General features: G+C 36.3%; 6 protein-coding genes, 1 long non-coding RNA gene and 1 other non-coding gene across 14 annotated transcripts; 5 read left to right on the top strand and 3 right to left on the bottom strand.

The window, feature by feature from the left end:
* The first annotated feature begins 1331 nt into the window (after positions 1-1331).
* On the top strand, positions 1332-12170 carry LOC114531444 (fibrillin-2-like). Its single transcript, XM_028553055.1, has 13 exons — positions 1332-1432; positions 4090-4227; positions 4975-5084; positions 5990-6082; positions 6221-6352; positions 6702-6830; positions 7255-7383; positions 7796-7915; positions 8372-8494; positions 8851-8973; positions 9142-9315; positions 9624-9800; positions 11289-12170. Exons 1-13 carry the CDS (start codon positions 1353-1355, stop codon positions 12152-12154), a joined length of 2394 nt encoding a protein of 797 aa, XP_028408856.1. The 5' UTR covers positions 1332-1352; the 3' UTR covers positions 12155-12170.
* Positions 12092-19149, top strand: LOC114531441. Its single transcript, XM_028553053.1, has 6 exons — positions 12092-12557; positions 12940-13081; positions 13890-17543; positions 17634-17801; positions 18349-18621; positions 18861-19149. The coding sequence occupies exons 1-6, from the start codon at positions 12111-12113 to the stop codon at positions 18893-18895; spliced, it is 4719 nt and encodes a 1572-aa protein (XP_028408854.1). The 5' UTR covers positions 12092-12110; the 3' UTR covers positions 18896-19149.
* Positions 19150-27408: 8259 nt separating this feature from the next.
* On the top strand, positions 27409-37160 carry LOC114531461. The gene is made up of 3 exons (XR_003687851.1): positions 27409-27496; positions 36280-36389; positions 37088-37160. It is a non-coding gene; the product is annotated as an uncharacterized LOC114531461 (long non-coding RNA).
* Positions 37161-37169: 9 nt separating this feature from the next.
* On the top strand, positions 37170-48032 carry LOC114531489. The gene is made up of 12 exons (XM_028553092.1): positions 37170-37180; positions 37441-37595; positions 37842-37970; positions 38456-38584; positions 39818-39937; positions 40403-40525; positions 40884-41006; positions 41787-41960; positions 42323-42499; positions 43101-44365; positions 45025-45166; positions 45897-48032. The coding sequence occupies exons 1-12, from the start codon at positions 37170-37172 to the stop codon at positions 46787-46789; spliced, it is 3441 nt and encodes a 1146-aa protein (XP_028408893.1). The 3' UTR covers positions 46790-48032.
* An 8004-nt stretch (positions 48033-56036) lies between these two features.
* On the top strand, positions 56037-82222 carry LOC114531439. 2 transcript variants are annotated; one of them, XM_028553045.1, is made up of 25 exons: positions 56037-56243; positions 58205-58342; positions 61029-61138; positions 62132-62224; positions 62479-62610; positions 62701-62829; positions 64775-64903; positions 65415-65534; positions 66363-66485; positions 67027-67149; positions 67867-68040; positions 68631-68807; positions 69118-70397; positions 70950-71091; positions 71805-75452; positions 75663-75830; positions 76074-76346; positions 77191-77583; positions 78083-78205; positions 78592-78705; positions 78874-79194; positions 79665-79787; positions 79882-80202; positions 80506-80715; positions 81555-82222. In XM_028553045.1, the coding sequence occupies exons 1-24, from the start codon at positions 56152-56154 to the stop codon at positions 80712-80714; spliced, it is 8655 nt and encodes a 2884-aa protein (XP_028408846.1). In that variant the 5' UTR covers positions 56037-56151; the 3' UTR covers position 80715; positions 81555-82222. The 2 variants fall into 2 exon arrangements, with proteins under 2 accessions (XP_028408846.1, XP_028408847.1); XM_028553046.1 differs by lacking the exon at positions 81555-82222 and adding an exon at positions 80920-81523.
* Trnaa-agc lies at positions 61603-61675 on the bottom strand. The gene has a single exon. It is a non-coding gene; the product is annotated as a tRNA-Ala (tRNA).
* Positions 82223-84790: 2568 nt separating the features above from the next.
* Positions 84791-141945, bottom strand: LOC114531440 (scavenger receptor cysteine-rich type 1 protein M130-like). Of its 6 annotated transcripts, XM_028553047.1 has the most exons (29): positions 119472-119600; positions 119033-119146; positions 111294-111416; positions 108990-109316; positions 108293-108415; positions 107326-107445; positions 106858-106974; positions 106047-106376; positions 105328-105702; positions 104783-104905; positions 102947-103069; positions 101066-101386; positions 100672-100794; positions 94776-94895; positions 94009-94125; positions 93186-93515; positions 92458-92832; positions 91931-92053; positions 91450-91572; positions 90574-90900; positions 88863-88985; positions 88644-88766; positions 87943-88257; positions 87591-87713; positions 87086-87208; positions 86426-86548; positions 86168-86293; positions 85519-85641; positions 84791-85352 (listed from the first exon to the last, which is right to left on the bottom strand). In XM_028553047.1, exons 1-29 carry the CDS (start codon positions 119500-119502, stop codon positions 85024-85026), a joined length of 5373 nt encoding a protein of 1790 aa, XP_028408848.1. In that variant the 5' UTR covers positions 119503-119600; the 3' UTR covers positions 84791-85023. The 6 variants fall into 6 exon arrangements, with proteins under 6 accessions (XP_028408848.1, XP_028408850.1, XP_028408849.1 ...); XM_028553049.1 differs by lacking the exons at positions 94776-94895; positions 100672-100794; positions 101066-101386; ... (9 more) ...; positions 119033-119146; positions 119472-119600 and adding exons at positions 126119-126238; positions 127926-128048; positions 128632-128958; ... (8 more) ...; positions 136723-137043; positions 141874-141945; XM_028553048.1 differs by lacking the exon at positions 119033-119146 and having other exon boundaries at positions 119472-119599.
* On the bottom strand, positions 136715-141277 carry LOC114531488 (galectin-3-binding protein B-like). Its single transcript, XM_028553091.1, has 2 exons — positions 140974-141277; positions 136715-137043 (listed from the first exon to the last, which is right to left on the bottom strand). Exons 1-2 carry the CDS (start codon positions 141275-141277, stop codon positions 136715-136717), a joined length of 633 nt encoding a protein of 210 aa, XP_028408892.1.
* Positions 141946-144179: the final 2234 nt, after the last annotated feature.

Below are 144179 nucleotides of genomic sequence, written 5' to 3'. Positions count from 1 at the left end.
TTATGTAATAAACTCGTGTGATTTTAGTTTGCTCGTACTTCTTATATTTCATATATATTTGCCCATACTCACTATAATTATTGCGTATTTAACAAATTGCAAAGCAACACTGAAAGCATTTTTGCCGGATTACTGAATCCAGATACCAAAAATTGTTGTAATCGGCCCTTTGGGCTTTGATTTGTTCATCTCAAACAAGAAAACAAAGCTTATTGTAATAATTTTGGCCTAGTTTATTCAATGACTCGGCAACCTTGACTGAAAGCTGTATTTTCAAAGTTCAAACACTTCTGGCAGGGCATACGTGAGGAGTTCTTTCATAAGACAAAACCTATTCGCTGATTTTTGTATTGGTCGGATAATTATATATCGAGTGCTGTTGAGTATATTGTAACTTGAATATATTGTACTTGACGTCGCCCGTACGAATATCGGCTTGGCCGATTTAAATGGTCCTGTGGAAAAAAATGGTTCTGCGGTTTAAGCAACTATAAAGCAAAGTAAAGTAGATAAAGTGAAGCTGTCTTGAATCAATATTAAATGGTAAGATAGAAAGGAATTTTAAATCACGCTGAAGCAAAATACACGATTCCAGTGCGATTGGTATTTGACTTGGCACAATGAACTGCAGGGAAGTAAATAATTATTTGATGTTTAATATACTACGAATTTGTATACGATGAGTGATATGAAATGTGTATGAGACTGAGATTTTAACCTTTAACCTGTGCGTATAAAGCTTGAATTACTTTATTTTTAACCCGTGATTATTTTAACCCTTCAAGTCAATGATAGAGTGAGTCTGTGTGATGTAGATTTTATCCACATTTCCTTCTCCGCTGTTTTGAAATCAGAATTCTGACCCCTTACCCGCGTGTTTTATTTCTTAATTTCGATTAATATTTCTTCGATCAGGAACGAAGAGGGTTTTAAATTTAACTGCCGGAATTAACTGTCAGCCAATTAGCAAGACTTACAATTAAAATTCCAGCGGTTTTCAATGCTGATTTCAACTTCCCAAGCTGAGACGGAAAAAGCGGCTAAGCCAATGTTCACGGAATCTTACTATGGCAGTTTTAAACTCGTGTCTGTCTAGACGTCAATTTGGGCTGTAAACTTGTAGAAATCCACAGCGTATACAATTCTGAACATTCCATTTTTTTCGGAACAGAATTTTTAGTTTAATCCGATCACTGATCTCTATATATTTCAGTAAAAGTTTAAAAATAGGCTTGCAGGCTTGCATGATTCGCTTAGAATTAGCCATTGATTTCCGTGTTTAAAAACAACACGTTGCTTATTTAGTATCAGGTTCCGCTTCAGCTCAGTGTATTCCTAGTGTTACTTCGACTATGACTAGCCTTGGTTTGTCGTTGTTGGCTGTATTGCTAAATGTGTATCTGTGTCAGGCGCAGGTGTTGGATAAGAATGGGTAAGCAGTTAAATTCTTTGCTCTGATCCTAATTATGGTTCGAATAACACTGCTCTTATTTTGCAAACCATCATCATCATCAAATTTTATTTAAAGAAAACACGGTAGCTTCAAAAACTAACAAGCTGATTTCCACGAAGGGCGTTTGTACAGAACATAGTTTCAATATGGTACAAGTGTAAACAAAAAAGAATGAATGTAGACAAATTTTACAAATATACAACAATAACGAGAATAAAAATATGTAAATAAAATAGTGGGATGCGTTCTAATATAACCAGAGAGCGGAGTATATCGCTCAGAATAGACAAAATCACTTTTCTACAACAGTGGGATATCACGTAGGATAATTCGATCCATTTAGCCGCGTAATTGTAGTTGAAACGTGAACCAAAGTCTTTTGGCGGTTTAGGAAGTGGTAAATCGCTACCGTGATTTCTAAGGTTAATGAGCAATCGAAATCATTATTTAATTTAAACTTTGATCGTAAATTAGTTGCGATATTTATAGCCTAGTACTTAGTAAATGATAATTTGAAGTTAATTTTGAGTTATTATATTATTGTCTTTGATCGTGTCCGTTGCAGGTTTGCAATTAACTCCGCTTCAGATGGGCAATCATAGGACTTCCTGCATATAATCATTCTGAAATTTTTGTAACGCATCCTTCAGGATAGTCCCACAATTATCCAAGAGTGGGTTACAGTAATCGACTCCTTAAAACAGGATTTCAGAATGAGAAGTTTTAAGATTGATCACATATTTATTTAGACTTTTGGCATGATTTTGTACTTTGTTTCTTGAAATCCAATTTCCACAGGTAGCTACCATTCAAACCAATTTAATTGCATTCCCGATACACCTAACAAATAGCACATTTTCACAAGAAGAATTCTGTGCGGGCTTAGTCAAAAGTCTTTTGAACATAAAAATACTATACAGTTTCATTTGCCATTGGCATTGTCCATATTTTTAAGTAGGTCATCACACAGTTAAAGCGGAGTCAAATGTTTCGACGGAAGCCAGATTAGAATTTTGAAATTGTCGAAAAAATTCTTTCTCAATCACGTTGCCAATAATTGGAGAATAGAGTTTAGACGATAGTTCTCAACCCCTTCGGGGTTTGGTGGTCTAAACCAAGTAGAGGCACTCGAGGTCTCTGCTATTTTCCGGACGTTCTGTTTACGCAAGGTTATCTTATCAAGTATTTACCTTATGAATACGCAGAAGGTGTCATTTAAAAGCTTAAGAGAAGCTTATTATATTTCATATTAATTTCAATACAAATCATTTCAAGATCTCAGGAACTAAGTTTTGCCTCGAAACTCGAAAGATAGTAAATCTTATTTCTAATATATAAGGACGCAGCACCCCCATGTTGATTACGATCATGCATGACGAAGTAATGAATAATTATCAATAGAAGTTTCGCTATCTGATATTAATATGGGTCGATTTTAGATTAATTACTAGCTAAAATAACAAAAGGCTTTTCTGGTAACGAAATGCGAACTTCATCAATATGCCTAATCCTAATAGGACTGTTAACATTCAAATTAGCGAGTCCTTCCATACATTATTTTAGTGAGCAGTGATAACCAATTTATGCAGTTATAGAAGTAGAATGGGCAGTGACAAAATGAGATATTGTCAGCGATATATGGTATTTTCTCAACAGACCTCACTCTGCCGAGGTGGATTGACTGCATTCATAACTGGTTGTCCCCCAAATTAGTGCTGGAAAGCATATCATAGGGATTCAATAATGCAGAAAATTTTCTGCAAGAGGTCCTGCAGACCTCTACATTTCTCCATCTGTAAATAATCAATTTCTAGTTAGGACAGTTTTTTTGTCATGGCTCCCTCTCCACTATGCTATTGTGATGATATGCATGTGCAGTGATAAAAAAATCTTAAAATTAACAATGTCATTAATAGCGCGAGCTAACAAATCAGGACGAACGTGATATTTAAGTGACGTGTAAAAGGTGTTTTCAAGTAATGGCACTGATGAGGGCCCGGGTTAACGGACCGAAAGCTTTGCAATAATGAATGTACTTACGTGCTGTACCTACAAGCTATTTTATTTATTCTTATAGTTCGTCGGCGATGGCTATTGTCGGGGGATCACTGCTTTTTATTATCAAGTGCTTTTTATTTTAAATGAAATTTTTCGTTTTAATGCCCTGCACCAACAATCATCGCCGACGTGGAATGATTATTGAGAAACAGCCTTTAAGTCGCCACGGAAATGATTATTTCGTGCACAATCAATTCAGCTATCGCTATCAATCTCCTCTATTTATACTTAGTATACACCCGACTATTGTCTATTGCAAATCCTACATTCTGATTGGCTACTCAACCATTGTCTATTCATGACGGTGAACGTTTGAAAAAATTTCCCTCGCGCGACCGTATAAAATTGAATTAATTAAACTATTTTTCGGTGTAATCGCGGTGTATCGATTATTTTCTCGAAATTAATATATCCATGTATAGGGTGTATACTAAAACAATTAGATAACTCGGACTTCTTGTCTAATTGTTAAATAGTGTAAAAAATAACGTCGGGAACTTTGAGTGAAAAACCTCTCGCAATGTTGACTAAGTTGAAGGCATTCGATGAAGTCTTCAATACGTCATTTTCGTTTTTAGGATAAATGTCGTCACCAGATATCAGGAATATTATGTGACGGAGGGAAGAACAATTTCATTCAGATACTATAAACAAATATGTACTAGAACGTGCAGTTTCCGCTTCGGTTTTTGCTTCCGTAGAAAGACAGTGTGTCGGTAAGTTGTGCTGTATAATAATAATTATAGTGTGTTTCGTATTTATTTTATAACATTTTGGCACGACACGTTTAGTTGTTGGTACAAAGCCAAACGAAATTGACACCGCAAGCCTGTTTTCAGGACGCAATAACATATTTTTAGCACCAACAACAGGCATATTGAAGCAAAATTTAATGATCCTGGTTTAGTTGACAAAATGAAGGAAATAGAGACAGCTTGTTAGGTCATCTAGTAATCATGTCATTAGCCTTTCTAATAAAATTATCTGAAACTGAAACGATAGTTACCTGTAAAAATACAATCCTGCAAAACTTTTGTCAATTATTTTGTACTTTTAGTAGTATTTTCGTTTACCTTTCCGGACTAGGTTTTTAGTAATAAATTACTTACTTATATACTAGTGATACAAATCAACTATTCTAAAGACAAGTTCTATAGCCTAAAGTCTAAGTTATTGGATCTTACGAAAAATACGTTATCCTACATTTACACGACCGTTTCTAATGATAACGTCTAGAAATACGCACTATAGGAGCACTTGCATAGATTGGCCTTCCAAATTTACAAACTGGAAGTGACTTTTATGAGCCATTTGAATGCACAAAATTTAATAACATAAATGATATTTTCCAATTTATCAACATCACCAGCAATCACGACTGTACTATGACACAATACAATTTAGACGCAACTTTAAGAAACCCGACAATGCCTTAAAAAGTTTTATCCTTCAATGCTATTTAGAAATCAAGCTCGCACTGGTTATAAAGCAATATACCAAAGAGTGAGGAAAGTGAGACCAGTGTATTATTGCAAAGACGGCTGGAGGCAAAGTGGTTCCCATTGCACAATTGGTGAGTGAGTAAACAAAAAATTCTAACTATACATAATAAACCGCAATTATAGGAGGGGGTTTTTCTGCATATCACAAAAACTGAATTCAATAATTGTTTTATTATACATATGAAGAATAGTAAACATAGTATTAACGAATGAAAAACCTTATTTAATAGCAACATCCAAAAATACATCAATTATTAATACATAAATACATTTAAATGAATACCGCTTGTTAACCACTCCAGGCTCACTTGCAGATAACTCGGTTATCATGATTGCGCGATTTATCTGTCAAATTGCTTTTACTACTATAATTGTATAATAATTCTAATTATATATTATTATGTATGTTATTTATATTACATGGATATTTGAAGATTAAAGCACTCTGTGAGTGCATTATCGGGTTTTACATGCACGACTTCACAAACAAGGAACGAGAAGTTCCTTCGAGTTCCTTGTTTGTGAACGAGTGCATGTAAAACCCGATAATACACAAACAAAGGGTGTTTTAATGCTTTTAATATTCATTTTGAGTAAACTCGTAAAGACTTTATATCATTTAAAACTTAAATAAACAACACATGCTTACCTTTAAATACTAAAACACCCTAACCGGTTGCCCGTTTAGTATTTTTCGGTGTGGATTCATCTATAATTACATTAATTTCTTCTTAACTAAGCTCGGCAAATTTTTTGTTTATTGCCGCCATTTAAATCCTATAACGGCACTGCCGTGGCGTTGTTGCTATATAAAATTCACTCACGTGGTACAAATCGACCAATCAGAACGTACGTTTACAAAAAATGAATGTTAATTAAATTCATTAATACCACATATATTCTAATATACTTATCCCCTCAATTATATCGCATACTCGCAGTTTCAACCAGTTTGTATTTTTCCTTTTCCTTTTAGCTGCATGTATTGGATGCTATAACAGAGGATATTGCAGACAGCCGTGGATTTGCACATGTCACGAAGGCTGGAGAGGTTCTCAATGCCAAAGCGGTAAATGCATTCACGCTATAAATACCAATATCAATAGTTTTGGAAAAGAGGAATACCAATAGTTTTGAGAAAGAGGAAAGATGGCAATTTTTGCATACTAAATTTCACCAAAAAGTCTGGATTCCTTATGTCTTCTAGATTTCAATGAATGTGCTCGAAGTGAAACGAACAAATGCAAACATAAAGATGGTTGTGTCAACACTCATGGAAGTTTCAGATGTACATGTACTGCTGGTTATCGATTGCATTATGATTCAAGAACGTGCAACGGTAAGAATATTGCATGACCTATGTGATTGTCTCAACGTACAAAATAGTAATAAAAGCCTGTTATCATAATTATTATTGTAATTCGTAGTTATCTCTGGTTTCCATTTTGTCTTCAGTGTGGCATACCCAAACATGTCAAGGCGGCTGATGAGATAGAACCTTTATATGTTTAATGACCGATTTGAATACAGAAATACACTGAGACAAAGATACATCCGGACTAGTTCCCATCAGGAAAAATTAATTGTTCACAACAATTACAACTAAATGGAAACCAGGCAATAGACTCCGTCTAAATACCAAACCATACTTTCATAAAGTAAGATAGGCCCTAATTGATATGTTATAGACGTTGATGAATGCGAGGGAGACACACACAGCTGCAGCGCAAATGGATTTTGTCACAATACTCAAGGCAGTTACAGATGTTCTTGTAAGAAAGGATATCAACTGGGCAGTGATCAAAGGGCATGCCAAGGTGAGTCGAAATGGTTGGAAGGTGGCTCGACTAAACGATATTTAGGAAAGCGACTATTTTGTTGGTTACTTCAAATTTGTCTGTAATCTTTATTAAAGTTGCTTTCTGATCTTGACTGTTTAGGGGGAAAAAGAGGAAGTACATACATTTTATTTCAGAATGCATGATCTGGAATGGGAAAAATGACGGGAAAAATACCAAAGAAAATAACCGTATTTTATGCTTTTTTAACGAATATTGCTTGCTCTATTTAAATACGCATTGTTGAACCTCTGATTATTTCTTTTCAAAAGAAGATTTGCGCCAATGCATTCATAAATAGTGCGATACAAAGGGAGGACAATCTTCTTGCTAGTTCTGATATACAGTTGATAAATGTGGTGTCGTCAAGAAATGAAATGGTATAGAAGCATTTTGTATTTAGATGTGGATGAATGCAAAACGTATCAAAATGACTGCGATTACAAAGCTGGTTGTCAAAACAGCGTTGGAAGTTTTAGATGCACTTGCCAAGCTGGATATTATCTTGACGCTGACAGGAAAACATGCAAAGGTAGAAAAGATATAATTGTGATGAACAAATTAGTCCACATTAAAAAAAGTCGATTCCAATTCGTTGAAAATAATTAGGATGAGAAAAATCTCTAGATAGAATAAGTAAACCGATTATATTGCTTAAGTTGAACGTTCAAATCGCTTTACATCAAAGAAAGTCTAAACTTCATGGGCCTGGGTTATTCGTCGCATTTTGGTTGCATCGAATGCAATTCGAACAGTAAGCAGATAATGAGATGGTAATGAAGCGTAACGAGATTCATCATCTCATTATCTATTATTATTATTTGTATTCCACGCGACCAATTTTCCCCCAATTGCCTAATCGTTATGCATATATGAACTGAGTTTTCAGACAATGGGAGCGCAACTGGTCACTTTATCATTTCAAAATGTTTTCTTCATTTCAGACGTGGATGAATGTGTTAACAGCGACTGTCAACAGAACTGTGTCAACTACCTCGGTGGATACAATTGCTCCTGTAATAATGGATACAGAAGAAACAAAGCAAACTATCAGTATTGTGATGGTAAGGAGATAGAATCGATTTATTCGTGTGGCATAAAACTAGTAACAACTTGAGGGAAATGTAATCCAAATGTCCTTGGGAGATATATAGCTCATGTCGCGGAAGGAAAACCGTCAGTAGGAAACGCAGCCACTGAGCCGCCTGCAAAATCACTTTATTTCTTGCAATATACATGTATTAAAAAGAAATATAATTGCAATAAAAAAGAGATAAGTCCATGCGATGACGAGAGTTGAAATAACAGGCGGTTGTATTGTGGTCCATGATTGCTGATAACAACGTTGTTGAGGCTTTGATGAGGTTTATTCTGGTTGACTAAAAAAAAAGCCCTAATAAAATATTGACAAATATTAGATGCAAGAATTTAAGAAAGAACCTTGTAACAACGAAGTCTGTAATATTTTATGTATTTCACAATGACGATGGGTTTTGAAAGTACGTTATTGATTCAAATAGATATAGATGAATGTTTTGAGAAGAAAGATGGATGCTCTCAGATCTGCACCAACAAAGATGGCGATTTCATTTGCAGTTGCAATCAAGGATATCAGCTTACATGGGATAAGAAACATTGCATTGGTAATTAGTTTGTTCAAATAAACTACTACATAATAATTTTATATGCATTCACTAAAATCGAAAAATTGGGAGACAAACACACACTCTTGTTTTTTGAGAAGAGTTGAAGGAGGAGACATAATAATGAAACATTATTGACACATACGTCTGAGTTTGCAGAAAGTATAAAAAGATCGTAGAAAAAAATTATCTTGGATAAAAAAAGGTTCTTAAAGCTTCCAAGTCCCCTCCCCCAGTGGCCCCGTGCTTGATCGATTGTTTCCCGAGAGAAATATCGAGAACAATTGCTAAAATCCAGCTCAAAGGTCATTCAACAAAACATATGTATATTTTATTATTGCTATATTTAACCAAAGATATTGATGAATGTTCCGGTAAACAGCATGGTTGCGATCATAGCTGCAGAAATACACCTGGATCATACGAATGTTTTTGCGACGAAGGATACGATTTATCGAGTGATGGTAGAACCTGTAAAGGTAAATGAAATTTGGATTTGTTTCACTCTTATGTTCAAATTTGACAAATTACCATCGTCACTTCGCAACTCGGAGAATTTTGGCAAAATTTGAAAATACTCTTGAAATCAAACTTAGGGAGATTACCTATACCAATTTCTGAGAATGATCTTTTTTCCCTCGATTTAGGTAAACTATGTTTAATTATTCACCCACCGGTGAACGGTAATATGGCCTGCTCAAGGAAAACAACCGGAGGTACATGTGTCTTCTCTTGCTCCACTGGATATAAACAAATTGGTTCACACATAAGAAGATGCACACCCTCGCGACGATGGACTGGGAAAGAAGCAAAATGCGAACGTGAGTATAAAGCACATCCTTAACGGATTTTACTTTAACTGCGTGGTTTAATTTGATACATACAGTTTGCATTGCCATAATTTTCAAAGTAATACAATATTTTGTCATAGCAGAAGTTATCAGTCCCTACCGAAATAAATATTTAGTGTTTACAATAATTATAATTCATTTTGATGAACTATATTCTAATTTAATGGCAAATTACTACGTCTGATTTGATCAAACCTAACTTGAAGAATATGATATGAAGAACTTCTGGAAATTGTGAACTGAACTCTCATAATCTGCGGAGTAATTATCCATTTCAGCTATCTATTGTCCAGACCCTCCTGAACCAATCAATGGATTCATTTATTCTCCGTGCGACACAAGGTTTAATTCAGAATGCATAGCAGGCTGTGATGATGGTTTCCATATCAATGAGACGTCAAAATTAAGATGTACAGTGAATGGTCGATGGGAGCCGAATAAAGTGACATGCAATTGTAAGTAAATTGTGCCAACATCATTTACATTTGCCATTTACATGAATGTACTTGAAGCGTTAATTATGAAAGCTGATGTTTCTGAGAATCAGTGAACGTTAATTGCGCGAGCTCGACGTTTTTAGGCCTAATTAATACAGTTCGAAAGTTTTCTGAAATTTAGGGAAATGGCGAAAGACATTTAACTTACTGAGAAAGTTCATGCCCAAGCTATCATTTGCATTCTTGTCAAAGAAATCCCGCGTTATCTTTATTGTTAGAATTTTACCTTTTAAAGGTCTCTGTTTCGTCGATCTACCCGGATTATTAACGCGATATCATGTAAGCATGCATGTTATTCAAAAGAGGGACAAGGCTTAAGGAATGAGACGTATAACAACAAACCCATGATGTCAATATAACTCTTCAAGACAAAGCACCCCCCTGCGAGTCCGCCTGATTGAGATTCAGTGGTATCGCTAGTCAATACAAGGACAATTGCCATACGAAGAAAAATAAAGGAAGAATTAAGTAATTTTAAGAAAATACTGCACCTAAAAACACAAAAGAAACAAAAATAATATTGTCCTAAAATATTTAAAGGCACCTTTTTAAATTTCTAATCCATGTTATAATATAACATTTATAGTACGCGCGTGCTGATTGGACGAAGCGTGTTTCTATTTAACAATTGGACATGGAGTCCGAGTTGTCTCGAAGAGAGTCAACGAAGGCGAAGCCTGAGTTTAGTATTCGCTCATAGACAACGAAGGCGAGTTGTCTAATTGTTTTAGTATAACACCCACAAAATTTTTCTATTTCTTTTATCATATAACTCAATAAAAGGATTTTGTACAAATATTATAATTCGATTCAATTACAAATTTTCATTACATCGCTTCGCTTTTCAAGTTCGGAGGGAAAATTCCTGTGTTTCTACACAGTATTAGTATACACCCGACTATTGTCTATTAAAAATCTTACATTAAATTCTGATTGGCTACTATATTCGTGCTGGTGAACGTTTGGGAACCATTGTCTATTCGTGATGGTGAACGTTTGGGAAAAATGCGCTCGCGCGACCGTATAAAATTGAATTAATTAAATTATTTTTCGGTTTAATTGTGGTTTATCGATTATTTTCTCGAAATTTATATATCTAGGTACAGGGTACGTGTATACTAAAACAATTAGACAACTCGCCTTCGTTGTCTAATTGTTAAATAGAAACACTTGTGGGAGTTTGGGAGAACTCGAAATAACGTGGAAAAACTCACCCCACAGGCTCGTTTTCCCGCTTATTATTTCTTGTTCTCTCTAACTCTTACGGGTTTTTCTCAAACTGTATAGAAACATGGAGAATGTTTTCTATTTCTCAAATAGCTAATAAAAACGTTCGCTGTATGCTCCATTTTGAAAAATATTTTTCTTTATTTCGGCCTTAGTCATTTGTAATTGATACGATTCATTTAAATGTTGATAAATTAAAATGTTTTTTTGCTCGTGTAGTGAAAAAAAGATGTGAACCTAATCCTTGCCTCCATGGTGGCCAATGTTCTGATGTAACTTCAAGCGAGTTTTCATGTGACTGCTCGAGGACTGGGTACAAGGGAAAGACGTGCGAAATTGGCTTTATAAGTATACCTGACTATCCCACAATATTTGCAGATGGTACTGCCACTTCTGTAGAGTTTCGCGTTTCACCACCAGACAACGACCTGCAGGTGACCATTTTCCCAAAAAGTGTCGGAGTTGAGTTTAATCCATCTGAGTTACTTTTCAAAAAAAAAACTACAACTTCGCAAACTGTAGCAATAAGTGCCCAAAGACCAGGGGTTCATTTCGTGGAGTATTTTTTGTCTAATTCTGGTTCAGCTGGGTTTGAGAAACCAGAAACAAATGTGCTTATTGTCGAAAGTACTGAAAACTCGGCTGTGGACATTTTGGAAGAAGATTATAGGACATTTCCTTCAGGATGCTACAGCGTTGAACGTTATCAATGCCCTCGTTCACAAGTACGAATTACAGCACGTTCAACGAGACCTTGGCGGCAAATTTTTGGTATATCGAGTAGAACTAACGGCATAGTGAGTTTCAGCAATGGAAAATTCGAAATACCTTATTCAATAACAGGTGACAAGTTTATATCTAGAAGTGCATCGAGTTTGAATAATAATTGTGGACCCAGTCCAGCAAAGAAGTATTCCTTGGCTGAGATGATGAAACGCCGAGTCCTAACCAAGTCTTTTCTTAACGTCGTGCGAGACAGTTTTCCGAAATGGCTGGATGTAAAACTACGAGGAAATCTATCATCGAGATCGGTTGTTGAAGATGACCTTAAAGTGCACTTCCTTATCTGGAAAACGTCTCCTTGAGGAATTGAAAATTACAGGCCAGCCAATGACCGATGGTAGATTTTATTCCTTGCTAATATCACCTGATCTCAACCTCATTGTTGATGGAGACCATATCTCATTGGGATTGCCTGATCGTGAAGCTAGTTTCTCTGTTGCTCTGGAGGTCTGTGGCACTCCTCCATACAATGTCGTCTTGAAACCGTCAACAAATCTGGTTGATGTGATCAAGCAACTTTCCATGTTTAAACAACTGCGAGCCTACGGTTGGTCATTATCGATAGTTTCCTTACAAATTTCTCACAACAAAAGAAGTTTGATTATGGTTACAAAGCTTAACAAAGATTTTATAATATCAAACTCAGTGAACTCTCGCGTGGACTTTGATGGAACATTAAAGCTTAACGTTCACAACTTGGAAAACGTAAGCAAATATAATATTTCATTAGGTAATGAATATAATGAGTATAATTTTTCACCAGTGTGAAAATGAAGTCAGTGTCCGCTGTGATTTTACGGACGTTGTGCATTTCGCAAGTTTTGACGAGTTGAAACTGGTAAAAAACTCTAAAATTTAGTTCTTTATTAACGCTGCGAGTTCGCTAACTGCCTTATGAAAGCGTTTTGAAAGTGATATTTTTTATCTCGTTTCTTCCTAAAAATGGTCGGAAAATCAAACTTGCTTGTAAGAAAATGATTTCGCACATGAGCCAAGAACAGCAGGATACAAGAACCTTTAAAACAGACAGCAATAACTATAAAATTATTTCAAATTTTAATTATGATATTATCCGAATATTTTACAGATAATGGATTCACTGTTAGATCAAAAATTGCAAGCTGAGCTCGATGGTGAAATAATGCTCACTCTGGAATTTATTATTCAAGGCAAAATGACAAAGTTGTCCATCAAAATGGCGCAGACATTAAGCTATGCGTCATTTGGAGGTGAGATCGAGTGGTATCCCAAAACGAATTGGTTTAACCCTTTCAACACTTGAGTTCGTTGTCCCCAAACCCGTAAAAAACTCAACGTTTGCATTGTAAAAGGAAAAGTTTGAAACGAATGTGTCTCGCAACACAAAATTTCTCACAGCATTTGTGTTTTGATATTAGGGGACAAAGCATTTATTAGGAAAACGTATGATAAAAAGAAAGGGTACAAAATTAATACGATTATCCATTTCAGAGCGTCTCTTCTGCATAACAACGGTGGTATAAGGTTTCATTTAAGCTTCCCCTTTGGTTCTGACTTAACTTAGCATCTGAAATAAGAGACCTTAGGCTTAGAATCATGTAGTACATTTTTAGTAACTGCATTTGTCATCAAACTTGCAAAGAAGAGCAATGCTTTGCATGGTGCAATCTAAAATGCACAAACCTTACAAATTAGAAGACGCTTTTGTCTACCTGAGTTTGCCCTACCAAAGAAATTTTTACCTTCTTGCACCTTGTTGTAGCCTTCGGTTTAAGATTTCTCAATCTATAAAAAAACCCTAACCATGCTCTCCAAATGATCTAAAACCTTTGATTCCAGTATAATCACGAATCTTACTCCTTTTCACTATGATTCTCTAATGCTAATACATAGTCATTGCACACCCAGATGGTTTGAGCGCCCAACTATATGGACTGAACCGTCGGCAACTGTTTTGTTTGTGCTCCCTTGTGACTGGTAGGGAGTTTAGTTAAAAAAATCGCAAGCTAATGATTTTTTGCACTCAAATGATAAGAATTTTAAAATTATCATTTTCAGGGGGAGTTGAAGATAATTGCTTGCTTGAAATGAAGCAAAATACGCAAGGACTTTTGATGGAAAACACTATGGAAAAAAATCCTTTTCTTCATACAGAACTTGACAGATTTGTTGAACTTGATCAACCTAGTAACATATCATGTTTTCTTAGCGCAATACTATACCATGAGAAGATAAGTAAAAACTCCCGCTATCGTGAAGCAAGCAATGGCGTCAAAATGACTTTCCATGGCAATCTTAAGTTTGGTGCCTTACGCTTTGACAACCTTGAGGTGGAGTTGCGTTTAGAAAATCCTTTATGCCAGAATTCGTCGCAGACGATTCGATCGAAGATCATTGCAAAGTTGGGTGGAAAATATGGGCGACGTTTTGAAACTGCACAGAAAAAACTAGGAATATTTAAAGTCGTTCGTAGTTCAAAAATAAATTTACAGATTGGACGTGAATCAGCTGCTGATTCCGGGGGCTCTTTCTCCAGCATTGCTAATGTTCTTGGTTTTGAAAGTGCCGTAAACGTTAACATATCACAAAGTGGCCTGGCATTTTTTGTCAAGGGGAAGATAAATGGGTTGTTTGATGTATCAGCTACTTTCAAATCTAGCTTGGTGCCATGGATTTATCAGCGATACACAGCAAGTGGAGTTTTCGAGATTAAAGAAGCCTCTGATAACCTCGACCGACTTTTGGAAAAAGAAATTGAAAAATACACCGCTGAGTACTTGACAAAAATAAAAAAGAGACTTGATCTTTCTGCAGAGATAGAAAATCGCGAAAAAGGCAGTCTGAGAGAAGTTCAGATCCTTCGGGAAAATTCGCGAAGGAAGATGAATGAAATAAATGTCGAGCGTAGAAAAGCAACTTATCAGTTATTGTCAGCGAAAGAAAATTTGAATCTTCTTCAGGAATTCGTCATTGGTTATTCTGATAAAATTGGTTTGTTGAATCAAAAATTAAACAAACTTTGCGAGTTAAAACACTGTCCTAAAATCTGTCATAAAGGAAAATATTGTACAACATGTTGGAGCTATACATTTATTGAGAAACACGAAACCTGTTCATCAACGTGTCACAAGACCAAACAGGAACGCAGGCCTCCATACGAAGAGCAAGCAATTTGCAAAAATGAAAGATGTAAAAGAATTCATTCCAAGAGAGATTTCCTTGGTATCCCATTAGCAATAGTTGGCGTTGTCATAAAAAACCCTGTTGTAATAAAAGCTGGAATTGGTTTACTTACAGCAAAAAAAGGTGCATGGAATTGTCGCGTTTCTAATGATAAATGCAAGAAGGCAACATTTGTGTATGACTATATTCACACTCCGTATATTTGTGATGATACCTGTATGACAAAAGTGGTTAACACATCCACAGAAGAAGAATGTTGCTCCAATGTTTCATGTGCATCGTTCATTGCTAATGTCAGTTGTTTTGCTGAAAATTCACTGTGTAAGAAAGCAAGAAAAGAGGCTTTAAAGGAGATCGCAAAAGTAGAAGCAGACGCAGTGATGATTATTGGAAGCCTAGACAGTGCAAGGCAAAATGTTTCGTTCTGGAGTATGAGGAGAGAGAAAATGTCAATAAGAAAACTGGCAGCCCAGCGTTCTCTGGATGCTTACGAGAGTGCCTCACGCAACCTTGAAAAGGCCTACAATATGACGAACGAGAATCGGAAAAGGAAATTTGGAGCATTATCGAAGACGTTGTCGATGTTGAAAGACCTTTCCAATGGGCCTGGTAGATCCCGCATTAACATAATAGATATTGGTTTTGAAACGAGAGTTTTGCCACAACAAGACACTAACGTATTACTTCTGAATATCAAGCTGCAGCTTAATACGAAACAACAAGAATTGTCAACTTTACTGGATTTCAATAACTTGGAGAAGTCGCTGCGAAATATTGCAAAAGAGATTTTAGAGGAGTATGTCAAAGAAAGTGACCAATTTACTAGAAGAAAACGATCTACCGTAAGAACGAATGATCTAAATTTTGAATTTTACACATTACAAAGCTTCCACCGATTATGTTCAGAGTTTCGTAAATACAAACAAACTCTGAGTGAAGTCGCGACGTCACTTTTTGAAAGGGCCAAAAAGCTCCAAAAGCTTCGCAATGAGGAGGTGGAAAAAAAATTATCCTTGTCTACAAACAACAGCGCCATTTTCGGAAATTTCATTGTAAACGAAGAGATCATATCGGAATATAATATTGACATAAACTATGATTCCTACATAACTGCCCTTGAAACCGATCCCGAGGTCTCAGAAGCGAGGAATGTTCAAAACGAGGCTCTGAAGAGCGAGTTTGGTGCGGTTCATTCGAGCTCAAAATTATTTCATAAGAATTGGTTAGCAACCATGGAGAGCATGTTCGCTGAATACTCTGAAGAATGCAGCGGTTTTGAAGATTGCCTGAAGTACACGTTTGACAGTTTATTGGAGATAAGTATTGGATCAAGTGCACTGAATGGGGATAAATTACGCGAACAAATACTAAATCTAGAGACAAGATTCTTTAATCTAACCAGCAAATCAGATATGTCAGTGAATGAGGCAGTACATGTTTCAAGAGATCTCTTGAGAGACGTTAAAGACATGAGTGGTGTTGAGGACGTTTGTGCGCATGCTCCAAATATCACCCAACAGCCCGAACCGTTCACCGAGCTGGTTGTGAACGAGACACTTGTTTTAAGTTGCGGAGCTACAGGAGATCACCTTGTTTATCAATGGCGTTTCAATGGTGAGGTTTTAATAAATCAAACTACAAATATCTTACGAATCAATAACACGAGTCCATCACATTCTGGAAACTATTCTTGTGATGTATCAAATCACATCGCAAAGGCATCTTCAATCGTTGCAGTTGTGGTGATTGGCACTTCTCCGCTGATTGTTCTGCACCCAGTTCGTCGTCTCAACGTTGTCTTATCCGAATATTCCTCACTTCACTGCAAAGTTGAAAAAGATGCCCGCAATACATCTTTCCAGTGGTGGTTCAAGTCCCCAAATTCAAGTTCCTTTGCGTTAATACCAAATGAGAAATTTTCTTATCTCAGCTTCGTCCCAGTAAAACTCCACCACGAAGGATGGTATTTCTGTAACGTCTCCAACTCGTTTGGTCACACCATTTCCAAGTTGAGTTTTGTCCAGGTGTTAAAATACAGTCTTCCTGTACCAGTTGCAAAACTATCATTTACCGTTGTATCAAAGTATCCGAGCAATTTTGAGCAAACCGTGTATTTTCGTCAAACGTTAACAAACAAATTGGCTTCTCATTTGGTTATTACTGCTAACAAGCTTCTGTCAGATGATGAACTAGTCAGAGATTTGCATCTGACTGAATGTAGAGTCATGCCACGGAATAACGATGAATTAGAACGTGCCGAAGTCTGTGACTGGACATTCGAAGTCATTGGTGAGAATGTTACGTCAACGAAAGACTTAAACGAAAGTTCCTCGTCACATGAGATGGAGGAAATCATCAACGCAACTTACAATCTCAAAAACATACTCTCCGATAAAGGCATTGCAAATAATGTTACCTTTTCATTAGTTAACTCCAACCATTCCACGCTGAAGAATTCTTTAAAGGTAACAGAGATGTCTTTGATCTGTCCAAAGAGCCAGTTCTTCGTTGAAGGAATATATAAATGTGGTAAGTTTTCAAATTGTTTAACATTTAAATAATTCAAAATTGCAAACACAAAAATATTAAATTTCAATTTATTAATTTCATATTTTCCAGCTCAATGTCCTCCAGGATTCAAAGGTGTGCATGTGAATGGCAAGGCGACATGCGTTGTTTGTCCTCGCGGTTTTTATCAACCAAGACCCGGTGCAACATTTTGCAACAAGTGTGCTGATGGATCCACCACAACTGATAAAGGCGCCATTGACGAAAAGCAATGTAAAGGTTAGCGAAATTGAGTATTTTCCCGTATTTTGTAGTGAATATTTTTTAAAATTTTTGTTGTTGACCTTGAATTCGTGTTATAAAGACACGATGATCTGAGATGACGCGATGTTGTTCCCAGTAACTTATTCAGCATGGATCAGCATGGTCCCGGGCAGGCCGAAACAGCCTGCCCGGGTTGGTGTGACGGAGTACGGCCCATGTTGGGGAAGAGGTGGGTGGGTCGTTCTTCGTCACACCACAGCTTTCGTTCTTTATTAAACGAGCCAGAAGCCAGTGCTTCTGTCAAAACCTGGTATTTATAGCTGTTTTATGACCTTTGCACCCTCGTCATGCATTGATTTTCGCTAGATTATTCCATATCCTAACTTTGCATCTCATTATCTGCGCTTTGAATAGAGAATGGATACATGAATATACACCCCCTCAATTAAGTGGTCTAGCTATGGCCCTGGATATGAGATAACGGAAAATCAGGTTCAAATTTAACACCGAAAGGTTTATTCTCAACAACACCGATTCATTCAAGATTATTTTGTCTTTTTAGAGGATGGTAAATATTTCATTGCCTTTGTATTGGAGAATAATTACCACACTGCTGTAATTGTCACGATAAACGTGTCAGGTCAGTTGGAATACGTTTATTTGAAGGCAGCGGAAACCGCGCTCAGAAGTAAAACCTGGAATACGAAGAGTTCGTTGATTGTGAGTGCAGTCGAGGCTGGTACAGATCGAGCCCTGGCAATCAATGGGCAATTAGGTCTTCATCTCAAACCAACAGCCCTTAAGTTCCTTGCGTTAAATGTTCTTAAAATCGAAGGTAAGCGATTATTTTTGCTACATATTTGTCCCTGTTGTTACAATTTACATCTTATGAATTTCTAACCGAAGTTGCTAAATTTGCGGCTCAAATCGCAGGGGAACACAGCCACACCTTTAGTGTTCTGTAAGATTTCTTTGGTCACGACGACCGTAACTCCTCGAACGTTTTGTTAAATTTTTCGGCATTATAACAATATTTCTAGGTATTACTATTATAACAATATTTTCCATCTGTAGAGAAATATCAAGAGGCACATTCAAGCATCGGATAAGAAAAGCTGTCTTTTATTTGCCAGATACAAAGTGGATAATCTTAAATTTTTTGAAATTACAGTAATATTATAATTTTTTAGGTTAATTTGACTAGTTAATCATTTGACTGTAGCTTAGATTGCATTAAATTTTACTACTATTAACGCTCTTATTCCGTGCAGGTTGAATAAGAATGCATTTACTGTGTTAATATATAATTATTTAGCGTGAAATTTTGGTGCAGAAATCAGCTTAGTCATCATGCTGAGTAATTATATTTGTAGAACTTGAAACTTTTTTCTTAATAAAAACAATAATTTTGCATTTCAATAACGAATCTTAATGCTAACTGGGGTCTGATGGGCTTTTTCTTGTAGTACACTTTGTTTTCTCGAGGTATCTTTTTCTCAGGCATATCGATTTCTTTCATTTCGTAACTACAATGAATATCATCAACAACTAGAAAGTATCAAGGAGGATTAATGTACGTATAAGAGGTGCAAAACAAACGAAAATTCGTAAAAATTCAATTCGTGACGATTTAGTTAAAAAAATTAAGATGTAATCGAAGCAATGTTTAGTGATATTCATAAAGATAACACAAAACAATATAAGAAGAATAACAGATACCAAGGGAATTTATCAAACATTATTCAGATCCACTAGAATTAAATTACGAATTAAATCCACGAATACTTGGTGGACATTGAGCCAAAACTATCGAACAAGACTAAAACTGAAACAAATGCATCTTTTTCACTATCACTTTGGTAATAAAAACACATGCAGTATATTCCCTAAACAAGTAAGTAATTAAGCTTGTATGTAAACAACGTAAGTATTCAATACTGCGGTCCGTTAACCCGGGCCTTCATCAGTGCAATTACCTGAATACACATTCACACGTCACTTAAATATCACGTTAGTTATGATTTGTTGGCTTGCGCCATTAATTAAACGTTTTCACCTTTACCAAATACTTATGAAAAAGAAATAGTCCTAATTAATGCGCATGTCCTAGACAAGTATTTAGCTAGCAGACATTGAAAAGAGCACGCCACGTACTATTGAGTGACTTATCTTCTTGGTCAATAGTTTGATGTCAATATATTCTCTCATTTTACGAGAGACGGTATACTTATCAATCGCTAAAATGCTTGCAGTAACACATAAACCCCATTATGTATAGTATCTTGTATACAGAACTTACATATAGTTATATCGGTGTATGAAATATGTATGTTTATATTGGTGTTTGACAACCGCTTTCCTTCCTAGTCCTTAGTAAAATGGAGATAGCGACAAAATTATATCTGCTCTTAACTGAACAGTATTTCCGTACTACATTACAAAAATTAGTTTTATAACATTAATTTATTTTGCCCTAAATTAATTTTGATACCGTCAGCGGTTGTTTAATTAGTTTTCGATCGGGCGTACGCGAAAATAACTAGCCAGGGTGCAATCTCTAGAAAATAACGTACCTTGCGAATTCAAGATTACTGCTAAGTTAGACTTAAGAAAAAAATTATGCGACAGTTTATGTCATCGCATTCATATCGGCTCGGCGCGATTTTGACAATTAATGCAAATTTAGCTCTAATTATTCATTTCTTAAGACTGATATGAATGTTTGAAATAAACACCAAACATAATAGATTGGTTTTGAAACGAGAGTATTGGCACAACAAGATACTAACGTATTACTTCTGAATATCAAGCTGCAGCTTAATAAGAAACCACAAGGATTGTCAACTTTACTGGATTTCAAAAACTTAAAGAGGTCGTTGCGAGGTATTACGAAAGAGATTTTAGAAGAATATGTAAAGGACAGTGCCCAATTTACTAGAAGAAAGCGTTCTACCATAAAGAAGAATGATCTAAATCTTGAATTTTACGCGTTACAAAGCCGCTTCCACCGATTATGCTCAGAGTTACTGAGTAACTAGAAACAAACTCTGAAAGAAGTCGCGACGTCACTTTTTGATTGGGTTAAAAAGCTCCAAAAGCTTCGCAATGAGGAGGTGCAAAAAAAATTATGCTTGTCTACAAACAACAGCGCCATTTTTGAAAATTTCATTGTAAGCGCAGAGATGATATCGGAATAATTATAATTATGGACATAAACTATGATTCCTACATAATAGCTATTGAAACCGACCCTGAGGTCTCAGAAGCAAGGAATGTTCACAACGAGGCTCTGAAGAACGAATTTTGCGCAGTCCATGCAATTTGGTTCGTCTATAGATTGTCTTGTGTTTATACTCAGTCGAATGATCTGTCAAGTGGTCATTCGTCCAGACGGAAAATCCATCTCCAGTATATCTTAGCCAATTGCAAGCTTCTGCAGCGTAGCAGCGTCTTCAAACAACTTAGCATCAAATGTGGTAAAACAACTGATTTAAATAGACATAAACACTTTTGGATGTTTCGACCTGAGGGCCTTCGTCAGGAGAGTTAGTATGCCATCGCTAGCTCTTCTCACGAAGGCCCTGAGGTCGAAACGTCGAGAAGTGTTTTTGTTGTAAGTTGCACTTGTAATAACACATCTGATGCTACATTTAACTCAGAAATACACAACTATGATTGGCCAATTCCGTCCTTAACTACAGTTAAAATTAACTAGTCTTTCATCTCTGGCCCCAAGTGTAAATTGTGTAAAAATCTCGGGTGATTTTAGTTTGCTCATACTCATTATAATTTATTGCATATATACATGCTTAAACTCATGCCTATGTAACAATTTGCATGCAAAGCCACACTGAAAGCATTTTTGCCAGATTACTGAATCCAGATGCCAAACATTGTTGTAATCGGCCCTTTAGGCTTTGATTCGTTTGTTTCAAACAAGAAAACAAAGCTTATTGTAATAATATTCGCCTAATTTATTCAATGACTCGGCAACGTTGGCTGAAAGCTGTATTTTCAAAGTTCAAACACTTCTGGCAGGGCATATGTAGTGTATCTCTCGTGTATCCGAGAAGTGAGTAACGTAAAATAAGACCATGCAGAATATATGTATAGTTTTAGTAGTTTCATAACAAAACAATTTAAAAAATAAACGTTCCCCTCAAGACCCTTTCTGCGCCTGCGTATGTCCTTGATCTCCACGAAGTACTTCATGCAATCAATATATAACAGCATACGTAAGAGTTCTTTCATAGCACAAAACCTATTCGTTGATTTTTGTATCGGTTGAATAATGATTATATCGAGTGTTGAATATATCGTTGAATATATAGCATTTGACGTCGCCCGTAAGAATATCATCTTGGTCGATTTAAATGGTCCTGTGGAAAAAGATGGTCCTGCGGTTTAAACAAGTGGAAAGATTACTATAAACAACTATAAAACAAAGTGAAGAATATAAAGTGAAGCAGGTTTGAATCAATATTGTATGGTAAGATAGGAAGGAAATTCAAATACCACTGAAGCAAAATAATTATACATTACCATAATTATATCGCTTGATCATAATTTGAGGGTTTTTATAATAATTATTTATACAGAGTCATTTCATTAATTTCTACTACGATTCGCTATTATATAATGGCACCAAATTGTCCCAAATTTCTGGCATAAAATGATTTTCAACGTTTCACTTGTGATTATTTTTTGTTATTCGGTAGTTTTGATGAAGATTTTGGTTTGTCCATGTTGTACAAAGAACTATAGTGACTTCAAATTAATTCAAACTCAATCGTTTTTCAGATGACCATGCACAGGGCCGAAGTCACCATGGGGTTGGTATAGGGGGGAAAGGGAGCTCCCTCTACAATCATTACATGCAGTATTTGCTGCTAAAAATTAATATAAGGGGTATATTGCAAATGAAGGAGAAAATAAGTGCCATAAAAATGAATCACGCACGTAAAAGTTTAAAAACCTTCTAAGGGGCTGTTTACATGAACCCGGTTAACCGAGATTCAACGAGGCGTGAGATGATTTTGAGGTATTAAAATGAGCAGATAACATGATTCTGGCAGTCGTATAATCACCTTAACAATAGCATGTGCTTGTTTGATGTCATAAAGATTTATTTCAATACCTCGAAGTCCTCTCACGCTTTGTTGAATCTCGGGTAACCGGGCTCATGTAAACAGCCCCTAAGTTGTCAAAAGATTTTATTTTCGAAGCTCTGGCCACAAGTTCTATCTCAACGTTCGCCAGCTAGCTACGGTGGCCAAATTTATTGCTGTACTAGCTTTTATTGCCATTCAATAAACTGTTGCTGTAAATGAGATAACCCAAACTGAACAGGATCACACCGTGGCTCTCTGGTCGCTTCTCAGTTTCAAGCCAACATTTAGTCCTAAAGAAACCACGTCAAAATGCATGAACGTATGACCTCAAGAGAGGCACAATAGAAATTATGTACAATATGCTCTAAAAGTGAATCCGCAACAATCGTCGAACAGGGACAGCGATCCCCCAACTAGGAAATAGTGAGAATGATGCTAAATAAAAGGATGATTCACGTGATACGCACAAGAGAAAACAAACGGTAATAATTACTCACCTAAAAAGGTAAAAATAAATCGAAACGTTTTAAAAAAGATACCCGTTACTCGACAAACACAAAGACTTGGAAAACTTGGTCAATCAAGCGCGAAAATGATCGCCAGACTCTTCGGCATAAGTACATGACTTTACTACACAGTTCCGTATTCCTGTGATGCGCAGCATTATCTCTCGTACTCTCTCGGTATGCATTGTACTGTCTCTCGTACCATGCCATTGAACTCCGATTGGGCTGATGACGAAAAAGAGATAATTATTTACGACAAACTCGCAACCTCTGAACATTGCGTCCAGTCGGTCGAGAAGCAACTTATTATCGTTTGTTGAAATCATTCCTTTTCACTTTTTTTCGCAAGTGAGATTCTTATTACTTTGTTGAAATCATTCCTTTTCACTTTTTTTCGCAAGTGAGATTCTTATTATCTAAATGAATGGAATATGTGAAATAAAATCTACGTATTTTTTCTTAGTGAATGAAAATTCTTTAAATGTCGCAACTTTTTTTCTGTGTATTTAAAAATTTGATTTTCAGGATAAATATAAATCATCATCTTACAATGAGTGCAGTGTATAACGAGCATGTATAATGTTTAGATGATCGCTGACAGATGTTAAACATGCAGTCTAGAAATTAAGCACAACAATACTCAATTCTATACCTACCGTGAAATGATGGCGAAGAGATAACTCCTGATTATAGTCGTGAATGCGATTGGTATTTTACTTGGAATAATAAACTCCAGGGAAGTACTTGTACATGTTTAATACATGTTTAATACATTACGGCAAATAATAGGAGGCATGTGTCTGAGATTTTAACCTTTAACCTGTTCATCGAGCGCCATACTACCTTAAAACACGAAATTATTTTAACTTTAAGATCCACTGTGTGATGTAAACTTTATCCATATTTCGCAATTTTTACCCCTTCCGCGTTTTTTATTTTTCATTTAAGATTCTCATCTGCAATTTTTCTGTATCAGGAACGCAGGGTGTTTTTTAAAGTTTAACTGCCGAAATTAACTGTCAATCAAAACAGAATTAAAATTCCAGCAGTAATGCTAATTTCAACTTCCTAAGCTGAGAGGTGAAAAGCGGCTAAACCAATGTTCATGCATGGATTCTTACTATGGAAATTTTTAAACTCGTGTCTGTCTAAATGTCTATTTGCATCAGTATAAACTTGTAAAAATCTACAGTGCGTACAATTATGAACATTCCATTTTTTCAAGAACCGTTTTTTTTTACTTTAATCGCTATAATCGTCAGGCCATAACCTGTTAAGTGATATAATGCATTCATCCGCATGAACAAAACAGGACTGCAAACTTCATTTATTTGGAAGTCAAATTTTAAAGGGCTCCCTGTCTTTCTAATTTTTCGGATACAGTGTTTTTGCTGATCTGATTACTGATAGTCCAGTAAAAGTATGAAATAATAAAATAACCACATCTTGGTACTCTCAGTCTAGGTTGCACTGAAAGCGCAGTCCAGGTTTATATGCTCAGGAATACACTTCTTTTAGAGATTGACTTTCGTGTTTGAAAACAACACATTGCGTATTTAGTATCACGTTTCGCTTCAGCTAAGTGTATTCCCAGTGTTACTTCGACTATGACTAGCCTTGGTTTGTCGTTGTTGGCTGTATTGCTAAATGTGTATCTGTGTCAGGCGCAGATGTTGGATAAGAATGGGTAAGGAGTTCAATTCTTTGGTTCTGTTCCTCATCTATGATTGTAATTACTATGGTTTGAATATCATTGCTCTAATTTTGCCGTTGCAAACCATCATCATCATCATATAACTTTATTTAAAGAAAACACGCAAGCTGATTTCTACGAGGGGCGAGTGCACAGAACATAGTTTCAATATGTTAGAAGTGTAAACAAACAAGAGTAAATACAGATACAGACACATTTTACAAATATACAACGATAACGAGAGTTAAAAGATAAATACAATAGTGGGATACGTTCCAACATAACCAAAATGCGAAGTATAACAACTGCCTAGAAAAAAACACTTCTCTACATGCAATAGTAGGATATCACAAAGTTAATCGTTTTTTCGCTAAAAAGACAATACGCTGGTTGCAGTATTAACCTCGTAAGATAGTTCGATCTATTTAGCAGCGACATTGTAGTTAGAATATCTAGCAAAATCTTTTGGCGGTTTAGGAAGTGCAATTTCTCTAAGTTTCGATCGTAAACTAGGGGTAGTGTGGCCAATGACATATTTATAGTAAATAATAATAATTTTATTAAGTAATTTTGAGTTATTACGCCCTGTCTTTGATCGTGTCCGTTGCAGGTTTGTAATGAACTCTTCAAATGGCAATCATAAGACTTCCTGTAATCACTATTTCCTGTAATCATTCTGAAATTTTTGTAATGCATCCCACAATTATCCAAGAGTGGGCTAAAATAATGAAAGTGGGGGTGGAACAATTGCATTGTAAATTGCTTTTAGGGGAGATATGGGGACAAATGCATGAGTAGCTTTTGATCATATACGTGCATGATCGATATGGTTTTCCAGTGAAACTTTTTAAAGCAAGAAACTCCTTAAATTTGAAATATATAATAGGTACTGTATATTGTTATATACATGCATTGTTGTGTTATAGGTATATCGATATAATATCTAAACAGAATGGTCAGTTTTAAGTTTATAGGGAGACACATGGATAATATATTTAGACTTTTTAGCATGAATGTGTACTTTGTTTCTTGCATGCTATCCAATTTCTATAGGTACAGTAGCTACCATTCAAGCCAATTCAATACAAGTAATTTAAAGATTTCAGGAACTAAGTATTGACTCGAAAGATAGTAAATATTATTTTTAATATATAAGGACTCACCATCCCCATGTTTATTAGGATCATTAAGAAGTAATAACTATATCAATAGAAGTTTCTGTGTCTGATATTGACGAGTCCGGCGATTTTTGATTAATTTCCGGTTGAGATATCAAAAGGCTTTTGGTAACGAAATGCGAACTTCATCAATATGCCTATAAGGCTGTTAACATTTAAATTAGGGAATCCCTTCTAATTAGAAATTTTAAAACCACTGGAATTGGTTGAATCAGTTGAAGCTTTATCCTCTATGTTATGGGACTTATCATTGCATAGCAATATCATTTATAACATCAGAAATGTTCTCGTTACCATTAACAGTTAAAGGTTTCGGGAACGATTGGGATAATAATGTTGTTATTCATTGATTAACTTGATCACTGACATTAATGTAGCGATTAGGGACTGCCGATATTTGGATTATCGATAAATTAACTGAATTTAAAAGTTCTGCTTTAAACAAACCCGCGGGCAATATATTCGTTGTTGCTTTTATCTTTTCTTTTAAATCCATATCCTCACGAATCGCAATACTTGAAATGGCCACTTTAGCTTGTGGGAACTTGTTTTTCTTTCGGCAAGTTGCTGAAGTATTCCGGGTAGTTTTCTCAGCTGATTAAGCATAGGTAATTAAAATATTTGTTTAAGTGTCGTGTAAATGTGTTTTCAAGTAATTGCACTGATGAAAGCCCGGGTTAACAGATCGAAAGCTTTGCAGTATTAAATACTTAAATACTCATGTGGTGTACCTATACAAGCTATTTTACTTATTATTATAGTTTGTCGGCGATGTGTAATGTCGGGGCTCGCTGCTTTTTATGAGCAAGTGCTTTTTTATTTTAAATGAAATCTTTTGTCACCTGCATGCCATACACCACCAATACATCGCCGACTGTACGATGATTATTGATCAACAGGCTTTAAGTCGTCACGGAAATATTTCGTGCACAATCCATTCAGTTATCGCCTACTTCAATGTCCAATAATTTTATACATGGTGTAAAATAACGTCGGAAACTTTCAGTGAAAAACCTCCCGCCATGCATGTTGACTAAGTTGATGGCATGCGAAGAAATGATTATTTCATCATCTTCGTTTTTAGGATAAATGTCCTCACCAGATATCAGGTATATTATGTGACGGAGGGAACAACAATTCCTACAACATACTACACACGAACATGTACTATAACGTGCACTATCCGCTGGGGTGTTTGCTGGGCTAAAAAGAATATATGTCGGTAAGTTTTGCTCTATAGAATAACAAGACGCCTACTCTGGCGTTAACTGCGCCGCGTTGCGCCCGTTTTCCACCAGGCGAATTTTTTCGCACGACGCGAAGTGATATCTGAAATCCGGTGATGTGATTGGTTTGCGAAAAAATTCGCCGCGAAAAAGTAGAAACGCTTCCTATTTTTTATCTGTTCGCGCGAATAAATTCTTCTAGTATAGAAAACGGGCTTCAGTCATCGTATCGACTCGTGTACGTGCTCTTTCATTTGGGCTTCGGTCGTTTAACGTGGTCATTATGCATGCGGTAAATATATAGCTAACCTAGAAATACGTGCATGCAGCAACCCCTCGCTATTTCAAACCAAGAACACATTTTTTTAAGTTAACCTGACCTAAACTTATATTATGAAATGACACAAAACTCAAATCAGTTTTATTATATTTTACCGAGTATATTATAGCTAATGTTTCCATCATTCAGTACAAAAATAATCATAAAGCTAGTGTAAACATTGCCCGTCCAATTTTGCTGCATTATACTATGCCAGCAATTAAGTAACGGTTTAAAATCGAAGTTTCAAACGAATAAAACAGTACAAAATCTTCAGAGACAAAGAAAAAACTTCAAATGTAATTTTATTCTGTTAAGGCGGATTTCCACTTACAGCGAAATCGTTCGCTAGCGAAATATTTGCATATTTTCTTTTGAATTGAGAACAGTCAAGTCGAACTAATTTATTTATGCTGTTAAAATTCAAAAGAAAATATGCAAATATTTCGCTAGCGAACGATTTCGCTGTAAGTGGAAATCCGCCTTAATTGCAGTCGACGCCGGCGGCTAAAAGTTTTATACTTTATAAATATAGTGTATTTTTAATACCAAAGCTCAAATTACACTTTCAAAAACACCTTTTGAAGTTAAAGCAAAGGTGTAATAGCCTTTCACAGGTTTATGCGTTTGCATAAAAAGCTGAAAATTTAACAAATAAACGGCATACAAAGCTGAAAAAAATTCAAATACAGCTCATTCTTACCGCGAAACAAATACGAAATAAACAAAGTAAACACGTACCCTTTGTCTTTGAAAACATTTATAAGCTAGCAGATTATGAATTATTCCTCTTACACTGCTTTGTCTTGACCGTATCCACGTTCATATTTGCTATCAGTCATGCTTCATGTATCTTTTTTCTTCTCGTTTTTATACTTTCTTTGCACAAAGTTTATGAAACGCTTTTACAAAAATGTTTACGAAATGACAGTTAAATTGCTGACGTTCTCATTGAAATACAAAGTTTCTGTCTTTGCCAATTAGAACGTTCGTTGATTACCAGACGTTACTCGCGCGTGCGCATAACTTACAAAACCACCCAACGTCGACCGTTAATGACATAGAATTTGGACAACTTTGGATTCGCCTATGTTCTACCGGGTTCCGGGTGTAATTCCTAATCTCCGAGCGGAATTAGTACCCTCGCAGGCGCTCCGCGTCCGCTCGGGGATGATAATTTGCAAATCTTGGCATGGTGGCAGCTGTAGTGGACCGCTCACAACGTATTGATTTGGTTCGCACTATCCGGGTTCGAATCCCGGCGACAACAAACTTTTTCAACATTCTTTCTCCAAACCTCGTTCCCAGCGTCTTTTGTCTTGATCTTTGGCAGACTAGTCCCTAGTCCTCTTTAGCGCGCCTTGCATTCTTGTGACGTGACCAGTTTGAACGCGCAGGAGAGGACTAGCCCAAAATGTTTTAACGATTCTTAATTCAATAATTTGTAATTATTCCGAAATATTACAATTCGATATGCTTTAATGCGACAACATTATCCGTTGTACGTGACGCCATCATTTCTAAAATATTATAATAAATTATGCTTATTCTAAGTACCCAGAACCTTTCTTCTTCTTTCCTCTCGCCCCCGCCCCAACCCAACCCGCCATATAAAGCCCCAAAAGGCCCTGGGAACGAGGTTTCTACTTCAGAAAAATGTTTTTTCCTTAAGGTTGTAATGATTTAGCATATTTAGCATATTTAACATATTTAGCATGTATAATCATGGTCAGCATATATAAACAGTGGGCATTGTAACTGACTGGGATCTTCATAGAGTTTTTGAAATATACTTTACAATAACTATGAATCCTGAGTGTGGAAGAGAAACACAACATGGTGTCAGGTGTGGGATTGAAGTATGAAGATCATTTAAATGGAATATCAAAGTATTTTGAAGAAAGAATCAGAAATCCCAGAGAGATTTGAGACCAAAGTCAGAGAGTGACAAAGAAGAAATGACGACACAATTTGGTCTTACACCGCCTCAAGCGTTGGATCTAAGCCGTGGAAATGTATCAGCAAACTGGAAAAAATTCAAACAGAGGTATTTAAATTACGAAATAGCGACTGGCGTTAGCGAAAAGGAGGAAGCTACTCGAGTCGCGACATTGCTAACAGTCATAGGAAACGAAGCATTAGATGTTTATGACACGTTCGTTTGGGATTCACGGGGAGATGATAAGAAGATAGATAAAGTTCTAGAAAAGTTCGATGAGCATTGCGAGCCAAGAAAAAATGTAACATATGAAAGATATATATTTTTCACCAGAGCACAAGAAACCAGCGAAAATATTGAACAGTATGTCACAATATTGAAGAAGCTGAGTGACACATGCGAATTTGGGACATTAAGAAACACTCTCATTAAGGACAGAATAGTTCTAGGTGTGAAGAATCAGAAAATTCGCGAGCGACTTCTTCGAGAGCCAGACTTAACCCTCGACAAAGCACTTGATTTGGTTCGAGCCGCAGAACAAGTGGAGTTGCATATTAAAACGATTAATGAAGGGTCAACAGTACACGGTGTAAAGAGTAATAGTAAAAGAAGTAGATTCAATGAGAAAAAAGCTCAAGAGCAAAATTTGAAGAGACCCTATCAACCAGAGAAATCTATGTCAGAGGTATTCAATTGCCGTAACTGTGGGACAAAACACAAGAGAAAAGAATGCCCAGCATATGGGAAAACGTGTCATCGCTGTCATAAATCGAATCATTTCAAAGCTATGTGCAGGTCTAGAAAAAACGTGGAGACGGTAGAGCGAGGAAAAGACGTTCTCCTTGAAGAAACATTGTTTGTTGGAGCAATCACATCAGAAGTCCAAAATGATGAATGGTATGTCAGTACAAAAATCGGAAAGCAGAAAATGAGGTTAAAGGTAGACACAGGATCACAGGTAAACATTCTCAATCTTAATCAATTGAAGAAGATTAATTCTCAACCAAGCATTAAAGAATCAAACCAAAAATTAATCAGTTACACTGGAAACAATCTTGCTGTAGTAGGAACTACAGAATTATATGTAGAATCGAAGTCAAATCTATCAAGGAAATTAACATTTTATGTTGTGGACACAAACCAACCAAGTCTTCTGGGGCTCAGAGCAGCTCAGGAACTTGGTTTGATAAAAATCGTGGGAAACACAAGGGTAGACTAAACAACAAAGAAACCATCAGCATTTCTTAAAGAAGAAGTAGTTAAGAAACATCAAAAGATCTTCACTGGGTTGGGTCGTTTAGAGAAAGAATACCACATTAAAATTGATCCAACAGCAACACCAGTTATCAATCCTTCCAGAGCCATTCCAGCTGCTCTTCGCAGTAGAGTAAAGGAGGAACTTGATGAGATGGAAAGGAAAGGTGTAATTCAGAAGATAGAAGAACCAACTGATTGGGTTAGCTCTATGGTGGTGGTGGAAAAGCCTAATGGGAAACTTCGCATTTGTCTAGATCCAAAACATCTTAACAAGGCAATCAAACGTGAACATTTTCAGTTGCCAACAATTGAAGATATAACTACACGTATGGCTAATGCCAAGTGGTTCTCCAAATTAGACGCAAACCATGGATACTGGCAAATACCACTGGATGAAGAAAGTCGACCGCTCACTACGTTCAACACTCCTTTTGGCAGGTACTGCTATACTTGTGTTCCATTTGGTATAACCTCGGCACAAGAAGTTTTTCAAAAAAGGATGAATCAGAATTTCGACGATCTAGATGGTGTTGAAACGGACATTGACGATATTCTTATTTACGGGACGACGGAAGAAGAGCATGACAAACGTCTCGAAACAGTCCTAGAAAGATGCGAGAAGATTAACTTAACCTTAAACAAGGAGAAATGTGAATTCAAGACCAGAGAAATTACGTATATCGGTCATAAACTGACAGAAAATGGTGTTAAACCTGATGAGACGAAAGTTAAAGCTATCAACGAAATGGAACCACCAACAGACAAGAAAGGTGTCGAAAGGCTTCTTGGAACTGTGAACTACTTAGGAAAGTTTATACCAAATTTAGCAGCCATCACTAAACCAATTAGATCGTTGTTGAAGAAAGAGAATGAATTCAAGTGGTCGTTCGAGCAACAGAAAGCCTTCCAAGAAATTAAGGACACTCTCACTACAGATGAAGGTCCAGTACTAAAGTTTTTTGATGTAACGAAGACGGTTATCATTAGCTGTGACGCGTCACCAACCGGTTTGGGTGCAGTGTTGTTGCAAGAAGGCTATCCGGTGGCGTATGCATCAAGATCGTTAACAGAAACTGAATCGAGATACGCCCAGATAGAGAAAGAACTTCTGGCCGTACAATTTAGTCTTGATCGATTCCATCAATATGTCTATGGAAAAGATGTCATAGTTGAATCAGATCATAAGCCTCTGGAGATGATAGCTAAGAAATCGTTAGCATCAGCCCCTCCTCGTTTGCAGAGATTACTACTAAGAATACAGAGGTACAACTATACCATTGTATATAAACCAGCTAAAGAAATGGCACTTCCAGATATGTTGTCGAGAGCTCCATTACCTGAAATTGATGAAGAAATGGAGAAAGAGATCAATCTTCACGTAAATCTCGTAAGTTCTACCCTACCAGCTTCAGTAAGCAAACTAGAAGAAATTAGAGAAGCAACGAAAAATGATGAAGAATTGAGAGTACTAACGGATGTTGTTCAGAACGGATGGCCAGATCAGAGAGAGAGAGTACCGTTGTTAGTACTACCCTACTGGAACATTCGTGATGAACTGTCGGTAATGAATGGGATTATATTGAAAGGAAACCGCATAGTTGTACCATTAGTGATGAGAAAAGAAATGTTACAGAGAATACATTATGGTCATATGGGTATCGAGAAATCGAAGCGGAGAGCTCGAGAGGCTCTTTATTGGCCTTTGATGAGCAAGCAAATAGCTGAAATGGTATCGAAGTGTACTATATGCCTGGAGCATAGGAAGGAAAATACTAAAGAGCCCATGATACCTTTCAAAGTACCAACTATACCTTGGGAAGTGGTGGCAACAGATCTATTTACTTGGGACAAATCGGACTATCTACTAATAGTTGACTATTATTCCAGATATTTTGAAGTTGTTAAGCTACCAGATACAAAGAGTTCAACGGTGATCACATACACCAAGTCCATATTTTCTCGACATGGAATTCCAGCAGAGGTCGTGAGTGATAATGGACCACAATATTCATCTAGAGAATTTCTAGCAATTTCAGAAAATTGGGAATTCAAACACACGACGGTTAGTCCTCTGAATCCACAAGCCAATGGTTTAGCAGAGAGGACCGTACAAACTGTCAAAGATCTTTTGGTTAAATCGAAAAAAGATAAACGGGATCCATATTTAAGTATATTGGAATATCGGAATACTCCTGTTGATGAGGTGGGAAGTCCAGCGCAGTTACTGATGAATAGGCGTTTGCGTTCGCGAATTCCACAAACATCATCGCAGTTGAAACCTCGAACTTTAGATCCCGTCGAAGTAAAGAAAAAGTTAGATCTCAAGCAGCAGAAACAGAAATTCTATTATGATCGTCAGTCTAGGTCTCTAACAAAGTTACATGAAGGAGACAGAATCAGAGTAAGAAGTAAAGGTTTATGGAAACCTGGTGTAGTTATTCATGAAGAAGAAACACCGAGATCGTATCGTGTACGGACTGATGATGGTGGCGAATATAGGAGAAATAGAAGAAAACTTCTGAAGTCAGAAGAACCTGATCCTGTAGCAGAGGACAGTTTAAACGATGAAATCCCCTCAACAATTAGCCGAAGAACACCCTCCCTTGAAAACTCGGAAAATGTTGACGTACAAGTAAATCCTGATGAAATCCAATCTCAAGTGTGCACAAATCCTGAGATTATCCCCTCGTCGACTGAAGTTAGAAGAACATCGAGAGGAAGAATAATAAAGAGACCATCAAGATTTAATAACTTCCTGATGGAATAAACGTTTAACTTCATACATATATTATACTGAATAACCTTAATAACACTTAGTCTGATTTAGATAATTTGAAATATTACAAAAAAAAATTAGAACCGTGTAGAACCGTGGAACGTTAGAAATCAATGAGTTTCTTTTTTGTTTTTTTTAAAAGGAAGTTGTAATGATTTAGCATATTTAGCATATTTAACATATTTAGCATGTATAATCATGGTCAGCATATATAAACAGTGGGCATTGTAACTGACTGGGATCTTCATAGAGTTTTTGAAATATACTTTACAATCACTATGAATCCTGAGTGTGGAAGAGAAACACAACAAAGGTCACCAGGCTTAGGTTACTATTTGCAGTGTGTTTAGCACGAAAATATTTCGATACGAACTCGGGAAAGTTCAAATACCAGTATCGGGATCGAGAGCCGTTGGAGTGTTAAAAAATCATCAATTGAAGCACATGATCATGGTTTAGTTGACAAAGCAAAGGAAATAGTGACAGCTTGTTAGGTTAACTAGTAATATGATCTGATCAGCACTAGAGCATTTAAGCATGTGCAGTGGCGTAACTACATAGAACGATAATTGGGGGGGGGGGGGTGAATATTCATATATCCAGTTCTACCCTGCGGATTTCTTTTGTAATTGCAATAGCTTACAATAGAAATCCGTCGGGCAGAACTGAATATATGAATATTCACCCCCCCAATTATCGTTCTAGTTACGCCCCTGAGCATGTGAAATAACTGACGAATTTTTTATAGCAAACATGTTTCGACTTAACTTATAGGGCATCTTCAGTGAATGAATTAATTATTTACATTGTGAAGTATATAAGATAGAAATATGATAAAGGCGAGGTGATACTCGATGAATAGCTTACAAACATAATTGAAAACATAACAGGATACAAGATATGCATAATAAGAAGAACAGCACAACAGACAAAAATTATAACTGGAAAATAGTATTAAATTCAGTAATTTGAGAGTAGGATCCTATGTAATAAAGGAGTTTGAAGTAATGAACCTTGGTTTGTGGTTGATTAGGCAAATTGGTGTTGAGAGTGTTTGTTGTTTGTGAGTTTTGCCTGTTATTGTGGGAACTGATGATGTGTTCAACCAGATGTTGCGGAGACGAGCAGCATTGAATTGTGTTAGGAAGTTTTCTTGTAAGATCATTGTTCGGCCATCTTCGGTATTATTAATTTTGTACTACGATCTATAAGTGTTTTAATGAGACCCGATTTATACCGAAATGACTCAAAGCTAAAATAAATAGAAACTCCTCAACATTTCCAAACGATTTTGCAGTGATATAAACATAAAGCTAGTGTTTAATTCTCAAAAAATCAAAAACTTTTTTCGTTTTGAGGACGCAATCCCCAGTGATCTAAAATTCCTTGTGGTATATACAGTGGCGTGGTTATTTCGGGTTATTATAATTGTCTTTATAATGTCTTTAGAAATCTATTATTTTCACAGTCAGTGAACACTAAAATATTAGCATAGCGAGACAAATCGACAGGCTAGCTACGCTACTGGGTATATAGCTAAATTTAATTGCGCAGGATGCAATTCCTGTCACATTGGTGAAATCACCCGTCATCTCGCCACAAGGATCAAAGAACACACCTCCAGTGACAAAAACTCACACGTCTAAAAACACCTACTAAACCCTAACTGCACCCGCTCTTGCTTTACTAGGGAGCTTTAGCAGTGACTACGAGTACGACTACGAGTACGAGATTCGTCATTCTTGTGCGTTGTTTGCTTACGCCATCAGCCAAAACTCGTAGTCGTTGGGCTTTCGAGTACGAGTTTTTTGGCAAATTTCGTACTCGAAAGCCCAACGACTACGAGTTTTGGCTGATGGCGTAAGCAAACAACGCACAAGAATGACGAATCTCGTACTCGTAGTCGTACTCGTAGTCACTGCTAAAGCTCCCTACTATCCTAGACACAGCTGCTAACACCTGCTTTTCTCTCAAACTCAAAACTAACTTTTTATAGTTAAGTCGAAACATGTTTGCTATAAAAAAAATTGTCATAATGCCTTTCTAATAAAATTATCTGAAATTGAAACGATAGTTATTTGTTAAAATACAATGCTGCAAGACTTTTATAAATTATTTTGTACTTTCAGGAGTATTTTCGTTTACCTTTCCGCCCTCTTTTAGTTCCTCCAGGGCTGTTTAGTTAATATAGCCCAGTGGTTAGTATGCAAAAAGCTTTCCATCATTTTGTTTATTTTGTTAAAATCATTAATTGTACTGCAGTACAATTAAATAAAGAATCGTACTCCTTTGGACCACTAGGCATCCAGTTATATTTTAGTACCCTAAACTAAAGATTGAAATCAATAATTAAATTACTAAGTTAGCTACTAGAGATAGAAATCAACTATTCTAAATAAAAACAAGTTCTACTGTACTGGGACATACAATTTAGACGCAACTTAAAAAACCACACAATACCTGAAAAATTAACCTTTATGCTATTTAGAAATGAAGCTCGCTCTCGTCATAAAACAGTATACCGAAGAGTGACCAAATGGAGACCAGTGTATTATTGCAAAAACGGCTGGAAGCGAAGTGGTTCCCATTGCACAATCGGTGAGTGAGTACACAAAAAAAAATTATATATTATAATATGTGTATAGAGATTTATGCACAGAAGAATGATGAAATAAAAGTCGTATTTCACTGTGTAAATTAATTTCATGCAATTTGATTGGACGTACGATGTTTTTCACGTGTGAAAAAAAGCCATACACGGCTTTTGATTGGACGTACGATATTCTTCACACGTGAAAAATTGTCGTATGTCATTTTGGCGGCAATTTGTTTACATTTTCTTTCAAGATGGTGTCGAAATATAGGAGTCTAATTCAAAACATAATTCTCATATTCAAGATATTTTTACATTGAGCACATTCTCAAATCTTTCGGAAAGAATATCTAACTTCTATTGAACAAAATTACAAAGAAACTAAACGGTAATAAATATGTTTTGATGCATAAAGTTTCGATTTTGTTGCTCGCTGTGTTTTTGTATATTAAAAGCGTGTCGTTGTCAAATTGATCTCTATACACATTTATTAAACAAATTACTTCATGGTCTGCTCTTTTGTACGATTTTTATTATGCACTCGTTGCGAAGGATCGCAAACTCACTCGTTCGCTGCGCTCACTCGTTCGTATTGCAATCCTTCACAACTCGTGCATAAAAATCGTACGCACTCGCCAACGATGAAGTAATCTCTATTTATTATACATGTTATTTCACTCATATGTATTTTCCTTTTTTTTAGCTGAATGTATTGGTTGCCATAACAGAGGATATTGCAGACAGCCATGGATTTGCACATGTCACCAAGGCTGGAGAGGTTCTCAATGCCAAAGCGGTAAATGTATTAATTCACGACATGAATACGAATATATTATATTAAAGGAAGTGGTTACCAGGGTTTGAAGAAACTTAAACAAATTCATGTAATTTTTAAACATTACGACAAAAATGTATATATGGTTTGAGAATAAGACATTTTAGGGTAAACCTTGTCAATTTAAATCCAGTTCAAATAATTTAAATGCCGCTGACAAATAAATAATTTTGGGAAAGAGGAAAAATGACAATCTTTGGATACTAAATTACACCAAAAAGTCTCGATTCCTTGTTTCTTCTAGATCTCAATGAATGTGCTCGAAGGGAAACGAACAAATGCAAACATAAAGAGGGTTGTGTCAACACTCATGGAAGTTTCAGATGTACATGCACTGCTGGTTATCGCTTGCATTATGATTTAAGAACATGCAATGGTAAGAAGACTCCACGACCTATGTAATTGTCACAACGTACAAAATAGTATTAAAAACCTTTTTTCATATTATTGTGCATGGTAGTTGTCTGCATATTTGTATGTTTAATGACCGATTTAAATACACAGAGACAAAGATACATCCGGACTAGTTCTCATTAGGAAAAATTACTTGGCAATAGCCTTCGTCTAAAAACCAAACCATACTTTCATAAAGCAAGATAGGCCCTATATTGATGTGTTATAGACGTTGATGAATGCGAGAAAAACACACATAGCTGCAGCGCAAATGGATTTTGTCATAATACTCGAGGCAGTTACAGATGTTCTTGTAAGAATGGATATCAACTGGGCAGTGATCAGAAGGCATGTCGAGGTATGTCTAAAGCCGGTTTTCCACGAGCGATATTTTTCGTGCGAAGCGACATTTTACTTTTGTTCCAGAGCTTTCAACTGCAACCATCTGGAACAAATTGCTCAAATACAAAGGAATAAAGTCGCTTCGCGCGAAAAATATCGCTAGTGGAAAAGCGGCTTAAGTGGTTGGACGGTAGCTCGACTAAACCATATTTACTTCAAATTTGTCTGTAATTTTTAAATGGAAAAAAGGATGGGAGTAACACCACGAAAAATACCCGTCTTTTATGCTTTTCAAACGAATATTGTTTGCTCTATTTAAATACACATTGTTGAACCTCATAATTGTTGAATTATTTCTTTTAAAAAAGAGATTTGCGCCAATGCATCAATTAGGAAACAGTACGATATTAGTTAGGAGTTAGTTCTGATAATTATACAGTTGATAGATAGTTGTGGTGTAGTCAAGAATTTAAATTGCACATAGAAATATTTCGTATTTAGATGTTGATGAATGCAAAACGTATCAAAACAACTGCGATTACAAAGCTGGTTGTCAGAATACTGTTGGAAGTTTTATATGCAGTTGTCAAGCGGGATACGATCTTCACGCTGATGGGAAAACATGCAAAGGTAGATAAGATATATCATAAACAAAATAGTTCACATTAAAACAGTCAACTCCCGCCAAATCGTTGAAAATAATTAGCATGAAAAAAAATCTGCCATTGGCGTAAGCCAGTTGCTCTCGTGTGCGGGCGACTTTTCAGGCGACTTTGGTCATTCGTGCCACTTACGGCAAATATCTAGCATGTTTGATAATTTCTGCCTCGCGTGCCGAAATCTTTCCGTGTGCGGCAAACTGAAAGCTATCTGCTTATGGTTTGTCTTAACAGCGCATGCGTAATATACGAAAGTAAACATCCAAGATAGCGGTGCGAACAAAGCAAAACGAATTGGTGGCTGAGGCCACATTGGAAGACAAACTGGTTGATTTTGGCCAGAATACAGGTGTTTATACGATGTGAATTCTACAGCTTTTAGAAACAGAGAGAAACGGGAATGCGCTATTGCAGAAATAGCTAGTAAGCTTTCTCAAACAGGTAATATAATTAATAGCACTTGGATAACGGTGTTTAGTCTAGTCCGACGCAACAGCAACAAAAATAACAACACCTCTTCGTCTTTACTTTCATCCATAATTTTGTTTTTGCAATCTGTACGCCATCGTGGATGTTTACTTTCGTATATTACGCATGCGCTGTTAAGACAATCCATAAGCAGATACTTTTCAGTTTGCCGGACACGGAAAGATTTCGGCACGCGAGGCAGAAATTATCAAACATGCTAGATATTTGCCATAAGTGGCACAAATGAGCAAAGTCGCCGGAAAAGTCGCCGGAAAAGTCGCCCGCACACGAGAGCAACTGGCTTACGCCAATGGCCACGAATGACTTTTTGCTAAGCACATAGCTCTAGTGTGCGCCGGCCTTAACAGTCGTATAATCACTACAACAATAGCATGTGCTTGTTTGGTGTCATAAAGACTTATTTGAATACCTCAAAGTCCTCTCACGCTTCGTTGAATCTCGGGTAACCGGGCTCATGTAAACGGCCCCTGAATTAATAGGCCTAGGTTATACGTTGCATTTTGGTTGCGTCGATTGCAATTCGAACAATAGGCAATGAGATGGTAATGAAGCTTAACGAAGTTTATCATCTCATTATCTATTGTTTGAATTGCATTCGACGCCGCCAATTTTCCCCCAATTGTCTATTCTGTAACATCGTAATTCATTATGAACTGAGTTTCCAAGCAATGGGACCGCAATGGGACATCATGCCAAAATGTTTTCTTCATTTCAGACGTGGATGAATGTGTTAATAGCGACTGTCAACAGAACTGTGTCAACTACCTCGGTGGATACAATTGCTCCTGTAATACTGGATACCGAAGAAACAAAGCAAACTATCAGTATTGTGATGGTAAGGAGATAGAATCGATTTATTCATGTGGCATAAAAGTAGTGATAACTTGAAGGAAATGTAATCCAAATGTCCTTTGGGGCATGTAGGTCATGTCGTGGAAGGAAAACCCGTCAGTAGGAAACGCAGCCGCTGACCGGCCGCCTGCAAAGTGACTTTATTTCTTCCAATGTACATGTATTAACAAGAAATATAATTGCAATAAAAAAAGAGATAAGGCAGTGAACTGCGATGACGAGAGTTTAAATAACTGGATGTTGTATTGTGGTCCATGATTGCTGATAACAACGTTATCATGATTGCTGAGGTTTATTCTGGTTGACTCGAAAAAAAACCCTAATAAACGATATTGACACATATTAGATGCAAGAATTTAAGAAAGAACCTTGTAACAACGACGTCTGTAATATTTTATGTATTTCACAATGACGATGGGTTTTATAAGTACGTTATTGATTCAAATAGATATAGATGAATGTTTTGAGAAGAAAGATGGATGTTCTCAGATCTGCACCAACAAAGATGGTGATTTCAGTTGCAGTTGTAATCAAGGATATAAGCTTACCTGGGATAAAAAACATTGTATTGGTAATTAGTTTGTTCAAATAAACTACTACATAATAATTATAATATGTATTTCATTAAAATCGATAAATTGGGGGACACACACTCTTGTTTTTTGAGAGGTGGGGAGGGTGGAGAAGTAAGGAAACATTGTTGACACGTCTGTCTGGCTTCACCGGAAGTATAAAAAATGGTAGAAAAAAGTTATCTTGAGTAAAAAAGAGGCTTAAAGCTCCCAAGCCCCCTCCCCCAGTGGCGCCGTGCCTGATCGGTTGTTTCCCCAGAGAAACATCGAGTAGCCTTACAATTGCCTAACATCCTGCCAAAAGTCGTTGAACATAACATAATATGTATATTTTACTATTACTATATTTAACCAAAGATATTGATGAATGCTCCAGTACGCAGCATGGTTGCGATCATAACTGCAGAAATACACCTGGATCATACGAATGTTTTTGCGATGAAGGATACGGTTTATCCAGTGATGGTAGAACCTGTAAAGGTAAATAAAATTAGAATTGTTTCACTCTTATGTTCAAAGTTTGTCAAATTACCACCGTTTCTTCGCAACTCGGACAATTTTTGGACGATTTAAAATACTCGTGAAATCAATCCTGCAGCACACGAGAGCTATCCCCTGAGCAAAAAGTTATTCGTGTCTGTTTGCTCAACACTTTGCTCTCCGTGTGCGCGTGAATTTCACTGAATATTTAGCCTCATGCAGCCTTGACTCACGTATCAAACATGTTTGATATTTTTTGACTCGCGAGGTGAAAATCTCACCGCGTGCGCTTGACATGTGCTAGATGCTGAGCAAGATAGGCAAAATTAGCCAATAGCAATGCATTATTTTGTCACATGACTAAAGTAAAGATGGCGGCATCTAGCGAAGTAATGAGCGAATGTATTTTGGAGGACAAAATTGCAGATTTATGGCCGAATTATCCATTGGCATGTTTATTCGACGTTTGATCACCGAATTTTTAAAAAAACAGACAAACAATAGAATGCACACGACGAATTGGCAAAAAAATTAAACCAAACAGGTCGGTCATTGTAGAAAAGGTCAATTTAAAATCCAGTCATCAAATGTCGAATAAACATGGATAATTCGGCCATAAATCAGCAATTTTGTCCTCCAAAATACATTCGCTCATTATTTCGCTAGATGCCACCATCTTTACTTTAGTCATGTGACAAAATAATGCATTGCTATTGGCTAATTTTGCCTTTCTTGCTCAGCATCTAGTTTCGAATAATGACTTTTTTTCCCTCGATTTAGGTAAACTATGTTTAATCATTCACCCACCGGTGAACGGTAATATGGCCTGCTCAAGGAAAACAACCGGAGGTACATGTGTCTTCTCTTGTTCAACCGGATATAAACAAATTGGTTCACGCATAAGAAGATGCACTCCCTCGCGACGATGGACTGGGAAAGAGGCAAAATGCGAACGTGAGTATACAGCACTTCCTTCCTGGATTTTACTTTAATTGCGTGGTTTCATTTGATACATCTTGTTTGCATTGCCATAACTTTCAAACTAATGCAATATTTCGTCATAGCATAAGTTATCAGGACCTAATGAATTAAATGTTTCAAAATTTAGCATGTTTACAATGGAACTTATTTGATGAACTATAATCTAATTCCATGGCAAATTACTACATCTGATCTGCATTATGTAAATATTGTATTATGTACTGCATTATGTAAATGTAAATATTTTGATCAAATCTACTACAAGAATTTGATATGAAGAACTTCTAGAAATTTTGAACTGATTTCTCATAGTACCGGGTAATTATCCATTACAGCCATCTATTGTCCCGAACCTCCTGAACCAAGTAATGGATTCGTTTATTCTCCGTGCGACACAAGGTTTAACTCAGAATGCTTAGCGGGCTGTGATGATGGTTTCCATATCAACGAGACGTCAAAATTAAGATGTACAGTAAATGGTCGATGGGAGCCGCATAAAATAACATGCAATTGTAAGTTCATTTACAATTTTCATTGAATATAATTGAAGCATCAATTATGAAAGCTGATGTTCCTAAGAATCAGTGAACGTTGCGCGAGCTCGACGTTTTTAGGCCTAATTAATACAGTTTTACAGTTTTCTGAAATTTGGGGAAATCGCGCAAGACATTTATCTTACTAAGAAATTTCGTTCCAAACTATCCTTTGCTTTCTTGTCAAAGAAAACCCGCGTTTGTAAGAATTTTATATTTTAAGTTATTATCGATTCTTGTCTTCGTTTCGTCCATATCGACCTCGGATTATTACGGATCAATAATTTAAGCATGCATATTTTTCAAAATAGGGGCAAGGTTTATAGTGTTTAGTTGAAATAAACATAAGGATTCCTTATTTAAAAAAACATATAACAACAGTCAACAAACCCACAATGTCAATATAACTCTTCAAGACAAGGCATCCCACTGCGAGTCCGCCAGATTGAGATTCAGAATTTGTTTTTGTTTCTTTATTCCGGGTTTAGTCATTTGTAATTGATATGATTAATTTTTAAGAAAAATTCGAGTATTTTACATGTTGATAAATTAAATGTTTTTTGCTCTAACCATCGTGTAGTGGAAAAGGGATGTGAATCTAATCCTTGTCTCCATGGTGGCCAATGTTTTGATGTAACTTCCAGCGAGTTCTCGTGTGACTGCTCGACGACTGGGTACAAGGGAAAGACGTGCGAAATTGGCTTCATAAGTATACCTGACTATCCCACAATATTCGCAGATGGTACTGCCACTTCTGTAGAGTTTCGAGTTTCACCACCAGACAATGACCTGCAGGTGACCATTTTCACCAAAAGTCTTGGACTTGAGTTTAATCCATCCATGTTACATTTCGAAAAAAAAACTACGACTTCGCAATCTGTAGCAATAACTGCCCAAAGACCAGGGGTTTATTTCGTTGAGTATTTTTTGTCTAATTCTGGTTCAGCTGCGTTTGAGAAACCAGAAACAAATGTGCTTAATGTCGAAACTACTGAAAACTCGGTATTGGATATTTTGGAAGAAGATTACAAGACATTTCCTTCTGGATGCTACAGCGTCGAACGTCAACAGTGCCCTCGTTCACCAGTACGGATTACAGCACGTTCAACGAGACCTTGGCGGCGAATGTTTGGTATAATGAGTACTAATGGCATAGTGAGCTTCAGCAATGGGGAATTCGAAATACCTTATTCAATAACAGGTGACAAGTTTATATCTAGAAATCCATCGAGTTTGAATAATAATTGTGGATCCAGTCCAGCAAAAAAGTATTCCTTGGCTGAGATGATGAAGCGTCAAGTTCTAACCAAGTCTTTTCTAAACGTTGTGCGAGACAATCTTCCGAAATGGCTGGATGTAAAACTACGAGGAAATCTAACATCAAGACCCCTGGTTGAAGGTGACATTAAAATGAATTTCTTATTTGGAAAACGTCTCCCTAAAAAATTGAAAATTAAGGACCAGATAATGACCGATGATGGATTTTATTCCTTGCTAATATCACCTGATCTCAACCTCATTGTTGATGGAGACCATGTTTCATTGGGATTGCCTGATCGTGAAGCCAGTTTCTCTGTTGCTCTGGAGCTCTGTGGCACTCCTCCATACAATGTCGTCTTGAAACCGTCAACAAATCTTGTTGATGTGATCAAGCAACTTTCCATGTTTAAAAAACTGCGAGCCTACGGTTGGTCATTATCGATATTTTCCTTACAAATTTCTCACAACGAAAGAAGTTTGATTATGGTTACAAAGTTTAACAAAGATTTTAAAATATCAAACTCAGTGAACTCTCGCGTGGATTTTGATGGAACATTAAACCTTAACGTTCACAACTTGGAAAACGTAAGCAAATATAATATTTCATTAGGTAATGAAAATAATTTATAACATCCGGGTATTGTAAGTGCAAATGAAGTTGTCCACAATTATTTCACGCGTTCTGCTAGGGACGCTCTCAAAGTGATATATTTTATCACCTATCTCCCTAAAAATAGACAGAAAAGTAATTTGTAAAAATGATCGAGTGAAAATTAAAAAGATGACTTCGTACAGGAGAACGGCGATTCCGATCGATGAAAAATATCTTTTGGAGATTTTTAAGTGTTTTTCTGAACGAGTTTTCGCTATTTTTATGTTTAGCCTAAAATTCTGTTATCTCAAATCACGCAGGTTAAAAGGTTACAAACGGAACCAAAAAGATCAGAACTAACATGCAGGCAATTTGATTGGCTATCGCGCGTGCTCTCAATGCACTGTGGTGCCATAATGCGCTGAACATTCGAGTTTAGGAATTTTTCTTTTGAGGATAGCGAGAGAGATGGAAAAAGCATAAAAATGTCACCCAAATCTTATTATATATAAAACACCTATCTGTGAACTGAGCAAGAAACTCCCATTTGGGCGTGTACCGCTCTTATATATCTCTTCCAGTTATGCATATCCATCCCACACATTCTATAATTAACTGCCATTTTAAAAGCGATAATCCGATTATTTTGCAGATAACGGATTCACTGTTAGATAAAAAATTGCAAGCTAAGCTTGATGGTGAAATAATGCTCACTCTGGAATTTATTATTGAAGGAAAAATGACAAAGTTGTCCATTAAAATGGCACAGACATTAAGCTACGCAACATTTGGAGGTGAGATAGTTATTTTCAATCGATTGTTATCCTATATTATCCCAGATGTGTCTGTATAACGACCTGGCTTAACCCTGGAGGTGTCCCGTTACTCAATGGACGCATTTTAAATAGAAATGTTTTAAAAAACAAATGTGTGAGGATTTTAATTTTTTTAAAAAAGTCGGCTGACGATTAATTTTAATCCCGCTATGCCAAAATATTCCAAACAGCATTAGTGTTGTTGATGAGGGGAAAAAGGCATGTACAAGGAAATAGTATGATAAAAATTTGAAGAGTACAAATACGTCTTCATAGCGTTTCTGCTCCATAAAAACAGTGGCAGAACGCGTCATTTAATCTCCTTCTTTGGTTTTGTCATTACGTGCCCCTGCGTAAGTACGTCATCGCGTAGTCATCACGTAGTACTTACAAGGAATTGCACTAGTCATCAAACTTCCAGACAGGAGTGATGCTCTTGCATGGTGCCATACAGAATGCCTAATTCTGAACTGAAGTGCATGATCAAGATAAATTTTCCTAGGCAAGACAATCCACAGGTGGACAAAAAATCTTCTGGGTTGTTAGATTTGTGGATTTTATGACATCTATGATAACCATGATATGTATGCATGATAATCTGATTTAAAACCTTTCAATCTAAGCACGACACCTCTTTCTTTTCAATGACAACCCAGTAATTTTTTGCGCTGAAATTAGAAGAATTTATCAGTTCCATTATCCTTTTTAGGGAGAGTTGAGGATGATTGCTTGCTTGAAATGAAGCAAAATACTCAAGGACTTTTAATGGAAAACACGATGGAGGAAAATCCTTTTCTTTACACAGAACTTGACAGATTTGTTGAACTTGATCAACCTAGTAACATGTCATGTTTTCTTAGCGCAATACTACACCATGAAAAGATAAGTAAGAACTCGCGCTATCGTGAATCAAGCAATGGCGTCAAAATGACTTTCCATGGCAATCTTAAGTTTGGTGCCTTACGCTTTGAAAACCTTGAAGTGAAGTTGCGTTTAGAAAGCCTTGCATGCAATAATTCGTCCCATAAGACTCGACCGGGGATCAATGCAGAGTTAAGTGGAAAATATGTGGAACATTATGGAACTTTACAGAGAAAACTTGGAATTTTTAAAGTCAATCGTAGTTCAAAAATAAATTTACAGATTGGACGTGAATCAGCTGCTGATTCCGGGGGCTCTTTCTCCGGCATTGCTAATGTTCTTGGTTTTGAAAGTGTGGTAAACGTTGACATATCGCAAAGTGGCCTGGCATTTTTTGTCAAGGGGAGAATAAATGGATTGTTTGATGCATCTGCTACTTTAAAGTCTAGCTTGGTGCCATGGAATGATCAGCGATACACAGCAACTGGAGTTTTCGAGATTAAAGAAGCCTCTGATAACCTTGATCGACTTTTGGAAAGAGAAATTGAAAAATACACGGCTGAATATTTAGCAAAAATAAGAAAAAGACTTGATCTTTCTGAAGAGATAGAAAATGGCGAAAAATCCAGTCTGAGAGAAGTTCAGATCCTTCAGGAAAATTCGCGAAGGAAGATGAATGAAATAAATGCCGAGCGTATAGAAAAGCAACTTATCAATTATTGTCAGCGAAAGAAAATTTGAATCTTCTTCTCGAATTCGTCAGTGGCTATTCTGATAAAATTGGATTGTTGAATCAAAAATTAAACAAACTTTGCGAGGTAAAAGACTGTCCTAAAATTTGTCATGAAGGAAAATATTGTACAACATGTTGGAGGTATACATTTATTGAGAAACACAAAACCTGTTCATCAACGTGTCATGTGACTCAAAAGGAGCGACAGCCACCATACGAAGTGGAAACAACTTGTGAAAATGAAAGATGCAAAAGAGTTCATCCGAAGAGAGATTGGTTTGAGGCAATACTAGCAGTATTTGGGGTGGGAAGTAGACGTGGATGGCATTGTACTGTTTCTAACGATAAATGCACGAAGGCTAAATTTGTGTATGACTTTATTCACATTCCGTACAGCTGTGATGATACCTGTATGCAAAAAGTGGTTAACACATCACGAGAAGAAGAATGTTGCTCCAATGTTTCATGTGCATCGTTCATTGCTAACGTCAGTTGTTTTGCTGAAAATGCGCTTTGTAAGAAAGCAAGAAAAGAAGCTTTAAAGGAGATCGCAAAAGTAGAAGCAGACGCAGCGATGATTATTGGAAGCCTAGACAGTGCAAGGCAAAATGTTTCGTTCTGGAGTATGAAGAGAGAGAAAATGTCCATAAGAAAACTGGCAGCCCAGCGTTCTCTGGATGCTTACGAGAGTGCTTCACGCAACCTTGAAAAGGCCTACAATATGACGAAAGAGAATCGAAAAAGGAAATTTGGAGCATTATCTAAGACGTTGTCGCTGTTGAAAGACCTTTCCAATGGACATGGTAGAACCCGTATTAATATAATAGATATTGGTTTTGAAACGAGAGTATTGCCACAACAAGTTACTAACGTATTACTTCTGAATATCAAGCTGCAGCTTAATACGAAACAACAAGAATTGTCAACTTTACTGGATTTCAATAACTTGGAGAAGTCGCTGCGAAATATTGCGAAAGAGATTTTAGAAGAGTATGTCAAAGAAAGTGACCAGTTAACCAGAAGAAAACGTTCTACCTTAAACAAGAATGATCTAAATTTTGAATTTTACACATTACAAAGCTTCCACCGATTATGTTCAGAGTTTAGTAACTACAAACAAACTCTTAGTGAAGTCGCGACGTCACTTTTTGAAAGGGCTAAAAAGCTCCAAAAGCTTCGCAATGAGGAAGTGCAAAAAAGATTATCCTTGTCTACAAACAACAGCGCCATTTTTGCAAATTTCATTGTAAACGAAGAGATGACATCGGAATATAATATTGACATAAACTATGATTCCTACATAACCGCGCTTGAAACCGATCCTGAAGTCTCAGAAGCGAGGAATGTTCAAAACGAGGCTCTGAAGAACGAGTTTGGGGCGGTCCATTCGAGCTCAATATTATTCCATAGAAATTGGTTAGCAACCATGAAAAGCATGTTCACGGAATACTCTGAAGAATGCAGCGGTTTTGAAGATTGCCTGAAGTACACGTTTGACAGTTTATTGGAGATGAGTATTGGATCAAGTGCACTGAATGGGGATAAAATACTAAATCTTGAGAGAAGATTCTTTAATCTAACCAGCAAATCAGATATGTCGGTGAATGACGCAGTACACCTTTCAAGGGATCTTTTAAGAGACGTTAAAGATATGAATGGCGTTGAGGACATTTGTGCGCATGCCCCAAATATCACGAAACACCCCGAAGCGTTCACCGAGTTGGGTGTGAACGAGACACTTGTTTTAACTTGTGAAGCTACAGGAGATTACCTTGTTTACCAATGGCGTTTCAATGGCGAGGTTTTAACTAATCAACGTACAAATATCTTACGAATCAATAACACGAGTCCATCACATTCTGGTAACTATTCTTGTGATGCATCAAATCACATCGCAAAGGCATCTTCAATCGTTGCAGTTGTGGTTATTGCCACTCCTCCGCTGATTGTTGTCCACCCAGTTCGTCGTCTCAATGTTATTTTATCCGCATATTCCTCACTGCATTGCAAAGTTAAAAAAGATGCCCGCAATACATCTTTCCAGTGGTGGTTCAAGTCTCCAAATTCAAGTTCCTTTGCGTTAATTCCAAATGAGAGATTTTCTTATCTCAGCTTCGTCCCAGTAAAACTCCACCACGAAGGATGGTATTTCTGTAACGTCTCCAACTCGTTTGGTCACACCATTTCAAAGTTGAGTTTTGTCCAGGTTTTAAAATACAGTCTTGCGGTACCAGTTGCAAAACTATCATTAACCGTTGTATCAAAGTATCCCAGCAATTTTGAGCAAACCGTGTATTCTCGTGATACGTTAACAAACACATTGGCTTCTCATTTGGTTATTACTGCTAACAAGCTTCTGTCAGATGATGAACTAGTCAGAGATTTGCATCTGACTGAATGTAGAGTCATGCCTCGGAATAACGATGAATTAGAACGTACCGAAGTCTGTGACTGGACATTCGAAGTCATTGGTGAGAATGTTACGTCAACGAAAGACTTAAAAGAAAGTTCCTCGTCACATGAGATGGAGGAGATAACCAACGCAACTTCCAGTCTCAAAGATATGCTTTCCAATAACGACATTGCAAATAACATTAACTTTTCATTGGGAAACTCCAACCATTCCACGCTGAAGAACTCTTTAAGAATAAAAGAGACGTCTTTCATTTGTCCAAAGAGCCAGTTCTTGCTTGAAGGAATATATATATGTGGCAAGTTTTCAAATTTTTTGCCCTAAATAACTTAAAATTGGAAAGACAGAAATTTTAAATTTCAATTTATTAATTTCATATTTTCCAGCTCAATGTCCTCCAGGATTCAAAGGTGTGCTGGTGAATGGCAAGGCGACATGCGTTGTTTGCCCTCGCGGTTTCTATCAGTCAAGGCCCGGTGCAACATTTTGCGACAAGTGTGCTGATGGATCCACCACCGCCGATAAAGGCGCCATTGACGAAAAGCAATGTAAAGGTTAGCGAAATATTTGGTCGTATTCACAGTGATTATGTTTTTAAAATTATTGTTGATGTAGTTGAATTCGTGGTAGTATTATTTAGTGATTCAATCGAACGTTCGATTACATCATGGATCAATCGCCACATTGATTAGCATTTTTAGCCTTCAGGTTGACTTCATTCATATATAATATATTCGCATGCCTTATGCTAATTAAATCCCTCAGTGCCCTGACTACGCCACTTTAATTTTGAATTGTATAATAAAATGTATATTATAGCCGTTGCTAATAATGTTGACTCAAAACAATATTTGACGGAAAGCCTGTATTAAAGGAACACACTCAAACTCATTGACTGTCACATACATGATACATTTTATTATTACTGATTAACGAGCGTTCTTTCCGAGACAATGCAAATATATAACGTGAAAAGCTTTTAGAATACAGGAAACGGTCCGTCTCAGACGTCGAACTTTGCATGTGCCTAATCGGACGAAAATTATCGTAAACAAAGATTTATAGCTCATTATAGGCATCGCATTATAGGATGTTCGACGTCTAAACTGAGTAATTTGCATGCGAGGCTTAATCTGTCAATTGTGTTAGGGGTGTTCGATGTACAGGGTGTCTCAAAAAAAACGCAACCACTTAATATTCTAAAATTCATATTGTTCATAAGCTCAATAGATTTTATGCCCCTGGGATTTTAAAATGGCTTCTAATCGTTCAGTTCAACTGCTAATAGTCAAATCAGCTAAACTAATAATGGTGCAGCTAACAACCGAACAACGAGTTTTTATTGTCGACCTTGTAAAATAAATTGTAAATAAAATTTTACTCGTTAAATACTTTCAATTCAGCTCGTTGGTTTACGCACCCGACTTTGTTTACCGACGATTGTGCCGCTAGAATATGATTACAAGCTTTCTCGCATTCCAGGGGCCAAACGTCTTTTGTGTTGTAGAACAAAGAGGATATTCATTCATAAATATTAAGTGTTGCGTTTTTTTTGATACACCCTGCATGTTTATACTTTCGAAAACGATTGTTATTACGGTTTGTAAACATGGATAAATGAACACCCTCTCAATTAAGCGGTCTAGCCCTGGACTAGAGGGTGTATCAAAAAAAAGGAGACCTTTAGAAATCAAGCTATTGTTAAAATTTGAATGCCTTTTTATTCGCATTTTCACATATGCGTGCATGCATACATTAGAAAAAGGAGACCTTTAGAAAATAAATTGACGTTTGTACACAAGATTGTCTGCTCCTGGGAATTTGAAACTAACTTTAATAGCATAAAGAAAAATAACGACCCAAAAATATTCAAATGACTAAGCACAAATGACTAAGCACAAAAGCGATAACAGTATGCATGGTAGATTGTTTTAACTGTTCCTTGAAACATGAACAAATATTTGGCATTAATTTTTAACACTGCGTGCGAGTATTAGGGCTGTTCACATGAGTTAGAATTGACTTTGAATCCGGAATGGCTCAGCATTCATTTTACAAACCCTGGCTATTAAAATGTTTACATGAGTCAGGAATGAATTACAACTTGATCTGACACAGATTCACTTGGCATTTCGATCCGGATTGAAAATTACTGATAAATTGAACATCAAGAGAACTGAATGTCATGGACCATGTCCTTCAACGTGGCCTCCATTTCTCTCAACACAAACTATCGTACGCTTGTGCATATCGCGAACTGCTTTTCTGATGACGGCAGGCTGCCCTTGTAATGCATTAGACTGTTCAATGATTACACTCGTTGCTTCATTCGAGTATTTTCGCACGATTTTAAAAATTGTACTTTTTACTGGTGGATTGCGATCACGAAACCTTTCTCGAAAAGCGATTTGCACCTCAGCTATACTGCGAGTCTGGGTGTAAGTTATAAGACTACAAAAACTCTTTGCTCCGAAGTCAGTTGAACCATTTTTGTACTGGTAGTGTGCTTAGTCATTTGAATATTTTTGGGTCGTTATTTTTCCTTATGCTATTAAAGTTATTTTCAAATTCCCAGGAGCAGACAATCTTGTGTCAAACGTCAATTCATTTTCTAAAGGTCTCCTTTTTCTAATGTATGCATCAATATTTCACGCACTACGGTTCAATATAATGTGCAAATGCAATTGACCATAACAAAAAAGATGGCCGATGTACATTTTACCAGAATGCATTGCCGTCGAAAATCGCTTAAAAAGTGAACTGACGTCTTTTAAAGGACAGGCAGAAAACAGGAAGTTATTTTCTTCGCTGTGTTAAAATCACGTCAGTAGGTGTTTTTCTTGCCATCTTTTTTCTGTCAATCATTCTTAATTTCCGCAATGCATTCTGGTAAAATGTACATGCCGCCATCTTTTTCGTTACGGTCAATTGAAAAAGCATTCAAATTTTAACAATAGCTTGATTTCTAAAGGTCTCCTTCTTTTTGATACACCCTGTAGTGATAAGGGAAAACTATAGTTTCAAATTTAACACCTAAACGTTTATTCTCAACAACACCGATTTATTCAACATAATTTCTCTTTTTAGAGGATGGTAAATATTTCATTGCTTTTCTACTGGTGAATAATTACCAAAGTGCTGTGAATGTCACGATAAACGCGTCAGGTCAGTTGGAATACATTTATTTGAAGGGAGCGGAAACTGCGCTCAGGGTTAAAATCTGGAATACGAAGAGTTCGTTGACTGTGACTGCAGTCAAGGCTGGTACAGATCGAGCCCTTGCAATCAATGGCCAATCAGGTCTTCGTCTCAAACCAACAGCCCTTAAGTTCCTTGCATTGAATGTTCTGAAAATCCAAGGTAAGCCATTATTTTTTTGCTATATATTTGTCTCTGTTGAAACATCTTATGAATTCCAAATCGATATTTTATAAGTTTCTAAATTTGCCGCTCTGGAAAAACAGCTCATGTGTTCACCATTGGTGTATTCTAGGATTTGTAACACCCCGAGGCGTTCTAACTTTATTATTCGCCTTACACGCAACTGATTTTCCTTGAGAGCGATTGTTCCAACGATATGTAAAAATAAATACACGAACTAGTAATGCATGCAGTAGCCCCTCGCCATTTTAATCAAAACAATCAATTTCCTGAGCAAGCGAAATCAAAGCTTATATTATGACATGACTCAAATGAGTGGATAACAGATTTACTATTATTCGGAATCAAAAGTACAGTCAAACTATAGCCATAAAACTAATGGTAACATCACTCGTTTCTAACCTTTTTGAAGCTGGAAATTTACAAGTCTATGCCGCAGTTACAACTTATGGACTCTTACAGCCTAGTAATGGCAACCTTCAAAACGTCAAAACAGTACAAAATCTTCCGGGCCTATAAACGTCAAATTTATTCTTTGAATATGCTGCGAATATTTGCAGTCGACTTTAAAAGCTTTGAATTAACATTTGTTTCATGGAAATTCAAATTTCAACTTTAAAAACCCTTTTCAAGGTAAAGCATGTACGCAATGGTGTAATAAATCTCTCAGTGGTATTAGTACCCTTGCACGGCGCTCCAAACTATGAAGCGGTCTGCCACGTACGGCACTAAATAAATCAACAAAATATCTGTAAAGTGATTGCGAGTCGTGTGAGAATAACCAATTAAGACCGTCAAAAAAACCAACGTAGCTACGTAGTTTTTTTTAGCTAACTAGTTTAGGCAATTTTCCCACTTTTTTGTTTCAGTTTCAGTATTTTAAAATAATTGACAAAAACAACTCTTCGAACGTTTTGTAAAGTTTTTTATTCCGTGCTTTCGGTAAAACAGTCAATTTCTTAATAATGGGTAAAACTTTACAATGATACAGCTACCAAACTACTTGCAATATAATGTTCTCTTCATAAAAACGATATGACAAATAATAATAGCTTTCAACTTTCCCACATTGATTAAATGAAATATATTGCTATATTGGTTTGTATGGAAACTGACTAGCACTTTTTTTTCGCCAAAAGCAAAAAGACGTGAACCCACAGTTGAACATTTCTATTTGTAATTATTCTCTAATTACATTGTTAAAATTTAGTGTATGAAAAATTTCGTTTACTCTCGTCAGACTCGTCAGACAAACTCTTTTTCCATCTTTAGAGGGATATCAAGAAGCTCATTCCAGCATCGGATAAACAAAGCTGCATCTTTTATTTGCCAGATTCAAATTGGAATATCGTAAAAATTTTTGGGAATTACAGTAATTTTTTAATTTTTTGATATTAATTTGAACTAGTTCAGTGTAGCTTAGACTAGGTTCACTTCCATTAAGTTTAATGCTCGAATTTCAGCAGGTTGGATAAGCATGCATTTACCGTGATTATTAAATATTTAGTGTGAAATGTGGGTACAGAAATTAGCCTAGTTATCAGCGTAATTACATTTTGTAGAATTTTAAACTTTTTCTTAATAAAATCAATAACTTTGCATTTCAATAACGGGTTGTTCTGATAGCACACTTTAGATTCTCGAGGCATCTTTTTCTAAAACACAAGAATTACTTTCATTAGGTACAATAAATATAAACAACTAGCAGAAAGTATCTAAGAGGATGAAAATAAAAGGTCCAAAAAAAATAAAAATCGTAAAAAATCGCGATGATCTAGTTCAAAAGATGTTTAAGATGTAATCGAGACATTACAATTGTTTACTGATATTTGCAAAAACCTAACCATTGGCGTACGTGAACTATTGCCCACTATTGATATCCCAAAACAGTATTGAATTTCAAAACAATATGAAAAGAAGTGATACCAGGGGAATTCATCGAACACGATACAGATCCACTAGAAAATAGAAATTACGAATCAATTCACGAGTACTTGGTGAACATTGAGGCTTCAGCCAAATCTATCGGACAAGACTAAAACTGATACAAATCTTTTTTTCATTGTCACTTTGGTAATAAAAACACATGCAGTATATTTCCTGAATTAACCACAGTAATTGAACAAAAGAGTAGCCTAAAAGTATGATTATGAATAAAAGCCCTGGATTTGATGACATAAAATAATTAAAAAACAGCAGCATCTTGCAACCATAGGAGATTTTCACGCCACTAACCAATAATTAAAATTTATAGTATCTTGTATACAGAACTTAGATACATCGTTACATCAAATATAGGTTTATCAGTATTGATGTTTGATTCCTTCCTGGTCCTCAGTAAAATGGAGATACCGACAAATTTTTACCTGCCCTTTTGACTGAATCACGTAATACGTTACACAAATTAATTTTACACATCGATTTATTGCCCGAAATTTGATACATTCATCGGTTGCTGTATAGTAGCGGTTCTTGTAAAATAACGAACCCTGCGAATACAAGTTGACTGCTAAGTTTGATTATTCGCCAGGATATCACACTCATATCAAATCACATTGCATAACAAGAAATGAAATGTTAAATGTCATTCCCGCCAGACGATCCAATTTTGACAAATAATGCAAATTTAGTTATCGTAATTATTCAATTCTTTAGAAATTGAATGTTAATAAACACCAAAATATAGCATAAGCGCTACAAAGCAGAAATAGGTTTTTGGACTTACTGCGAGAAAAATCCGTTCGTTTAAAAGCATTTGGAACCATATGAAATTACAGGACAAGCTGTTGAGTATTTAATTTTTAATACAAATTGGGTTGTAAATCATGAGTTCAGACCAATAATGACCTAAACTTGTCATGCAGCTTGTTGTCAATAAATATGACCTATATCAATGTTGTCGTACGGTTTTAATATAATATTTAGAGCCGGTTTGCCCATTCAAAATACATCTTACTATGTTCTATAACATAATACAATTTTGGCGAGGGAAGATCCAAGACGGATGGACAAGTAAGTCGTGTTTTTCTTATACATTTCTCACGTACTCATTGTGTGGACAAAACTAATTAAATATGCACCTTTTATGCCTTGCACCATGTTGTATATAAGGAGTTTACGATTCACGATCTGGCTAGCTCGGCAACGTGCAAAACAACTTAACTCCGAGACAATAGGTGTGCATAATTTCTGGTCCCATGACAGCGTTGTCATTTTTACGACTCCTTCAAATGAGTCATTTTCATGGCTTCTCGACGACATGAAAGCAGCGACAAGGATCGAGAACAGAGTCGATTTTCGTTGAGCAATCCAGGTTTATTCCTATCCTTGCAGCTGTTAGGCAGAAATTTATTTGGAAACCGTTCAATATCCGGTTTAGGTACAATAAGCTCTGTATTTAGTAACAGTTCCGCTTCAGACCTGTGAGAGGCATATATTTTCATTTTCCTCCAAAGAGCTGTCATTGCTTTCATCTAAACCTTTGAACTAAGACTGGAAAAGGTATTTTTCAAGAAATACGACTTGCTGTATTCTAAAAGGCAATCAACAAGTTGTCTTTGTTGTATTTTCTTAATCATGCCTGGTATCGATCTTTCGTTGTTGGCTGTGGCGGTGCTGGTGATTAGCGTTATTGATTGCACTAGCTCGACCATGTTGGATCGTTATGGGTAAGGAATGTTTGATTTTCATGCACACATGTGTGTGTTAAACGAAAGTTCATAGAAGATTGTTCTATTAATCTGTAATATCCGGTGTATTAGTTGTTTCCAGCGCGACCTGACAATAAACAATCCATCTGCTGTAAAGCGTAGAGAAAAATATAGTTGCCTTCAAAAGTGGTGGTCAAGCACTTTTACGCCTTGACTGATTTTTTCGTTCCCGCTCGATTTTGGTGCATAAAAACTGGTGCTTTTAAAGGCGCCTTTACACTTGCAATTTTAGGTGCGATTTTCTTCTTTCGGTAGATGTGAAAGAGTGACTAGTTACGAATCCTTTAATGTATGAAAGCTCTTATTTGAACATCAGTAACTGATTTACTCGTTCACATCTATCGCACATAAAATCGCAGCAAAAAACGGGCCTTAATTTCCACTGACGCGTTTTTTTACGCACGTACGTACACACACGGAGAACTCTGAATGCTTCTAAATGACAAAATTTATATTAATGTGCATCTCAAAAAATACATACTAAAATATGCGGAGATCCGATTAAGTTCTTAGTTTTTTCAAAGATAATACAATAAGGATTTAGACTTTTACTTGCGTGTACAGAGCCTTAAAGATTCATTTTTGCAACTAGTTGTGATTTGTGATTGCTTTGATACTTTATAACATATTGACCTGAGCGAAATGGCAGAAGGGTCGGCTCATCTGATCTTTTTTAGGATTACTGAGATACTGACATTGACATTAAGGTTTTATTAAAGCGTCCCTCTGTTGATTAATTGTTTCCAAAAATCTTTCATTGTGCACATACACATACTTATTATGTTTGTTATCACCCTGAAAGGGATCAAGCCACTTGAGTTGTTGTTTTGCATAGAAGAAATCGCGCAGTTCGAGAAGTATTCAAAATTCTGACATGCGTCTTACAACATTTACGTGAATCATGTTAATTTGTACCATGTTTGTTTCGCGTACTTTTCGACAGGTTGGGACAAGCAGTGCAACAGCAACGTGTGGTCCCTACCTTGTTTGCGCACCTGTAACAAGATACGAGAATATTTACGTGCATGTACAATTCCTAGTCTGCGGTTGTGTTGTAGAAAAAACTGGATCTTGAATATTCTAATTTGGACTCTGACATTGAAAATAGAAAATTCAAAATTGATTTAAACATTCATTAAAAAATGCACAGGCATGTTCTTGTAAGCAGCTTGCAAATGTTTTTCTTGTAAGTATTTTTCCTGTTACCGAGAACTAACATCGTTACTGACAAACGTCTATTATTAAACATAGTTTGGCAAATTTTTGATAGAAAGGTAGAAAGCTGATCACAGTCAATACTATATGTTGTGAAAGGTTAAGCTGGAACAGATCTTTTTTACCCCCAGAAAATATAATGCAAAACAATTTTTGCTCACTTTAAATAACTTACTGTTCCTCTAGGGAATTTACCGCAATTTAAGACAACTTATATAGGCCGATCTAAGGCGATTTAGGGCAACGTCATTACAAGGTTGCCCTTCACAAACATGTTCGGTCACGTATTGTTACCATGATGATGCAAATATTTTAACCAAAGCCGTTCAAATCCAGTTAGATTTCTCCCTCCTGGCCTAAATGTGGAAATCATTAAATTCAAATGGGTTTTGTATGTGCATTCGGCCAGTTCCGGTGCAAAAAAATGTATCCTATGCAGATGTGATCACAAAGCCAACAGAGCCGTTCCTAGAAGCTCTATTGGGGGGGAGGATGTCATAATATAGTCATTTTCAAATAAGCGCGAAAACAATCGCTTTCAAAAGAAACCAGTCAGGAATAAGACGAATACAGGAATATTTTCCTCTCCACAATACAGGAATATTTTCCTCTCTACGCCATTGCATGACTGCCAAGTAAGTAATTATATGGTATCATCAACAAGCTTCTGGCCATAACAATTGAAAAGGGTCACTGTTTTGTAGGGAAAATGTTAACGTGAGATATGTGCAATATTTTGAGACAGAGGGAAGATCAACATCGGTACGATACTACCAGAAGACCTGTTCTATGACATGTAATTTCCGTTTCATTGGTTGCTGGGCTAAACGAAAAGTGTGCACGTAAGTGTACTTACAACATTAAATTCCAATATAACCAAGGAGCAGCGTGGCAGCGTCTTCAAACAACTTAGCATCAAATGTGGTATAACAACTGCCTAAATAGACAAAACACTTCTCCACGTTTCGACCTGAGGGCCTTCGTCAGGAGAGTTAGAATGATACTAACTCTCCTGACTAACTCTCCATACTAACTCTCCTGACGAAGGCCCTCAGGTCGAAACGTCGAGAAGTGTTTTGCCTATTTAGGCAGTTGTTATACCACATTTGATGCTAAGTTACAACATTAAAGTCAATAGTTCTATTCGACCAATCTATTATTAAAGAAGGTGACAAGTAAATAAGCCGCGAAAGACCATGAAAAGAGCGATTGTTTTTTTAAATTATACCGTAAACATAAAAGTAGAACATGTACAGATTTTACTTGTCTAAAGATGACGTTTTAGGTCTCAGTATATCATTAGGCCCTGTTTACACTATACCGGATTCGTGACTCAACAAGTATCGTACACCATTTGCCCTTCATTAAACAAAAAAAGAATTGCATTAACATAATTTAGAATATTCAGAAATACAAATCGGAATCTCAATAGCGCATTTTGTGCAAGTCAATAAGCGTAAAAAGATATTCGATATTAACAATTTGTTCGGTCATGTGTTAAAGCTGAAAACCATTAGTCAAAGATGGAAATTCAATAAGAATACAAAGTACTTTCAAAAACGCAAAATACGAAAATTCGTTTGAACACAATAAACCTTCAATTAGAGAATAAAGTAATTTCATTAAGGTTGTTATGAACACAAATATATACTCGTAAAAAAGCGTTGCGCAAGCGGAAAATGATCCATTGGGAATCTTCGATAAAAATCGTTTCGTTCGACATCATCTTGGGCATTTTTGCGAGTTTGTTACACGTCGAAGTACTGTCAGAATGGCACAACGTCGAAGAATATCACAACAAGACAAAGAACGGTTGGTTAGAGCATTCGAAGAACAGGATCAGGCCTACCTGGCTTTGGCTGAAACTTTAGCAATAAATCGTTCAACTGCCAGGAGTATAGTTGCTCGATATCTGCGAGAAGGACGAATTGAAGAACAACCACGTGGAGGACGCCTCAATGTTCGATTTGATGCAGACATGACAAGATGTGTGCGAAGAATAGTAGATGAAGATTGCACTTTGTCACTACGGGCCATAAATGCAGAATTACGACGTCGAATGCCTGAGAAGCCACAAGTTCATGAAAGAACTATTGGTAAACATTTGGATGGAATGCTATACTCGTTAAAGCTATCGCGAATACTTCCAGCTGATCGTAACAGACCAGATGTTATCGAGGGACGCCACGAATATGCTAACTGGTTCTTAGAGGAGGCGAATATTCATCATCCTGTATTCATCGACGAATGTGGCTTCAATATATGGACAGCCAGAAGTCAAGGACGGGCTCGAGTTGGAGAGCGTGCTTATCGCCAAGTATGCGGGCAGAAGGGACGCAATCTTACCATTTGCCTCGCGGTATCTCAAGTGTTTGGTTTGGTGCATCACACCATTCAGGTTGGTGGAATGACCAGAGATTCCTTCACTGAGTTTCTTGAAGGTACTGCTGCCCACCTTGATGAAAATGAAACTCAATATCTCATTTTTGATGGAGCACCAGCACATCGCCGACCCGAGCAGCCAAGAGACAACGTACATCTACGCAAATTGCCACCATACTCACCATTCCTAAATATTGTCGAGCAAGCGATAAGTTGCCTGAAGGCCAGCATTAAAGCAGACATTTCACGCCCTGTTATGCAAGAACGCTTTGCCGACAGAAATGCGGCACGAAATGCCCACCTTCCCCTTGGTGAATACAGAAAACAATTGCTTGTTCAAGCTGTTGAAAGAAATATTGGATCAATTACAATTCCCAAATGTGCAGCTTGGTTTCGGCATATGCAGACCTATATTCCACGATGCCTTGCCAGGGAGAACATTAATGGTTAAAAATATGTTAATCGCGTGTGTATACTCGAAATATTTACAGTAAAATTGTGTGCCGATAGACGTTCGTAGACTAACAGGCTTGATACAACCGCCCCTGCTTGTCAATAAACCCATGTTGTTGTTAAAATTACATTATTCTGTAATTGAACGTTTCTTGTGTTCAAAGAAAAACGTCTTTTGTGTTTTTGAATGTGCTTTGTATTCTTATTGAATTTCCATCTTTGATTAATGGTTTTCACTTTTAATGCATGACCAAGCGAATTGTTACTATTGAATATGTTTTTACGCTTATTGACTTGCACAAAATGCGCTATTGAGAATCCGATTTGTATTTCTGAATATTTTAAATTATGTTAATGCCATTCTTTTTTTGTTTAATGAAGGGCAAATGGTGTAAATGGAAGCAATTATCCCCCGCAAATATTAAAAATGCATGGGGCAGTTGGCAGGCGGTGGTTTCTTCCCAGATTCATCACTCATCAAGTGCCGTTAATAGAAGCAATCACCCCCCTACCCAGAGTGAAAATGGGGCTGTTGGCAGGGGGGGGGGTAATTGCCTCCATTTACAGTACTTGCTGAGTGACGAATCCACTTACCCAAAAACCAATGGAGTTGTCCTTCTGATAGGTATTCTGTGCTCGGGCTATGGGAGAACATAATTAAAACGCTTACGAAAATCATATTGCTATTTTTAGGAATCGTGCCAGTACTCGCTATGTAACTGTATACAAAATCGTAAGCAAGCAAAGGCCAGTATATTATTGCGCCCCTGGCTGGAGACAAAGGGGTTCTGATTGCTCAATTGGTAGGTACACGAAGAAATGAGAAAACGTTTTGCGTATCTCCGGTCAATTGTTACACAAGAACATACGAACCGTTATTGGGCCAGATTCGGTGAATAGTCTATTTTCCCCTTCGCTCAGGGATTTTCCGGATCGTTGCCAAAGATTATCCCAATCTCAATGCATCTAGAACTGGTAAACGCACGGCTATCCCATTCATATTAGGCCTGGATGTATCTAGTGAAACCATTTGGGATGGAATTTACTAAGGGTTTATTTTTACTGTGAATCGAAGCGGCTTGTTTTCCCTGCTTTCTAGCAAGAAAACATGAATAGTTTATTGTTCGAATTGTTTCGAAGTGTTTCTCACGCCCTAGCAATAATGTACAATTTGATAATGATAATGCAAAGACTCAGGTGAGTATATTAAATGTATATGGGATGTTGCTACTCTGAGTCACCAACCGGGCAAGCTGAAAAATTAGCTTGACCACGGTGGGAATCGAACCCGCGACCTTTGGTTTGCTAGTCCAATGCTCTTCCAACTGAGCTACAAGGTCAAGAGACGGTTCGAGTGGTTGATATTTCGGAACTGAGTCTAGTTCTTTCCAATCTGTGTGTCTTAAATTGATAATGATAATGCAACATCGCATATAATGTACAATTTTTTATAACCAGGGAGCAGCGTGGCAGTGTCTTCAAATAACTAGCATTAATGTGCTATAACAACTGCCTAAAATAGACAAAAATACTACTCGACGTTTCGACCTGAGGGCCTTCGTCTGAAGTAGCAAATTTTTTTGTCATTTTCGCAAAACGGCCATGCAGTACATACTTATATGAGTATAAAACTATATTCAAATAATATATAATATAAAAAAACATTGATATTTCAATAATTATGTATTCATTTGTCTAGTTTTGAGTATATTTTCATCTGAATAATCTTTTCTATTTCTATAAGCCTACATATAGGAAACTAGTCTTCTGAAATTCGTAAATATTTCTTTTATTAGCTGCATGTTTTGGTTGCAATAAAAGAGGAAATTGCAAACAGCCATGGATTTGCACCTGTCACCAAGGCTGGAGAGGTTCTCAATGCCAAAGCGGTAAATGCATTCACCCTATATGTATACGAGTGTATTATATTAATCCTATACAATGAATACAAGTATGAAATAGTAAGAGTACCATGACCAAAATTATAGTCATTTCAAAATGGAAAAAATAAAGGATTTGGACTGATTTAGATTGACTGATGTCTAATGAAAATCTTTAGTAAGTGATACTATCCAACACTGTAGTATTTGTTTTTCACGAAATTGAAAATTTATACGTCATACCGGTATTCTAAATCTCTTAGATCTCAATGAGTGTGTTCGAAGGGAAACTAACAAATGCAATCATAGAGCTCGTTGTATCAACACTGTTGGAAGTTTCAGATGTACATGTACTGCTGGTTATCGATTGAATGATGATTTAAGAACATGCAACGGTAAGAAAATTGCAAGATCTTTTTAATTATGGGTTTTGTTACACGCAAATAAAGCTGTGACTGAATTGAAGGTTTTCCTATCCGTTATAGATGTTGATGAGTGCGAGAGAAACACACACAGCTGTAGCGCAAATGGATTTTGTCATAATACTCGAGGCAGTTACAAATGTTCTTGTAAGAAAGGATATCAACTGGGCAGTGATCAGAAGACATGTCAAGGTACAGCTCATTGGTTTCGTATAATACAAAAACTGTAAAAAAATGTTTAAATAGTATGCACATGCACATGCAGAAGGAGTATTATAGCCTCATAAATGAACGAAACTTACGTTAAGATTATTAATGAACACTCAACCTCGCAAGCCAGGCATTTCTACCTAGACTCCAGGGCCTACGCTGCGGCGAAAACCCTGCTTCAGGCTGGCACGTGATTGTTTTGTAAACTTCTCCCATGTGGGATGGGTGGAACACAAGTAGCGCACAAATCACATCCGGTTAAAACAGCGTGTTCATAGAGACTGAATATCGAGCGCATAACAGCCTGTTTCAACGCACTAGTAGATAAAATGGAACGAGGATCTAAAGTCATGATATTTCTTGCTTGTTTACATTTCTCGATCAGAAATTGTTCATATTCTAATATTAACCAAAGCAAATTATTTGTTTGGAATTTTTTTTGCCTCGAATGTCCTGGCGGTTCTTCAGCCGCGAAGCGTAGTTAGAAAAGCCTGCATGGCTTGCGAGGTTGATGGAAGGCTAAAACGGAGACTGAGATTCGTCATTCGTTCGTTACCTGAAGGAAAATGCTGTAGTTATATATATGGAATTAGATCTAAAAGACACTGTCATTGGCCCGATTTGGTCCGTGTTAACCATATTCAAAGAAATTAAAGTGGTCCGTCTGCGTATAAACACACGACAAACTTATCTAGACGAACTATGTAGACGAATATGTGAAAAGAAAAAGGATGAGACGTCTGTTTGCCCGTGTTTACACATAAGACGAACTAGAATGAAGACGCACTATCTTTCGCTTACCCAAGTTTGTCCAGACGGATGATCCGTCTCTCGTATAAATCGTGCCATTGTAAACAACTAGTTCTAATTATTTTTGACATTATTTTAATTATCATTCATCTAACCAATCACAATAAAGTAGTTTTGTTTTCGTAATTTACATAACTGAATAATTTTATAACGTCACACACGTCTTTCGGTGCATGTCAATTAATAAACCGTTCGGGTGTTTTCCAGCGTGTGTGAATATCATTTTCATGTGTGTAATTTTTTCCTTGGATCTGACTTTGTACATTTCACTTTGTCAGTTTCTTTTTGATGGTTAGTTCATTCTTTTTAGTCGGATTTAAATGGTATTTCGTTATCTGTGGAATTATATTATTCATGTCCCAGAACTCCTTAGTAAACAATTCTAGGGATATCAGTCTTTTTATATGTTATTTAAAGTGCCTATATCACTTGTGGGATCTTTACGGATTTGAAAAGAGCTTGAAAAAGTAGTTTATAAGTTCTACAACCCTTTTTGATATAATTAAATAGTTTCGAAAATACGTCGGTTGATGGGACTGGGACTCAGGAATGATTTGCAAACACGCCGTCTTTTATATAATGTAAACATGAAGAGTTTCACTGGCGATATAGTTTGCGCTTTTCAAGAAAAAAATGCGGGAACGGTGCGTTGTGTATGGCTGTAGTAACTGGGCGAGTTTTTCTCAAAATATTTTACGTTATTGGAAGATCGAAGTAAAATTACAATTGATTATATTCTGTTTGACAAGAACTCGGTTCCTGAGTCCCAGGCCCCCGAGCACGACGGAAATTTAGGCAAATCGTCATGTTTATTAGATGTAAATATTTCCGAAACTATTTAATTATATCAAAAAGGGTTGTAGAACTTATAAACTAATTTTTCAAGCTCTATTCAAATCCGTAAAGATCCCACAAATGATATAGGCACTTTAAGCGGTCAATTTAATTGATGTGAAAATTATTCCATCGACTTAACACGTGTAGATGCTGAACAATTGACTGTGTTTTATTTCATAGAGTGTAGAGACCATAAACATTTAGAACGGCAATTCGACGCCAAAAACAAAATATTTTAAAATAAATTCCTGTAAAGAGTTAACGTTGTTGTATTTCATAGATGTTGATGAATGCAAAACGTATCAAAACGACTGCGATTACAAAGCTGGTTGTCAAAACACCGTTGGAAGTTTTATATGCACTTGCCAAGCTGGATATTATCTTGCTGCTGACGGGAAAACATGCAAAGGTAGTAAATCAATTCCAAATTCATTAATAGTTCTTAGCGCGCATGTAAATAAAATTAATATAGGAAATCGGAGTAAACTGCTTGTCAATGACTTGAACCTTCATGATATCCGGCTGCAGTGCGAAATTAGATGCGATAATTAGGGCGTGGTGCATGTTCATATATTAATTTGTTTTGGCCAAAATAAAAAAACAAACAAACAAAATTTTGAAAAAAATTAGATTTTATGAATGTTACTCCCCCCCAATTACTGCGTTAGTTTGCGCCCTACAAATCACCTCTTTAAGTAATCATTTTTTAAAGAAATCGACCCTGCTTTTATGCCCAATGGAAATGAATTGATTATCGACAAGGAATTGTTGAAATATATCTTTAGACTGGTGTATGGTGTATTTTTTCAGTATAATGCCGGTACATTCAACATTTTTTCATCCCTCAAGGCCAAGGAATAACGAACCTGATCCTAAAATTTTACATAAGTAGCATACACTAATATTTTTTCTCATTTCAGACGTGGATGAATGTGTTAATAGCGACTGTCAACAGAACTGTGTCAACTACCTCGGTGGATACAATTGCTTCTGTAATACTGGATACCGACGAAACTCAAAAAACTTTATGTATTGCGATGGTAAGAAATAAATCTCCATTTCTGCAAGAAGCACAATGTGTCGAAAAATGAATATCGTATAAAGTAACCAAAATGTGCTACATATGTCATGGGTACTAAACAACATTTAAACGCATCCTTTTTTTCGCTATATTATACGCAATTTTCAGCCAAAATCACAATATAAGCAGACGCGACAATTGTTTCGATGGCAACCATATTTAAAACATGTTATGTAGCGGCTAAAAGTAAGGGAGAAGGAACACTAACGCCTGTATTGTAAAAGCTCACTCACACTCAAACTCATGAAGTGGGAGATCTTAAACTTCTCATAACGTTTCCATGACGTTATTGCCAGTCGTATAGGAGCTTGATTTTTAGTGTTTTACCTTAAATCTTTCCACCTATTCAGAAAGAACTTTCTCATTGACCAGCATTAACAAAATATTTATGTCACACTCAATGAGTGTGAGTGTGAGTAAACTTTTTGAATACAGGTGTAAAGCTTGCTGTATAACTTTGGGGAATTTTGTTTTATACTAATCCGCATAATTATTTGTTTTTATTTTGTAGACAAAGCCAATCAGAATGCCCAAATTTTTAATCATTTCATGTAAAATGGTAAAATTAATAAGGTACCTTTTTACCGGAGGTGGTCAAAATTTATGTCTTCTGATCCGGTTATTGAAAATGTAAACAACTTGCTGATTGGTCTAAAACGAAATTCACCCTTGTTTTGTTATAATTATATCAGACACAAGTATAGTAAAACCATGATGACACGATGATTGATGGTATAATTTTATAAACATTTTACCACCATATGTTTTATGTTGTTGATTTAAATAGATATAGATGAATGTTTTGAGAAGAAAGATGGATGTTCTCAGATCTGCACCAACAAAGATGGCGGTTTTAACTGCAGTTGCAATAAAGGATATCACTTAACTTGGGATGAAAAACATTGCATAGGTAATTGTTGATACTGATAAAAGCGCACAGGCCTATTTAAACTATACGATGAGTTGTATGCAATTATATCATTCTGACGAATGCGAAAGCTTAAGAAGATGTATGCCACAATAAATCGATAAATTGCATACGATGCATCTCATAGTGTAAATGGGCCTTAACAAACAAACTTCATTAATATTCATTAATCTAACATCCCGGACATTTTCTCAAACCATTTGCAGTACAAGCAGAAATTCAAACACCAGCTGCAGACTTTTAAACCATCTATTTTTCATTTAAGAGTGCATGCGGCAAAATACCTTGGTATGATATTTGTATGTTTTTTTGTCTTAACTTTTTTACCATTGGGAATAGTTAGAAATTTACATTGATATAAACGTGCCAGCACAGAAATATTTTGTAAAAAACGTAAAGATGCTATCAGTACACGCATGAAATTATGCATTGTTTTCTAAAGTAAAACATCGGTAAAACCCATCTTTCTAGCTAAAGATTTCTTCAACTTCGGTATTAAAATATTCAATGGTTTTAACTAAAGATATTGATGAATGCTCCAGTGGAAAGCATGGTTGTGATCAAGATTGCAAGAATACACACGGATCTTACGAATGTTTGTGTAGAGAAGGGTTTGAATTGTCCAGAGATGGGAGAACTTGTAGTGGTAATTTTTTAATGCATCTCTAATATAGCTCAATGAATATGCACGTGTAATATTGCCACAAGTGCAGTACTTACTATGTTAACCATATTGAAAAAACTAATGAGTAATGTGCGGAAAACGTAGGTCGTAATAAGGATGAGTGAGGACGATTTTTTGGCATTACGTCGATTTTACCCCTATTCGTGTTACCTGTAAACAGCACATATTCTTCGCCCAATCCCTGAGTGAAATTGATTTTAATACTACCAAATTGCAACACTTTGAAAAGCAAAGCACGAAGAAAGTGTACTTTAAAAATGGATTTAAAGCAAATTATTTAAAAAACAAAGGTAAAATAGTATATAAATCTATTAGCTAAAGTTTCGTTTATTATTTTTTTACAACATCAATAATTTCTCTGAAGATGTTCCGAACAATACCGAGAAACGTGTTGTTATGCCGTCTTGTTTGAATTTTTTTTGCGGGTCATTTTCATTTTCTAATTTCTTCCAAACTGACATTGACATGTTTTTCAAAATTCCGTATCTAAAAAATTTGGCTGCCTGATTTAGGCAAACAATATCTAACTATTTACATGTGAATGGTTTATAGGAAAACAATATTAATGTCTAACTATTTACATGCCAATGGTTTAAACCTAATAAGGTTTGACTATTTATATTTACAATGGTTTATTTAAACATGCCATGTCTAATTATTTACATGCCAATGGTTTAGGTAAACAATGTCTACCTATTTACACGCCAATGAATGGTAATAAGACATGTTCAGGATATACAACTGAACATACCTGTGTCTTCACTTGCTCGACCGGATTTAAGCAATCTGGTTCATCCATACGAAGATGCACACCCTCGCGACGTTGGACTGGGAAAGAGACAAAATGCGAACGTGAGTATGAAGCAGCGCATTACTTAGACGCAATTCTCAATGCTTGGACTTAACTTGGTGAGAAAAAATATTTATAAATACTCAATAAAATATGCCATGCACAAAAGATTTGAAACTTGCACAGGGCAAAAACGAATCGTCTGAATTAATATCTTGTGTATACCCTACCCCTGAAAATGGCTTTTTCACAGCTGTCAGATATGTATGATGAGCTGTCAAAAGATTGCGTATGCAGTAGAAAAAATGAACTTTTTAAAGTTATTCAATAGTTTTCTCTTTATTAGCGATACAGAAATGAACAACTGTGAACCAGTGATTCGATTTCCACCTCACAGGAATTTTCCTTGATTACGTCATCTATACATGCAATTTGCATATTGCAATTAGCTTTTCTTTCTTAAATAACATAAAAAGTATAAATTACCAGAGAGATTTCTTAAAAGATTTTAAAGAGATTTTCTGGTCGAAAGGTACTAGGAGTTGCTTTAAAATTTTACATTCCAGTTTTAATAAGTTCAATGAAGCAGTAATAAGATTTAGGAGAAGGAAATATTTCTCTTCTCATAATACCAGGTAATTATCTATTTCAGCTATTTATTGTCCAGACCCTCCTGAACCAACCAATGGATTCATTTATCATCCTTGCAACAAGCTTTTTAGTTCAGAATGTATAGCGGGCTGTGATGACGGTTTCTATATTAACGAGACGTCGAAAATGACATGTACAGTGGATGGTCGATGGGAGCCAAATAAAATAACATGCCACAGTAAGTTATTGGTCATAATAGGACCGATCGATGCAGTCCTTTCATGTTTCTGAAAATGATTTTGAAAAAAAAGGTTATTATAATTTTATAATTCCCGTAAAGACCAAAGATTGGACGTTGAAAGAAATATAAAGCTAATTCATTCAGTTAGAAACGTTTTTCAATTTTCTATTAATCTTTTTTTCATAATTTTTACATCATCACACGGTTTTATAATTTGCAATTGATTTGCATGAGTTTATATACACACAATCTTTACAGTATTACATATTCGATAAACAATTTGTTGTTGTCCACTTAAATTATTTAGCAAAAAAGGGATGTGAACCAAATCCTTGTCGCCATGGTGGCGAGTGTACTGATATAACATCCAGCGAGTTTTCATGTGACTGCTCGAGGACTGGGTACAAGGGAAAAAGATGCGAAACTGGATTCATAGATATACCTGACTATCCCACAATATTCGCAGATGGTACTGCCACTTCTGTAGAGTATCGAGTTTCACCACCAGACAACGACGTGTTCCTCAGACCTCAAAGTGTTGGAGTCCAGTTTGATCCACCTGACCTACTTTTCAAGAAAAAATCCACCACTTTACAATCTTTAAAAATAATTGCCCGACGACCAGGGATTTATTTTGTTAGATATCATTTGTCTGGTCCGGGTTCAGCTGGCTTTCGTGTTCCACAGAAAAACGCGCTTATCGTCGAAACTTCTGAAAAATCAGCTTTGGAAATTTCCGAAGAAGATTATATGACATTTTCTTCTGAATGCTACAGCGTCGAGCGTCATCAATGCTCACGTTCACAAGTACGAATTACAGCACGTTCAACGAGACCTTGGCGGAAAATGTTTGGTTTATTGGTAGGAACTAACGGCATTGTGAGTTTCAGCAATGGAAAATTTGAAATACCTTATTCAATAACAGGTGACAAGTTTATATCTAGAAATCCATCGAGTTTGAATAATAATTGTGGATCCAGTCCAGCAAAGAAGTATTCCTTGGCTGAGATGATAAAGCGTCGAGTTCTAACCAAGTCTTTTCTTAACGTTGTGCGAGACAGTCTTCCGAAATGGCTGGATGTAAAACTAAGAAGAAATCTATCATCAAGATCGGTGGTTGAAGATGATCTTAAAGTTTACTTCTTATCTGGAAAACGGGTACTCGAGAAGTTAAAAATTACAGGCCAACCAATGACTGATGGCACATTTTATTCCTTGTTAATATCACCTGATCTTGACCTAATTGTTGATGGAGACCATGTTTCATTGGGATTGCCTGATCGTGAAGCCAGTTTCTCCGTTGCTCTTGAGCTATGTGGCACTCCTCCATACAATGTCGTCTTGAAACCATCAACAAATCTGGTTGATGTGATCAACAAACTTTCCGTGTTTAAAAAACTGCGAGCCTACGGTTGGTCATTATCGATATTTTCCTTACAAATTTCTAACATTTCTAACATTTCGAAAAGGGAAAGAAACTTGATTATGGCCACAAAGTTTAGCAAAGATTTTAGAATGTCAAACTCAGTGAACTTTCGCGTGGACTTTGATGGAACATTAAACCTTAACGTTCACAACTTGGAAAACGTTAGTAGATTATTAACATTTGACTTTTTACATTGAGCAATTGAATTGAATTGTGAACCATATTAAGTGAGACAAGTTTCATTAGTTAGATGGATAACTCTTCATTTTTTTGAGAAAAATTCTCATTTTAAGGAAACATATTTCTGATAAGTTATCATGAATAAGAAAGTAATTTCTACATTTTTCTCGAGAAAACAAGTTATTATTTCACGAATATATTTTCTCGAACGAAGAAAAAATTTCTCAATAATATCTATCTGGCAACGTGCAATTTTTCTTGCAACTTGCAATTTTTCTTGGAACTTGCAATTTAATTCTACTTTTAAGAGATGTAAATTAGTGCAGTATATTTTTCTTGCAACATAAAAGTTTCGTAGTTTCCAAATTTACATCTGCCAAAAAGTAGAATTGCATCGCAAATTGCAAGAAAAAATACATGTCCGTTCCGATCCAAAGGAGATTTTTCCTGAGTGGAAGCTAGCCTTAACATGGCCTTTAAGAGATTTATTAATTGTCGTGCATATACATCATAAAAATAAAATTGTTTTACAGATGATGGATTCTCTGTTAGATCGAAAATTGCTGGCTGTGCTCGACGGTAGAATTGCGCTCCATATGGAATTTATTGTCGAAGGGAAAATGACAAAATTATCTATTAAAATAGCACGAACAATAAGCTATGCAACATTTGGAGGTAAGGAATTTTTTCCAGCAAGTACGTCTTCAGAATAAATTACACAGCCTAATTTGAAATTCAAAATATTTTTTATAACAACGCTATCGGTTATTAATTTCTAAAGAATGATACATAAAAATCTATATCCCCATAATTTATATGGTTCCAAGTTAGAACTGTAGTAATTTATTCAAATTACTCTGACTTATCCTGGATCCGCCACTGGGTTTTATGCAGTAATGTTTACATTCTTGCCCATATTTAAAATCGAACAAATCCAATGGATACACTTCTCGAAATATATCGAATTGCCTCTTTGGAAGCCTTCGCCTCGTGTCTCGGACATGTCTATGACATTGTCATACCTGCATTTAAGGGCGATGTTCTGGTTTTCTAAAGGACGAAAGCTTATAGAGACTAGTCAGTGACTTCTCGTTGCCCTGATGAGGACATTACCTTTCACCATGAACATTTAGCATGCCGAAATAATATATATTAATTCAAATGATTTTTTTACATAGCAAGAAAGAGGTATTTCTCACATGAATGGCATGCAATCTCTAATTTATTACACACTTAGATGGTTGGAGCGCAAACTTGGGAACAGTCGATCTTTGTGTTTGCTCGAAATACTGAGTTGATGCCCACTTCTGTAATTACCTTAAGATGTTAAAAAATGACAATGCAGTAACTTTTTTGAGAGAATTTATCAATTTGATCAATATTTTCAGGGAGAGTGGAAGATGCTTGCTTGCTTGAGACGAAACAAAGTACTCAAGGACTATTTATGGAAAACACGATGGAATATAATCCATTTCTTCATACAGAGCTTGACAGATTTGTTGAACTTGATCAACCTAGTAACATGTCATGTTTTCTTAGCGCAATACTATACCATGAGAAGATAAGTAAGAACTCTCGCTATCGTGAAGCAAGCAATGGCGTCAAAATGACTTTCCATGGCAATCTTAAGTTTGGTGCCTTACGCTTTGACAACCTTGAGGTGGAGTTGCGTTTAGAAAATCCTTCATGCCAGAATTCGTCGCAGGCGATTCGATCGAAGATTATTGCAAAGTTGGGTGGAAAATATGGGCAACGTTTTGAAACTGCACAGAAAAAACTAGGAATTTTTAAAGTCAATCGTGGTTCAAAAATAAATTTACAGATTGGACGTGAATCAGCTGCTGATTCCGGGGGCTCTTTCTCCGGCATTGCTAATGTTCTTGGTTTTAAAAGTGCCGTAAACGTTGCCATATCACAAAGTGGCCTGGCCTTTTCTACAATGGGGAGAATAAATGGATTGTTTGATGTATCTGTTACTTTCAAATCTAGCTTGGTGTCATGGAATGATCAGCGATACACAACAACTGGAGTTTTCGAGATTAAAGAAGCCTCTGATAACCTCGACCGACTTTTGGAAAAAGAAATAAAAAAATATACAGCTGAGTATTTAACAAAACTAAAAAAGAGAATTGATATTTCTGGGGAGACTGAAAATCGCGCACAATCCCGTCTAAGGGAAGTTCAGATCCTTCGGGAAGAGTCGCGAAAGAAGATGAATGAAATTAATGCCCAATATGGAGAAATAAGTCATCGATTAATTCGAGCTGAGGAAAATTTAAATCTTTTACTTGAATTTATCGACAGCTATGGTGGTGAAATTCAGCAGTTAACTGAGGAATTAAACAAACTTTGCGAGGTGAAAAACTGTCCTAAAGTGTGTCATCAAGGAATATATTGTACACAATGTTGGAGCTATACATTTATTGAGAAAAACGTAACGTGTTCATCAACGTGTCACAAGAGCAAACAGGAGCGTATGCGTCCATACGAAGAGCAAGCAATTTGCAAAAATGAAAGATGTAAAAGAATTCATTCACAGACAAATTGGGCTGGCGTTCTAGTAACGGCACTTGGCGTTGTCACGCTTAATCCTGTTATAGTAGTGGCTGGAGTTCGTTTGCTTGAACCAGGAAGCGAACATGGATGGCATTGTTATTATTCTGAAGTTCCTTGCCAAAAGCCGATATTTAATTATGACTATATTCACACTCCGTACAGCTGTGATGATACCTGTTTACAAAAAGTGGTTAATACGACAATAAGAGAAAAATGTTGCTCCAATCTATCGTGTGCATCGTTCATTGCTAACGTCAGTTGTTTTGCTGAGAATTCGCTTTGTAAAAAAGCAAGAAAAGAGGCTTTAAAGGAAATCACAAAAGTTAAAGCTGACGCAGCGATGATTGTTGGAAGCCTAGACAGTGCAAGACAAAATCTTTCGTTCTGGAATTTGAGGAGGGAAAAACTGTCCATAACAATTCTTTCAGCTAAGCGCTCTTTGGATTCATACGAGGATGCCGCACAGAACCTTGAAAAGGCGTACAATATTACAAAAGAGAATCGGAAAAGGATATTCGGTATTTTGGCTAGGACATTGTCCAGGTTGAGAAACTCTTTGAGTGAAAATGGTAAATCGCTTATTAAGATATTAGATATTACTTTTGAAACGAAAGTATTGCCACAACAAGATACTGACGTATTACTTCTAAACATTAAGCTGCAGTTTAATAAGAAACAACACGAATTGTCAACTTTACTTAACTTGAAAAACTTGGGGAGGTCCCTGAGGAATATTGCCAAAGAAATTTTGGAAGAGCTTGTCGAAGAAAATGCTCAGATTTCTAGAAAAAAACGTTCGGTAAATATAAATGATATATTTAACGATGTTTACATTTTGCAATCCTTCCATAGATTATGCTCAGAGTTTAGTACGTTCAAACAAACTCTGGAGGAAGTGGCGAGGTCACTTTTTGAAAGGGCCGAAAAACTGCAAATGCTTCGCAATGAAGAGGTTCAAAGGAAATCTTTCTCTTTAAACAACAGCGTCATTTTTGAAAACTTTAATGTGAACAAAGAAAAGTTATTGGAATATAACATCAATGTAAACTACGATTCTTACATAAGAGCTCTTAAAAACGATCCTGAGTTGTTGGAAGCAAAAAATGTTCAAAACGAAGCTTTGAAGAACGAGTATGGTGCAGTCCATTCAAGCTCAGTATTGTTTTACAAAAATTGGTTAGCAACCATGGAGAGCATGTTTGCTGAATACTCTGGAGAATGCAGTGGTTTTGAAGATTGCCTGAAGTACACGTTTGACAGTTTATTGGAGATAAGTATTGGATCAAGTGCACTGAATGGGAATAAATTACGGGAGCAAATACTAAATCTGGAGAGAAAATTTTTTAATGTAACCAGCAAATCAAATATGTCGGTTAATGAGGCAGTACATGTTTCAAGAGATCTTTTGAGAGACGTTAAAGACATGAGTGGTGTTGAGGACGTTTGTGCGCATGCCCCAAATATCACCCAACAGCCCGAACCGTTCACCGAGTTGGGTGTGAACGAGACACTTGTTTTAACTTGCGAAGCTGCAGGAGATTTCCTTGTTTATCAATGGCGTTTCAATGGTGAAGTTTTAAATAATCAACATACAAATATCTTACGAATCAATAACACGAGTCCATCACATTCTGGTAACTATTCTTGTGATGCATCAAATCACATCGCAAAGGCATCTTCAATCGTTGCAGTTGTGGTTATTGCCACTCCTCCGCTGATTGTTCTGCACCCAGTTCGTCGTCTCAACGTTGTCTTATCTGGATACTCCTCACTGCATTGCAAAGTTAAAAAGGATGCCCACAATACATCTTACCATTGGTGGTTCAGGGCTCCAAATTCAAGTTCCTTTGCGTCAATTCCAAATGAGAGATTTTCTCATCTCAGCTTCGTCCCAGTAAAACTCCACCACGAAGGATGGTATTTCTGTAACGTTTCCAACTCGTTTGGCCACACCATTTCTAAGTTGAGTTTTGTCCAGGTGTTAAAATACAGTCTTCCAGTACCAGTTGCTAAACTGTCATTGACAGTCATATCTAAGTATTCCATGAATGAAACGTCGGTATATTATCGTGATACATTAGCAAATATCCTGAAATCTCGTCTGGCTTTTGAGAATAGGAATTGCATGTCAACTGGTGAGTTGATGAAAGATTTAAAACTCGGCGAATGTAACATTGTCCCAGGATATTATGACGAATTAGAACGTACCGAAGTCTGTGACTGGACATTTAAAGTCATTGGTCAGAATGTCACCTCAAAGAAAGATTCAAAGGAAATTACTTCGTCTTATGAAGTTGAGAAAATAGTCAACGCAACTTACAATCTCAAGAATGTACTTGCTGACAGCGACATTGCAAATAATATTACGTTTTTAAAGCGTAATTCTAATCATTCTGCACTGGCGAACTCTTTAACTATCATGGAGATGTCTTTAATATGTCCCAAGGGCCAGTTTTTCGTCGAAAAGGTCTATAAATGTGGTAAGTCAGTATATACATACAGGTTGGAGCAAAAAACTCGCAAGAAATATTCATGAATAATTGCCTCTATATTCGATCAGAAAAGATCGAATATACATCATGAATATTTAAATTTTGCGTGTTTTTATACAACCTGTAGATTAAGATTGCAAATAATTATAGATTCATTAATCATTATAATCAAATAATTCTTTAATTCTCATTTTCCAGCTCAATGTCCGCCAGGATTCAAAGGTGTGTTGATCAATGGCACGGCAACATGCGCTGTTTGTCCTCGTGGTTTCTATCAACCAAAAGCCGGTAAAACATTTTGCTATAAGTGTCCTGATGGATTCGCAACCGCTGAAGCAGGCGCTATCCAAAAGAAGAAATGTAAAGGTTAATAAAAATGACAATTCACAATAGGGCACACTAAAATGTGGCTAAAATAATACAGAAAATTCTGGTAGATACATGCAGTTACTGTCATTTTACAGTTATGTACTGTAATTTTACTCTGAGTGCTGTATAGTGGCTAGAGCTTGACTGGCAACCAAAAATGGCTTGTTGATTCCTGTTCAATTCTCTCTGAGGTCTTTGTTTTTGGAGGTTTTCTAATTTTTTGCGTTTTTATTTTGATAGACGAAAACAAGTATTTTATGAGTCTTTTACTGGAGAATGATTACCATGGTGACGTTCTTGTCACGATCAACGCGTCAGGTCTGCTGGAAAATGTTTACATGAAACCAACAGAAACAGTGGTTAAGAACAAAAAGTGGAAGTTTGAAAGGTTTGTGACTGTGAGTGCAGTCGAGGCTGGTACAAATCGAGTCCTTGAAATCGATGGACAATCTGTTATTCCTCTAAAACCAACGATGGAAAAGTCCGCTGTGTTGAAGGTTCTGAATGTCAAAGGTGATGTCATAAATGTAGCAGTCAATCGTCTGTTCGCACGATCCAATTTTGTCAGATCTAAATCATTCTGATGGATGGTTTATAGACTGTTTATTTGCAATGTATATAGGAGAAAGTGAATTAGAGCCACGCTGTAGTGCTTCATCATAACAACAGACAAAATTCCACACGTAAGGAATGAATTAGATCCAACAAAATTGGATCGTGTAAACGGACTCTAATAACTTTTACACAAACGTTTTCAATTGAGAGCTATAAAAAAACTCTCTCATATGGTCGAGAAGGCGTGAAAATGTTTTTTTTGAAGACGTCGTAAGAATTTCAACTTTCAACGCAGTCGTTGGATCAAACGTTATGCACACCTTATGTCTCACGTGTGGTATTTCTTTGTTTTGTTTTGCAAGCGCATCGTCGCGGGCTGGCCGCGTCGTGATTATTTTGTAAACTCTCTATTATTAACCATGTTGGCAGCGTTATTGATCCTACCATGTGTTATTTTTCCTAAAAATGTGCGTTGCTAGAATTTTTTAAAATTATTTTTTCAAAATAACATAATGGGATGAGCGTGCCTTTCTTTCAATATAATACGAACATTTCTTTTTTCCGATTTTGGAAACTTTAACACGGCGGCTGTTTTGGCTAGTGCACGCAACTTTTTACACCCACAGTCCGACAACCGGTCCAATGACGTGTCTAGCTAGTCAATGTTGTCAAAATTTGCGGAAAATTCAATAAAAATTTCTCTCTGACATATTTTATAGCTATATGCAATATACTTGATCAACCTACGACGCTTGGTATTTCCTACGTAATTCTTGCTTGTTTACTCTTTTATTCTCTTTAGCTCCCCGTTACAACACGTACCTTGTTAAATCAGATGCACATGGCTATTTGCATCATTATCGTAGTCATCGCGACGACAAAGATCTTCTACAATTCTCAAAGGCTCGCGCTCCAGCTCATTTCCGTTTTATAAATCACAAAGTCCTTCAGGAAGTTAATACCAAGAAATGCATTTACGTTCGAGAAGACAAACTGGTCGTCCTTGAATATAATTGTAATGGATCAACCACCAGCAGATGGTCTTACAATTCATCCGAGAGACATTTGAAAATTGCTCCAATCAGTCGTGATTTGTGCTTGGGCCTCTGGCAAAATGACGGTTTCCCTGATGAAAGTGAAGTTCGCCCTGGTTTGTCTCATTGTGATGATGAGAACAAGATCTCCTTTGAACCAGGTGAGTATTTACGATAGCTGGTTATTATACCATACTCCAAAAACGATCGCCTCCTTGACAGGCAAGTTCAAGCAATTTCTAGCTTCGTTCGTAAAATGACTCAGACTGTAGTAATTTCATTTAATTATTTACTAACGTATATTTATTGAAATATTCATGGCTTCAAGAGAGTTAAATGCAAACAAAAAGTCACACTTTAAGCCGTGTACGTAGATCCATATCGGCTACTGTCAATTCACTATCCAACTTCCGAGACTTTATATATCTTAAAGAGCACGCTCTAAAGCCCGTTTTTCCATTAGGCGAATTTATTCGCGCGACGCGAAGCGATATCTGAAATCCAGTGATGTGATTGGCTTGCGAAAAAAAATCGCCGCTAAAAAGTAGGATCGCTTTCTACTAAGCGGTATCCATCGGGATCGCTTCGTAAAAATCAATTTCCTGTAATTTTAGTACGCTAATAATGAATTGGAGCATTATCGTTAATCCATTTATGTAGATAAAGATGAATGTTTCTTAGACTTGGACAACTGTGGCAATAATTCTTATTGTATTAACACTGTTGGTGGTTTCTCGTGCCAATGTGATGTAGGCTTTACCGGAAATGGCATCAATTGCATTGGTAAGTGACACTTATTACTAAAACTCTATTGATTTCTTATTTTGTTTTGGGGCCGTATTCCTATTCTTGAGATGTTTTGTTCAGGGCGCGCTTCAAAAATTCTGTTTGATCTCAAATTGCAAAATTAAATCGAAATCCTAGAAATTTTTGAAGTGAAATTGGTAAACGGAACACATCAAATAGCTGTAATTTTAGAAATTATGTTATTAAAGGAATCTTTAAATAATAACTAGAATAGGTGACATGCATATGGCAAACTTGTAATCTAGATAAAATTGTATTATTCCTACGTTGCACTGCACTACATATTGCTTTCTTCATTCCTGTCATTACTACAACAAAACGTAACAGTGGTGCAACTTTTTTCCTGCTTTTTTTTGCTTCAGATATTGACGAATGTTCCCTGTTAACTCATACATGTGTTCCAAATGCGAACTGCACCAACACTCATGGATCGTATGTATGTTCTTGTGATGCCGAAAACGAATCTTCTTGTAAAGGTAAGAATTTTACAGCGTGGTAGTGTATATGTGGCCCAATTGTGGGGAACTAAAATAAGCTAGCTGACACATTTCAAGTTGGGTAACATGTTTCCATCACCTGATTATCTGTTTGTATTCATGATATCGAATAAATTTAACCAAGATAATTTTTATTCATTTTCATAGAAAGATTCATCAGATTACGAGGTCCATCAAGTTCAAACGGAACTGGTCGTGTGGAGGTATTCTATAACGGTCAATGGGGAACAGTTTGTGATGATGGATGGGATATAAATGACGCTCGAGTTGCCTGTCGTCAACTTGGTTATCGGAATGCTCTTGGGGCTTTTCATGGAGGTCAAGTTCCTTCTGGTTTAGGAGAAATATGGTTGGACGAGGTTGATTGTGCTGGCAATGAGCAAAATCTTTCAAGTTGCTCTCATCCGAACTGGGAAGGACATGACTGCCGCCATTCTGAAGACGCTGGAGTGGAATGTACTCAAGAAGGTAAATTTCCAAATAATGTTTCACGAATATTAGTGTACTAAAAGTGGAATATCACCATATAGTACGTCGCGGTGATGATAGCCAACTCCGTGTCTGCGTGTAGGGTTGTGGACTTGACTCAGAAATTTAAAGAAAATCTACCCTATTGCAACAGACCGAAAAATCCACTGGTTTTAAGACTTTTCTATCATATCGAACGTAGAAATGAAATGATTCCCAGCTTGCAGACTGTTTTCCATTACATTCGTGTACCAAATGAGGCAAAGCGCGTCTTGCTCACTTGGGTAATTAATGCGGAGGGCGTAATAGAAAACCACCTTCAGAAGCCCATTAATCAGGCAAATCAAATGAAAACATATTGAAAGTTGAAACCATAGATATGAAGTGCATGAATCAGACAAGTCGAATTAAAACATATTGAAACCATAGACTACAACCGAAAACAGTAATTTCATTATAATTTTTTTTAGATGTCGATTATTGCTCTTTGGGATTGGACAACTGTCATTGGTTTTCCCAATGTACCACAACTGATGCGGGATTTTCTTGCAGATGTAATGAAGGGTATACCGGTAACGGCGTTACTTGCATGGGTAAGTTATAATACTTCTAATAATTGAGAACATGCACAGCCTAAACTACGAAGTGGCAATCGAAGGTGTGGATATTTTATTCAATAACTTGCAGGGAAGAATATTAGATTAAAAGGGCTATCTATTTCCAATGGCACTGGTCGTGTGGAAGTGTTCCATAAAGGACAATGGGGAACAGTCTGTGATGATAGATGGGAAATAAATGACGCCCGCGTTGCCTGTCGTCAACTTGGTTATCCGGATGCTCTTAGAGCTCTTCAAGGAAAAGATGTTCCGTCTGGTGCAGGACAAATAATGTTAGACGAGGTTGGTTGTACTGGAAGTGAGCAAAATCTGGGCAGTTGTTTTCATCGGGGGTGGGGAATCAGTAACTGCGGTCACTCTGAAGATGCTGGAGTGCAATGTTCTTTAGAAGGTAATATGAATATACCTGAGTTTATTTAGAATTTAAAGAAATGAATTGCTATAATATACTGCCTAGCTTAATACTTGCCTAGTGGGAATAATTCATTCATCTAAATTTTTTATCCCTGGTATACATTAGATGCAGATTGTAATGGATAAGACGAAAGTTATTATATAATATTCCCCATATATATTATTTGGGGTGCAGAGACGTAATAGCGCACTCGATGACAAATAACCATGTAGTGAAACTGTCGTGAAATAATAAGTATACATAATTTATCTGGAATAACATATCGTATTTGCTGACTAGATCCAAGAATGATGGATTCAAGTCATAAAAAAGGAACAGTTTCCAAAATCCATTCCTCCTTGACCCCTTCTCACTCAAGCCAAGCTAAGGCTCGAAGCGATGTTTTACCGGAAAGAATTTCATCCAAATCTGATCATGCTCAGATTGAACCATTGAGCGGCGAAAATTATGACGATTCCCGAGATGCAAGTGAAGGAAAAGGACAATAGGGTGAGCACTTTGTTTCATCATTAGTTGAAAAAAATCGATGGCAATCGCGTAGCACATAAGGTAGGTTAGGGCAAGAACTAAGGCCCCGACCTTCAGGGCACACAAGGGACGCCCCATCGGGTGCCACCTATCGCCAGAAAATAGTGTTTCAATGTATCACGTAAAACTTTGACGTTCACATTAATTTTCTTTGACTTTTTTTAGTTTTATCTACAAATATAAAGTCATATAAAAACATCTTCTTTGTGAATATGCACGAAGCAATTATGTATTACATGATTTGTAAGCACTCGAGCTAATCAGTTAAGTAATAATACACTATAATGTAAAATCTATAATGTAAAATTATATAGGCTTCTTAACTTAGGCTAAATTAATTCTTAGTTAAAATGACGAAAAGCAGGGCCACATCTAATAATTATACCTAACAACCCACATCTAATATACCTAATTGAGAGCACAATGTTCGTCCGTTACGCCACTGGTCGATGTATGTTTTTTATCAAAATTAATAATCAGTTAATATTGCGTGCATGGTATATGGAAACATTGCCATAAATAGAAGTTTTACTTAAATATATTTAGCTAAGTCACAAGAATAGCATATTTACTGACCATGAAATACTACATCAATATTTGCTATGAACGAGGTATTATATTGCCAGAGTTCAACCTAGACGTAAACATAACATTAAAACCTATCTTCTTTATTAAGATCATAAGACAGGACAATAAAACACATTTCGCTCTGGGATGATTTGTGTAATGTGTGTAAAGAATTTTAATTAAATCTTGAATAAGAGCAGTAAGACTCCATTATGCTAATATTTTTTTTTTAGTTGACGATCAAGAAGATGCTCATTGATTAATATATCGTTGATTTACATGGGAGATTATTAGAATATGATAAAATTTAGTAGTTTGGGATTTAGTTTCATTCTTTTCCATGATCATTTTAGTCTGTAGACTATAAATAAATAGTCAATCATTTGGTAGACTATAATTAAATAAATTTACTTTTAATTTCTTGAAAATATTTCTTATTCTTTGTGAAGTGTTGTTATTCTATTGAAACCTACTTTTGAATGATAGAACAATATAATAGTACCCAGACAAACAAACCTTGATTAATAACCCATGCTGGTCACAACCGTTTTCAAACGTTTCGGTCGTAAATCTAGAAAAACAAGTAAATTATTATGAAGTCTGCATTGTGTGAGTGCACCTAATGTTACAAATATATTGGCCGCCAAAACGTTATAATTCCTGTATTCTATGAATTTCAAGAACTATATTAATCAGTAAAACCCTTTATGTCCAAGTTAATGGTATTAAATACAAATTTATGTAACCGCACTGAAATATCCAAATTAAGATCACCGTAGTGTGAAACCTGATGTTAAAACTTAAAAAAAGAGCTCTTGTTTATTTAAATCAACGGCTAGCTAGACACTTGGCTTTCACATGCACAGAAGGTTTAAATTACAAGAAATGATCAAATTCATCAATGACGACGACGTAAATTTTTAATTTTAAATAAAGTTTTAAAAGTTTTGTTGAATAAGTCTTTTATAACAAATTTACAAAAGAAATAAAATTTGCAGAAGACTTGAAGTTGGTTATTTGCTTAATTCACAAGTCTCATGGTGCCGAAAATAGCCATTTGAAAATCCGCATTTTTGACTCTTACAAGTTACACCATTCACCTGAAACAGGAAATACGCAGTTTAGGCACTCACACCTTTTGAAAATAGTTCCCGTTTTACAACTACTTCTGATGAAAACTTCCTTTAACTTTCGATTCAGTGTTTTTACGAGTCCATCGAAGACACTCTTATATAAAGGCCAGAGCAAACGGCTCCGTGTTCGTTCCTGGAATCGTCTCGCTCGCTGTCAGACACAGCAAGGAATGCGATTTTTGCGATAGATTTTGTCGGTTTTGACCCCATTTTTATGCTTCGAATGCTTCAAAAATTGTGGAAACTTTTAACCTGAAACAATTGTATTTGGACCATTGTATATTTATGTAAATATGCAGCCTTTTCTTTGTAACTAATGTATCCGGTCCAGACAAATACGAAAGCATTCATGATAGCTACTTGCATTCACGGAAATTATAGCTAATGCGTTACAAGCATGATAAATTAGCAATAATACAGAATGATCTGACATTCTTGCTAGTGATTTTTTACGCATGCATGATTAAGTGATTAATAATTGCTGATACAAATATCAGTATTTATCATTTTGAAAATAAATGCATCTATATTATGTGAAAGAAATGTTCTGTCGCGATAAACGCTGAATATAAGTGCATGAGATTGTTCAAAAATATTGAACGAAAAAATTAACAATAGCAGAAAATATATTTATAATCAGTATGTTTACCTTTCATTTTTATAATTTTGTTCGTTCGCACGTATCTTCGATGGACTCGTGAATGCATGTCAGAGACAAAAAAAATTTTCAAGGTGAGCAGTGGTAAAAAGAGTTCAAGTGGAGTAGTTGTACCAATTTTAAAGAGTTTTCAAAAGATATAAGTGTTTAAGCTGCGTATAATTCCTGTTTTTTCGTGAATGGTTCAAGAGTTAAGAATGCGGAGAATGTTGAAAAGGTTGCCGGTTGTGATTGTTTTTTTAAAATTATGTAATACTGACTGAGCTACCTGAAGAAAGGTAATAAATGTCCAACTTGCTTGTTGTAGTTTGATTTCAAAGATCAAAGCAAGAAAATAATTATGGAACTTACATGATTTAGCTGGCCAATTAAAAGTAAATCCAAAATACAGTAAACTTTTAGATCTCCATAGATTTACATGACGCATTAATGAAAAACCTAGTTAAATATACGTTCTCAACACATGTCGTTGACGATAAAAGCTAATCAGCTTTTTGTACTTCGTCTTTCTCGAAAGCCGTGATTACATTAAGTCGAATTCTCCAGGCAAATTCACTCGACCATATCTTTAATTTTTGTGTAGTTATTTAGATAAAAACTTCATAGCTAGACTCAACATATAAAGCTCTGCAATAGTGTGATAAAATCGGGTCGATAAAATACAAGGATCTCGAATTTTTTAAACTAATGATATATTCAACCTCTATCGCTTCGAAAATCGACGCCACGTTGCATTTTTCGTTATTCCTTTTCGTAGGTTAACGAACGTTACAACGAAATACATAATCTTCGCGCAGCGAAGCTTGCTTTCGGGCAAAGGAAGAATATTTCATGTACAGAAGCAATTAAAATGAGGCATGTTACTCATCGAAAGGTTCTGAGATATTCCGTTACAGCGCCGAACTAGATCAAAACATGCCGTTCAAAAGCCTTTTTAAAATAAATGTTTCAATCTTGGTGGTGGTTATAAGCATAAATAAACTAGCAATAAATTCTACGTGTCGTTTTCCTGCAAGAGTTTAGTTTTTGGAAAAAGAATTTTCTCTGTTGAAACTTGACTTGTAACAATGCTTTCAGACAAACGTAATTGCGCAATATGTTGTCCCAGTTGTCCTATACTCTCTAATAATTCCAGATCTAGTCAACAAGTACATAATATTTAATAATTGCTAATAATAATTTTTCTAAACAAAAATGACGGTTGGTAAATCGGACCATCCATAGACAGTGAAAGATAATTAATTTTTGTTTCTTTGTAAGTTGAATTATGATTTCATTGTGACTTTTATTACCATTGGAGTTACTATTTGAGATACAAGAAGTTGGTGTCTATGCACCTGGACACCGGGGATATTGGCATAGACCACACGGTAAAAACGAATCGCCTGAATTAATGACCTTGTGTATATATTTTATTAAGCCTCGAAATTGCCAATTCACAGCGTTCATGCAGATGGGCATGATGAGCTGTCAAAAGATTGCAGAATGTGTATTCAGAAAAAAATTGTTAAAAAAATTAAGAAGTTCAAAAGATTGACTAAACAAGCACTTAATAAAACTTACTAAGAAACATGGTTAATATATATTTTTTCTTTCGCACATGCAAAAAAAAGCAGGAGAGAAAATAATTATTTTCTTGTATTATTTTCTTTATTTTAAAACAGAATTAATTCCCAGGCTATTATATTTGACAGAGTTTAACTGCCATGGTTTGCTTACTTAGGAAAAATTAGTAGAAGAGCAACTATATACGATATTGCAAATTGATTTGCATTAAAAAGTAATGAAAACCAAGTTCATGAACTGTACTAGTCTTACTATAGTTATGCATAATTATAACAAAATTTTACTTCTCTAAAAATGAAAATTGGATTAATTATCATTGATCACTTTTTTATAACCATAATTGCTTTAGCATTCAGTGGCATGATTGAGTTCATCCTGATCAAGTAAACCACCACAGTCATTCGATATGAAGGCCTTGCTATCAGGTGATCCTTGATTCTTATTGTCATCACCAATTCCAGGATGAAAATCGTCTTTTAACATCAACTCTAAATTATCATTGTCAGGGAATGGTCTGTACGATCGTCTACGTCGTCTTCGTATCAATATTACCAGAAGTATTATTCCAAGTAATAAAATTAGACCAACAATGATATAAGCCAAGTTCGGGAAGGAGAAAAATTTGTTTTCCGGTGATTCGGATTTCCGGTGAAGAATTTCTTTTTCTGCCGGTGCTAGAATAGTGGACATATTAAGGCATATCTTCAATTTTGAATACAGTAATAAAAATCCTTTTTAAAGTTTCAATATCCTGATTAATTTCGTCTATGTTTAACCTGATATGCAAAGTGTTTCGTATTGTCGATTATTGTTCAGTATTACTGTTAAAAATAGATATACCTTCACAATTATACCCATCTCCTGTGAGGCCCTCTTTACATCTGCACTCATACGATCCATTTGTGTTTAAACAATCTGCATTTGAATCACAAGACACCTCTTGTTCGACACACTCGTTAATATCTGGAACAAACGTGATATTTTTAACAATTAAAAAGATGTGAACACTAAATTGAATTATAAACTATAAAAAAGTGCACATTCTCTTCCTTGGAGAAGCTGTAGAATGTAGGTCACATATTCATGAAATCCACTGAACTAACATAGTTCTTAGATAAATTGGCAAACCAAACGTTTGTTCCGGGTTCGACTCCCACCGAAATCAGGCTAGTTTTTCAGTTTCCCCGTTGGTAACGCAGAGTAGCACCATCACAATATTAAATCATAAAGGCTTAGTCAAATCTACTACTAATACTATTATATGACTGTTATATATGCAGATCCAATTATAGGGAATGCATAACACGTCATTGTTAGTACAGATTTAAATACTCATTGATGTATTTATTAATAAAATCATCCACTGGGTGTGATTTCACAATGCATCACTTTTCAAAAACGATCTCTAATCCGAACTTTATTGTCAGGTAGCGTTATTCATGCAGCTTGCTGTGTTTCAAACAGAAAAGATACAAACAAGATTCCCTACCTTCACAAACAACCCCGTTCCCAGTATATCCATCATTACAGGTGCAAGAGAAAGATCCTCCAAAGTTGGTACACTTGGAATTTTGCTGACAATTATTATTAGTGGGCAGGAGACATTCATCAATATCTTAAAAATAGACGTGATATACAGGACAAAATGGTTATTGGTAAAAGTTAACATTTCCAATTCCCAAAGTAGACATAAAATTGAGTCTCAATAGGCAAAAAAATATGATTAGTCTTTGCCTTTATGAATTACCTTGGCAAACAATTCCATTGCCAGTGTATCCATTCACACAAGTGCACAAGAACGATCCATTCACATTCGTGCAGTGCGAGTTTTCATGGCAGTTGTGAGACGACAAGGAACATTCATCAAGATCTAAACTCATCAAAGTTAATGTTACGACTATAAGTTTTGAGGAGGGCGTCCCTGATCGTGTTTCAAATTTTCGTTAATTTGCCGAAAGAAGGTAACAGCTATTTTTTACTGTTGCAATTTGTTCCATTTCCTGTAAATCCGTTGGCACATGTGCACACGAAAGACCCGGAAGAATTGGTGCAATTTGAATTTTTGTGACAGTTGTTGATTGATAAAGAACATTCGTCGATATCTTAAAACCACCAAGGAAAGTTATGTTATAAATATTTCTTACTTAATTTTTCTTCGTTTCTGGACTAATTAACTAATACCAAGTTATTTAATTTTTATGTTCTTCCTTTAGTTTGGAGTGTTTTTGTTGGTAAACAGTAATTTCACTCACTGCATTTCTCATAAAATACCAAGAATAAGAAAATAATCTCTATTGTACTGTTTTAGGGGTTTAGTTGACATTTGATAAGTTATATCAGCTACTGGTTGGCAGTTGGCATGTTTGACAAACGCAAGCTATTAATAAAACAAACAGTATTCACTTACCTTGACAAACAGTTCCATCACCAGTAAATCCACTATTGCAAGTGCAAACGTAAGATCCTTTGAGGTTGGAGCAAGTTGAGCTTTCATGGCAATTGTCAACCAAAAGATGGCATTCATCAATGTCTTGGAAGAAAAAAAGAGATCATTTTATGATACTATATGGTGCATAGATTGTAAGGTAGAGCGCAACAAAAAGGTGTGAAATTGTAGTGTTCAAGTTGTAAAGAAGCTGGTCAGTGATCCAATATATTTGTAAGGCCGTCGCGAGCAGCTTATTTTAAAGGGGGGGGGGGGATATTATCCGCATTTTCGTGCTCAAACAACCTAAAAAGACAGTGGAAGTCAGTCCTTCCTAATTAAACATCTATCGACGGCACTGATTTAACGCAACATCACTGACACTAACCCAGCTCTTTTCAATAGGGAAGAAGGAAGCTGACCGGCCAGCCGCTGCTCTGTGCACGTGACTGCACGACCCTGGTATAGCATAAAGTAAAGTGCTAACCTTCGCAATTAACTCCGTCTCCTGTGTAACCATGATTACATATGCACTCAAAACTTCCAACTGTGTTAACACAACGAGAATTATCACCGCAATTGTCCAGATCTCGAGAACATTCATCTATATCTATGTAATTATAAAAGAGTAGAACATATTCTTTCAATTTGATTCAAACATTACCGAAAGAAAGCACAGGAAACGACGTATTTTTAGGATTTTTATATCAACCAATTTTGGTTAAAAAAGGAAATATAACATAGAACTAAAGAATGCAATCGAAACATCTTTTCATAATTTCAAAAGTAAATTATGCTGCCGCAACAACCATTTACAATGTAAAATTTGAAAATTTTACCTTTTAAACATTCCACAGCAGCGAACTCTGAATGGCTACAGGTATTGTTTACAGAACCATCGTGCGAACAACTGGTTAGATTTTGTTCATTACCAACACAAGATATTTTCTCGAATGACATAGTTGATGAGACATTCTGTAGTTTTTGTCTGAAAGCTCTTAACACATGCGCATAACCAAGTTCTCGACACACAACCTCAGCAGCATTACTATCCCAGCCATCACCACAGACTGCTCCCCACAGTCCATCGTAGAAAACCTCCACGAGACCAGAACCATTTAAACTTGATGGCCCTTGTAACCTGACAGACATTGCTAAAAATAAAAAAAAGCAATTTATGAAATTTTTTTCATTAAAATTTGATACATATCTCTATATATAATAGAAGCTTTTTTCAAGAAAATAGTCTTGGGTTTTCATAGGAAATAAAGCTGTTGATGGTTACGTCTTAGTTGGTAATTTTGATTGCAGGAGACGTGAAAGACTCTGCGTAAATACTTCTGAGTCATACCAACAAGTGCTTTGAATGTCATCACTAATTATCTAGTTTTTGAGGTGTTCGATTTTTGCCTATTTAAGATATTGAAAAATATCACAGAGAAAATCGTTCTTCCTATCCAGAAACAGTAATGACCTGCGCTGCTCGTCTTAACAATTTAAGCAATTTGAAAAATCTATCGAGCAAAATCTTTCTATTTACCATGGCAAACCGATCCATTCGAATAATGTCCACTGTCGCAACTGCAAAAATACGATCCATCAGTATTGGTGCAATTTGAGCCAGCCAGACAGTTGTCCAACGACAGGAAACATTCATCGATATCTATAGAACATTAATCATCACACAACTCAGTAATATACGTCGAAAACATTCGTTAATGTACCAATTTTATCTGAAGGTGTGAATTCTAAAACCTACCATTGCAAATCAAGCCATTTCCAGTATAACCAGTTTCACATTGACATATGTAACTCCCCAAAGTGTTGATACATTTAGCATGTGTGCCACAGTAATACGAACCGCTCAAACATTCATCTACATCTGCGTAGAATAGGGAAGCGAGAGTGTTTAAAATGTTAATGCATGAATGCAATATATTTGGATAATTGGAACAAGGGAACAGAAAAATTAAAAATTGCATGTTATTTATTATTAACGTCAGTTGTCAGTAGATAGAGAACATTCGTCTATATCTACAACAGACATGTTGTACTTTACTGGTGTTGAATGTTTATGAGTGTAATGAAAAGAATGTTATCATCAGATGAATCAGAGAATGTTCTCATTTCACCCAAGTTGGATGGGACATTTCATGAGTGAATGAATGACATGCATGAATGAACACGCCTAGGTCGTGCCACGGAAAACACCATAGCCCGGTCAGTAAATTTAATATCTTGTGATAAAAAAAATGAAAAGAAATAATAAAAATAAAAAGGGTGTTTTGTAAAATATAACATTCATTGTTTTTTTGTTTTTGTTGTTTAAAATGTTAATTGTTGCCATACTTCGGATTGGAACAAGAGTGACAGGGGCGGTTGTTCGAAAGATGGATAACTTATCCAATGGATAAGTCCTATCCAACGGACAAATCTGCTATCCAGTGGATAGTTATCCATTGGATAAAAACGCGTTGCACGAAGCGTGGATAGTGAAGTGGATAGCTATCCAATAGATAAGTTAAAATTTACCAGAAGAAAACAGGATCATCCTGAAATTTCGTACCACAACGTCAGCTGTTGCTAAGCATTTACAACATTGAATTCATAATCATTACGAATTCTCGAGTATAGTTACTGAATGAAAAAGACTTGAACAAGTGATTTGCTCGAACTTTGCGCTTCACATCATAGTGATTTTATTAAACACATTGCAATTTTATTCCTTGACCTTGCAACGCTTTGCCTTTCGGTTCCATAGCAAATTTAGGAACACTATTTTAATGTTCGTGAATGAAATTACTTAGATATTAGCAAGTTTCCTTGGAATAGGTTGAATATTTCTTTGCATATTCGCGTTATATAAACTGATTAGAAGCGTATAGTAAATTTACCGCCTGTTATAAATGCGAGGATATCCAAAAAATCGCCGCTCGAAACGGAATGTGAAACGCTGCTGCGACAAATTGCACTTCGAAAAAATTTTTAATAATGAATACAATCATGATGTGTATTAGTTTGTTGAAACACGGTAACAGGAATATTGCATTTTTGTCGTATTTTATATAAATGTTTACAGTATTACCTTGTATCTTTGAATTTATCCACTGGATAGTGGATTTAAACCAACTCCGGACCTTGGATAAATTTATCCGGTAGATAGCGATTTTTATCCACTGAATAAAGTCATCCAAGCTTTGTGCAACGCAAATCACACGCTGGATAAAACTTATCCGTTGGATAGCGAGTTATCCGTTGGATAGCGACTTATCCACCTTTCGAATAACCGGCCCCAGAAATATTACATGTTATTTATGAGTAACGTCTCATCAAACGTGTAAAAGTCATCTAAAAGGAACAAAAACTCTTTTTTGACGCTTAGGCCTTAGGGTCATCGTCAGAAATTTAGTTTTGAATATTTTTTTTGTCAATTTTGTGAATATGCAATTGATTGGAAAAGAATCTTGTACCTATTGAGCTACATTCTACTCCAGCATCTTCTTCATGGGAGCAGTCATGAACCCCCCACCCTCGAACGTGGCGACCACAACTGGACAGTTTTTGCTCAGATCCAGTGCAAGCAACCTCGTCTGACCAAATCCGGCCGGAGCCAGAAGGAATGTTCCCCCCTTGAAGGGCTTTAATAGCATACAAATAGCCAAGTTGACGACATGCAACATTAGCATCTTTTATATCCCAATTATCATCACAGACTGTCCCCCATTCTCCATTATAGAATACCTCCACACGACCAGTTCCATTTGAAATTGAAGGTCCTTTTAACCTGATATCTTTTCCTGCAAAAGAAACAGGCCTGATGAACGGATTGCCCAAGTTTTCGTGTTTGAATAAATAAAACTTTCAGTAAATATTTTTATGTTGATAGAGAGCGAAATGGTTTATTTTGTGAAGTCATATCTTAAATTGCAGCTGGAGATTCATTTTTAGAAATAAACCGTGAAAATGATGTAATGATTTATAACTGAATCTCTGAGGGTAAAATCTGCATGGGTCCAAAGATGGCGGACTTTTGCATGTGTGATACATAAGTGCTTGATATTAGGGTTAAAATTGGCTAAACATTTCATCGTTTCATCGTAAAAAGGCCTTTTAGATCTTTGACATAACGCGAATTTTATCCCGAAATCTGGAATTACTTCCATAATAAGCCTTGAAAATAGAGTAGGTAATGATTACTCGTTAAAAACATAGAATACACTCCACTCTCTGACAATCGACTGACTATGTGTTTAAAATTATGTCATTCATCATGATATGGTAAGTTTTTAAAACATAAAATAAATCAGTTTGGCAGTTCAGCAGGTAATTTATTACGAAATTAATACCTTTACAAGAAGTCCCATTTCCAACTTCTCGATCATCACAAATACATCGATAAGATCCTGCCGTGTTGACGCAGCTTGAATTGGGAAGGCAGTTGTCAGTAGACAGAGAACATTCATCAATATCTAAAACCGTCATGTTTTTTGTGGTTTACTGATGATGACTGTTTATGAGTGTAATGGTAAGAATATTTTCATCGGGTGAAAAATGAAATGTTCTTGTTTCACCAAATTAGTTGATTGGAGCATTTCATCTCTAAGCGAATGAAAACATTCCTTGCATTGCACGAATGAACAGGCATATAAGTGCCATGGAAAATACCATAGTCCGACCAGTAAGATGGAAAATTTTAAAAAACGGTGTATATAGAATATTGCATTCACTGTTGCCATTTTTTTGAACACTATTCATGTATATCCCAGTGCAAATCATCTGGGGGATGACAATAAAAAAGCATGAAGATATTCAGAAAATATCACTAACCATTGCAAATTAAACCATTTCCAGAATAACCTTCGAGACATACACAGGAAAATGCTCCAGGAGAGTCAATACATCTTGAATTATTGCCACAGTTGTCTAATTTCAAAGAACATTCATCGATGTCTGTAACAAAGACGTTATTACATTAGTTACAAACTGTTATGTACTCGACATCGTGTGAGACAAAAAGGCCCTTTTAATGTCAAACAGTAAACACTTATATAGACATTACACATTACGTCATTGAATAATAATTCACTAATAATTGTCTACATTTTCAGCGCCCCAATCAGAATGAATAAATTTTGACTAGCTACTTCCTGTAAAAAGGTACATTATTTACCATTTTAAAACGAAGTAAAAAAATTTAGGCATTCTGATTGGCTTTGCATAAAAACACATAAACAAATATGCCGTTTAGTTTAAAACGAAATTCCTCCTTGTTCATTAGATACTATTCCGTTATAGGTTGGAAATATACTTTCCAGCTAAATGTTTATACTATAATTATAGTTGATAATACTCACCTAGTTCCAGTGCCATCCGGTTCCATGAGTTGCAGACGTGGGACACACCAGGACTAACCTCAAGACCAGGTTTCCCATAATAGCGCCAAGGACTTACGCAATAATTTGGGTACTTATTAACAAGCTTTAAATGTCGCGCAAAAGAATCGTACCGCCATCTGCTGGCAGTTGGTCCATCGCAATGATAACTAAGGCCGACAAAAAGATCATTTCGTGCGTGAACGCATTTCCCAGTATTTGCTTCTTGCAGGATGTTTTCTTTGATGAAACGAAAATGATTACCAGGATGTCTTGAGAAATGCAGATGATTTTCACCGAAACGGCGCAAGTAGCCGTATGAACTTGATTTGATAAGGTATGTGTTGTAACGGGCAACTGAAGCAAGAAAAGAATTAAATATTTCTCTTCCTGTGAAAAAATTGTTATAATTTTCCACATATACACATCTGAATAAATTAGAATTCCAAATTTGCGGGATTCGAATTGTATGTCACTTCGACCTCGTATTCATTGCCTGTGAAACAATGAATTTCCCAAGAAATGATTAAAATAAATATAATAACATACAATATAATAACAGGACTAGAATTATTTGTCAGGTTGGCTGTGTCACTGCATGCTTAACTCAAGTTGATCGAAGTCATAGATACAACCTAAAGATAAAAACAACCTAAACAAAACGACTAGAATTTAGAAAATGCCATAAAAAATTAGGGAAATGTTTTTACCTGTTGAAGAGCATTCAACTCCAGCATCTTTGGAATGGTCGCAATTATTACTACGAAACGCCAAGTGATGAGAACAACTGTTAAGAAATTGCTCGTTTCCAGTGCAAGCTACATCATTCAGCCATATCTGTCCAGATCCACGTGATACTTGTCCTCCTTGAAGAGCTCTAACAGCATTCAGATAACCAAGCTCACGGCATACAACCTTCGCATCTTTTAAATCCCAATTTGTATCACAGACTGTGCCCCAGCTTCCATTGTGAAGTACTTCAACACGTCCAACACCTTTCGAACTTGACGGGCCTCGTAACCTAACGTTGGTCGACACACCTATCGACGAAAAACAACGAAAGTTGGAACAATGAAGTAAAATTAATTATAATATATAAAAAATCCTGTTTAAATAAGATATAAAAAATCCTGTTTAATGCATGATATGTAAAAAAGTTTGTTTACATTTTTAGTAACAAATTGCATAAATTTTGACTACTTCTGGTAAACACGGTAAACATGAAATATTAAAAATAAGGCATTCTGATGGCTTTTCCTGAAAAATGTAGAAAACAAATAGTATGCGATTAGTTTTAGAACGAAATTCCACATATGCATGACCATGCAGCTTTGCAAATTTTTAATTAGTATTTTTCATTTTTAGCAATTAGGGCCACGACCACGTTCTTACCAGGAAGAACTGGTCAAATTTCCATCCATTTTTACCGTGTGAACACCTGAAGCGGATTAATTCGAGCACGGTCTGCGACATGCGTAAGAACAGTTCAGTTATATGCAAAAAAGGGGCCATAAATTGAGTTATTTCACTTACAAGCTGATCCATTCGTGGCATGTTGGTTATCACAGGTACATAGATAAGATCCATCAGTGTTGGTGCAATTATAGTTTGCCATACAGTTGTTCGTTGATTGTAAACATTCATCAATATCTAAAGCGATTATAAATTCAAATTGCAATCAACACAAAATTTATTTTCTATCAATAATTATGTCGTACCCGTTGATGTAAGCGATTCTGCACAATCAATTATTGTTTTTTTCCCGAAATAAAAATAAACTAAATAGAACTATACAGTATCTATAATTTATCAAAGTTACCTTAAATCTCCTACTTCAGTGTGAAATTTTCATTTTACCGCCTTTTACGAGCGGGGCGATTTGAAAAATTCAACAATTTTTTAAATTTTATTTATAATATAGCTTTATGCTAAAATTGAGGAGTATGTGTATATATATATATATATATATATATATATATATATATATATATATATATATATATATATATATATGTATATATATATAATGAGAAAGGTTTCAGCGATAGGAATATGCTTGCTATTTTGCAGTGGCGTAGCCAGCCCGAAAATTTAGTCATGCTATGCTAATTTTTTGGTGTAATTGACTGCGAAAACAATGAATTTCTAAAGAAATGAATAATGTTAATAACATAAAATTTGCATAGCATGACTAAATCGTCAGGCTGGCTACGCCACTGCTATTTTGCAACATATCATAGAAGTTTTTTCAAGTGATTTTTGTGCAACACATGCAGGCTAATTCAAAGGCAGTAAAATACCTTGACAAAAAGTTCCATTTCCTGTATATCCATCGTTGCATGTACAATGAAAAGAACCAATTGTGTTGGTACAGAAAGCATTTTGGTGGCAGTTATCAAATGTCGAGCATTCATCGAGGTCTAGAAGAACATCAAGAGTCAGAAGTTGCCAATCGCATTGTCCGTTCCTCAGAATTTGATTAGCAGAGGCGTAGGAAGGGGGGAGCACTGCATGGGGGCACGTGCCCCCTAACTTTCAAAAAGATAAGAAAAAGTGCACTTTTTATAATGAAAGTGCCCTTTTTCATACCTAACATCAATATGCCCTTATGAGAGTTTGTGCCTAAATTAATGAATGTAGTAAGCTTTCCTTTAGGATTCCAGCATTTGCTAGCTTTTAAATAATTTTTCGAGGAACCCCGGTTTGCCAATTGCGACGTTTATGTTAACAAAAATAGCACAAATACCGAAAGTTTCCAAACCTTCCATATCACGTCTTCTTGTTGCTAAGTTACCAAACCCAAAACTTTTGGATTTGACATCTACCGAATACAGATTTTATATGGTGAAAGTTATAACATATTCAAAGTTGCAAAATTTTCTTGTCTCTTATTAACTCTTATTATATGATAAGACAGCAAACAACATGGTTCCGCGCACCATGCGGCACTTAATGGTATAATACTCACAATTAAAGATGATGTAAAGTCTGCGCATATAGACCGCGCATAACAATGTTTGTTTACGTTTGTTATAATTATAATCTTTACTTGACGTATGTGTCGTTTTAATTTTCTTCTTTTCTTCTCGTTCTCGCTCTACCGGCTGTGATGAATATGCTTATTTTATATGTTATTTTGAAGAAAATATTATTATATTTTGAAGAAGATATAAAGCGAAGCTTGTAAATAAACCGTTACTTAAAACTGTCTTTATATATTTGTACTGATTGTAGGACAAGCGAGAAAGTAGCGTCTGTAGCGACGAAAAATTACTCGCTATTTCGGGTCCTCATTCATCAAATAAATTCTTGAAGCATTCCTTTCAGCATAATATTTCTTTTCACTAGCAGCCTCATCTTATCACTCGCAATTCGAGCCTCTTCGCCTTGCGACATAAAATAAAATAATTGTGCTCCCGAACTGTCCGTTTGTAATACAACGCGCTAATATCGCATATCATTAACATTCCAAAAGTTGCTCCCCCCGGCTGATGGAATGTGTTGCTGCGCGAAATATATGCGCAGAACGGACTTTACCTCATCTTTAATATATGACATTTATATTAATATTATTATATTAAAAGGTAACAATACTTTTCGAAAATAGTTCGAATTTGCTGTTTCAATGTAGCTTGGGTTAACAATTTTAAATACAGACACAAACTAATTTCATATGTTAAGACAAGACAAGAATTGCGTTGTTTGGCGACCGAAAATGAATTAACTTGAGGATGCTCTTTTTCTATGAAGAAGTGCCCCTGAAAGCATGTGCTCCCCCCAACTTTAACTTCCTACGCCACTGGTTCTCTACAGGCAGTCAACTCCAAAATCATGACTTTAGCTGCATGGAGTAAGTCCCAAAGACTGGCTATATACTCCATGCGGCTTACTCGAATATATTTTTATTGTAATCTTAACAGTCATAGTGAACACGATTAATTATGGTAGCACTCATTCGCGTTTATTCGCGTTTGAACCACGATGTATAATTAACTTGTCTCGCAAACCTGGAAGAGTATTGCGAAAGTAGAATTACCCGAGTCATTCCACCGTTTAACATGCTTTGCAATAGTCAAAATCGTGGCAGGACACTTTAATCAGTCGATCGGCGTTTCAGAAAGCAGCACTGACTTCTACTTTGTGCAACGCTTATTATTAAAAAGAGGAATTTTTTTAGTTTTATATTGAGAAACTAGCGCTCAAAAATACCGTGATGCTTTGCGCGAATTTCAGAATTTTTGTTTATTTTTAAAATGGATGCAAGATTTTTGTTATTTTTGTAAATCTAGCCGTGTTTTGGAACTAAATCAATAATATTATTTTGCACAAATGCTTTAGCTATATTTTTCATTATATGATTTGTTTTGGGAGACGTTTCAAGGCCATCACTTCTAATTTTGAAGTTAATCTAAGCCTTTTAATGCACGGAGGAGTGGTGTTTGAAAGCAAGTAGGTAAATATTAAATACAATCATTTTGCTTTTGTTGTCATCACTTCAATGCGCTTATTGCTGTGAAAAAACTTTCGAAAATAGCGTAATTTACTGTACCTTATTACAAATTCCATTTGGCGTTTATTTATGATTCTTTATGATTGTTTATTTCGTACTTGCTCAGGAACGTAAAAATGTACACTCGGTAATGATCGACTCTCTATTATATTAAAGTTTTACCCGGGCAATAATTCAATAAAATCTTACATATTTTCTGTTATCTATCAGCTTTTACATTCTACAGACTGACTCATTTGACTCATTTTCAAACAATAAATACTATATGTGAATTTTGTTTTGAAAAATTGTAAAAAACTGTCCCCACATTTCTTGTAAACTGCTTATCGTACATTTCTAAGATTTACTGTACATTTACTTTAATCAATTTCCTTCAAAATGAAGTTGGTTTAAAGGAATTTGGAATTTGTGTATCAACTGAGTTTTTTTCTTGCATTTTACTAGAATCAAATAATCTTTTTTATTTTGCTGTAAAAATTTCAGAATTGTTGTCAAACCTTATTGGCTTAGTATTTCAATACAGTCTAGATCAGGTATTAGAAAATTTGGAGAGAAATTTAAGTTTAGACTGGTAAATAACACTGTATTTTCTTCCAATTTTGGTTTATGGAAGAGTAAAAGTAATTTCAGTTGACATGCACTAGTTTAAACTTTTGAAAAAACAAAGTTTCTGATTATGTACAGTCATAATCTTTTTTCTCTGAAAAGTTTGGATGTAGTTCTTTGCCCTTTTGAGAAAATCAGGATCGACGGTCAAAGCAAATTTTAGCCATTTTGTGCAAAAACTAATTTTAGTTGACACCATATTTATTAAGGTGGCTCAGACGAAATGATTATATTAGCCAAGCAAGAAACTATTGTGGTTGTTAATTTTCCAATGCCAATTTATATATCTTTTTTATCTTCCCAGGTGCATTAGGGTTTAATTTTTCATGGCCCACCCCATGTCATTTTACCTAAATTCATACTTGATACAATTAATTATTTCTTTACAAGTTAAGGTGGTTAGGGTATTTTTTATAATCTTATAATTTTGTAAATAGATTTTAAATCCAATGTTATATTCCCTCAATATATTTAGTCATATAGCTCTAAAATAGTGCCTGATGTTAATTGTGCTCATTGCATTTAAAGGCCAACCATAAGATTTCATTATATTTTCATAAGATTTCCCATAAGATACACTGTGAAATATTTCTAAATTAAGGGATTTGTTTAGGCAAAGGACCTAACATTTCAATAACATTATCTTCCAAATTTCCCAATATTATTATAAAGCATAGGGTATTTTTGCAATGTCTCTTTCTCCAATTGCCCAATATTTTGACTAGTTAAGGTGACTCAATGCAATTTTTTACATAAATATAATTTACAACTTACAAATATTATTCACTTAATTCCTCCTCCGGGCCTTCCTCAGGTTGAAACGTCGAGAAGTGTTTTGTCTATTTTTGGCAGTTGTTATTCCACAATTGATACTTAAATATTATTACAAATGGTGTTCCAGTGGCCTAGAATGTTTTTAACTTAATAAAAATTACTGACTAAAGGCAAGGTGATTACTAGCCTATATTCAATGAGGAGGCGAAATATTGGGAAAATTGGCTTCTATCACGAGTTTGTCTGACAAAATTATACAATTTGTTTCAACATGAAAGAGATTTGCTGTATTCCCAACCTGTATTTACTTGAAGCCCAGTGTTGCTATCTGATTTTTGGATATAAAATGGAGTGTATACTGTAAGCTGTGCAAACAATGGACTTTCAGCCCATTTTATATTTCTATGGTGATTGTATATGGTTTTATTTATCCTGGTTGAACACATGTTGCAGATCTGGAAGTTTGTGAAAATCAGGCCCCAGATGCTACGTTCTACATGCCCTTTCTTGTTAACTCCAGACTTGTCCTGATAAATCTCTTATAGAGGAATTTGCCATTGCCACATATTTGACATATCTATTACTTTTTATTGCGGTTTTCTTTAAAAAACAGTGGAAACAACACAAGATTGCAAAAACACTGTTTATTGCAGTTTTTGATATAATATTTAATTTAACAGCCAAGTCACATTATAATTTTATATTACCTATACTTACAGCTCTATAATTTTGGAATGGATTGTCCATGATTGTCCCAATAATTGTGCTACATGTCTCACATTATATGTACCCACCACACAAGGAATTCATTGTTAAAATAGAGAGAGCAGTTGTTTTTGAAAAAAAATCAAAATAGTTTGACTTTCCCTTTCTTTTTGGTGTTTCATGAAATAGATTATTTACGGTCTTTTTTATTATTGTTGTGATAAACTGATCTTGAAACTACTACACATAACTATCCACCATCTCCAACCCAAATGCGAGTTTACTGGTATCTCTATATCTAAAACTATTCGTCATATTTTCCAAGATGTGTTGGAGACCTAGGAATAAAATATTAATTTTTATCCGAGGAATTAAATAAACAATATTAATTCTAAACCAATAAAATCACTATATTTTAATACGATTACACGTTAGAATGGAACTGTGTGTCACTCCTTCGCACTAATAAAAATGTACGCATGAAAAATTAAATCATTCAAAATACCAAAAAAATTGAACGAACACTCACCTGTTGTTCTTCTCTGTTTCAAGGGGCTTTTTGTCTTTTGAAATTCTCCAAAAGTTAGTAAAACAGCGGTAAACCGCGATGCATATTATGATACTTCGACGCGTAAATCGATACAAAACAATATACTTATAATCAATTCTGTATACCGCCAAAATGATTTGATAATTGCTGCACAAAATTGTCCGTTTTGTATAGTATCAATTATGATGATGGATGTTTTATAGTCTGTTGTCTTGTAATGTATATCAGCAGCAAATCCACTGAAGCCAATGCACTCCTGCTTTATCAACAGCCGATTATATCTCATACGTCAGAATTGAATCCAACAAAATTGGATCGTGTGAACAGAACTTAAGAGATCTATCAATACATAAACAACACAGCGTCGTTTCTTCCTAACCTCTTAGCTCTATTTATGGAATAAAACTTCCAAATTATATTGGTGTTCAATTGAATGCTCGTAATTCATAACATAAGTTGATAAATTGCGTAGATTCTCAAAGAATTGCTCCATTTTTACGCCCGGAATGTTTTCAAGCAATGCTCTTCGCTCCTCGTTTCTTCACACCGTGAATAATGTTCAAGGCTAGACGGAACATGCGCAGTTGCCACGTATAAGAAAAAAATCGGGTGTCCCGGGAAGCAAGTCCCTTTAAAACAAAACCCAATGCTTCAAAATTAACAGTAACGGTCAAAAGCACGTCGTTCCATTTTGCACGTGGCCAGCAAATGTAATAAGAATTCACCTATGTGTCTGTGGCTAAGGGATTGATCACATGAGCCCCGTTACGAGATTTAACGAAGCGTAAAAATAATGGACTTTAAGGTATTGAAAATTGTTTTGAAACAGACCAATCACATGCTATTGTTATTACTCATCTCAAGACCTCAAAGTCCATTTTACGCTTCGCTAAGGGTTTAAAAGTGCTCTATTTTACACGTGTCGCTCATCTGACCCGCCACCCAGAATTTTGAGTCTCGTGTAATTCTGCATTTACATTGTTGTCTAGGGATCTTTTCTAATGCCGGTTATTTGTTCTTTCATGTAGAGATATATATTAGTGATACTAACCAGTGCAACTGAAACCACTTCCAGTAAAACCTTGATTACATTTGCATGAAAATCCGTGAAAGGTTTTAGAGCATTGAGCATGGCTATCGCAATTGTCCAGCTCTAAGGCACAATGATCGATATCTAAAAGTAAACAATTATACTGAATGAACGAAACCCCATTACATAAAGGATTTACACATATAACACAATGATTAGCCGGAACCTTGAAGGAATTACTCTTGAAAATAAAAAAAATAACCAAAAAATTTCAGACATTAGCGTAACCATCATGACGGATTGATTCACGTAATTTCAAAAGCAATTGAGAATTGAAACATACTAACACATTATGATTTGTCGCATTATTATCGTAAGAAACGTTTGTCCTATATGCTGGAATAATTAAATTTACCTTCCGAAGTACATTGTACTCCAGCATCTTCAGAATGACTGCAGTCATGACGTCCAACGCCGTTCGAAGGACAACTTGTCAAATTTTGCTCGTTCCCAGTACAAGCAACTTGGTCTAACCAAATCTGTCCGAAACCAGAAGGAACTTCTTCCCCTTGAAAAGCTTTTAGAGCATACCGATAACCAAGCTGACGACATGCCACACGAGCATCGTTTATATCCCAAACATCATCACAGATTGTTCCCCATTTTCCTGAGTGGAATAATTCCACACGACCAGTGCCGTTTGAACTCAATGGTCCTATTAACCTGATATCTTTGCCTAAAACATAAAAAATATCTTCAAATACGATTTCGATCAAAATGTTTAGCAATTGCTCAGCACTAATCATTAGTCAGATTTAGCTCGAGGACGCGAACGTCAAAGAGGACGTGAAAATGGCGATAAATGGCGTGGCATGCCCATATATAGGCGTATCACACGCCATTTATTTGCTACTCTCTCGTCCTCTTTGACATTCGCATCCTCGAGCTAAATCTCCCTAAGTACAAGCAGCTTCTAAAAGTTACCAAAAAAAAGTATTACATTTTATAGGTATAATTAAGCAATACCTTGTGATTTGTTATTAAATTAGATCGGCGGGTTTAACTAACTGGCTGGATTACACAAGATTATACGTCGTATTTTCGTCGCGTCGAATGAAATTCAGGCAATGAAGCTTAATGAAGTGTATCAGCTCATTATCTATTGTTTGAATTGCATTCGACGCGATCAAAATGCGACGTTTAACTTAGGCCTAAGCTTTAAACCCAGGCCATCGCAACTATTCGTACCCTATAATTATAGGATTAGCTACTAATAAATTGGAAAGTTGTTTAAGAATTAACAAAAGCTTACAACATGAAAGTATGATTAATTAGCAGACTTTTTGAGTTACTAAACGCGTGTGTTGTTTAAAAGAAAATAAAACGTGAAACCGCCCAATTTCAATGTATTTGCACAGAATACTTATCAGAAGTAGAACTCCTGTGTGATTCGTCATGATTCGTCACTTAGCAAGTGCATTTTTTTGAGGTAGTCACCTCCCTGCCAATACTAAAAATGCGCTGATTTTAGACATTGGCGGGGGGGGGGGTGACACCTCAAAAAAATGCACTTGCTAAGTGACGAATCATGACGAATCACACTTACGAAAAAATAGTATAGAGTTATTCTTCTGATAGGTATTCTGTGGTATTAGCTTGAAGGGAGCAATAATTATTATAGCGCAAGTACCTGGCCAGCCCATCTCTTAACAGAGAATAGTCTTATAGATACATGAATCTTGTTCTATATTCTATGTTTAATCCATTAATTGGACTTTCACAGAACAAGAATAAACACTTTTTATAAGCACGGGGCAGTTCTACAGGGTGTCCCAAAAAAACCAAAAGCATTGAAAACACCCATCACAATGTAATAGCTAGAGTTTGAATGCCTAAGCTCCATTTTGGAACCCACAAGTGTATAAATAAATGTTTGACATAAGCATTTTCAAGCATGATGACAGTAAAATTTGTTTGTACTCCGGCACAAATTACTTCTATCACCAATACTCTTTACAAATATGGGTAACAATATTTAAATTTACAACTCAAGCACTATGACCTTCGACATGTCCTTAATTCTCTAGCAAAGTTTAAATTTTGTTGCTATTTAGCATTTTTATAAGTTGCGTTAATCTCCGCGAGCACAAATTCTGTATACTGTATACTGTAAAATTGATCCTGCACAGATCGTTAACATAATGCACTATTGAATGGCCTGGTATTCTATAATTGTACCTAACGTTATATAAAATTTCAACGAATTAAAGGATCCGTGATATTTCTAAATCTTTACCTTTGCATGAAGACTTATCTCCAGGTTGTTCACTATCACAAATACAAAGAAAAGATCCATCAGTGTTGGTGCAGTTTGCCTTTGGGTGACAGTTGTGAGCGGAAGTAGAACACTCATCGATATCTAAACCAAACAAAGAAGAATATATTCGGCATTACTTTTAGATTTTGACAAAAAGAATGTACCTAGGCATGTTCGCAATTCCAACTCTACTCATTTGGCGTGTGTTTGTGCGGCAAAATGTTCCGATTCTCTAGGAGACTTTGAAGCCGGTCAGCATTAAATAAACGCTTTTGTTGGAATTTGAATGCACGCACTTAACATTTCATGCAGAAAACTACTTTGTTTAACCACACAAGAAACGTTTGGTTCCTGGGAAAAGGCGGGCGAAACGAAGGTCTGTGCTCAGGCTACGGACTTGAGGCTTGTAATCATATTCTAGCGGCACAATTGTCTAAAATATAAAGACGTTCCACAAACACAGACGTTTTATTTTTACCAGAGACCTGAAAACCGTATATACAGGGTGTATCAAAAAAAGTGTCCCAAATGTAAAATTTTCGTTTTTCAGGATATCTTGCAGAATTTGGCAAATTTGTGTGTTCCTAGGGATTAGTTAAGACTTATCTGTCTGGTATACCTAGGCCAAGTTTGGTTTTTCATTAACAAAATTATGTTACCGGGGGGGGGTGTTCCTTTGCACTGATATTGAGAGGGCTTGCGCGCGAAAATGTGTAGCTGAAATTGGATATGATTTAGCTGTCTAAAAGTAGGAAAGCTTTTTAATAAACTGTCAAATTTTCAGGAAAATAATGCATACTGGGAGCAACGCGCGACCCTTAAAGTTGACAAATATTTCGCGCAGTGGATTAAATGCATCGTTGATTTTAGCGTGACCGATCTCATGCAAGGTTGGGCAAATGAATAAATTAAAGCGAGAAACTGAACACAAAAACAAAGCGATTTATTCGTGATGTTAATCCTCAGCATGTCCACCATTTCATTCTAAGCAAACTGCGGCTCGTCTGAGCATAGTAAACACTGAACAGTGAACCATTTGTCTGTCCATTCGCCTACATTTGCCGGTGGTAGCGTAGGCGATTTGCCAGAAAGAATTTCGAACGAAATGGAGAATTTGAGGCAGGACAGACAAATGGTTCGCCGTTCAGTGTTTACCATGCTCAGACGAGCCGCAGTTTGCTTAGAAAGAAATGGTGGAAATATTGAGGAATAAAAATCTTGTTATTAAATCGCTTCGTCTTTTTGTTCAGTTTCTCGCTTTAATTTATTCATTTGCCCAACCTTGCATGAGATCGGTCACGCTAAAATCAACCATGCATTTAATCCACTGCGCGCAATGAAATATTTGTCAATTTAAGGGGTCGCGCGTTGCTCCCAGTATGCATTATTTTTCCTGAAACTTTGACAGTTTACTAAAAAAATTTCCTACTTTAAAACAGCTAAATAATATATCAATTTCAGCTTCACATTTTCGCGCGCAAGCTCTCTCAATATCAGTGGAAAGGAACAACCCCCCCCCCCGGTAACATAATTTTGTTAATGAAAAACCAAACTTGGCCTAGGTATACCAGATAAATCTTAACTATCCCTAGGAACACAAAAATTTGCCAAATTCTGCAAAATATCCTGAAGAACGAAAATTTTAAATTTGGGACATTTTTTTGATACACCCTGTATATTGTGCGTAATAACAATATGAGTTTTAGAATATTAAGTGTTGGCATTTTTTTAAACGCCATGCATGTATATCGCAGTGCAGATCATGTGGGGGATGACAATAAAAAAGATATTCCATATTCAGAAATTATCACTAACCATTGCAAATTATACCATTTCCGGAATAACCATCAAGACATACACAGGAAAATGCTCCAGGAGAGTCAATACATCTTGAATTATTGCCACAGTTGTCTAATTTCAAGGAACATTCATCGATGTCTGTAACAAAGACGTTATTGCATTAGTTATAAACTGTTATGTACTCGACATCGTGTGAGACAAAAAGGCCCTTTTAATGTCAAACAGTAAACACTTATATACACATTACACATTACGTCATTGAATAATAATTCACTAATAATTGTCTACATTTTCAGCGCCCCAATCAGAATGAATAAATTTTGAATAAAGTACATTAAGGTACATTATTTACTAATAAATAAGGTACATTATTTACCATTTTAAAACGAAGTAAAAAAATTTAGGCATTCTGATTGGCTTTGCATAAAAACACATAAACAAATATGCCGTTTAGTTTAAAAGGAAATTCCTCCTTGTTCATTAGATACTATTGCGTTATAGGTTGGAAATATACTTTCCAGCTAAATGTTTATACTATAATTATAGTTGATAATACTCACCTAGTTCCAGTGCCATCCGGTTCCATGAGTTGCAGTCGTGGGACACACCAGGACTAACCTCAAGACCAGGTTTGCCATAATAGCGCCAAGGACTTACGCAATAATTTGGGTACTTATTAACAAGCTTTAAATGTCGCGCAAAAGAATCGTACCGCCATCTGCTGGCAGTTGGTCCATCGCAATGGTAACTAAGGCCGACAAAAAGATCATTTCGTGCGTGAACGCATTTCCCAGTATTTGCTTCTTGCAGGATGTTTTCTTTGATGAAACGAAAATGATTACCAGGATGTCTTGAGAAATGCAGATGATTTTCATCGAAACGGCGCAAGTAGCCATATGAACTTGATTTGATAAGGTATGTGTTGTAACGGGCAACTGAAGCAAGAAAAGAATTAAATATTTCTCTTCCTGTGAAAAAATTGTTATAATTTTCCACATATACACATCTGAATAAATTAGAATTCCAATTTGCGGGATTCGAATTGTGTGTCATTTCGACCGTGAAACAATGAATTTCCCAAGAAATGATTAAAATAAATATAATAACATACAATATAATAACAGGACTAAAATTAATTGTCAGGCTGGCTATGCCACTGCTTAACTCAAGTTGGTAAATTATCTCTCGAAGTCATAGATACAACCTTAAGATAAAAACAACCTAAACAAAACGACTAGAATTTACAAAATGCCATAAGAAATTAGAGAAATGTTTTTACCTGTTGAAGTGCATTCAACTCCAGCATCTCTGGAATGGTCGCAATTATTACTACGAAACGCCAAGTTATGAGAACAATTGTTAAGAAATTGCTCGTTTCCAGTGCAAGCTAAATCATTCAGCCATATCTGTCCAGATCCACGTGATACTTGTCCTCCTTGAAGAGCTCTAACAGCATTCAGATAACCAAGCTCACGGCATACAACCTTCGCATCTTTTAAATCCCAATTTGTATCACAGACTGTGCCCCAGGTTCCATTGCGAAATACTTCAACCCGTCCAACACCTTTCTGGCTTGACAGGCCTCGTAACCTAACGTTTGTCGGCACACCTACCGACAAAAAACAACAAAAGTTGAAACAATAAAGCAAATTATATTATGAAAAAATCGTGTTTATGATACGTAAAAAGGTTGGTTTACATTTTTAGTAACAAAATGCAGAAATTTTGACTACTTCCGATAAAGATGAAGTATTAAAAATTTGGGCATTCTGATTGACTTTCCCTGAAAAATGTAAACAAATATTATGCCGATTAGTTTTAAAACGAAATTCCACCCACGCATTGCCATGCAAATTTTCAGTTAGTATTATTAATTTTTAGCATTTAGGGTCACGTTTTTACATGGAACAAGACGAATTTGGGACCCTGCTCGAAATCGTCTGTTTTCCTCCTGTGTAGACGCCAATTTTTCATCCATTTTTACCGTGTGAACACCTGAAGCGGATTAATTCGAGATTGGTCTGCGACATACGTAAGAACAGTTCAGTTATATGCAAAAATTGGACCATAAATTCAGTTATTTTACTTACAAGCTGATCCAATCGTGGCATGTTGGTTATCACAGGTGCATAGATAAGATCCATCAGTGTTGGTGCAGTTATAGTTTGCCATACAGTTGTGCGTTGATTGTATACATTCATCAATATCTAAAGCGATTATAAATTCAAATTGCAATCAACACCTAATTATACAACGCTTGATTTTTTCACCAATGATCATGTCTCTCCCATTGATATATGCTTGTTATTCTGTGCAATCGATTATTGTTTCTTTTCCAAATGAATAATAAACTAAATAGAATTGTAATTTATCGCGCAGTCAACTTAAATCTTCCACTTCAGTGTGAAATAGTCATTTTACCGCCTTTTTATCAGCGGGCCTTTTTTAACTAGGGTCTACGCGGTAGGAAATTGCTTGCTATTTAGCAACATATCATTCGAATTTTTTTTTCAAGAGTTTTTTGTGCAACATAGGGTAATTCAAAAGCAGTAAAATACCTTGACAAAAAGTTCCATTTCCTGTATATCCATCGTTGCATGTGCAGTGAAAAGAACCAATTGTGTTGTTACAAAAAGCATTTTGGTGGCAGTTATCAAATGTCGAGCATTCATCGATGTCTAGAAGAACATTAAGAGTCAGAAGTTACTAATCACAATGTCCTTTCCTCAGAATTTTATTGTTCTCTACAGGCAGTCAACTTCAAAATATTACTTTAGCTGCATTGAGTAAGTCCGAAAGACTGGCTATATATACTGAATGCTGGCATATTCAAATATATATTTTTATTGTAATCTTAAGAGTAATATCAAACACGGTTGATTATGGTAGCATTCATTCGCGTTTGTTAATTAATACTGCATGGGTTTTAGCGACGATGTGTAACTTGTCTCGCAAACCTGGAAGAGTATTGCGAGAGTAGAATCAAACGAGTCATTCCACCGTTTAACATGCTTTGCAATGGTGAAAATCGTGGCAAGACACTTGAATCAGTCGATCAGCGTTTCAGAAAGCAGCACTACTGCCTTCTACTTTGTGCAACGCTTTTTAAACACAACAGTAACAGCGCATTTACATGCATGCAGTAGTTATATATGCAATTTTATTTCAGCCTACGAAAGTAATTCAAGCTCTCTTTAACTTCAGTTTATATTGCTATACGCTGGCCTTTTTGTGAAGGTTTAAGCCCTCATTCAAACTATACAGATTCGTGAGAAATTTGTTTCAGAAAAAAGGGGAATATTTAAAAAGTTTATTTTTTTTCAGAATTAACAATGAGTATATGGTATGATGACTTTGATGTTAAGGGTTGAATCATGGGTCTATACTTGTGTGGATGTGCCAATTACTTTCTTTCGAGGACGAGGGTTTGTAAAATGCAATCGTCACTTTTAAACGTTATTATAGCTTTAAAAACTGGAAGAATTCATGAAATACTGAATTGACAAAAAAAAACTAATAACTAACCGACGCATGTAACGTTGTTTCCAGTATATCCCTTTTTGCATTCGCAAGAAAAACTCCCGTGAGTGTTTACGCAGTAGGAATGACTGGCGCAGTAGTGAGTATTCAAGGAGCATTCATCAATATCTATAATGCAATAAAAAATGTTTATATACAGTTTAACATGCATGGACAGTTTTTGAGACAGGAAAAGTTTTAAACTATCGAAACACGAGGATTCCCGTGTAAAATCTTTAGGGATCAGTTTGAAATGACAAACAATCGGTATTTAAAACCTGGCACGAAACACTACTATTACGTTGTGAACATCATCAACGCAAATGAAAAATGATGCACTAAAAGATAATTTTCTAGACTGTTCAGTGCGTTTTCCAGAAATCGTTTGAGCGTGGGGCTGGAGCATGAATAGAAGTGACCTTAAAAAAGGGCTTTAGGAGTCCTCCCGGAGTAAATATTTGTTTTGTGAATTTTGAGTGTCTGCATGTGACTTGATCATCTGCCTTTTAAAGGTAACATTTGGAGATTGTTTCAGAGTGTATATAGATAGTTTCCTCTAAACATGATTATTTCACTAATATTTATATATACGCTCAAAATGGATCTTCACTTGGAAGACAAACAGTACTTTATGAGAAGGGGGCAAGGGGAAGATACACATTAACCGATTTTTTATATCACATTATGTTTAAAATTAACACACCATTGAAAGAACATTCTACACCAGCATCTTCAGAATGAGAGCAGTCATTGTTCCCCCATCCCCGATGAGAGCAACTGGACAAATTGTGCTCGCTCCCTGCGCAGAAAACCTCGTCTAACCATATTGGCCCAGAACCGGAAATCGTGTTACTTCCTTGCAGTGCATTCACAGCATTTAAATAACCAAGCTGACGGCATACAACTCTTGCATCTTTTATGTCCCAATTGTCATCACAAACTGTTCCCCATCTTCCGTCATGGAAAATTTCGACACGTCCACGTCCTTTAGAACTTAATGGTCCTCTTAACCTAATGCCCACTGATTCATCTTGAAAACAATGGAATAAGAAAAGGTATATAGGTTAGCTAAATGTTTGATAATTTGAGTCGAAGTTAATTTAGCGACTTCAAATTACGCTCTCCAAATCTTTTGTTGATTATTCCAAAATACACTAGTATATATAGTTGAAATTCAAACTTTGAATATCTTGTTATTCAGCCAACCCCTGATTTTCAAAATTAAACCAGATTCGTTGAGACGGCTCATGTCATCACGCGAAATTTTTGCCCGAGAGTATACCAGTGTCATTCACTTATTGCTTCTCAACTACTGCAAGATATTGATTTTTTTTAAAGGCTAATAGGTACAAAAATTTGAAAAAGCTTGTAAAGCAAAACTTGCTCAGCTTCTACTCCAGCCCTTAACGGTTTAGCCCATTCTGTGGTTTGATTAAATCAGATGAAGTTGGGTCATGCGCTTCGCATATATATAATAACTTATTTAATTAATATTGAACTAATATAATAACCACACTGAGAAAATGAACAGCCGAGGTAAATTTTACAATTTACGAAGGTAATAAATTCAATTCTGAATTACATTTTGTCACCTATGGGCACCAGACAAGTGAAAAATTAATGTGTTATCAATTGGTAATCTTTCATAACAAAATCAAACAAAACTAGAGGCGATAATTGCGCGACACATGTTCGCGTTCAGCCTGGCAGATTTCTTAATTGTGACAGACTATATGATAGAGGGACATCGAAAGTTAGATTTAAGAAGGCAGTAATTGATGGCCAAATCCAAGCATCTGGGACTTGAATTAACTCCTCCTTTTATTAACGCGCTCATTTTTCCACTATTCTTTAATACTATATACTATACTACCATACATATAGTGCCCTTTCTAATGGTACTAGAAATACATGCATGCAGCAACCCCTCGCTATTTCAAACCTAGTACACAATTTCCTGAGTTAACCTGACCTAAACTTATATTGTGAAATGACACAAAACTCAAATCAGTCCTATTATATTTTACCGAGTATATTATAGCTAATGTTTCCATCATTCAATACAAAAATAATCATAAAGCTAGTGTAAACATTGCCCGTTCAATTTTGCTGCATTATACCATGCCAGCAATTAAGTAACGATTTAAAATCGAAGTTTCAAACGATTAAAACAGTACAAAATCTTCACAGACAAAGAAAAAACTTCAAATGTTATTTTATTCTGTAATTGCAGTCGACGCCGGCGGCTAAAAGTTTTATACTTTATAAATATAGTGTGTATTTTTGATACCAAAATTCAAATTACACTTTGAAAAACACTTTTTGAAGTTAAAGCAAAGGTGTAATAGCCTTTCACAGGTTTATGCGTTTGCATAAAAAGCTGAAAATTTTACAAATAAACGCCCTACAAAGCTGAAAAGTATACAAATACGGCTCATTCTTATCGCGAAACAAATACGAAATAAACAAAGTAAACACGTACCCTTTGTCTTTGAAAACATTTATAAGTTTGCAGATTATGAATTATTCCTCTTACACGGCTTTGTCTTGACCGTATCCACGTTCATCTTTGCTAACTGTCATGCTTCATATATCTTGTTTCTTCTCGTTTTACTTTCTTTGCACAAAGTTTATGAAACGCTTTTACAAATTACAAAAATGTTTACGAAATACGAAATGACAGTTAATTTAAATTGCTGACGTTCTCATTGAAATACAAACTTCCTGTCTTAGCCAATCAGAACGTTCGTTGATTACCAGACGTTACTCGCGCATGCGCATAACTTACAAAACCACCCAACGTCGACCGTCCATGACAAAGAATTTGGACAACTTTGGATTCGGCTATGTTCTACCGGGTTCCGGGTGTAACTCCTAATCTCCGAGCGGAATTAGTACCCTCGCAGGCGCTCCGCGCCCGCTCGGGGATTAAAAAATAAATCCGAGCTCGTGACATTGATGAGAGACATTCTAATCCTCCACCATGAGCATGATATGTTTAACTTACCTAAGCAAGGAGAGTTGTCTCCAGCTGGTTCACCATCACATGTGCATATATAAGATCCATTCGTGTTGTTGCACTTTAAATTTGGATGACAAGTGTAAATGGGCAGAGCACATTCATTTATATCTAAATAAGGCAAGGTATAAAAAAAAGCATACAGATCTACAGACTTTGATCATAAATGAGCGCCAAATAGTTTCAGGGCAGGCGTATATAGGTGTAATTTTAATTCTCTTTTTGTAAAAATTCGTTCCTCAACCTCCGCCCAACCTTTTATCTTTCCACACTCAACCGGGAGAATGTGAACAAGAGTACCCTTTTACAGTTTCGCTGGCAGGGTATGTTGTTCATTTGTAACAAAAGAACGCCCGTTTTTAATGTTCTCTAGATTTTTATACTGAAGAATGCAGTAAGGTGAGCGTTGTAAAACAAGAATGGTCAAACGACAAGAAGACTGCCTGAGATGCAATGTTTACAGTTAATTTTGTCAAAATAGGTTTGTCAATTTGGTCAATTCTATCAAATTTCAATGAGCGAATTTTTACAAAAAAATATTTGATTGTTTTGAGCAAACTTGTACTCATTTTCTCCATTATGATTACTTATTTAGTATGTAAAATTTCAAAAAAAGTGATAAATGATTCGATTGATTCACTCTAATGTGTTCAAAAATTCAGATTTTCGTAACTTTAACAGTTCAGTTTTGCAATGTGGTGAGTGTGGCGGCCGATGCTTGTTCACCGTAATGCGCCATTAATGTTTAAAAATAAATCTTGACGATACACTTGTTTGACTTCGCTTTATTAAGTTCTCGTAAGATTCTTTGGCACTTTAATTATTTGCTTAACTTACTTCGCTTTACTTAAGTTCCCTTACGAGTATGTTACAGAGTCTGTCTTAAGATTATTGGTTGTCTCTTTTATATGCTTTACAGTAGGCGTTATGAATATATTAGGCACTCAACACGATAATTTGCATTAATGCACACGCAGTTACACTCCCCCCACAGAAATCCTTTGATTTCTTCTAAGTTAGTCATTGGCTACCAAAAGCACAAGTTTATGAATTGGTCTCTTTAACATTGAAGGGACTCTAAGCCTTTTTCCTTTATCATCCAAGCTTGTATCACCAACAACAAGTTCAACACTTCTGACCAAACCAGTTTCATCAGGATAAGTAGTGATAATCTTTCCGAGCTTCCAATTATTACGAATCTCACTTTCATCTGTCAGTAGGACTATGTCTCCAATCTTAAGATTTCTGCGAGGCTTGTTCCACTTTGTTCTTTTTTGTAATGAATGAAGAAACTCCTTTCTCCATCTTGCCCAAAATTCGTTCATAAAATGCTGAATTCTTCTCCATCTCTTCTTTGAATATAATTCTTTGTTCTGGAAAACTCCTGGCGGTGGTAAAACAACTTGCGTCTTCATAGTCAGTAGGTGGTTCGGCGTAAGGGGAGAAAGGGAATCAGGATCGTTCAAAGTGTTGACAGTTAAAGGTCTGGAGTTCACAACACATTCAACTTCACATATCAGTGTGCGAAAAGATTCATCATCTAAGCAAGTGCTGTTCCTTCGCATTAGGGCATTTAGGACATTCCTGACAGTTCTAATTTGGCGCTCCCAAACCCCACCAAAATGACTTGCCTTTGGAACATTCATTCTAAATTCGACCCAATCACAATTTGACTTCAACAGTTCAGCACCGATTTTCTTATCATCCATCACCTTTAACGCTTCTTGTAGTTCTCGTTGGGCACCAATAAAATTTGAGCCTCGGTCACTTCTTAGTTGACGAACGGGACCTCGTCTACATATGAAACGTCTTAATGCTTGAATAAATGAGTCTGTGTCCATCGTATTCGAGACTTCAAGGTGTACTGCTCGAGAAGCCATACATGTGAACAATGCGACGTATCTTTTCAGCTCTTTACGACGATCTTTAATATACCAAGGTCCACAATAGTCAACAGCGGCATATGTGAATGGTGCAGCTTGTTCAAATCTATCTGTTGGTAGGTCAGCCATCAATTGCTCTTGAGCAGCTCCTCTTAATTTTCGACATGTCACACATTTACTTATCATGTAGGCCACTGCAGATGATCCTCCAATGATCCAGATACCATTGCTTCGTATCTCATTCAACGTTAGACCACGTCCTTGATGAGCAACTCTTTCATGATAATAGCGAATTACCAATTCCGTCACGTGAGTTTTTCGAGGTAGAATGATTGGAAATTTGACGTTGTTGGGAATATCAGCATGCTTGATCCGACCTCCAACTCGCAAAACACCATGAGAATCACAAAATGGATTAAGACGATACAACTGACTTGTCTTTTTCACGGAATGTTTAGATGGCATCTCAAACCTTTCATCCCTTTCTTTCCTGATCGTCAACGTCTTGATATCTTCTTGAAAATGCATCATTTGAACTGACTTGTAGATTTCTATGTCTGCCTTGCGTAGGGTTTCAACTGTAAGCTTTGGTTGACAATTATCAGATATAGTTTCTTTGCTCGTTGATTGGCCTGACTTGGCTTTCTTCAACAGCTTTTCCCTGTAGGTAAGACAAACTGCGACGGCTGATCTTGCACGTTGCCAACTCGAGAAAACTTCAATTGCCTGTGCAAGGCACCACGTTCTATTGACATTTAGGGAGAAACAAGATTGTTTAACTTCAGGATCTTCTAATGAAATGTCTTCAACCGTTGTATGTTCAAGCCACTGATCCTCAGGTTGCCACAGAAACTTGGGTCCTGTAATCCATCTTGGGTTCTTCAATAATTGCGAGGCTGTCATTCCTCTGGATCCGTCATCTGCTGGGTTAGAACTTGACTCTACATATTTCCACTGTCCTTTAGTAGTCTTACTACGGATTTGTGAAATGCGATTAGCGACAAATACGTGGAATCTTTTGGAGTCATTACCAATGTAGCCAAGAGCTATTTGACTATCCGTCCAAAACGTTTCGCTTTGTATATCATATTCAAGCTCATTCTTCATCGTTTCGTTGACCTTTACAGAAACCAATGCAGCTGTTAATTCCAAACGAGGTATGGATATGCTCTTTAGTGGGCAGACTCTTGCCTTTCCCATAACTAGCGAACAATGAATTTTCCCTTCGGCGTTCTGAAGGCGAATATACGAACATTGACCATAACCAACGTTGCTTGCATCAGAAAAGTTGTGGAGTTCGGCAGACTTAACTTCTCCAAAATCAATCGGCTTAAAACATCTAGGAATTGATAATTCTTTAAGGCAGGACAGCTCGTTTCTCCACTTTATCCATTTTATCTTTAAATCTTCTGGAATATCGTCGTCCCAATCAATTTGATCACGACAGAGATCTTGAAGTATTCTTTTTCCAAGAAGAATTATCGGTGCCACGAATCCCAGTGGGTCGTAAACTGAACAGACAGTCGCCAAGATTCCTCTTCTTGTTAACGGACGATCTTGTAAAATAATTCTGAATTCAAAGTTGTCAGTTTCTATGCACCATTGCACGCCCAGTGTTCTTTCAATTGGTAATACAGCTAAGTCAAGATTCTTCACTGCATCCGCACGGTCTGACTCGGGAATTTGCTGAAGAATTTCTCTTTTGTTACTGATGAATTTGCACAGATTGAACCCACCTCGACTGCACATCTCTTTGGCTTGCTTCACCAGGTTAACTGCTTCGGACACGGAGGCGACTGACTTCAGCCCGTCATCGACGTAGAAGTTTCTTCTCAAGAATTCCGCTGCATCCTTTCCAATTTCTTGTTCATTGTCGTCAGCAGTTCGTTTAAGGGCATAGTTCGAGCATCCTGGAGACGAGGCTGCCCCAAACAGATGCACTGTCATCCGATACGTTTGAGGTTCTTGATTTGTGTCTGGGTTGTCTCCAGGCCACCAAAGAAAACGGAGGAAATCGCGATACTCTTTCGAGACCTTTACTTGATAAAACATAGCTTCTATATCAGTTGTGAAAGCAACACTTTCTTGGCGAAATCTTGTTAATACTCCAATCAGTTTATTCGTTAAATCTGGACCTTGGAGTAGATACTGGTTGAGCGATTCTCCTTTGTATTGAGAGGAACAGTCAAATACAACTCGTATCTTCTTAGGTTTCTTGGGATGGTAAACCCCGTGGTGTGGGATGTACCAACATTTTCCTGGTTCTGTTGTTTCTTCATTCGATGGAACTTGCTCTGCATATCCTTTCTTTATCATTTCTTTCATGAATGTGACGTAATCTTCTTTGTACGTAGTATCATTCTTGAATCTTGACTTCAATTGTTGTAGGCGAAACACAGCTAAATTTCGGTTGTTTGGTAATTTGATATCATCATTCTTGAACGGCAGTGGGATCTCATAATGTCCATCTTCTCAAGGTGGATTCCATCAGAAACCTTTCGCAGGAAATTCTGGTCATCAATTGAGGAATACGTTGGCGAAATGTTAATATTCTCGTTGAAATCGAGTTCGAACATCTTGTTGATCGTTGATGGGTCGATAATTTCTTTTACACGATTTTCTGGAGCGAAAACAATGTTTAGTTGTTTCTCTGAGGCAATCTCCCTGGTCACAATGCGATTACATGACATTTGATAACTTTCAAAGTCTAAGTCGTTTTCATTCAACTTCGAAACAGGACCGATAAACCCCCAACCAAGAAGAGTTTTAATTGCATAAGGATCGTTCTCGTTTCCTGGTATGACTTCCTGTGGCTTGATCGCCTTTGGACAATTTGATCCAATCAGTAGACCAATGTCCACGTTTTCTTGATAACGTGGTAATTGTGTTGTTAGCCTTTCTAAATGCTGCCATCTTTCAGCCATTTCAGGTCGAGGTATCTCGTCTCTTTTTGATGGAATATCATCTCTACAGTAAACGGATTTCGGTAACTCGATTTGGGTGGTTTTTCCTAGGTCTTCTATGATAAGCCCAGCTATCTTCTTTGTTGCTATCATTTCCGTTCCATGCATTGTGTTTAAGTTTAGATGAACATCTATACCATTAAGTCCGAGTTTCTTTGAAGTATCACTTTTAATGAATGTCCCATTACTAGCAGGATCTAATAAAGCGTATACCATTATTTGATGATGGGGATCTTTCTTGTGATGCAACCAAACTGGTACAATCATTGAACTGATTCTGCTTTCGTTGTTATCTTGATTGGATTTCACAGCATTTCGTACGCTTACACAGTTGTTAATTGTAGAACCAGTGGATTTGGGGTCCTTATTGGGCAATTCTGAGGAAGTTTGCGTTGAGCACTCTTTCTTGTTGCCACTCTTCGTTGCATCATGTAACAATGTAGGATGTTTTAGTTGGCAAACATCACACTTCTTTCTAGTGAGACATCTTCTAGACACATGACCAACACGAAGGCATCCGAAACACAATTCTTTCTTCCGAATGAAATCCATTCTTTCACTTAACTTCATTTCTTGAAACTTCTGACAATTCTCCAAAACATGATTCTTTGCACACAAAGTACACTTGTGCACATCAGGTGGACTTCTTTCTTTGTCAGTAAGCGATAGGGGATTGACGATGGTTGAAAAATTACTGGACTGTTCATTCCTTTTCCATTTACGAATGTCTTGCTCTTTACCTTCGTTCTTCCTATCACCTCTCTTTTCTTCTTTAATGGCATAAGGAGAAAACACAGGATTTGTAGCAAAAGTTGCTTCGTCTTTCACAAATTCTACGAAATCGTGGAATTTGACTGCGTCTTTTTCAGTTAAGATTTCATTCGCTCGACGGCACCATCTTGCAATTGCGAAATTTGGTAATTTTGAGCAAATCTTCTTTATGACATCTTCGCTATTTAACACTTCCATGTGTTTAAGTGTCTTCATAGCTTCTTCCGCTTGTACAAGAAAATCTGAAAATTTCAATAGACCAACACCATCTCCTGAGTCCTTTATGGTAGCCCAATTCAATAACCTTTCTTTGTAGGCATAAGCAACGCGATATGGATGACCAAATCTTTCTTTCAGAACAGTTCGTGCTTTCGTGTAGGCTTCTGGAGAGTTCAATGTGACTAAGCCTTTGATAACTTCTCTTGCTTCCCCACTTGTGAACTGATTCAAATAATAAAGTCTTTGCTTCGGATCCTCGACTTTGCTTTCAATGAGGGATTCGAAGGAATTAATGAAATAAGGATAATCAAAATAATTACCAGAAAACATTGGTGGTTGTTGTTTAGGTAAGGAATTCAATACTTGTTGCTTAGCCAATTCAACTAATAAAGGTCCAACACTATCAGGTTGATCTGGTTTCACATCATTAGATTGTGATTCATAAACATTTGTTTCTTTCTCAGGAATGACTTGACGTTCTTCGCCCTTTAAGACTGGAGGAACAGTATATGTAGAAACGAATTCTTGAGCGTTTGCATTCAATTCGAACGTCGCTGGAACATGCCGAGGAATTGCTTCATCAGGCATGGCTGACTGAAGAATATTTTCATTAGGCATAGCTAGCCACGAGTAGTCAGAAACATCAGGAATATCTTCGTCGTCCGATGTAGCTTCATCACCAATCAAATCTTGCTTATGAGTATGCACTCTTGTTCCCAGTACCTCGAATCTACGCTGTTCTTGTGGGGGATGGGTTTTTTGGGTTGTTATGCTTTTTCCTTGCCCACGATATTGATCGAAAGCTTGCATTTCATTAGTGCGAGATATGTCCCGTTTTTCACATTCTTCTTCAAATTTCTTAAGAGCTTCTTCTTCTGCTTTGGCTTTAGCGATTTCCTTTAATGTTTTTTGTTTTTTATATTCTGCTTCTTTATCAATAAAGTCCATTTCAACTAGCAATGAAGCTGCTTTCGCGGCGGCTTTTGCTCTTCTTGATCGAACTGATGATGTTGATTTTCCCGACAAACGCGATAACGTGCTTGACTGTGAACTTCTCTGTGTACTTCTCTCTTCTACGGCCTTTATTCTTTCGTTAACTCGTGTTCGAGATAGAAAATGTTCGCGATCACGTATATCTAGCCATCGGTACGCTTCGGTGATTTCTTGCAACGATTCTAGATTTGAATAGTAATTATCGTGTGCTTCGTTTAACCTTTCTCGCAATTTATCTAGTTCGTCTCGTTGTCTTTCTAGAATCGAAACATCGACTGTATCGAAAGGCTGATCGAGCAAACGATTTACGTAAGTGATTTTTCTTCGAAGGTTTGCTCCAGCCAACGTTCTTAGTTGCAGTAAATCCTTTAAATCAGTCACACGTCTAGGGTCCAAAGTTCTACTTCGTCTTTGACGTCTTTCATCAACGATTTCACTCTGCGCTCTATCTTCATCTTGATCCTTTACTTCAGCGCTGAAAGTCTTCAATCTTGTTATTGCTGGCATCGAATTTGATCTTTCCATAGTTGATCTCAATCAGCTCTGGTTTCGTCTTTGTATGTAGAGAATCTTACTGTGGCGGCCGATGCTTGTTCACCGTAATGCGCCATGAATGTTTAAAAATAAATCTTGACGATACACTTGTTTGACTTCGCTTTATTAAGTTCTCGTAAGATTCTTTGGCACTTTAATTATTTGCTTAACTTACTTCGCTTTACTTAAGTTCCCTTACGAGTATGTTACAGAGTCTGTCTTAAGATTATTGGTTGTCTCTTTTATATGCTTTACAGTAGGCGTTATGAATATATTAGGCACTCAACACGATAATTTGCATTAATGCACACGCAGTTACAGTGAGCCTGAACTCAGATTCTTAATTGCGATATGGCTAGTATACCTTCGCAATTGGTTCCATTTCCGGTGTAACCACTGTTACAAATGCACTGGTATGATCCAAGAGAGTTGATGCATCGAGCATTGGAATGACAAGCATTACTTGATGAGCAATAATCTTTACCAACGGAATAGAAATCGATCATAGAAATCGTTGAAAAAATGATGGAATTATCGTTACAACTGTCCCTTAATATTATAATATGAATACATAAATGCATACTTAATTTTTATTCAATAATATACATAATTATTATACTAAAACGTAATATATACCTAATTGTTATTCAATAATATTTAGGAAATAGAGAGCATTTTCCGTGTGTCTAAACTGTTTTAGTATACACCGACTATTGCCTATTACAAATCCTACATTCTGATTGGCTACTCAACCAAGTTTAAAGTGCGTTTGGTAGTAATATTTTTACAAAGAAAGCACGAACCTTTTAGACAGCCAGAAAAACCAACCCTCATGGATATGTGCCTATACCAAGTCTTCGGATGGATGCGGATGTATTGAGCAACAATAACAGGAGAGACAGTTTGGCGAACAATTGTGTTCCTATTATTATTTCCCCCGAAAACCTACGTAAAAAGGTATATTATAATCAGTAAAAAATTGGTATCGGGATGCACTCGCCTTTACGCGCACATTACCCTGGCATTGTAAGAGTAAAACTAATTTCAATGCTAGCGGAGGGGGAAGGGGAGAAAACCAGGGCTACCGCTCATGGGGGATGCATGGGGGTACATTTAGCCATATTTTCGTAGCGCGTCATTTATTATTGATTTCGTTGGAAGGCTGACGAATATATTCATCGAGTATCTAGACTGAAAACCTTTACCGTAACAGGTGAAAATTGCTTCAAATTAGTGACGTACGCTATAGGAAACGTTTCAGTTATCATATCTTTTTTCATTTTTTGTTAATATTCATTCATTAGAGTTAAAACTAGCAAAATTACACGATTTCGCGATACTTTGAAACGACTGAGTTTCTTTTGCATTGCCAGCATAAATATTCAGGACTAAAACTATGGTAAATAAATTTTACCTTCACAAGACCATTTACGCGATATGTGACGAAATTCAGGCCGTCCTTGCTGTAAGACACGGAATAGCTCTTCACCCACTGGTAGGCATTGCTGCGCCCTTGGGTAAGAATCTCAGTCACAGTGGCCTGAAGACCGGCGAAGTTCACCTGAATCCATTGTTGGCCATCATTATACCTTGACGACCAAGCGCCTTGCCGGCGTCCTTGAGCCTTGAAGTTCAATCTGCCGTTCTCTGCCCCATGGTTTGCGTCCCACTCTGTCGAAGCTGATAATTGGGAGTCTAATACTTCGCCATTTTCCACACCAAGACGCACTGCATTCTTGCATTCTGATGTAAAAAGGTTAAATAAGCGGACTTACTAAATATTCAGTATGCATCTGAAACCAACAAATTTTGTAGAATTATTGTAATCATTGTTGATATTTTCCCTATTGCTTTACAATAATGTTCAAATAATTGCATTTCTTTTTTTGAGACTGCTCAAGATATCGCATCAGATTTGGGCACCTCTAGAAACGGGCATTTCGTTCTATTAAATCGATATTTGCTATCCAATACGAATGGGATGTTTCAATACGCTATAGTAAGTATTCCTGTTTTGAGGTCCCCTCGCAAGTTCTATAATTTTTGCGTATTTTGTCGGAATATTGCGTCAAATTGACCTATAATTTAAAATATCCTCTATGGCTCACTTGAGTGCTCACAGAACGAAGGTTTGTGTATACGTATAGGAAATTTCATTGAAAGCTTAGACTGCCAGATTAAAGAATCCATAAAGTTGGTATCAAATTTTCGTCCTACAACACCTGTGTATTTCTACGGTAATCTTAAATGAGCTGTATTATAATAACCATTTTTAAAAGCACGAAGAAAATAATATATCATGGTGTATCGAAATTAATTAATTAGCCATTCTGAAGTCGTATAGCAAAGGACTGGTAATATTGATATTAATAATGCATCATGGCCAAGGGGCTGTTTTTGGGACGAACCTTTGTTTACGTCCCAAAACAGTCCCTTCATGCGTTGCCGGCCTCACTATCACCATTCCACCACCACAACTTCGCGTGAATGGCCAAATGCCGTGAATGTGGGGAACTAGAATTACTATAATATTATATATACATCTTGGTACCTTTTTGTTCACATCTATTCCCATAATACCCGGCAAGACACGAGCACACAACTTTCCCGCCAATGTTATCACAATTTCCCTCATGAAGGCATGGTTCTGCTGCACATGGTTGGCCTGGAAAATATAGCATGTGTCCAATGTATATAATATAATATATGCAAGTTTTTGTAAACAAATGAAGATTTTTTGCGCATTAAAACTGACTATCTATCTTTTGAAACATGCGGAATTTTATTTTACACAAAATATCAGTTAGGTCTTTTAGTTGATTAAAAATTGGTTGTATATCAAAACGCTATAAAGCAAAATACTGTGCATTGTTGGTGATTAGGTCTAATTTAGAATATGAAGCTCCTATAGGTCGCGTATGGAGACGTTTTACATGCATGCATTTAGCTATGCAATTGCCTTTTTAGCTTGAAGCGTTTGTAGGATTGATTGCATGTCAAATTTATACCTTCAAAGCATCCATTGAATTCAACTCGCATGGAAATATGACCATGCCATGTTTTAGGATTTAGGATGTTTTAGGATATATACAAGTTTTTGTAAACAAATGAAGATTTTTTGCGCATTAAAACTGATTATCTATCTTTTGAAACATGTGGAATTTTATTTTACACAGAATAACAGTTAGAATAGAATAGAATAGAATAGAATATATTTTGCACACAAAAGATACAACAATTTTCTACAAAATTAATAAGCTTTTTTATAACAGTAGTATTATGTGCATAACCACCTATAAGTAACCTTAAGGGCTAATCGAGACAGGTGGTTATATAGTTAGGTCTTTTAGTTGTTTAAAAATTGGTTGTATCAAAACGCTATGAAGCAAAGTACTGTCCATTGTTGGTGATTAGGTCTAATCTAGAATATGAAGCTCCTATAGGTCGCGTATGGAGACTTTTTACATCCATGCATTTAGCTATGCAATTGCCTTTTTAGCTTGAAGCGTTTGTAAGATTGATTGCATGTGAAAATTTATACCTTCAAAGCATCCAATGAATTCAACTCGCATGGAAATATGACCATGCCATGTTTTAGGATGGATTCGGATGAAACGAGCGACAATAACAGGGTGGAGTGTGTTTTTAACAATGCTTTTAACGTCAACGTTTGCTGCGAATACCTAAAACATACAGAATTAAGAAAATCAGTGCATTGCGTATACAATTTCATTTTAAAGAGATCGCCTCGACCATTAAACCAATTATCCTCTCACAATTGTGACAGGATAATGGCGCGCACGAGGCCTCAATTTACTTACTTCTGAGGAAAATAGTGTATCTGGAAAATTTACAGTGGAGTACTGATGTCTTTCAAATTGGGGTGTTGTGTCTCCCAGGATTTGCCGATTAATTCCACTATTTCTATTTCACTTTTCCACGAATTTTCACAATTTTACTTATCGAGGGATATAAATTAACATAAATGTACTACAGTGGTCATCTACCTTATCAATTTTATCTACCAGCGGTCGACCGACACCGCAGAAATTGGTGTTTAAGACGTTTCAACCCGAAAATCTAATCGCTGGTTCACAATTGTGCATTTCTGTATCGCCCTATCAAAGAGAAACCTTTTGAATATCTTAAAAAAGTTCAATTTTTCTTCTGAATACGCATTCTGCAATCTTTTGACAGCTCATCATACACATCTGACCGCTGTGAAATGGCCATTTTGAGGCTTAAAGTATACACAAGGTTATTAATTCAGACGATTCGTTTTTACCGTGAGCAAGCTTCAAATCTTTTGTGCAAGACATATTTTCTTGAATATTAATAAATCTTTTTCCTCACCAAGTTTGAAGTCTAAGTATCGAGAATTGCGGCTAAGCCTATACCAATTTCCGCGGTGTCCGGTCGACCATTGTTCCCGTACTATGAATTCGAAAATTACCGCCTATCTTTGTTTTAAAGCCGTCAACTCCGTATTAATTTACATACCCCTCTCCTACGCTCGGCACGCCCCTGGCAATATATTCAAAATAATTGTACCTTATCTTGCCCGCTTCTTCGGTAGGGTTTGAATCTATGACCATCATCAGAGTATGAAACCGTATAGCTTCGTACCCACTGGTTGTGCTTGCCACGGCCTTGAGTCAAAATATCGGTAATTGTCGCACGGAATTTGAAATCAACCTGAAGCCATTGGTTTTGGTTATTATATCTTGATGACCATGATCCAGAATTCTTAGCGAAATTTAACCGCGCATTGGTTGCGCCATGTAAGTGACTCCATTGCGACGATGCAGTTATTCGTGAATGTGGGATCTTTCCACTTTCCATTCCTAATGCTTTAGGATTCGTGCAAGCTGAAATGGCAATAAATTTTGAATTTCCAGGACTATAGAAATTGAAGGCGCAGAAATGAGTTCTAGTCAAAGGTATAATGCGACGTTGGGACATGAAGAACTCCTTTCGGTAACTTTATGCATTACCAGATTGATAGGGAAGGGATGGACTTTGACGAGCAAAAACTGGAAAGAGTTTAGCCGACAGATTGTATCGTAGTTTGTTGACAAAACGCGATAATAAGTAAAGCTAGATTTTTATACCTGTTCTTTAAAATACTACAATTTGTTTCCCGTTCTTTGACAAAGATTTTAGCGCATAGGGTTGACTGATCACATTTTTATATTTTTGCAGATTTCACTGGGTGTTGTTTGCCCAACATATTATTGTGTTATGTGATAAACGACATTATAATTTCATTTATAAACTCCGTTTTCATAATGACAAAAAAAAAATAAAATCAAGACATTCCCGTGGAAAAACCAGTCGAAGCGTAACATAAAACTTCGGAAGTTGTTTGAGACGTCTGATGTTATACTTCGTGGTATTTAACAATTAAAATAATTTACCATAACACTGACTATAGATGAATAACTTAACTTCCAGGAAAAGGTAAGAATCTTGTCGTATTTTTGACCTTTTTTCACAAAAATTTGAGGGTAAACTTTAATATACGGCTCTTGCAGTTGCTATAGCTACAGTGTTTCCACGTGCGGAAAAATATTTCCATACTCTTACTTTTCTCAATTTCTATTTCTCACATATTCATGTACCCTCGAAAACTCCCAACCCACATAAATTTTCTAACAATTCGTGTTACCATCCCTACGCTTAATTAATTTGATTCAACCGAGGCGAGGGGTTGCTGCACACATGTATTTCTTGAAATGGATGTCTTATGATGTCTTGAGAATTGTAGAAAATATTCATCGAAACGGCGCAAGTAGCCATATGAACTTGATATGATAAGGTATGTGTTGTAACGGGCAACTGAAGCAAGAAAAGAATTAAATATTTTTCCCCTTGTAACAAAATTGTTATATTTTTCCACATAATGCACGTGTGAATAAATTATATGTGTGAAACAATGAATTTCCCAAGAAATTATTAAATATAATAACATACAATATATTAGCAGGGCTAAAATTAATTGTCAGGCTGGCTGTGTCACTGCTTAACTGAAATTGGTGAAATTAATCATCGTTCAAAGTCATAGATACAACCTAAAGATAAAAACAACCTAAACAAAACGACTAGAATTTACAAAATGCTGTAAAAATTTAGGGAAATGTTTTTACCTGTTGTAGTGCATTCAACTCCAGCATCTCTGGAATGGTGGCAATTATTACTACGAAACGCCAAGTGATGAGAACAACTGTTAAGAAATTGCTCGTTTCCAGTGCAAGCTACATCATTCAGCCAAATCTGTCCAGATCCACGTGATACTTGTCCTCCTTTAAGAGCTCTAACAGCATTCAGATAACCAAGCTCACGGCATACAACTTTCGCATCTTTTAAATCCCAATTTGTATCACAAACTGTGCCCCAGCTTCTATTGCGAAGTACTTCTACACGTCCAACACCTTTCCGGCCTGACGAGCCTCGTAACCTAACGTTTGTCGGCACACCTGCCGACAAAAAACAACAAAAGTTGAAACAATAAAGCAAATTATAATATGAAAAAATCCTGTTTATGATACGTAAAAAAGTTTGTTTACATTTTTAGTAACAAAATGCACAAATTTTGAGTACTTCCGGTATATATGAAGTATTAAAAATTTGGGCATAAATGAAGTATTAAAAAATTGGGCATTCTGATTGGCTTTCCCTGAAAAATTTAAACAAATATTATGCCGATTAGTTTTAAAACGAAATTCCACCTACGCATGACCATGCAAATTTTTAGTTAACATTTTTAATTTTTAGCAATTATGGTCACGTTTTTACATCGAACCGGACGAATTTGGGACCGTGCTCGAAATCGTCTGTTTTCCTCGTGTGTAGAGGCCAATTTTTCATCCATTTTTACCGTTTGAACACCTGAAGCGGATTAATTCAAGCACGGTCTGCGACATGCGTAAGAACAGTTCAGTTATATGCAAAAAAGGGGCATAAATTGAGTTATTTTACTTACAAGCTGATCCATTCGTGGCATGTTGGTTATCACAGATGCATAGATAAGATCCATCAGTGTTGGTGCAATTATAGTGTGCCATACAGTTGTCCGTTGATTGTAAACATTCATCAATATCTAAAGTGATTATAAGTTCAAATTGCAATCAACGCATAATTATACAACGCTTGATTTTTTTACTAATTATCATGTCTGTTCCGTTGATATATGCTTGTGATTCTGTACAATCGATTATTGTTTCTTTTCCAAAATAATAATAAACTCAATAGAACTATAATTTATCGTGCAGTTAACTTAAATCTCCCACTTCAGTGTGAAATATTCATTTTACCGCGCCTTTTTATGAGCCGGCCTTTTTTAACTAGGGTCTACGCGGTAGGAATATGCTTGCTATTTGGCAACATATCATAGAATTTTTTTAGAAGTGTTTTTTGTGCAACACAGGGTAATTCAAAAGCAGTAAAATACCTTGACAAAAAGTTCCATTTCCTGTATATCCATGGTAGCATGTGCAATGAAAAGAACCAATTGTGTTGGTACAGAAAGCATTTTGGTGGCAGTTATCAAATGTCGAGCATTCATCGAGGTCTAGAAAGACATTAATTTGATTGTTCTCCACTGGCAGTCAACTTCAAAATATTACTTTAGCTGCATTGAGTAAGTCCGAAAGACTGACTATATATACTTCATGCTGGCATATTCAAATATATACTTTTATTGTAATCTTAAGAGTAATATTAAACACGCAGTTAATTATGATAGCACTCATTCGCGTTTATCCCCGAGCCGGCGCGGAGCGCCGTGCGAGGGTACTAATTCCGCCCAGAGATTAGGAATTACACCCGGGACCCGGGAGAACATAGCGGAATCCAAAGTCGCCTAAATTTGGACCATGGACGTTCAATGGTTATGGTAGTTGTGCGCATGTGCGAAATGTGAACGAAGAAAGAACGGTCGTCTACGACTTGCTGATTGGCTAAGACAAAAAGAGAGCATGCATGATAGCGTCATTTTAACTGTCATTTTGCAAACTATTTTTTAAAAATATAAAATGAAATCATGGAGTCAAATATTAAAACAATAATAAAAGATTTACAGATAATCACAGCACAGAAACAGTTGGTGAAATAGGAACGACTCGTAGTTTATAATCTTTGAAGTGGTAGGTGTCTATATTTTGCTTATTCTGTGTTTGCTGTAAGAATGCAAGTACGAGCTTGGTATGTCGTTTTACAAATGAGCTAACCGACCGTTTAAGGCTTTACATCATCTCTTAAACTTTAAAAAGTGTTCTCAAACGTGTACTTCAGAGTTTTGATAAAACAAATATCACTTTGCAGCTTATATAGTCGCTAAAATCATTGAATAAAATAAATAATCGAAGAACAACATTCGACGATTAGTGCTTGTATGGTTATTATAGTTATTTGTGCCGTTTTGATGTTTTGGAGGTTTAGCTATAGAAAAGTTTAACACTCACTTAAACTGCAACGTAATGCAGCAGGCAAACAGGTGATTTCTGTTTACCCTTACGACTGTCTTTGTTTCCGAAAATTTGCACGAGTTATTTCATAATATTAGCGTAGAAAGTTAGGTCTGGGTAGTGCACGAAATATTTTGCTTCGTTTAAAATGGCGAGGGGTTGCTGCATGCATGTATTTCTAGTTAATTAATACTGCGTGGGTTTGAGCCACGATGTATAACTTGTCTCGCAAGCCTGGAAGAGTATTGCGAGAGTAGAATTACACGAGTCATTCCACCGTTTTAACATGCTTTGCAATGGTGAAAATCGTGGCAGGACAATTGAATCAGTCGATCGGCGTTTCAGAAAGCAGACTACTCTTCTACTTTGTGCAGCACGCTTATTAAACACAACAGTAACAGCGCATTTACATGCATGCAGTAGTTATATATGCGATTTTATTTCAGCCTACGAAAGTAATTCAAGCTCTCTTTAACTTCAGTTTATATTGCTATACGCTGGCCTTTTTGTGAAGGTTTAAGCCCTCATTCAAACTATACAGATTCGTGAGAAATTTGTTTCAGAAGGAAGGGAAAAATTAAAAAAGTTTTTTTTTTAGAACAATGAGTATCGTATGATGACTTTGATGTTAAGGATTAAATTATGGGTCTATACTTGTGTGGATGTGCCAATTACTTTCTTTCGAGGACGAGGGTTTGTAAAATGCAATCGTCACTTTTAAACGTTATTATAGCTGTAAAAACTGGAAGAATTCATGAAATACTGAATTGACAAAAAAAACTATTAACTAACCAACGCATGTAACGTTGTTTCGAGTATATCCCTTTTTGCATTCGCAAGAAAAACTCCCGTGAGTGTTTACGCAGTAGGAATTACTGGTGCAGTGGTGAGTATTCGAGGAACATTCATCAATATCTATAATGCAATAAAAAAAATTTATATACAGTTTAACATGCATGTGCAGTTATTGAGACAGGAAAAGTTCAAACTATCGAAACACGAGGATTCCCGTATAAAATCTTTAGGGATCAGTTTGAAATGACAAACAATCGGCATTTAAAACCTGGCACGTTACACTACTATTACGTTGTCAACATCATCAACGGAAAAGAAAAATGATGCACTAAAAGATAATTTTCTAGACTGTTCAGTGCGTTTTCCAGAAATCGTTTGAGCGTGGGGCTGGAGCATGAATAGAAGGGACCTTAAAAACGGGTCTAGGAGTCCTCTCGAAGAAAATATTTTGTTTTGTGAATTTTGAGTGTCTGCATGTCTGCACTTGATCATCTGCATTTCACAAAGGTAATATTTGGAGATTTTTTCAGAGTGTATATATAAATACTTTCCTCTAAACATGATTATTTCATTAATATTTATATATAGGCTCAAAATGGACCTTTGGAAGACAAACAGCACTTTATGAGGGGGTCAGCAAGGGGAAGTCCTCGATACACATTAACCGATTTTTTATATCACATTATTATTAAAATTAACACACCATTGAAAGAACATTCTACACCAGCATCTTCAGAATGAGAGCAGTCATTGTTCCCCCATCCCCGATGAGAGCAACTGGACAAATTGTGCTCGCTCCCTGCGCAGAAAACCTCGTCTAACCATATTGGCCCTGAACCGGAAATCGTGTTACTCCCTTGCAGTGCATTTAGAGCATTTAAATAACCAAGCTGACGGCATACAACCCTTGCATCTTTTATATCCCAATTGTCATCACAAACTGTTCCCCATCTTTCGTCATGGAAAATTTCAACACGTCCACGTCTTTTTGAACTTGATGGTCTTCTTAACCTAATGCCAATTAATTCATCTTGAAAACAATAGAATAAAGACAGGTATAAGTTAGCTGAATTGCTGGTAATTTGAGTCGGAGTAAATTTAGCGACTTCAAATTACGCTCTCCAAATCTTTTGCTGATTATTCTAAAATACACTAGTATATATAGTTGGAATTCCAACTTTGATTATCTAAAAATATACTAAAACAATTAGACAACTCGGATCGTTGTTTAATTGTTAACAAGACGCCTACCAGGCGTTCTATGATCGCGTCGTTCACAGCGGCGTAGCCAGCCCAGCTATACCATTGTCTATTCGTGATGGTGAACGTTTGGGAAAATTTTGCTCGCGCGACGGTATTATTTTTTGGTGTAATTGCGGTGCATCGATTATTTTCTCGAAATTAATATATCTAGGTACAGGGTGTATACTAAAACAATTAGACAACTCGCCTTCGTTGTCTATGAGCGAATAGTCAACTCAGGCTTTGCCTTCGTTGCCTATTCGCTCATAGACAACTCGGACTCGTTGTCTAATTGCTAAATAAAAACACGCTTCTAGGCCAATAAGGTCGCGCATGCTATAAATGTTATATATTATAAAAATAACCATGCAGAGAGCAGCGTGGCAGCGTCTACAAACAACTTAACATCAAATGTGGTAGAACAACTGCCTAAAATAGACAAAACACTTCTCCACGTTATGACCTTACTAACTCTCATGACGAAGGCCTTCTGGTCGAAACGTCAAAAAGTGTTTTGTCTATTTTAGGCAGTTGTTATATTATAACTAGGGATCCAAGGATAGTGCAAAGTTTACAATCGCTCGTAATTCATAACATAAGCTGATAAATTGCGTAGATTCTCTAAGAATTGCCCCGATTTTTACGCCCGGAATGTTTTGAAGCAGTGCTCGTCGCTCCTCGCTTCTTTACATCGTGAATAATGCTCATGGCTCGACGGCACATGCGCAGTTGCGACGCATAAGAAAAAATCGGGTGTCCCGGGAAGCAAATCCTTTTAAAACAAAACCCAAACCACGGTAAAGCATGCTTCAAAATTTACAGATTTGTACACTTGTCGCTCGTCTGACCCGCCACCCAACATCTTGAGTCTGTCATTCTGCATTTACATGCATTGTTGTCTAGGAATCTTTTCTAATGCCGGTTATTTTTCCTTGCATGTAGAGATTAGACCCTATTACCTTGAAGGAGTTACGCTTGAAAATAAAATTCAGAAATTAGCGTAACCATCATGACGGATTGATTCATGTAATTTCGAAAGCAATTGATATTTGAGAATTGAAACATACTAACACATTATGGTTTGTTGCATTATCATCGGAAGAAACGTTTGTCCTATATGCATGGAATAATAATTATTTATCTTCCGAAGTATATTGTACTCCAGCATCTCCAGAATGACGGCAATCACGACGTGCAACGCCGTTCGAAAGACAACTTATTATTAAATAAATATTTACCTAATAATAATCTACTACATTCTTAAGTTTAAAGTGCGTTTGGTAGTAATATTTTTACAAAGAAAGCACCAACCTTTTAGACAGCCGGCAAAACCAACCCTCATGGATATGTGCCTATACCAAGTCTTCGGATGGATGCGGATGTATTGAGCAACAATAACAGGAGAGACGCTTTGGCGAACAATTGTGTTTCTATTATTATTTCCCCCGAAAACCTACGTAAAGAGGTATATTATAATCAGTAAAAAATTGGGAGTACATTTAGCTATATTTTCGTAGCGCGTCATCTATTATTGATTTCGTCGGAAGGCTGACGAATATATTCATCGAGTATCTAGACTGAAAACCTTTACCGTAACAGGTGAAAATTGCTTCAAATTAGTGACGCTATAGGAAACGTTTCAGTTATCATATCTTTTTTCATTTTTTTGTTTTAAAATATTCATTCATTAGAGTTAAAACTAGCAAAATTACACGATTTCGCGATACTTTGAAACGATTCAGTTTCTTTTGCATGGCCAGCATAAATATTCATGTCTAAAACTATATGGTAAATAAATTTTACCTTCACTAGACCATTTACGCGATATGTGAAGAAATTCAGGCCGTCCTTGCTGTAAGACACGGAATAGCTCTTCACCCACTGGTAGGCATTGCTGCGCCCTTGGGTAAGAATCTCAGTCACAGTGGCCTGAAGACCGAAGTTCACCTGAATCCATTGTTGGCCATCATTATACTTTGACGACCAAGCGCCTTGCCGGCGTCCTTGAGCCTTGAAGTTCAATCTGCCGTTCTCTGCCCCGTGGTTTGCGTCCCATTCTGACGAAGCTGATAATTGGGAGTCTAATACTCTGCCATATTCCACACCAAGACGTACTGCATTCTTGCATTCTGATGTAAAAAGGTTAAATAAGCGAGCTTACTAAATATTCAGTATGCATCTGAAACCAACAAATTTTGTAGAATTATTGTAATCATTGTTGATATTTTCCCTATATTGCTTTACAATAATGTTCAAATTATTACATTTATTTTGAGACTGCTCAAGATATTGCATCAGATTTGGGCACCTCTAGAAACGGGCATTTCGTTCTATTAAATCGATATTTGCTATCCAATAGAAATCGGATGTTCCAATACGCTATAGTAAGTATTCCTCTTTTGAGGTCTCCTCGCAAGTTCTATAATTTTTGCGTATTTTGCCGGAATATTCCGTCAAATTGACCTATAATTTAAAATATCATCTATGGCTCATTTGAGTGCTCACAGGACGAAGGTTTGTGTATACGTATAGGAAATTTCATTGAAAGCTGAGACTGCCAGATTAAAAAAAACATAAAATTGGTATCAAATTTTCGTCTTTCAACACCTGTTTATTTCTACGATAATCTTAAACGAGCTGTATTATAATAACCATTTTTAAAAGCACGAAGAAAATAATACATCATAGTGTATCGAATTTAATTAATAAGCCATTCTGAAGTCGTATAGCAAAGGACTGGTAATATTGATATTAATAATGCATCATGGCCAAGGGGCTGTTTTTGGGACGAACCTTTGTTTACGTCCCAAAACAGTCCCTTAATGCATTGTCGGCCTCACTATCACCATTCCACCACCACAACTTCGCGTGAATGGCCAAATACCGTGAATGTGGGGAACTAGAATTACTATAATATTATATATACATCTTGGTACCTTTTTGTTCACATCTATTCCCATAATACCCGGCAAGACACGAGCACACAACTTTCCCGCCAACGTTATCACAATTTCCCTCATGAAGGCATGGTTCTGCTGCACATGGTTGGCCTGGAAAATAGCATGTGTCCAATATATATAATATATGCAAGTTTTTGTAAACAAATAAAAATTTTTTGCGCATTAAAACTGATTATCTATCTTTTGAAACATGCGGAATTTTATTTTACACAGAATAACAGTTAGAATAGAATAGAATAGAATAGAATATATTTTGCACACGAAAGATACAACAATTTTCTACAAAATTAATAAGCTTTTTTATAACGGTAGTATTATGTGCATAACCACCTATAAGTAACCTTAAGGGCTAATCGAGACAGGTGGTTATATAGTTAGGTCTTTTAGTTGTTTAAAAATTGGTTGTATCAAAACGCGATAAAGCAAAGTACTGTGCATTTTTGGTGATTAGGTCTAATCTAGAATATGAAGCTCCTATAGGTCGCGTATGGAGACTTTTTACATCCATGCATTTAGCTATGCAATTGCCTTTTTAGCTTGAAGCGTTTGTAGGATTGATTGCATGTCAAATTTATACCTTTAAAGCATCCAATGAATTCAACTCGCATGGAAATATGACCATGCCATGTTTTAGGATTGATTCGGATGAAACGAGCGACAATAACAGGGTGGAGTGTGTTTTTAACAATGCTTTTAACGTCAACGTTCGCTGCGAATACCTAAAACATACAGAATTAAGAAAATCAGTGCATTCCGTATACAATTTCATTTTAAAGAGATCGCCTCGACCATTCCAACCAATTATCCTCTCACAATTGTGACAGGATAATGGCGCACGAGGCCTTAATTTACTTACTTCTGAGGAAAATAGTGTATCTGGAATATTTACAGTGAAGTACCGATGTCTTTCAAATTGGGGTGTTGTGTCTCCAAGAATTTTCTAATTAATTCCACTATTTCTATTTCACTTTTCCACGAATTCTCACAATTTTGCTTATGGAGGGATAAAAATTAACATAAATGTACTACAGTGGTCATCTACCTTAGTAATTTTATCTATCAGCGGTCGACCACTTTTGTTTTAAAACCGTCAACTCCGTATTAATTTACACTGATACCCCTCTCCTACGCTCGGCACGCCCCTGGCAATATATTCAAAATAATTGTACCTTATCTTGCCCGCTTCTTTGGTAGAGTTTGAATCTATGACCATCATCAGAGTATGAAACCGTATAGCTTCGTACCCACTGGTTGTGCTTAATGCCACGGCCTTGAGTCAAAATATCGGTAATTGTCGCGCGGAATTTGAAGTCAACCTGAAGCCATTGGTTTTGGTTATTTAATCTTGATGACCATGATCCAGAATTCTTAGCGGAATTTAACCGCGCATTGGTTGCGCCGTGTAAGTGATCCCATTCCGACGATGCAGTTATTTGTGAGTCTGGGATCTTTCCACTTTCCATTCCTAATGCTTTAGGATTCGTGCAAGCTGAAATGGCAATAAATTTTGAATTTCCATGATTATGGAAATTGAAGGCGCAGAAATGAGTTCTAGTTCCCCAACTGTCAAGGGTGCAATGCATGTTGGGACATGAAGAACTCCTTTCGGTAATTTAAATATGCATTACCAGATTGATAGGGAAGGGATGGACTTTGACGAGCAAAAACTGGAAAGAGTTTAGCAGACACATTGTATCGTAGTTTGTTGACAAAACGCGATAATAAGTAAAGCTAGGTTTTTATACCTGTTCTTAAAATACTACAATTTGTTTCCCGTTCTTTGACAAAGATTTTAGCGCATAGGGTGGACTGATCACATTTTTATATTTTTGCAGATTTCACTGGGTGTTGTTTCCCCAACATATTATTGTGTTATGTGATAAAAGTCATTTTGATTTCATTTATAAACTCCGTTTTCATAATGACAAAAAGAAAAGAAAATCAAGACATTCCCGTGCAAAAACCAGTCGAAGCGTAACAAAAAACTTCGGAAGTTGTATAAGACGTCTGATATTATATTTCGTGGTTTTTAACAATTAAAATAATTTACCATAACACTGACTGTAGATGAGTAACTTAACTTCCAGGAAAAGGCAAGAATCTTGTCGTATTTTTGACATTTTTTTCCACAAAAATATGAGGGTAAACTTTAATATACGGCTCTTGCGAGTTGCTATAACTACAGTGTTTCCACGTGCAGAAAAACATTTCCATACTCTTACTTTTCTCAATTTCTATTTCTCACATACCATGTACCCTCGAAAACCCCCAACGCACATAAATTTTCTAACAATTCATGTTACCATCCCTACGCTTAACTAATTTCGTTCAACCGAGGCGAGGGGTTTCTGCATACATGTATTTCTTGAAATACATGCATGCAGCAACCCCTCGCCTCTGTTAAACGATATTAGTTAGGCGTAGGGATGGTAACATGATTGTTGGAAAATTTATGTGGGTTGGGGTTTTTTGAGGGTGCATGATATGTGAGAAATAGAATTAGGTAAGATAAATTTACAGATTTGTACACTTGTCGCTCATCTGACCCGCCAGCCAACATCTTGAGTCTGCCATTCTGCATTTACATGCATTGTTGTCTAGGGATCTTTTATGCAAAATGTAAACAAATATTATGACGATTAGTTTTAAAACGAAATTCCACCTACGCATGGCTATGGAAATCTTTAGTTAGTATTGTTTAGCAATTAGGTTCACTTTTTTACATTGAACAGGATGAATTTGGGACGTGCTCGAAATCGTCCGTTTTCCTCGTGTGTACAGGAAAAACTGGTCAATTTTTCATCCATTTTTACCGTGTGAACACCTGAAGCTGATTAATTCAAGCACGGTCTGCGACATGCGTATAAGAACAGTCAAGTTATATGCAAAAAGGGGCCATTAATTGAGTTATTTTACTTACAATCAGATCCATTCGTGGCATGTTGGTTATCAGAGGTACATAGATAAGATCCATCAGTGTTGGTGCAATTATAGTTTGCCATACAGTTGTCCGTTGATTGTAAACATTCATCAATATCTAAAACGATTTTAAATTCAAATTGCAATCAACGCATAATTATACAACGCTTCATTTTTTTTTTCAAAAATCATGCCTGCATGTCCCGTTGATATATGCTTGTGATTCTGTACCATCGATCATTGTTTTTTTTTCCAAAATAATAATAAACTAAATAGAATTATACAGTAACTATAACTTATCTAAGTTAACTTAAATCTCCCACTTCAGTGTGAGGTAGTCATTTCACGCTATTTTATTAGCCGGCCTTTTTTAACTAAGGTCTCAGCGTTAGGAATATACCTGCTATTCATATAGCAACAAATCATTATAATTTTTTCAAGTGTTTTTTGTGCAACACATGCAGGCTAATTCAAAGCCAGTAAGATACCTTGACAAAAAGTTCCATTTCCTGTATATCCATCGTTGCATGTGCAATGAAAAGAACCAATTGTGTTGTTGCAAAAAGCATTTTGGTGGCAGTTATCAAATGTCGAGCATTCATCGAGGTCTAGAAGAACATTAAGAGTCATAAGTGTCCAATCGCAATGTCGTTTCTTCAGAATTTGATTGTTCTGTACAGGCAGCCATTGTAGCAGAAAAAGTGAACAAGACGACGAAGATACTACTTACCACTACAATTAACGCCGTTTCCAGTAAAACCTTTATTGCATTTACATGTAAACCACCAATTAGCGCTAATACATTGAGCATTATTGTGACAGTTGTGCAATCCTAACGAACAAGGTTCAACTTCTATAAAAAGTAATACAGTGCATATTATGTACTGATAAATTTATAAAAATTTTAATGCCCCAAATTATTGAATAAAATAATATGATTATCATGAACGGAAAATTCGGCTTGTTATATTTCCTTAAAAAGAAGCAACGATTTAATTTTTTTAATTATATTATGACATTATACTACAGCCCGCCTGGAGGCCATGCATTAATGTCTATCTTTTTCCTGCATTAAGATCGAGTGTGCATATTTGCTGGATCTCGCAATGAAAAAAGCTTTGACCCAGAATATTGTTTTTGTCCCGGCCTTATTTGAGTTGACTGGAATATCTAAATTTAACGATTCTTCGAACTGAGACAGAAAGAACATGTTTTCGTCTGAAATTGGAAACATTCAGACAATTCGAGTTGATCCTGTTGATGCAGTGATACTAAACAATCATGAACGGGGAATGGAATATAATATAATAATTATAATACACTAAGTTTTATTAATTATTCATTACTGCTGTATACACAATCTCCCTTTTCATTGGTTAGCCAAATTCGACGTCAAATTGCACAAACTACTGCTCTTGAAACTACTCTACATCGAAGCTTGAAAATATGGTTAAGGTGAATAATAAAATAATTATTAAATTCGATTTTCGCGTAAATATTGAGAACAACCAATGATCAATGCTCGGTTGACGTTATCTTCCTCAGCCTATACGACCTCGGGCGATAACGCAAACTCTGCCTTGATAATTCTTAATACCACGCTCAACTTTATCCAATAATTATTGAATGTATCACAAAATGCCAGTCAAAAGCCTTGTTGCAGATTTAGCTACCTTCGGATGAACATACTACTCCAGCATCCTCAGAATGTCCACAGTCATTGGTTCCCAAACCATCATGTGAACAATTTGAAAGGTTTAACTCTGTACCAGTACAACCAACTTCGTCTAACCAAACCCGTCCTAACCCAGCAGGAACACCTCCTCCTTGAAGAGCTTGACGAGCACCAGGGAAACCAAGTTGACGACATGCTACTTGAGCATCATTTATATCCCATCCATCATCACAGACTGTTCCCCATTGTCCTCCGTAGAACACTTCGAGTCGGCCAGTACCATTTAAACTTGATGGTCCTCGTAACCGGATTTCGTTTACTGTAAATTATAATTATCACAATCACATGCTGGGCTTTTTACATGAGCCCAATTACCGGAGATTGAACGAAGCGTGAGATAATTTCGAGGTATTGAAATGAGCAGATAACATAATCCTGGCAGTCGTATAATCACTACAACAATAGCATGTGCTTCTTTGGTCGATAAACAGCCTCTTAGTTTGAGTCACCATCACCAATGACCTAGCCTGTTTTTAAGGGAATAACTAAAGGTCGGCCGGGTTCAAATCAGCGAAATCTTATTTAGTTTTTATTCTTTCCTTCTTCTCTCTTTCTTATGGTCCGTTTAAACTTGCAATTTTCGCTGCGTTTTTCTCCTTTTGAGAGATGTGAACGAGTAAAAAGGCAGAGGGCACTCATACATGAGTATTCACTCGAATGAAAAAAAAATCAGAGTAAAAACAAAATTTTCCGAATCATTTCTTCGCTTAATTACCATATAGCTATGTAGAAGAACCACTGAAGTTTAAGGCCGGTTTACACGAGCAACTTTTATTTTTCAATTACTGTATGTGGCAATTTTTTTGCTCGTGTAGACAAGCGAAATTGGACAATTTTTGTGTGGCAAATACATTTGCTGAAAAGCTGGAGTGTTAGCTTTTATATGACAAAAAAAAGTTGTCACATACGAAAAATTGCTCGTGTAGATTACTCGTCACAGAAAATGTGGCGTCGGTCCATTCGGTCGCCGCATGTCAAGCCACATGATTTCGACTTTCCCGGCCTCTGCTATGAACTCGAAATAAAGCAAAGATGGTGGCCACAACATATGCATCGCAAACAGCGATCGACAATTATTTGTTATCTCATCTACACGATCAAATACATTTGTCACAGAAAAATTGCCACGGAAAAAATGCTCGTGTAAACTGGCCTTTAATGTATAGGTCTACCATTTATCCATCGTATAAAACGATGTTTATAAGCTAGACATGGCTCAGAAGTCGCTGTATCACAATAATTGATGTGCAAAGTTTTACAAAGGTGTCAAGAAAGCAAATTTATTAAATCTAAAAAAGAACGGTTAAGAGGCAGGGGGATCCATGGTAATCCCTGAGCGCCTGGAGTTTAGGAATTACACTTGGGTATTGTGACAGAACATAGCGGAATTCATAGTTGCCAAAATTCTATGTCATAGACGTTGGATGTTTTTGTTAGGTATGCGCATGGGCGAAATTTAAATGGGTGTAAACCATCAATCAGCAACTTCCTGATTGGCTGAGTCTGAAATTTGTATTTCAACTGCAATTAGCACACTTTTTTTTAAATTTTTTCATAAGATACACCAAATAATATGGGAAAAATAATAACCGAACCAATGAAAATCATCAAGAAACATTTATATAAGAAACAAAAAGGGTTGCTCTTCAAGTTTAAAGCTGAAGCGCATTGAAAGGAACAATTTACGCTCTATATAAAGATTTGAAATGTTTTAAGTTGGTACGCGTCTATATTATATCATGTAGTTGTTTATAATATTCTGTGTTTGCTGTATGAAGAAGTATGCAGTTTATTTATGTAATAATATAAAATTATGACCTGGATGAGTCGTTTTCCAAAGTCATGCATGTTGGGCTATGAAAGGCTTTAACCTAAAGCCTCAAATGTTGAAATTTCTACAGTTACCTAAGCTGGTAGGGTCCATAAACGAGCGTGTAAAAAACGGGTGACATCACCTTCAATGTTTTGACTATATTTTATACCAAATGATAAAAATATTAGCTATCGACGCCCTGCCATGAGTCCGGCATTCCATAATCGGGCCATTTATACGTGGAAAAATAAGTCGCGACTTATTTGCGACTTATTTGAACTCGTCGTAACGATACAAAATTCTTGTTGGCTTCTAAATAAAACGCGTCGTATCCAAGTCGCGAGAAAAAAAACAACGCATGTGTGAGCACGGCCAAAAAGTCAGAAATCAGAATCGAACGGAAAATACAAGCAAGCTGACACCATGCATGGATTCTTTACAACTCCAGCAAAAACAAGAGATACGTGGAGTGGCAACAACACTTAATATGGAATTAGGACGCGAAGAAATGATCGGCTAACTGTTTATCCAGCTTGCGTCTTTATTTTGCCCCTTATAAATTGCCCTAATATAAAATTATATTTTGTTTGGCTAATCTACGCCCATGCAGGAGATTATTTTCTTGGTGGAAAATGGCGAAGGGTGCTGCATGCATGCATGTATATTAATTTTCTAGTATATTATGTGAAACATTTACAGTGTTATCAGGCCCTATAAGATATTGGAAATAATTTATTTTTCCAAGCTAGTAAATGCGCCCATGAGATGATACGCCCATGCAAAATGCGTTCAGAGACGACATACGTATATAGGTGACAGAAGTATATGCATAGATATAAATTATGTGTAACGTAAGGACATTCTATACGACGAATATTATTGGACTCTAGTTTATGGGAATATAGCCAAAAATTTTAAACTTCATTTGTTATCTAGGTATATTGCATATTAGAAGTATCCTTATATTAAGTGGAATCTCCCGCCTTTCAGTTGACAGCGAAATAAAGTTTTCATTATCATTATTATCATTGACGTCTTTCTTGCTTAATTGTGAATTAAATATTGTATTTTCAGGTTGGTGGGAAGCTTTTTATATAACTTAAAAACACGGCGATCACAGATTTTCAGATTATATTTTTAGCCTTTAGCAATAGAAGGGAATACATAACACCATGCACACAGTGATTTCATCTTCTTTCAAGATAAATAAATTTTCCTAACTCGCTATTGACATTAAGCATGTTTGTAATGCATGACCTGGCAATATCAGGCAGTGTTTGCATACGGAAATTTACACTTCAATACCAATATCACTGTGTGTTTCGCTAACGTTTTAAAATTTGGGCATAATATTATTACGAACCTTGTAATGTGTGTGTAGCCTCTATACAGCAAATGGCATTTTCGTTTCATATAAATATAAAAGTGTACTACTAAACCTCCGTCGCTAAAAATCCCTAAAAGCATGATAAAATATCGATGCAATAAGTTTCGTGGCTATTATTACTTTCGTTACGAATACATGCATATTGCATCTTGATGATTATCTCAGTCGTATTTGCATGCAGCCTGGTTCAATACACAAAAATCCATCTTTTATTGCCTCGACGGCTAATGTTTGCCAATACCTGTCGTCATATTTAGCTGCTTGTTCGACTACCATGCACTTGGCCCAGTTTTTCAATCCGATCCGGATTCAGTCTGGAACTGAATTTTTATTATACCAATTATGTATCCTGTTGGCACAAACGATTTTCCTAGGTTGGGTTAAAATGCGGATGCGAATGCGGAACGGATCGACGCAACGGAAACGGATATGGGGTTAAAATGCGGAATTGATATGGGGTTAAAATGCGGAACGGATATGGGGTTGAAATGCGGAACGGATATGGGAATAAAATGCGGAACGGATAAAGAGTGAAATGGGAACCATAATTTCCCGCAAACGAAAAGGAAACGTCTATTTTACCCCCAACTCAGCTGTATAAGAATGAAACAGCCGTGCTTTGTACTAGGCATAGTCCAGTTACCACCAGCGCTTGCACCACATCTATTGCCTGAGCACATCACATATTTGAAGCAGTTTGGTATGCGGTTTTAACATTATTAGGATTGACGAATTCTCCTGGATAATCAATATTTTTCGTTGTGTTTTGTTTCGAATTTGCGACATCATGAGTGTCGCGTGTATTCTAACTTGAACTGCCTTATGAGAATAATAGTTTTTGTGAAGTGATTGCAGAAATGTGAGAGGGATTGCTGAAAGTAATTCATATTTATATTCTTTTTATAATTGAAATAAAAAAGATGTTCTAAGATGTTCCATAGATGTTCTAAGCAGTAATTTATCTCTATCCTGTTTCCCAATATCCGTACCGCATTTTATCCCCCTATCCGTTTCGTATTTTATCCCCATATCTGTTCCGCATTTTATTCCCATATCCGTTCCACATTTTAACCCCGTATCCGTTCCGCATTTTATTCCCATATCCGTTCCGCATTTTATTCCCATATCCGTTCCGCATTTTATTCCCATATCCGTTCCGCATTTTATCCCCATATCCGTTCCGCATTTTTTCCCCAAATCCGTTCCGCATTTTAACCCCATATCCGTTCCGCATTTTAACCCCATATCCGTTCCGCATTTTAACCCCATATCCGTTCCGTATTTTAACGCCATATCCGTTCCGCATTTTAACTTAACCCCGATTTTCCTTAACTCCGCTAATTAGTTTACTTTTCACAAAAAATATGTTGTCTACAAACATCACAATACATTGCAGTATCCTAAAGTAGTCACAATATCAGGTAGCATAAACAATTATCATGTATTGACACACAATACTCTTACATCGCAGGACGATGTCAACGATGCCGAATTCAAATAGGATTTCGGTTTTTGCTTACGAGATTATACAGTAGTTATAAAGTATGGTATAGAAAACAATAGCGGGGCTCGTTAGTCTCCTGCAGACGATGATACGAAATTAAAATTTACCATGTTTTACCGCTATACATGTGGATTTAGGTCTCAGAACCATCTATAATGTCTGAGGACCCACCAATTTATGTGTAACTGATGCTCTCTCGAATTGAGAACTCGTGGATCTGGAGTCGACTTTACATTATTATACGACCGCACGGCCCTAATTAGCGCTGTCTAGTTTGACTGCTCTGCATAACAAAATTCGACAAAAACTACAACTAGCAGTAAGTTCAAAAATAAAGAATTTGCAAAGTCAATCGTTTAATCTATTGTATGCAAACATCACTTACGTGTACTTTCAGAAGTTGCAAAGTGGACAAATAAAACAAACGCACAAAGTTTGATAAACACATTCAGAGGCATTTTCCTTCTCCCGTTATATTTGATAATGAAAAGGAAATCAAACGCGACATCGTGTTTTGTGATCTGTTCAAGTCTCGCCCGGATGTAAACATAGGGCGTGTTCTTTGATGCAAATTTTTGGTGGGTTTGATACAATATACATGATCACGTACAATACGTGCACGGAATTATAAGCTAAGTGCAAATATGTTTCGAGTGTTTTGATCTCCAAAGTTAAATTGAGATACAGAAATAAGAAGATCAGATAATTTTGCAAACCATAAAATAATTTGAAAAAATTGACCTTCTGGGCGATGATATTTACATTGTTATATTTGTGATTTGAATACTCACACTACGAGTTCCGTGTATTGACGAATTGATACACTATGCCAGTTTGAATTTAAGAAATTCGTCTTCTGGTGCAATTCGACAAGATAAAAAAAGCGAATTACAACTGATTACATTATGTCCTAAAACCCCTAATTGCATGTTAAAATTACACGTGCGAAAACTTGCGTTTAAGGAAACAGATTTGATTAACACATATCTTACAAATTTCAATATAAATTAGTAGGGGAAACATTCCCCAGGATCAGTGAACATTATTTATGTTATTTGATTCTTCGTCGTAAAGCAAAATTTTGGTTCCAATCGAGCTGCACTTCTTGGGCCGGTTGTTGTATTAAGCCCGTTTAGCTTAAACGGTGGATAAGTCCAAACAGAAAGCAAGTCTTTCGTTTTATTCAACAAGCGAACTAAATGTTTTCAACCTTAATACAAAGATACTGTTTACAACTACATATTCAGTGCATAATATGCAAGTTGACTCATTCAAAAGAGATGTAAAAGGGTTAAATTTGACTTACCCGCCGTTTAAGCTAAACGGGCTTGATACATTTGGCTCCTGCACAATGAACAATTTATTTCTCTCATGCAAACCCCTAAATTAGAAACCATATAAACAGTCTCTTAACATAATATAGCTCATGCAGGAAATAACATCAATATACAGCTTAATAGCTACACCACACACTAAGAAAACATCAGTTTGATTAATGCCTGTTCGTTGAACCACAACCGTGAGCTATCTAACTTCACTTATAAGCCGTTAGGTCCAGAATATTATATAAAAGATCGAAGTTTATCGATTCATTTCCCAATGTGTAATCCTTTTATTCACCAGACACCACCTACGCATTAAAGTCACGCATACGTATACAAACGCAAACACCTATAACCATGCAAGTAAGATTAAATTTAAAAAAAGATGCTATAATGAATAAAATCTATAGATAAAATACCTATAATATAACAGGTCCCAAAGAAGTTAAAAATCTAAGTTAATGCTATTGCATGTGTTCTTAAGGTGGCTCGATACAGTTTTCAAGAATTCCATTGTTCATCACTTTGACACGTTCAAACAACGCATTTTTATGATTTATTCTAGAGATATTGGGGGTTTTATATATTTTGATGTCTCTAATTTTGAATCGTATAAGTTTTATTAACAGATCGTCCGTTGCTATGGCGACATACGTGTACAAAATTCCCTCCAAAATGACCAATTGCTTCGGATAGTTGGAAAAGAAGCACGGTGACCTCCAATTTTTTTTGTGCATTATTTTACTTGGAAGAAAAACTAACAATTAGCAAAATATAAAAAAATTCTATAATGCCACATTTTTGAAAAATGAAAAAATGATATTTTTTTCGGTAATTTTTTTTGCAATTATAATTTTTTTTTATATTTTGCTATCACCGTGCTTCTTTTCCAACTATCCGAGGCAATTCGTCATTTTGGAGTGAATTTTGTTCACGTATGTCGCCATAGCAACGGACGATATGTTACTACAACCAATACTATTTAAAAGTAGAAACATCAAAATTATAAAAACCCCAATATCTCTAGAATGAATCGTAAAATGCGTTGTTTGAACGTGTGTGTGAAAGTGATGAACGATGGAATTTTTGAAAACTGTATCGAGCCACCTTAAAACGTAATATTGACTGTTCAATCTTTAAGTCATTAGGAAGTTTATTAAAAATGATTGCGCCTTGATATGCAAAACGTTTCCTTCCTGCTTCGGTCTTTACCTTTGGCAGGCTCAGGTTCACATTGTTTCCACGGGTGTTTTTGGAATGAATTACTCTCGCAAAACTCTTCTGAAGGGACATAGGTGCAAGCCTGTATATGAAGGCACTTAAACACCTCATGAACACATCTCCTATTTCTAATTTCATTTATACTTGG

Source organism: Dendronephthya gigantea, unplaced genomic scaffold (assembly GCF_004324835.1).
Source record: "Dendronephthya gigantea isolate DGI-Jeju-01 unplaced genomic scaffold, DenGig_1.0 000072F, whole genome shotgun sequence".
Classification (NCBI taxonomy): Eukaryota; Metazoa; Cnidaria; class Anthozoa; order Malacalcyonacea; family Nephtheidae; genus Dendronephthya; species Dendronephthya gigantea.
Note: the sequence above shows the minus strand (reverse complement) of the source record. Positions and strands in the feature narration are given on the sequence as shown.

Excerpts from the sequence above, each read along its gene's own strand:
- LOC114531444 (XM_028553055.1), top strand. The coding sequence starts at position 1,353 with ATGACTAGCCTTGGTTTGTCGTTGTTGGCTGTATTGCTAAATGTGTAT. Across the intron at positions 1,433-4,089 it reads CAGGTGTTGGATAAGAATGG|GATAAATGTCGTCACCAGAT; the intron begins GTAAGCAGTTAA and ends TTTCGTTTTTAG. Across the intron at positions 7,384-7,795 it reads TGACAGGAAAACATGCAAAG|ACGTGGATGAATGTGTTAAC; the intron begins GTAGAAAAGATA and ends TCTTCATTTCAG.
- LOC114531441 (XM_028553053.1), top strand. The coding sequence starts at position 12,111 with ATGACCTTAAAGTGCACTTCCTTATCTGGAAAACGTCTCCTTGAGGAA. Across the intron at positions 12,558-12,939 it reads ACGTTCACAACTTGGAAAAC|ATAATGGATTCACTGTTAGA; the intron begins GTAAGCAAATAT and ends AATATTTTACAG. Across the intron at positions 17,544-17,633 it reads TGAAGGAATATATAAATGTG|CTCAATGTCCTCCAGGATTC; the intron begins GTAAGTTTTCAA and ends CATATTTTCCAG.
- LOC114531489 (XM_028553092.1), top strand. Across the intron at positions 39,938-40,402 it reads AAACTATCAGTATTGTGATG|ATATAGATGAATGTTTTGAG; the intron begins GTAAGGAGATAG and ends TGATTCAAATAG. Across the intron at positions 45,167-45,896 it reads AAGCTACGCAACATTTGGAG|GGAGAGTTGAGGATGATTGC; the intron begins GTGAGATAGTTA and ends TATCCTTTTTAG.
- LOC114531439 (XM_028553045.1), top strand. The coding sequence starts at position 56,152 with ATGCCTGGTATCGATCTTTCGTTGTTGGCTGTGGCGGTGCTGGTGATT. Across the intron at positions 68,041-68,630 it reads GAAAGAGACAAAATGCGAAC|CTATTTATTGTCCAGACCCT; the intron begins GTGAGTATGAAG and ends TATCTATTTCAG. Across the intron at positions 78,706-78,873 it reads AAACGAATCTTCTTGTAAAG|AAAGATTCATCAGATTACGA; the intron begins GTAAGAATTTTA and ends TCATTTTCATAG.
- LOC114531440 (XM_028553047.1), bottom strand. The coding sequence starts at position 119,502 with ATGAGGGTTGGTTTTTCTGGCTGTCTAAAAG. Across the intron at positions 109,317-111,293 it reads AGACAACTCTCCTTGCTTAG|ATGAATCAGTGGGCATTAGG; the intron begins GTAAGTTAAACA and ends ATTGTTTTCAAG. Across the intron at positions 88,986-90,573 it reads AGTAGAATGTAGCTCAATAG|ATGTAGATGAATGTTTGAGC; the intron begins GTACAAGATTCT and ends TATTCTACGCAG.
- LOC114531488 (XM_028553091.1), bottom strand. The coding sequence starts at position 141,277 with ATGGCGTTAAAATACGGAACGGATATGGGGTTAAAATGCGGAACGGAT. Across the intron at positions 137,044-140,973 it reads GGATAGGGGGATAAAATGCG|TAAACGAAATCCGGTTACGA; the intron begins GTACGGATATTG and ends TATAATTTACAG.